The sequence below is a fragment of the Triturus cristatus genome, chromosome 7 (assembly GCF_964204655.1).
Source record: "Triturus cristatus chromosome 7, aTriCri1.1, whole genome shotgun sequence".
Lineage (NCBI taxonomy): Eukaryota > Metazoa > Chordata > Amphibia > Caudata > Salamandridae > Triturus > Triturus cristatus.
Genome location: NC_140590.1, coordinates 9,132,324 through 9,254,219, shown reverse-complemented (window position 1 = coordinate 9,254,219; position 121,896 = coordinate 9,132,324). Strand labels below are relative to the sequence as shown.

General features: G+C 49.9%; 1 protein-coding gene across 1 annotated transcript; it reads left to right on the top strand.

The window, feature by feature from the left end:
* Positions 1-319: 319 nt before the first annotated feature.
* LOC146808681 (potassium-transporting ATPase alpha chain 2-like) lies at positions 320-70,076 on the top strand. The gene is made up of 23 exons (XM_085615480.1): positions 320-450; positions 19,359-19,490; positions 21,038-21,097; positions 21,477-21,680; positions 26,660-26,773; positions 29,563-29,697; positions 30,194-30,311; positions 30,643-30,911; positions 36,500-36,698; positions 38,826-38,935; positions 40,027-40,161; positions 45,302-45,494; positions 46,288-46,463; positions 46,559-46,695; positions 48,349-48,499; positions 51,388-51,556; positions 52,599-52,753; positions 53,149-53,272; positions 54,266-54,411; positions 59,831-59,964; positions 62,769-62,870; positions 63,812-63,903; positions 69,789-70,076. The coding sequence occupies exons 1-23, from the start codon at positions 439-441 to the stop codon at positions 69,815-69,817; spliced, it is 3,096 nt and encodes a 1,031-aa protein (XP_085471606.1). The 5' UTR covers positions 320-438; the 3' UTR covers positions 69,818-70,076.
* The last annotated feature ends 51,820 nt before the right edge of the window (positions 70,077-121,896 follow it).

Below are 121,896 nucleotides of genomic sequence, written 5' to 3'. Positions count from 1 at the left end.
CCCCCCAGTGAAGACGTCCATGTGGAGAGGGGCCGGGGTGTGTACCCCACAGTCCAGGCGCCTGTGGGGGAGATTGGGCGGGCGGGGAGTGTGTACACCCCAGTCCAGGTGTCTATGGGGGAGAGGGGGCGGGAGGGGTGTTGTGCCCCACAGTCTAGGTGTCCATTAGGGGCGTGTTCCCCACCCTCAATGGAGAGAGGTGCGGGGACTTCTACCAGACATGGCCAGATGGATCTAGATTTTTGGGGACGATCCTACCTGGGGGAGGGGCCGGGGAGGCTCCGAGGTGTACATAAGGCAGCACCAGGAGGACACCAGCAGCACATCTGGAGGCAGCAGCTGGACTGAGGCGGGTGGAAGTGTCTGAACAGAGGCAGCGCTCCGAGGCGGCTGAGCGGCGCTAGAAACAGCACCCGAGTCACAGAGAGCTCCGGGGACATGGCTGTAGAGGTAAGGGTCTTACGTCTCTTGGGGTTATCAACCCCTACACACTGCTCTTTGCACGACTCCTGTGCGCAGCGCTTGGAGGCAGCCGAGCAGCACTAGGAGGGGGACTGGGGCCAGAGAGAGTCCCGGGGACATGGCTGTAGAAGTAAGGACGGGACACTGAGTTTTCTTTCTCTTGGGGTTCTCACCTCCTACACACACACACTCAGACACACTGCTCTGTGCACCGATTGCCCGGGAGAGGAAGGGATCGCCCCGTCCTCTCGGTCGGAAGTTGTCCTCCTGCAACGGGCTGTTTCACCCTGGGTCAACCTTACTGGGGCAAGGGGGTGGGGCAGGCGCCCCCCTTAAGGGTGCTGTTGTGTACACATTAGATCTTACTTGGGGGGGGGGGGGCTGGTGCCACCTGCCAAGAGCTGGTGTTGTGTGTCGTTAAGCCTTTCTGGGGGTGAAGGGGTGCCACCTGTCAAGGGCGATGTTATGTACACGGCCTTCCTTACTGGGGGGGGGGGGGGAGATGCCCCATGTTAAGGGTGATGTTGTGTGTACGTTAAACCTTACTGGGGGGTGCCTCTTGTTAACGGTGGTGTTGTGTGTACCTTAAACCTTACTGGGGGGTGCCACCTGTTAAGGGTGGTGTTGTGGGTACGTTAAACCTTACTGGGGGGTGCCTCCTGTTAAGGGTGGTGTTGTGTGTACGTTAAACCTTACTGGGGTGTGCATCCTTTTAAGGGTGATGTTATGTACACGGCATTCTTTACTGGGGGGGGGGGGGAAGCATGTTAAGGGTGGTGTTGCGTGTACGTTAAACCTTACTGGGGGGTGCCACCTGTTAAGGGTGGTGTTGTGTGTACGTTAAAACTTACTGGGGGGTGCATCATTTTAAGGGTGGTGTTGTGTACACGTTAAACCTTACTGGGGGGTGCCACCTGTTAAGGGTGGTGTTGTGTGTACGTTAAACCTTACTGGGGGGTGCCACCTGTTAAGGATGGAGTTGTGTACACGTTAAACCTTACTGGGGGTGCCTCCTGTTAAGGGTGGTGTTGTGTGTACGTTAAACCTTACTGGGGGGTGCCTCCTGTTAAAGGTGGTGTTGTGTGTACGTTAAACCTTACTGGGGGGTGCATCATTTTAAGGGTGGTGTTGTGTGTACGTTAAACCTTACTGGGGGGTGCATCCTTTTAAGGGTGGTGTTGTGTACACGTTAAACCTTACTGGGGGGTGCCACCTGTTAAGGGTGGAGTTGTGTACACGTTAAACCTTACTGGGGGGTGCCACCTGTTAAGGGCGGAGTTGTGTGCACGTTAAACCTTACTGGGGGTGCCATCTGTTAAGGGTGGTGTTGTGTGTACGTTAAACCTTACTGGGGGGTGCCACCTGTTAAGGGGGGAGTTGTGTGCACGTTAAACCTTACTGGGGGTGCCATCTGTTAAGGGTGGTGTTGTGTGTACGTTAAACCTTACTGGGGGGTGCATCATTTTAAAGGTGGTGTTGTGTGTACGTTAAACCTTACTGGGGGTGCATCCTTTTAAGGGTGGTGTTGTGTACACGTTAAACCTTACTGGGGGGTGCCACCTGTTAAGGGTGGTGTTGTGTGTACGTTAAACCTTACTGGGGGGGGGCACCTGTTAAGGGTGGTGTTGTGTGTACGTTAAACCTTACTGGGGGTGCCTCCTTTTAAGGGTGGTGTTGTGTGTACGTTAAACCTTAGTGGGGGTGCTGTATTTCATGAGCACAATTAAAAACAACTTACAGGGTATTTAGCACAGAGAGAGGGGCTGGAACAGGCTCCGACAAACGTGCCGCCCTTTCTGCGCACAGACGGGATTTGGCAAACAGACTTTTGTGCGGTACGGACACAACTCAAAGCTACTCTGGGGACAGGTCCGACCCCCGCAGCCCCACTCGTGGGCGTTTGAAGGGTCTGACGGTGCTGAGGGGGTGACTTGGGGGGCGTTTCTGATTTAAAGTTAGTCTCCAGTTTTATTGCCGCCCCCCCCCCCCCCCCCCGTGGAAGCGGTGATTTGTGGGAGCAGAGCTCGCGTGATACTTTAATTAATGGGAGGACCTGCCCCCTCCGCCAACCCCCCCCCCCCCCCCCCCACCCCCAAGACACACATAACGGGGCGAAACACCCTACACTGCCAAAAGGGACGGGGTAGAAATAAATGTAAAACAAGCATTTGCAATGCAATAGGTCTCGCATTTACGAGAGTTTAAGCTTTTGGCATTGTAAATGACGATGACTGTTATTTTTGTTTTTAAAAAATAAATAAAAGGCGTTGTTAATTATAAATAAATTCCAATAGCTCAAACTCGCTTAAATGCCAGACCCAGTGCATTTTAAATGCTTGTCCTTGTGCGGGGTCCCCACTCCTTTGCTGCACTTTGCAAATGAGGGGGCTGCCGAGCTGTCAATCCATGTTATATCATGTGCTCCAGAGTCGCAACTAGAGCCACATTGCGGGGGGGCCTAAGAACAAATTTCGGGGGGGGGGCTGAATCTTTAAGCTATAGGCAGAGTGGAGCTGCAGGGGCTCGTAGAAGGGGTGAAACGACAGCGAGGCCTCATTAACACGCAAATGGCCTTTTACAGACCTGTGAAGTGCTCGGGTGGAATCTGTCTCATCCCGGGCTGCCACACACGAGGGGGGGGGGGCTGAAGCCCTGTGAGCCCAACGGGTGTTGCGCGCCTGGTGTGCTCTGCCCAATGGGCACAATGACACGCACCGAGTGAGAGCGCCGCGTCTCCCTTCGGGGTTCCTGCGAGCGAGCAGCCCCGGAGCAGTGTACAGGGCGCAGCAGCGCTGTTGATGTGGCCGGGCGTCGCCATCGGCCAGGAAAGTCCAGCAAACGTTGGTTCCACCAAGTGGCGCGACACGGCGAACACAGAGCCTCGCAAAGCGCCGCTCCTATCTGCCTCCACCTCTTTCATACAGACGTTGAAGGGCCGAGCCCTCGCCCTTTCTCCAGACAGGGCGTGCACGGTATTCGTGTGTGTTTCGCTCGCGTGCCCTCGTGCCAGGGTATCTCATTACTTGGGCTCTATCAAAGGCCTGGGAATTGATGGGCCAGGGGGCAGGGGCACCCCTACACCCGACAGGGAGGCTGTAAACAGGCTGCCAGCATCTCCTGGGCCGCAGGCTGGAACGCACTGCGCGTTGTGCCATGGCTGGGGGGCGCACACTACCTTGCGCTCCTTAGTTGTGCTCCAGACGACAGCCAGGGGTGGTTCAAGGCTGAATGTGCGAGGGAGGGGTCGGGCACACACTGTGTTGAACTACATAGGATGAGGAAGGGAGGGCAGCAGGTTCCGTCTCTGGAATCCTGCAGGGGGCCCTGGGCCCCGCCCTGGACCATCGTCTTCATTCCTAGACACCAAGGGCTGCGCTGTGCCCTGCGGATGGCAGCGAGGGGGCATTTTAGGGACATGTCTGCCTGTCCCCCACCTCCTGCCGCCCCCTGGCAGGGCATCGGCCCTCGTCTTGTGTGCTCCAGTGGGCAGGTGGTTGGGAAGCCGTTTGGACCGAGCGTTGCTCAGGAGCGCCCATCTTTTGTCTAACCCGCCTGGAGGCCCACAATCTGAGCCGGGACTGGGCCAGGGCGGAGGCTTGCGAGAGGGGAGCTTTAGAAGGCCGACCCGAGCCCCTGCTCCTTAGGGACACAGCGGGGCTCCTCCCTGGCCCTTGAAGGTGGCGGCTCCGCGCTCCTTCCTTCCGGTGCCCACTGCGTGGCCCTCACTCCAGGTCCTTCTGTTCAGCGCGCTCTGCTCCGGACACCGGGAAGCTCCGCGCTCCTCACTCCTGTACAGAGGTAAATCACCCCTTCCAGGACGAGGCGCAGCACTAGACTCTGCAGCCTCCCAGAGCGCGCAGCAGGTGCAAAACCCCGCGGCTGTCCCCTTGATCAGTGACGGGCCTGCTGCTAGCGAGCATGTGTGCTCTGGGATGCTGCTAGAGAGCATGTGTGCTCTGGGATTGTGTGCTCTGGGATTCTGCTAGCGAGCATGTGTGCTCTGGGAGTCCGCTAGCGAGCATGTGTGCTCTGGGATGCTGCTAGTGAGCATGTGTGCTCTGGGATTGTGTGCTCTGGGATTCTGCTAGCGAGCATGTGTGCTCTGGGAGTCCGCTAGCGAGCATGTGTGCTCTGGGATGCTGCTAGTGAGCATGTGTGCTCTGGGATGCTGCTAGTGAGCATGTGTGCTCTGGGATTGTGTGCTCTGGGATTCTGCTAGCGAGCATGTGTGCTCTGGGATTGTGTGCTCTGGGATGCTGCTAGTGAGCATGTGTGGTCTGGGATTCTCCTAGCGATCATGTGTGCTCTGGGATTCTCCTAGCGAGCATGTATGCTCTGGGATTGTGTGCTCTGGGATTCTGCTAGCGAGCATGTGAGCTCTGGGATTCTCCTAGCGAGCATGTGTGCTCTGGGATTGTGTGCTGTGGGATTCTGCTAGTGAGCATGTGTGCTCTGGGATTCTGCTAGCGAGCATGTGTGCTCTGGGAGTCCGCTAGCGAGCATGTGTGCTCTGGGATGCTGCTAGTGAGCATGTGTGCTCTGGGATTGTGTACTCTGGGATGCTGCTAGTGAGCATGTGTGCTCTGGGATTCTCCTAGCGAGCATGTGTGCTCTGGGATTGTGTGCTCTGGGATTCTGCTAGCGAGCATGTGTGCTCTGGGATTCTCCTAGCGAGCATGTGTGCTCTGGGATTGTGTGCTCTGGGATTCTGCTAGCGAGCATGTGTGCTCTGGGATTGTGTGCTCTGGGATTCTGCTAGCGAGCATGTGTGCTCTGGGATTCTGCTACAGACCTGTGAAGTACTCGAGGGCGGCTGTGTGTGTGCCTGGGAAGCTGTTTCAGCCCGGGCTGCCACACACCAGGGGGGGGGGGGGTGTATGCACTGCCAGAAACCTGCTAGGCCAGTGCACAACACTTGCATCACCCTCTCTCTGCCATTGCCCTCCATGCTTCTGAAATGTAAGAAAAAAACGTGCATTTGTGTTTCAAATGTGCAGTCCTGCAGTAGCACGCTTCCAAAGCCCCTACATGACAGTAACCCGATTCAAGCCCCATTCTCCCGTTTTTTTTTTTAATCTCCTACTTTGCTCTTCTGAAATGTTGGCATGTATGGTTTCTGCCTCTCCGCCGTGGCGTGAATAGGGAAACCACCACTGTTTTGTCATGCATGCGTACGATGTAATGCATCACGCACATGCAATACAAAGTGCAAATTCACCCACAAATCAAATAATAAACAAGTATGGAAAATGCATTAGGACTTGTATTTACACGAGACCTATTGCATTTTAAATGTAAGTGCGGATGTGAAATAAGGCATGAATGGGAGGGGTTGGGTGTGTGCTGGTGGTCCAAGAAGTCACAGATGACGGGAGGGAACAGGGAGAGGCAGGGGAACAAAACAGTTTTTGAAGTAAAGGGGCGATAGCCTCGGAATGAAAAAAATGACGACAAAGCCGTCAGGAGGCGGGACTATCAAGCAAAACACCAAACACAATGCAGAAGTTATGATTGAAGACAATGAAAAATATGGTGGGAAAGTGGGCGGAGCTTCCCCCCGCTATAATGTATACAGCATCCCAGCTTATCCTCCTCCTCACCAAAGACTCCACCACCGCCAAACTCAACTTCCAGAAAGGAATGCAAGACGTCGCAGTCGGGATGACTAACAGCTGCCTGAAGCTCAACGCCGAGAAGACAGAAGTCCTCGTCCTTGGACCCACCCTCTCAGCATGGGACAGCACCTGGCGGACGACCGCCTTCGGAAGCCCACCTATCCCACAGACCACGCCAAGAACCTTGGCATCGTACTCGACTCATCACTCACCATGAAACGACAGGTCAACGTCGTCACCTCCAGCTGCTTCAACACCCTTCGCAAGACCTTCAAGTGGATCCCCCCAGAGTCAAGGAAGTCACCCACGCACTCATCACCAGCAGACTGGAATATGGTAACGCGATCTACGCCGGCATGAACAAGTCCCTACTACGCAAACTCCAGACAATACAGAACACCGCCGCCAGACTCGTCTTCGGCATCCCCCGACACGAACACATCAGCCAACACCAACGAAGTCTCCACTGGCTCCCCATGGAGAAAAGAGGCACTTTCAAAATGCTCACTCACGCCTACAAATGCCTACACAACAATGGACCCAAATACCGCAACGACAGAATCAACTTCCACGTACCCAAAAGAAACCTCTGATCTTTCAAGCTGCACTGGCTTAAACCCTGCGCATCCACAGAGCCAGGTGGAAGATTCTTGTCTCACATTGCAGCCAAGACCTGGAACGAGCTACCGGCAGACATCAGATGCCCCCTCCCCTCCCTGAACACCTTCAGGAAGACCCTCAAGACCTGGCTCTTCGGGCTAAACAGAGCTGTGGACCCCCCCCCCCTTCATCAGCACCTTGAGACCCTCACGGGTGAGTAGCGCGCTTACAATTCCCGGATTGATTGATTGATTGACGATGCAGCGCACGCGCTGCCTAGGCGAGATCTAAAGAGGGTTCCCTTTTGTGCGCCTGTCTCGGGTGCAATATAAGTTTGCTTATCAAGAGTAAATGAAAATGCACTAAACACTAATTCACACAGCAAAGACCATATCACGAAGGCCTTTAACAATCCATAAACACTATCCTGCTGTGCATAGAGAAATATCTGTATTTTATTATACAATCAAGTTATATGCATTCATAAAATCATACATTTGTATTAAAACATATTTCACACATTTCCCCCATTGTTAATACATCTTTTGGATCCTAAGGTACACACAAAAAATATGTTTCATAATTATACAAATAAATTAAGACCAAATTTTAAAACAATTTAAAAACTACACATGAAAACAAATTATAAGAAAAGATTGGTTGAGGAAAATGCTGTCGACGCGGCGTGTAGGTGGTGCACGAGACTCGCACCCCACCTTCTCCAGGACACAATATTACAAAACACAATTTAGTTTCCACCTTCTGGGGCACTGTGTCCTCGCGCGCCGTCGTGGCTGGAGCGCCCCCTGGGTGCGGGGAGTCTGCTGAGGTGCAGGGGTGTGTTAATGCCCTCGATCAGACACGGCCCGCCACCAATCCGGGTCCTGGCCCGGGTGCTGCCCTCGGGAGGTGTCCCCCCCCCCCCCCCCCATCTCCCCAGGTAAGTTCCACGCCCACTGCGTCGCCTTCTCGCCTGTCCTTACCCAGGTATGCCTTACCCTAGCGATTCTGAAAGTAGGGCCCGGGGCCCCTGGCGGCCCTCATGGCCACGCGCACTAACGCTCAGGATAATGGCGAATAAACTGACAAAATAAAGGAGAGTGGCGAAGGTGAGCCGAGCTTCTCAACTTTAGAAACGCCTTCATTTTTAAAGACCTCTTGCCACAAACGTGTAAAAAACAAGAGTCTCTTCAAAATATATAAACAAAGTGTATTTTATTAGCGCGTCGAAGCGTTTCACCTCAGTGAATGAAATACAATTGCTGCGTTGTTTTTTTTTTTTTTTAAATGATAGTTTCCAAACATGTGTTTAGAAACCTTCTTGCTTCCACCCAGCCAGATAATCATGTCAAGAGGGAACTAAGAGGCCGGTCAGAGGTCACGTGCGCCCCATGGGTGGCCTGGGGGGCTATCCACATGCGCAGCATCATACTGCAATCCAACTCCAGAGGAGCTTTTACGCCGCACGTGTCCTGAACTCTGTATTTTGAGCTTCTCTTTTGTGATAACGAAGAACAAGGAGGGGACGGGAAAAATATACTTGCCAAGGATCGCCCGAGGTGCTCAAGTGGGGACGCCGGGATTGATGCCACGTGTTTAGATTGAACATGGTGCAGTTCAGCCACTAGATGTACAGGCGCCCATGTTACGTACCCTCCTCACCGGGCCTACACCTCGCTGGCATCAGCGCGGCACTCAGTCTCTCCATAGAACATACCTTGTGCCCATGAGAAATGTTTGGGGTACCCATGCCTTACCCTTTCCAATCCCTGATTCCTGTGGGATCAGTACTGCGGTGCTGCGAGGGGGCACCCCGGGTTAGAATAAAACTCGCACATTTACCGGCCTGCTCGGGCGGATCAGGCGCACGGTTGGGCCACTAGTGAGAAGGCGACAGTGAGTGAGCTCCTTGCCCGCGGTGGTACCAGTACCATGCCCAGCTGGCTCCAGGCCGGAGGTCCGTGCCCGCGGTGGTACCAGTACCATGCCCAGCTGGCTCCAGGCCGGAGGTCCATGCCCGCGGTGGTACCGGAGTCCAGTACCATGCCCAGCTGGCCCCAGGCCGGGGGTCCTTGCCCGCGGTGGTACCGGAGTCCAGTACCATGCCCAGCTGGCCCCAGGCCGGAGGTCCTTGCCCGCGGTGGTACCGGAGTCCAGTACCATGCCCAGCTGGCCCCAGGCCGGGGGTCCTTGCCCGCGTGGGCGTTGGTAGTTCCAGTACTGGAGCAGGAGCCGGGATTCCTGGAAGACATACTGGGGGGGGGGGGGGGCTGCAGGTTCTGGTGCAGAGGATCACACGGTGCATGAGTTTCTCTTGGTGATGCTCTTGGCTGGGCGAGCGTGTGCGACTTGTTTGGGGCGGGCCTGGCCTGACTAAGGATGATAAATATCCCCGAGGGCCCGGGGCCACGGGGGGCCGATCTCACACCAGATCTCACTCGGATCCTAGAATGTAAGAGATCTTTAACAATTAAAAGAAAAACACACCCTCTGAAGATAATGCCACTGTGCCCTGCAGGTAAGGCGTCCCTGCTAGAGCCCAAACCCTGCGTGACGTGACCCCTGCTCCGGGCCTGACCTCACTTGCTGGGCCAGGCCTGCGCTGTGATCGTGCGTGCTGTTGAGCCCGCCCCTCGGCCCTTGCCACCCCCCCCGCCCCCCCCCCCCCCCCCCCCCGAGAGACCAGCGTGCGCTTTTAATGTAGCTTTATTTATTGAGTGCTTTACAAAGCGCCAACATTACACGAGGCGTCGGAGCGCTGTAGTGTCTAAGATAACGGGGGCCGAGTGTTCGCAGTTAAACAGCAGGTTCTGCCGGCAGGTCACAGTTGGACGTGCTGGGTACAATATACTGCAATGTCTGCAGGGAGGAAACAGAGGGCACCGAAATACAGCGGTGAAGGTGCGTCCCTTGCGTAAGATGCGTCTGCCGGGGGGCGTCTGTAGGAAATACCTAGGACGTCTGAGTAGCTTGGTATATAGGAGGGGGGGGGGGGTCTGTTGGCTATAGGTAGGGCGTCTGTGTAGCTTGGTATATAAGGGGTGGTGTCTGTAGGATACACCTAGGACGTCTGAGTAGCTTGGTATATAAGGGGGGGGGGGGGCTATGTTGGATATACCTAGGACGTCTGAGTAGCTTGGTATATAAGAGAGGAGGAGGGGGGAGTCTGTTGGATATACGTAGGACGTCTGAGTAGCTTGGTATACAAGAGTGGGGGGGGGGTGACTGTAGGATACACCTAGGACGTCTGAGTAGCTTGGTATATAAGAGAGGAGGGGGGGGGGGGGTCTGTTGGATATACGTACGACGTCTGAGTAGCTTGGTATATAAGGGGGGGGGGTCTGTTGGATATACCTAGGACATCTGAGTAGCTTGGTATACAAGAGGGGGGGGGGGGGTCTGTTGGATATACCTAGGACGTCTGAGTAGCTTGGTATATAAGAGAGGGGGGGGGGTCTGTTGGATATACGTAGGACGTCTGAGTAGCTTGGTATACAAGAGTGGGGGGGGTGACTGTAGGATACACCTAGGACGTCTGAGTAGCTTGGTATATAAGAGAGGAGGGGGTGGGTCTGTTGGATATACGTAGGACGTCTGAGTAGCTTGGTATATAAGGGGGGGGGATCTGTTGGATATACCTAGGACATCTGAGTAGCTTGGTATACAAGAGGGGGGGGGTCTGTCGGATATACCTAGGACGTCTGAGTAGCTTGGTATACAAGAGGGGGGGGGGTCTGTTGGATATACCTAGGACGTCTGAGTAGCTTGGTATATAAGAGAGGGGGGGGGGGTCTGTTGGATATACGTAGGACGTCTGAGTAGCTTGGTATACAAGAGGGGGGTCTGTAGGATACACCTAGGACATCTGTGTAGCTTGGTATATAAGGGAAGGGGGGGGGGGTTCACAACTGTCACGCCGGCATATCTTTATTAAATCACATTATATAAGGAGCGGGGCACGAGGGTGCTAAGGGGCAGGGGCTGGAAAGAGGAGGGCGGATTGTTAGAGGCACTTAACCAGGGCTTTAAGTGGGATGAAAAAAGTGTGTGTGTTGGAAGTGGCGTGGCCAATGTAATTTGGGGCGTGTTGGACAGGCCACACAGAGGGCTGGCTCCCCCCCCGCACGACAGGGCCCGAGCTCCGGCCCGCCCAGCATACCCCCGTGACAAGTCCCTGTACTCCGTCTCCCGACGGACCCTCTGCCCTCGGACCCCTACTCATCACGGGGTCCAGCCCCACCGGCTTCCCCGGCCAGGTCAAGCCGCCATCTTGGGCCCTGCACCACGCGGCCGCGTGGCCTCACCTCGACCCTAACCCCGGGCCTGGCCGGCCCCGACATCCCGGCACCACCATCCACCCAGGAGGTGAGCGGACCACTTGGCAGGTCAATGGGAGAACGAAGCGTCAAGAGCTCTTCCCCCGCCAGGTGCCGATCGCCTCCAGCAGCCCCCAGGCGCTGGCTCCACCCCCTGCTGGGTGTCTGGACACCTTCATCCCGGACCCTCCGACCTCCAAGTGCGAGGGTCCGGACATCAAAGGGCACCAGCCCTATAACTAAGACAGCTCCGGAGCAGGAAGGCAGTTGTATCCTGGAGTCGAGAGACACCGAGTGAACTCAACCCTGACGGTCTACTGGCGCTGCCGTAGCCCGCTCTTGTGAACCATCGTCCTGCCTGCTGGCGCTGCCGCGGCCTTCTGCAACCTTCATCTTTCTGGGACCTGCTGGCGCTGCCGCGGCCCGTTGTACCGACCATCCTCACCGGGACCTGCTGGCGCTGCCGCGGCCCTCTGCAACCTTCATCTTCCTGGGACCTGCTGGCGCTGCCGCGGCCCGTTGTATCGACCATCCGCACCGGGACCTGCTGGCGCTGCCGCGGCCCATACCACCTAACCACCAAGCTCGAGGATTGTGAGCTCAACACCATCTCATCCGAATTACCTGATTGGTAAATAGACTGTCCCGCTACCCCCTTCCCTACCTTACGAGACTCTAATCGAGGGGACCCCTGAGTCCAGACCTCCTTGTACCATTTTACCGTACCTTAAATAAGTGTCGATAAAGATCACTGAACCTTATCCGTGTGTGATATCTGTCTGTGGGGGGGGAAGTTACTTGTCTGTACGATCGCTGGAGACGGCTCTCCCCGGAGACCTCTCCTCCTGACCCCGGCCGACCCTCCCGGTCCGTCTACCTTTTCTAACATTGGTGGCCAGCGGCGCGATCCGAATCAACGCGTAATCGTACAGAGAGTAGCTCACCCCACGACAAAGCACGATGTCGACCAAAGATAGCAGCTCCACCGAGAAGTTCCAAATGGAGAAACTAGAGGAGTACAACCACCGCGAACTGAGACAATTTTGCATAGAACTTGGCATTGCTACCACTGGCCTGAGTACCAAGGATGACCTAAAGCACGCCCTTGAGTCGTGGACAGAAACGGGGGTCGCAAGACCCTCCGACCAAAACAGCGTCACACCAGAGGGGAACGCCACGACTCCCGAGGAACGGGGAACGGGCCTATCACCGGAGGAGATACGAGAAAGAGACAGAGTCAGACTGCACGAATTAGAGATGGCACGACTCAAGATGGATGGGGAGCTCAAGTTAGCTGAACAGAAACTCAACCTCGAGCAGATGCGGATTCGAGAGGAGCGAGAAGAAAAACAGAGACAGAGAGAGCTGGAAGAGAAAAAGATAACGCTCGAGCACGAGCGCCAATTGGCAGAGATAGAACTGCGCAAACAACATAAGGACTTGGGGGTGCCTGAAAGACCCCACACCCCGGGACCAACTGAGAAAAAAGTTCACATCCCCAAGGATGTGGTCCGCGAGTATGTCCGAGAAGACGACATACAACAATGGTTTAAGGCCTATGAGTTCGCAATGACCTCCCACCGGATCGACCGGAGTGATTGGGGAGCCGGACTTTGGGGGAGATTTATCAACGAGGGTCGCGATGCCCTGCTGCAGCTCCCCGATCACCAAATGTCGTCCTACGACCACATGAAGGCTGCCCTCCTCACCCGCTACGGCCTCACGCCCGAGATGTACCGCCAGAGGTTCAGGGATTGCACCCGGATCCCAGGTACCACTTGGGTGGAATACGTGAACTATTTCAGCCGGGCCTTCGAGGGTTGGATCAAGGGAAGTCAGGTCACCACCTACGAACAGCTCTTCAACCTCATGGTATGGGAACACCTGTCAAACAACTGCTTCGTCGAGCTCCGGCAGCATCTACTCGACAGTAAGCTGACTGACCCCCGGCAGCTCGCCGCCGAAGCTGACCGGTGGGAGAGCACCCGAGTGGGCCGGAAAGGGCCACACGACCAGAACAGAAGCAACCAAGGCCAGCACCGTCCTCGGGGAGGAGGAGGAGGCCAGGGGCGGGGGAGAGACGCCTGGCCAGCAACAACCGTGGCCAGCACCCCGCCGCCGACCGGCCGGGGCAACCCCCCATTGCGGCCTGGGTACCGAGCCAACGTCACGTGCCACAGATGCCAGCGACTAGGCCACTACGCCAACGATCCGAACTGCCCGCTGAACCAAACGCCCAAACCCCGCCAGGTAGCTGCCGCTGCCCTGGGGGAGGAGCAGTCGTTGGAGGGTCCCGAGGAGTGTGAGCCGGACCAGCAAGGGTGGGAACCGGCCGCCATGGTCCTGGCATGCTTAGGGGGAAGAGACATGGTTCCGCGGGCTCCCCTACCCGCCAACACCAGGAAATACGGTCAGTGGGTGACCATTAATGGACAGAGAGCTGAGGCCTTGCGCGACACCGGCGCCAGCGTGACGGCCGTCCGCTGTCACCTGGTGAAGCCCGAGCAGATCTTGCCGAACATTCTCTGCCCCGTCCGCTCGGCAGATAACTCTGAAAGCATGTGCAAGATGGCCTGCGTCCCGTTTGAATGGGGAGGGGTCTCCGGCCTACTGAAAGTGACGGTCCGGGACGATGCCCCCGTGGACTGCCTCCTGGGGAATGACCTCGAGAGTTCCCCGTGGGCCACCGTCGAGAGAAGAGAGCACTTGGGGATGCTGGGCCTCCCGGACTGGGCCTGCATAACCACCCGATCCATGGCCGGCCGGGCCGCCCCCCGATCAGAAGAAACCGAATGGCCGGCACCTCCGCCCCCGGTTGCCCCCGTAGAGGACAACGGCGAGGCCGACCTCCCAGACCCGGCCCCCGAAGAAAACGCGCAACCCCAGGACCTTCCGGATCTGGCTCAGTGGCGGCAAGAAGGGGGGCCCACCCAAGAACAGTTCCGCCAGGAGCAAAAGACCTGTCCCTCCCTCGAGGGGCTTCGCCAACAAGCCAGCACCCAAGCCGCCGGGGACACCACCGGAACCCACTGGGTCTACTGGGATAACGACCTGCTCTACAGCGAGCAAAGAATCGCCGAGCTGGGGGCCAGTCGAGTTCTGGTGGTACCGCTCCGCTTCCGAGACTTTCTACTCAACCTAGCCCACGATGTCCCCCTGGCTGGGCACCTGGGCCAAGATAAAACGTACAGTCGACTGGTGACCCACTTTTTCTGGCCAAAAATGAGGAATGACTTCCTGAACCACTGCCGATCGTGCCCCACATGCCAAGCAAGCGGGAAGAGTGGCCGGAAGCTTAAGGCTCCTCTACAACCCTTCCCGGTGGTCACCACCCCGTTCGAGAGGGTGGGGATAGACATTGTGGGGCCGCTGGACCCTCGCACGGCACAAGGACACAGGTTCATCTTGGTACTAGTGGACCATGCCACCCGCTATCCCGAGGCGGTGCCCCTACGGACCGTGACCGCTCCAGTGGTTGGCCGGGCCCTGATGGGGATCTTCTCCCGGGTAGGCTTCCCCCGAGAAGTCGTCAGCGACCGAGGTACGAACTTCATATCGAAGTACATGAAGTCCCTCTGGCAACAATGCGGGGTCACATACAGATTCACGACCCCCTATCACCCCCAAGGAAACGGACTAGTGGAGCGGTTCAACCGCACTCTCAAAGGGATGATTGGGGGATTGGAAGAGCCTCTCCGTCGCCAGTGGGATGTACTGCTCCCGTGCCTCCTCTTCGCCTACCGAGAAGTACCACAGAAGTCCCTCGGCTTTAGCCCCTTTGAACTCCTATACGGACACCCTGTGCGAGGGCCCCTCAGCCTCGTGAAGGAGGGCTGGGAGTTGGCCCCCCTAACGACCCCTCCAGACGTCTTCAAATACCTCCTGGCCCTACGAAACCAGACCCGGCGCTTCAGGGAGATGGCCAAGGCGAACCTCGAGGCCAGTCAGGAGGACATGAAAAGGTGGTATGATCACAATGCCTCCTCCGTTGAGTTCGAGCCTGGGCAGCAAGTATGGGTGATGTCCCCCACCGAACCATGTGCCCTGCAAGACAAGTGGACGGGGCCCTTCAAAGTGGTCGAGCGTAAAAGCCCCGTCACTTACCTCGTCGACATGGGGTCCACCCGGAACCCCCTGCGGGTCCTCCACACCAACCGGCTCAAACCACACTTTGTGCGCTCCGAACTAAGCCTCCTGATGGCGACCGACAGTGGTACAGAAGAAGACTCCGAGCCCCTCCCGGATCTCTTAAAGACTCAGGAGAAGGACGGCTCCGTGGATGGGGTCCGGCTCTCCGACGCCCTCACTTCGGAGCAACGCCAGGACTGCCGGGACCTCCTGCTGCAGTTCGCTGCCCTGTTCTCACTCACCCCCGGGGTCACCCCTTGGTGTTTGCACGACGTAGACACCGGGGACAGTCCCCCTGTCCGGCACCGGGCCTACCGCGTACCAGATCGGGTACGGACCTGCATACAGGAGGAAGTGGCCAAGATGCTCACGATCGGGGTCATCGAGCCCTCGGACAGTCCCTGGGCCAGTCCGGTTGTATTAGTTCCCAAGGCCGCTGCCCCCGGCACCGCCCCTGAACTGAGATTCTGCGTCGACTACCGGGGCTTGAACGCTGTCACCCGGACCGACGCTCATCCCATCCCCCGAGCAGACGAGCTGATCGACCGGCTGGGGGCCGCCCGCTACCTTAGTATCTTCGACCTGACGGCGGGCTACTGGCAGATCGGCCTCACACCCAGGGCTCAGGAACGGTCAGCCTTCTCCACCCCCGATGGCCACTATCAATTTAAGGTCATGCCCTTTGGCATGAAGAATGCCCCCGCCACATTCCAACGTCTTGTGAACCAGGTCTTGGCAGGGCTCGAAGAATTCAGCGCTGCCTACCTGGACGATATCGCTGTATACAGCCGCCACTGGTCCGACCACCTCCGTCACCTCCAAGAGGTCCTCCAAGCCCTCCAGCGGGCCGGCCTCACCATTAAAGCCGGCAAGTGCCAAATTGGCCAAGGGTCTGTGACCTACCTGGGGCACCAAGTGGGAAGCGGGCTGGTGGCCCCACTACAACTTAAGATTGCTGCCATCCAGTCCTGGCAGCCCCCCGTCACCCAGACCGAGGTCCGAGCCTTCTTAGGGCTCACCGGCTACTACCGGCGGTTCGTGAAGGACTACGGCAGCATCGTGGGGCCCCTCACGGGACTCACATCCAAGAATCAACCGAAGCGGGTCCACTGGACTCCTGATTGTCAAGCGGCCTTCGAAGAGCTGAAGGCCGCCCTGTGCACCGCCCCGGTGCTCCAGGCCCCCGATTACAGTCGGGAATTTGTAGTACAGACCGACGCCTCCGACCACGGCATCGGGGCCGTCCTCTCTCAGCTGAACCCCGAAGGTCATGACCAGCCGGTGGCCTTCATCAGTCGACGTCTCCTGGCCCGAGAACAGCGTTGGAGCACAATCGAGAGGGAGGCATTTGCAGTAGTGTGGGCCCTCAAAAAGCTCCGGCCCTATCTCTTCGGTACCCACTTCCGGGTACAAACCGACCATCGACCCCTGCAATGGCTGATGCAGATGCGGGGGGAGAACCCAAAACTCTTGCGCTGGTCCATTTCCCTGCAGGGAATGGACTTCACTGTGGAGCACCGGCCAGGCCAAGACCACGCCAACGCGGACGGCCTGTCCCGCTTTTTCCGCCTCGACGAAGAGAGTCCCCAAGGAGATGGGTGACTCTCCCCGCCTTCAGCTGGGGGGGACGCATGTTGGACAGGCCACACAGAGGGCTGGCTCCCCCCCCGCACGACAGGGCCCGAGCTCCGGCCCGCCCAGCATACCCCCGTGACAAGTCCCTGTACTCCGTCTCCCGACGGACCCTCTGCCCTCGGACCCCTACTCATCACGGGGTCCAGCCCCACCGGCTTCCCCGGCCAGGTCAAGCCGCCATCTTGGGCCCTGCACCACGCGGCCGCGTGGCCTCACCTCGACCCTAACCCCGGGCCTGGCCGGCCCCGACATCCCGGCACCACCATCCACCCAGGAGGTGAGCGGACCACTTGGCAGGTCAATGGGAGAACGAAGCGTCAAGAGCTCTTCCCCCGCCAGGTGCCGATCGCCTCCAGCAGCCCCCAGGCGCTGGCTCCACCCCCTGCTGGGTGTCTGGACACCTTCATCCCGGACCCTCCGACCTCCAAGTGCGAGGGTCCGGACATCAAAGGGCACCAGCCCTATAACTAAGACAGCTCCGGAGCAGGAAGGCAGTTGTATCCTGGAGTCGAGAGACACCGAGTGAACTCAACCCTGACGGTCTACTGGCGCTGCCGTAGCCCGCTCTTGTGAACCATCGTCCTGCCTGCTGGCGCTGCCGCGGCCTTCTGCAACCTTCATCTTTCTGGGACCTGCTGGCGCTGCCGCGGCCCGTTGTACCGACCATCCTCACCGGGACCTGCTGGCGCTGCCGCGGCCCTCTGCAACCTTCATCTTCCTGGGACCTGCTGGCGCTGCCGCGGCCCGTTGTATCGACCATCCGCACCGGGACCTGCTGGCGCTGCCGCGGCCCATACCACCTAACCACCAAGCTCGAGGATTGTGAGCTCAACACCATCTCATCCGAATTACCTGATTGGTAAATAGACTGTCCCGCTACCCCCTTCCCTACCTTACGAGACTCTAATCGAGGGGACCCCTGAGTCCAGACCTCCTTGTACCATTTTACCGTACCTTAAATAAGTGTCGATAAAGATCACTGAACCTTATCCGTGTGTGATATCTGTCTGTGGGGGGGGAAGTTACTTGTCTGTACGATCGCTGGAGACGGCTCTCCCCGGAGACCTCTCCTCCTGACCCCGGCCGACCCTCCCGGTCCGTCTACCTTTTCTAACAGGGCGTGGCTTACAACAGGTAAGCGAAAAATCTGTGCTCAGCATTGTGTGCCACCCGACTTGTATTTTGCTGTTTCTGTCATGTATCCAGATATACAATTCAAGTAACATCATACCTACAACAAGTCAGGACTATTGGCTTTGTCAATGGTTGTTACTTTCATAAGATAAATAAGCAGCAACTGTGGCTTGTATATAATATTGAAAAATCTTCCACTTAAGCCCTGGTGACACCACGACGATGCCGCTGCTCCTGAGTTTCAAGAAGAGAAGGGAAGCCAGAGAGAAAATGACTCTCTTTAACTGATGTCTCTCCCCCTATAAGGCTCACCGAAACTCCACTAGTGAGAAGTGAGCAGTGCACATCATGTGCTCACATGGCGTGACGTCATGCCGTAACCTCCACTAACGAGAAGTGAGCAGCGCACATCATGTGCTCACCTGGCGTGACGTCATACCGACACTCCACTAGTGAGAAGTGAGCAGTGCATATCATGTGCTCACATGGCGTGACGTCATGCCGTAACCTCTACTAACGAGAAGTGAGCAGTGTGAGCAGCCCACATCCATTTGCCGCTGTCACTGCTGTCCACCTGTTCCAGGGCACAAACCAGAGCCCGAGAGAGACCCGTTTCGAGGTCCCCCTTAAAAGACTGCAGGTGCTCAGACCCGGTGAGACCCGGCCCACTTAAAGCCCTGCTTAAAGCAACACGTTTCTAAACTCATTGGCTGGTTTTAAGGCCCTCAGATTAGGGAGGAGGAGAGGTGAGCCTGAAGATGTAAAGTCCCATCTGAAATCCCATTACATGTATCAGGGAGGGTAACCCCCCAAACAGCCCTCCCCTTGAAGCCACGTCCCTACTTACAAACAGGTGAGTGAGCGCTTGGGCAGGGAGCCTACAGTGAGGTGGGAGGCGCATGCGCTCTATGTTCACAGAAGGCGGGGCTTGTACTCTGACGTGTTCCATGGGCACGTGCTCTAGTCTTCTTGACTTCACGTGGAACGCTGCTGCGGCCTTGACGTCACATAGTCGTCCACGTCACACCGCATCCTACTGTGCCCATAATGACGTCATATGGTCGTCCACTTTGCCGTTAATTACATCGCACGCCGCTGTGTGCTTCGTCACATCATTTTGTGCCCCCCCCCCCCCCTCGCTCCTGATGACATCACCTGGAGCCACGACCCCTGATTTCTTTCTAAGTGCCTCTCCCCAAACGAGAGTGCTCCGCCAGGCCCCTGATGACATCACCTAGTGCTCTACTGAGCCTCTGACGTCACATGGCATCCTGGTCCCATCTGGGTGCCCCGTCCTTCACTTACGGCAAAATAGGTTGGGTCATTTACCCCAGCTGCGTCACTTAACCTCCGGGGTCAGGGGTCATGAGGGCGTCACTGGAGGGCAGCTCCTCGAGGGTATGAGCTCATCACTGGAGGGCAGCTCCTCGAAGCTCCTCCCTGACCCTCTCCTACTCTTCCCTTTCAGCATCTGCCTGAGATCTACACCTTGGAGGCTGGTGGGAAGGATGTCTCTGCCACGGAGAAGCCCCTCAAGCTGAAGAAGAAAGAGAAGAAGGACAGAAAGAAGGTGGAGGGCCTGAAGAAGGAGCTGGAAATCGTAAGTAGAGGCTGCGCCCCCCCCCCCCCCCCCCACTGATGTCCCCGGCTGTGCTGATCAAGGGCTGTCTGATTCTGAGGTGTGCAAGGAGAGTCGGGATGTGCAAGGAGAGGCCATGGCTGGGGTGTGCAAGGAGAGTCGGAGTGTGCAAGGAGAGGCCATGGCTGGGGTGTGCAAGGAGAGTCGGAGTGTGCAAGGAGAGTCGGGATGTGCAAGGAGAGGCCATGGCTGGGGTGTGCGAGGAGAGTCGGAGTGTGCAAGGAGAGGCCATGGCTGGGGTGTGCGAGGAGAGTCGGAGTGTGCAAGGAGAGGCCATGGCTGGGGTGTGCAAGGAGAGTCGGAGTGTGCAAGGAGAGGCCATGGCTGGGGTGTGCAAGGAGAGTCGGGATGTGCAAGGAGAGGCCATGGCTGGGGTGTGCAAGGAGAGTCGGAGTGTGCAAGGAGAGGCCATGGCTGGAGTGTGCAAGGAGAGTCGGGATGTGCAAGGAGAGGCCATGGCTGGGGTGTGCAAGGAGAGTCGGAGTGTGCAAGGAGAGGCCATGGCTGGGGTGTGCAAGGAGAGTCGGAGTGTGCAAGGAGAGGCCATGGCTGGGGTGTGCAAGAAGAGGCCGAAGTGTGCAAGGAGAGGCCATGGCTGGAGTGTGCAAGGAGAGTCGGGATGAGCAAGGAGAGGCCATGGCTGGGGTGTGCAAGAAGAGGCCGAAGTGTGCAAGGAGAGGCTGAGGCCGGGATGTGCAAGGAGAGGAGGAGAGGCCATGGCTGGGGTCTGCAAGGAGAGACTGATGCTGGGCGTTCAGGAAGAGGCCATGGCTTCAGCGTGCAAGAGGGCGGCAGGGGACCTCCAAGGAGTATGTGGTCTCCTCTGCTCTCCCCTGAGTGCCGCTGCTCTGCTTAGGACAGGGTTCCCCAACGAGCAGCTTGTGAGCTGCTGGCATCTCTTCAGGTACCTGTGAGTAATGCTCAAGGGCACTGCCCAGCATAAGAAATGACAAGTATGTGCCTGGCGGTGTGAATGTGGGTATACTCAATCTGAAAGGTGAGTACTCAAGACGAAAATGTGTATTTTTTAACCCATAAGCTGATATCTGGGAAACAATTTTTGAATTCCCCAAATGCATTTGGAGCTGGCATATGAGCGACATCATGTGGCATGAGGGCGAGGTATCACCAACATTACCCTGGACCAGAGGCCGAGCGGCCGCGGCTGTTCTGTATCGCCCGTGGAAAGGCCTTCTCCATTCCTGCTGCCAGGCCTGCCTGGGGCTGAGGGATCGCTCTGGCCACACATGGGACCTTCTCTCATGTCATCGCTATGACAACATTACCATCAGCAGCCCAGGGTGGTTTCCATTGGCACAAACAGCTCTCATTACACTAAAGGCTGGAGACCTAGGGTTGGGCTCAAGGCGTCTTCATCTCTAGCCCTCCCACGTCCCAAGTGTGCTTGCCCTGTTCTTTGCCCCTCCTGGGCTGCCAGCAGAGGGAGGGGGCTGGGGAAGGTTTCCCTGAGTGTCATGGCTTACACATGTCTGTGCTTTGCATTGCAGGACGATCACACATTGTCGCCGGAAGAGCTGGAACAGAAGTACGGGGCCAATATCAAGACGGTAACGCAACATGAAGACTTATATTGGCACACTCACACAAGCATCCCTGATGATTAAAGGGCTGGGGCAGAGAGGGGACTTGATCACCTCTACATTATTTGGGGATCCCTTTATCTCTCTCTGGTGAGACAGTGTGTGCTCGTGGGCAGCGCAGCCATCCATGTGGTTGCACTGCCCCTCTTGTGTGACTGATGCAAGAAACAAGTCAATCAAGAGACGGGGGAACGAGTACAGAGGGACAGGTAGAGAGCTCGGGGGAGGCAAACCCTGGAGGGATATGGGGGGGCACTGAGGGCGAGGCAGAGAGTAGACATGGCAATGGGGAAGACATGAACTTTGCTTAGGATACAGAACTTAGAGTGAATTTCTGTTTCTATAGGGTCTCAGTTCAGAGAGAGTTCAGGAGCTCCTGGCCAGAGATGGTCCCAATAAGCTGACCCCCCCCAAGGGGACGCCGGAGATTGTCAAGTTTGCGAAACTGATGATTGGGGGCTTCTCCATTGTCTTCTGGATCGGCTCCATCCTGTGCTTCATCGCCTTCGGCCTTCAGTTCTCGCAAGATTCCACCACCTCGAAAGACAACGTAAGAGTCCTTCATCGTCTCCTAGACACCTGCTCTTCCTCCCTCGTCCTCTACCCCAGAAGCTCCCTGGAGTCCGTCCTTCTTCATCTTGAGTTTTAATACCTTCCCTCTTTCATCTAAGCCCTCGAATATCGCTCTGTGTCCCAGAATGTCCCCTCTTCTCTTCCTCTTTTACCCGCAGGTTTTTGAGCAACACTTACCATTCCACTCTCCTACTCTAGATGGTCATTTTTTGATGTCAGTTGTCATCTCATGCTGCTCCACTCTTCTCTCCTCCGCTCTAGCTGTGGCTGGTTATCGTTAGTTATCTTCTGATCCTGCTCCACTCTTCTCTTCTCTCCTCCGCTCTAGCTGTGGTTGGTTATCGCTGGTTATCTTCTGATTCTGCTCCACTCTTGTCTCCTCCGCTCTAGCAGTGGTTGGTTATCGCTGGTTATCTTCTGATCCTGCTCCACTCTTCTCTCCTCCGCTCTAGCTGTGGTTGGTTATCGTTAGTTATCTTCTGATCCTGCTCCACTCTTCTCTTCTCTCCTCCGCTCTAGCTGTGGTTGGTTATCGTTAGTTATCTTCTGATGCTGCTCCACTCTTGTCTCCTCCGCTCTAGCTGTGGTTGGTTATCGTTAGTTATCTTCTGATCCTGCTCCACTCTTCTCTTCTCTCCTCCGCTCTAGCTGTGGTTGGTTATCGCTGGTTATCTTCTGATGCTGCTCCACTCTTCTCTCCTCCGCTCTAGCTGTGGCTGGTTATCGTTAGTTATCTTCTGATCCTGCTCCACTCTTCTCTTCTCTCCTCCGCTCTAGCTGTGGTTGGTTATCGCTGGTTATCTTCTGATTCTGCTCCACTCTTGTCTCCTCCGCTCTAGCAGTGGTTGGTTATCGCTGGTTATCTTCTGATCCTGCTCCACTCTTCTCTCCTCCGCTCTAGCTGTGGTTGGTTATCGTTAGTTATCTTCTGATCCTGCTCCACTCTTCTCTTCTCTCCTCCGCTCTAGCTGTGGTTGGTTATCGTTAGTTATCTTCTGATGCTGCTCCACTCTTGTCTCCTCCGCTCTAGCTGTGGTTGGTTATCGTTAGTTATCTTCTGATCCTGCTCCACTCTTCTCTTCTCTCCTCCGCTCTAGCTGTGGTTGGTTATCGTTAGTTATCTTCTGATGCTGCTCCACTCTTCTCTCCTCCGCTTTAGCTGTGGTTGGTTATCGCTGGTTATCTCTGATGCTGCTCCACTCTTCTCTCCTCCCCTCTAGCAGTGGTTGGTTATCGCTGGTTATCTTCTGATGCTGCTCCACTCTTCTCTCCTCCCCTCTAGCAGTGGTTGGTTATCGTTGGTTATCTTCTGATGCTGCTCCACTCTTGTCTCCTCCGCTCTAACTTGTTGGTTATCATTGGTTATCTTCTGATGCTGCTCCACTCTTCTCTCCTCCGCACTAGCTGTGATTGGTTATCGTTGGTTATCTTCTGATGCTGCTCCACTCTTACCTTTCCACTCTTGCTGTGGTTGGTTACCGTTGGTTATCTTCTGATGCTGCTCCACTCTTGTCTCCTCCGCTCTAACTTGTTGGTTATCATTGGTTATCTTCTGATGCTGCTCCATTCTTCTCTCCTCCGCACTAGCTGTGATTGGTTATCGTTGGTTATCTTCTGATGCTGCTCCACTCTTCCCTTTCCACTCTTGCTGTGGTTGGTAATCGGTCGTTATCTTCTGATGCTGCTCTACTCTTCGCTCCTCCGCTCTAGCAGTGGTTGGTTATCGCTAGTTATCTTCTGATGCTGGTCCACTCTTCGCTCCTCCGCTCTAGCAGTGGTTGCTTATCGCTGGTTATCTTCTGATCCTGCTCCACTCTTCGCTCCTCTGCTCTTGCTGGGGTTGGTTATCGCTGGTTATCTTCTGATTCTGCTCCACTCTTCTCTCCTCCGCTCTAGCAGTGGTTGGTTATCGCTGGTTATCTTCTGATGCTGCTCCACTCTTCTCTCCTCCGCTCTAGCAGTGGTTGGTTATCGTTGGTTATCTTCTGATGCTGCTCCACTCTTCTCTTCTCTCCTCCGCTCTAGCTGTGGTTGGTTATCGTTGGTTATCTTCTGATGCTGCTCCACTCTTCTCTCCTCCGCTCTAGCTGTGGTTGGTTACCGTTGGTTATCTTCTGATGCTGCTCCACTTTTCTCTCCTCAGCTTTAGCTGTGGTTGGTTATCGCTGGTTATCTCTGATGCTGCTCCACTCTTCTCTCCTCCCCTCTAGCAGTGGTTGGTTACTGTTGGTTACCTTCTGATGCTGCTCCACTCTTGTCTCCTCCGCTCTAACTTGTTGGTTATCATTGGTTATCTTCTGATGCTGCTCCACTCTTCTCTCCTCCGCACTAGCTGTGATTGGTTATCGTTGGTTATCTTCTGATGCTGCTCCACTCTTACCTTTCCACTCTTGCTGTGGTTGGTTACTGTTGGTTATCTTCTGATGCTGCTCCACTTTTCTCTCCTCCGCTTTAGCTGTGGTTGGTTACCGTTGGTTATCTTCTGATGCTGCTCCACTCTTGTCTCCTCCGCTCTAACTTGTTGGTTATCATTGGTTATCTTCTGATGCTGCTCCACTCTTCTCTCCTCCGCACTAGCTGTGATTGGTTATCGTTGGTTATCTTCTGATGCTGCTCCACTCTTACCTTTCCACTCTTGCTGTGGTTGGTAATCGGTTGTTATCTTCTGATGCTGCTCCACTCTTCGCTCCTCCGCTCTAGCAGTGGTTGGTTATCGCTAGTTATCTTCTGATGCTGCTCCACTCTTCTCTGCTCCGCTCTAACTTGTTGGTTACCACTGGTTATCTTCTGATGCTGGTCCACTCTTAGCTCCTCCACTCTAGCAGTGGTTGGTTATCGCTGGTTATCTTCTGATGCTGCTCCACTCTTCTCTCCTCCGCTCTAGCAGTGGTTGGTTATCGCTGGTTATCTTCTGATGCTGCTCCACTCTTCTCTCCTCCGCTCTAGCAGTGGTTGGTTACCGTTGGTTATCTTCTGATGCTGCTCCACTCTTCTCTTCTCTCCTCCGCTCTAGCTGTGGTTGGTTATCGTTGGTTATCTTCTGATTCTGCTCCACTCTTCTCTACTCTGCTCTAGCAGTGGTTGGTTACCGTTGGTTATCTTCTGATGCTGCTCCACTTTTCTCTCCTCAGCTTTAGCTGTGGTTGGTTATCGCTGGTTATCTCTGATGCTACTCCACTCTTCTCTCCTCCCCTCTAGCAGTGGTTGGTTACTGTTGGTTATCTTCTGATGCTGCTCCACTCTTGTCTCCTCCGCTCTAACTTGTTGGTTATCATTGGTTATCTTCTGATGCTGCTCCACTCTTCTCTCCTCCGCACTAGCTGTGATTGGTTATCGTTGGTTATCTTCTGATGCTGCTCCACTCTTACCTTTCCACTCTTGCTGTGGTTGGTTACTGTTGGTTATCTTCTGATGCTGCTCCACTCTTGTCTCTTCCGCTCTAACTTGTTGGTTATCATTGGTTATCTTCTGATGCTGCTCCACTCTTCTCTCCTCCGCACTAGCTGTGATTGGTTATCGTTGGTTATCTTCTGATGCTGCTCCACTCTTACCTTTCCACTCTTGCTGTGGTTGGTTACTGTTGGTTATCTTCTGATGCTGCTCCACTCTTGTCTCCTCCGCTCTAACTTGTTGGTTATCATTGGTTATCTTCTGATGCTGCTCCACTCTTCTCTCCTCCGCACTAGCTGTGATTGGTTATCGTTGGTTATCTTCTGATGCTGCTCCACTCTTACCTTTCCACTCTTGCTGTGGTTGGTTACCGTTGGTTATCTTCTGATGCTGCTCCACTCTTGTCTCCTCCGCTCTAACTTGTTGGTTATCATTGGTTATCTTCTGATGCTGCTCCACTCTTCTCTCCTCCGCACTAGCTGTGATTGGTTATCGTTGGTTATCTTCTGATGCTGCTCCACTCTTACCTTTCCACTCTTGCTGTGGTTGGTAATCGGTCGTTATCTTCTGATGCTGCTCCACTCTTCGCTCCTCCGCTCTAGCAGTGGTTGGTTATCGCTAGTTATCTTCTGATGCTGCTCCACTCTTCTCTGCTCCGCTCTAACTTGTTGGTTACCACTGGTTATCTTCTGATGCTGCTCCACTCTTAGCTCCTCCACTCTAGCAGTGGTTGGTTATCGCTGGTTATCTTCTGATGCTGCTCCACTCTTCTCTCCTCCGCTCTAGCAGTGGTTGGTTATCGCTGGTTATCTTCTGATGCTGCTCCACTCTTCTCTCCTCCGCTCTAGCTGTGGTTGGTTACCGTTGGTTATCTTCTGATGCTGCTCCACTCTTCTCTCCTCCGCACAAGCTGTAGTTGGTTATTGTTTGGTGCTTTTTGGCTTCTGTCTCTGTTCCACTCTTGCCTTCTTTGATTTATAAGGGGTAGGTTTCTGTTTGATGTTGGCTATCATTTGATGCTGTTACACTCTTTCTTCTCCAGCTCAAGCTGTGTTTGGTTATTGTCAATTATATTCTGATGCTGCTCAACTTTTCCTCCCTACGCTTTAGCTGTGGTTGGTTATTGTTTGATGTTCGTTGTCGTCTGGCTCTGCTACACTCCTGCCTCCTTAGCTTTACCTGTAGTTTGTTACTGTTTGATGTCATGTGTCATCTGATGCTGCTTCACTCTTCACTTTTCCCGGTAGTTGTGGTTGGCTATTGTTTGCTGTTAACTGTCTACTAACACTTCTCCACTTTCCCCTACTGTTTTATAGCTGTGGTTGATAATTGTCTGTTGTCTTGTAGTGTGCTGCAGTCTTCCCTCCCCTGCTCCATCTCTGGCCGATTATTGTTTGATGTTTGTTATCTTCTGGTGCGACTCCACTCTTCCCTCCTTCATTCATGCTGTGGTTGATTTTTGTTTTATGTGGGTTGTCTTCTGGGTCAGCTCCATTCTTTCCATTTCCCTTTAGTTGTGGTTGGATAATTTTCTTCTCATCTTTCTCCACTCTTTTTTTTCTCCAGCTGTGGTTGGCAATTGTGCTCATCGCTGTGGTAGTCATGACGGCTCTCTTCGCCTACTACCAAGAAGCCAAAAGTACCAATATCATGGCTGGCTTTAAGAACATGGTCCCGCAGGTATGGCTCTTGTCCACTTAAATCTGTGTGTGAAGTGTGCTTAGGCGGGGGCAGTACAGAGGGATGTTTTTGTGTTGTGATAGGAGAGGTTGTCAGAGGGTGCGCTCAGAGCTGGTCCCTCCGGCTAGCGGCGGTGTAAAATTCTCAGTGGCGGTGAAGTCAAAGATCATCCCCCTGGTTTAGGTTAGCAGGAGGGCTTCAGTGGGTGGTGGTGTCAGAGGTGGTAGCATCAGGCTTGTGGTAGAGGGTGGTTTAGGGTAATGTAAAGAGGGGAACGACATAGACAATTTAGCTACTGTGGGTCTGATTCACAAAGGTAACTTACACTCTGAGTAAGTTACACATTTGAGTAAGTTTACTACATTTCAGTATTCACAAACTGCACTTTTGTAGAAGCATACACTTTTCTAGTAAGTCCGGCACTACATATAGCTACCACTGGTGCTGCAACACTCTCCCATGGAAAACATGGAGAAGAGAATTGAAATAAAATCCCATAGGAATTAGTGTTACATGAAATTATTTGAAATAGGTGAAATAAAAATTATATAAATTAATGTTTATATCTGTACTATTTAATTATAGAATATTCAATAACCCATAAATGAATGTTAAATATTTAAAGCAGTTCATCATTATTATTTAATTCTAAACTATTGTATAATCTGTTAAATAGGTTACTAACTATTTTAAATAATTAAATATGCACACGTTTCATATAATTTTCACTATTTGGAATAATTTTATTCAATTTAACATGTTATTTTCGGGCGTTGCAGTTCCAGTGTTAGCCATGTGTAGTGCTGGACTTGCTACAAAAGTGCAGTTTGTGGATCAGGCCCTTAGTGTTTTGGAGTGAGCGTGTTTGGTGCCTTGGATGATCATGACAAAGAAATATTAAAATGAGTATTTATTTGTTGATTGACTGACTTCACTGACTCTGCTGGGGAAGAGTCCAGAGCCCCGTGCTCTTCAGGAGGCCCAGTCGGCAGAAGCGAGTGGTCCCCCACCAAGGAGAGAGTTCTGTTAGATGGGGTGATCTTCACAGAGCACGGAAGAGAGTGGTCTGTGGGTGGCAGAGCGAGGGGTCCCCCACAAAGGAGAGAGTTCTGTTAGATGGGGTGATCTTCACAGAGCACGGAAGAGAGTGGTGTCTGGCAGAGCGAGGGGTCCCTCACAAAGGGGAGAGTTCTGTTAGATGGGGTGATCTTCACAGAGCACGGAAGAGAGTGGTCTCTGGCAGAGCGAGGGGTCCCTCACAAAGGGGAGAGTTCTGTTAGGTGGGGTGATCTTCACAGAGCACGGAAGAGAGTGGTCTCTGGCAGAGCGAGGGGTCCCTCACAAAGGGGAGAGTTCTGTTAGATGGGGTGATCTTCACAGAGCACGGAAGAGAGTGGTCTCTGGCAGAGCGAGGGGTCCCTCACAAAGGAGAGAGTTCTGTTAGATGGGGTTATCTTCACAGAGCACAGAAGAGAGTGGTGTCTGGCAAAGCGAGGGGTCCCTCACAAAGGAGAGAGTTCTGTTAAATGGGGTGATCTTCACAGAGCACAGAAGAGAGTGGTCTCTGGCAGAGCGAGGGGTCCCTCACAAAGGGGAGAGTTCTGTTGGTTGGGGGTGATCTTCACAGAGCATGGAAGAGAGTGGTCTCTGGCAGAGCGACGGGGTCCCTCACAAAGGAGAGAGTTCTGTTAGATGGGGTTATCTTCACAGAGCACAGAAGAGAGTGGTGTCTGGCAGAGCGAGGGGTCCCTCACAAAGGAGAGAGTTCTGTTAGATGGGGTGATCTTCACAGAGCACAGAAGAGAGTGGTCTCTGGCAGAGCGAGGGGTCCCTCACAAAGGGGAGAGTTCTGTTAGATGGGGTGATCTTAACAGAGCACGGAAGAGAGTGGTCTCTGGCAGAGCGAGGGGTCCCTCACAAAGGGGAGAGTTCTGTTGGTTGGGGGTGATCTTCACAGAGCACGGAAGAGAGTGGTCTGTGGGTGGCAGAGCGAGGGGTCCCTCACAAAGGAGAGAGTTCTGTTAGAGGGGGTGATCTTCACAGAGCACGGAAGAGAGTGGTCTCTGGCAGAGCGAGGGGTCCCTCACAAAGGGGAGAGTTCTGTTAGATGGGGTGATCTTCACAGAGCACGGAAGAGAGTGGTTTCTGGCAGAGCGAGGGGTCCCTCACAAAGGGGAGAGTTATGTTAGATGGGGTGATCTTCACAGAGCACAGAAGAGAGTGGTGTCTGGCAGAGCGAGGGGTCCCTCACAAAGGGGAGAGTTCTGTTAGATGGGGTGATCTTCACAGAGCACAGAAGAGAGTGGTGTCTGGCAGAGCGAGGGGTCCCTCACAAAGGGGAGAGTTCTGTTAGATGGGGTGATCTTCACAGAGCACAGAAGAGAGTGGTCTCTGGCAGAGCGAGGGGTCCCTCACAAAGGGGAGAGTTCTGTTGGTTGGGGGTGATCTTCACAGAGCACAGAAGAGAGTGGTCACTGGCAGAGCGAGGGGTCCCTCACAAAGGGGAGAGTTCTGTTGGTTGGGGGTGATCTTCATAGAGCACAGAAGAGAGTGGTCTCTGGCAGAGCCAGGGGTCCCTCACAAAGGGGAGAGTTCTGTTGGTTGGGGGTGATCTTCATAGAGCACAGAAGAGAGTGGTCTCTGGCAGAGTGAGGGGTCCCTCACAAAGGGGAGAGTTCTGTTGGTTGGGGTGATCTTCACAGAGCACAGAAGTGTGGTTTCTGGGCGATAAATGTGTCCACCTGTGGCCATGGTCCCCACCTTCTCATACCACTTTGGCTTCTTTGCAGCAAGCTCAAGTTATCCGCGATGGGCAGAGACTGGAGGTGCTGGCAGAGGACCTGGTACTGGGCGACATTGTGCAAGTTAAAGGCGGCGATAAGGTGCCGGCTGATCTTCGGCTGCTGGAGTGTCACGGCTGCAAGGTGAGTGCACGGAGCAAACACCATCTCTGCCCACTGAAGGAGGGCACAGATTGCCATGTGGCTGCTGTTAGTGCATGGCTCAGTGCATAGGCTGTAAGAATATACTTTCTCTCAATCCTCTCACTCTCACACTCACTGTCACTCTCTCACTCACACTCACACTCACTCTCACACTCACATTCACTCTGACACTCATTCTCACTCACACTCTCACACTCACTTTCACACTCACTCTCACACTCACTCTTACACTCTCTCAGACAGACACTCACTCACTCACTCTCACACTCACTCTCACACTCACTTGCACACTCACTCTCACTCTCACACTCACACACAGTACAAGAGCTGGTGGTACACTAAAGCCCGAGTGAGGTAAATGGCATTTCCCATGATCCAGCTTGTGTGCCGGGGACAGACTGAGAGCAGACATATATAAACTCAACCAGGGAGTCACTGACAGCAAGTTAGAAATGCTGTGTCTTTGGTTTTGAAGGTTGATAATTCCTCACTGACCGGAGAGTCTGAGCCACAGCCGCGATCTGCTGAATTTTCCCATGAAAACCCTCTTGAGACCAAGAACCTGGCCTTCTACTCCAGCACCTGCCTTGAGGGTAAGGGACAAGGCCATCTTTTTTTTCTTTGCAGGGTAGTGAGTAGATTTTTGGCACAGCTCGCATTTTGATTTTGGGTCCTGTGCTTCAGATTTGAGGGGTCTTTGTTCATGACTTGGGGGTATTCATGATGTGGGGTTTTCTCCAGTGTGGGGTTTGTTCTACAGCTGCTGGTGCAGGTTTGGAGATGGTAAGTCTCTTGTTTGGAAAGTTTTGTTGGTGGTGGGTTCATCTCTAAGGTGTGGGAGCTTGTCTTCCTGGTTGTGCAGTCTGTGTTTCTGATCTGATTGGTCTCTGTGCCAGCTCAGACAAGATTTATTTATGTCTTCAGGTGCTGCCAGCGGCATCGTGATCAACACCGGAGATCGCACTGTGATTGGGCGGATCGCGTCTCTGGCTTCAGGTGTTGGGGACCAGAAGACGCCCATTGCCCTGGAGATCGAGCACTTTGTACACGTGATTAGTGGCCTCGCTGTGGCAGTCGGGGTTGTCTTCTTCATCATCTCCATCTCCATGGGTTACAACGTCTTGAATTCAATTATCTTCTGCATTGGCATCATTGTGGCATACGTGCCCGAGGGACTGCTGGCCACTGTCACTGTGAGTACCAAGGACTACATTTTCAATCCACCTGCCTCTGAACCCCAACTTCAGGGGTGTGCTTGCTCCTCCTCAGGATGCCTGCTAAAAGCTTTCTGATGTTGAATCACCCAAGTGGCTCTTCTCCTACATGCGGCTGCTGACAGGGCTGGCCATGAGCCCTCTTACCACATGGTGGCTGGCAGGGCTAGACATTTGCTCTCTTCTCATCCTGTGTGGCAGCCGGCAGGGTGGGCAATGTTCTCTCTTACTCCCATGGCAGCTGGCAGTGTTAGTCATGTGCCCTCTTCCCACCATGGTGGCTGGCAGGGCTGGCCATGTGCCCTCTTACCACCATGGCGGCTAGCAGGGCTGGTCATGCGCCCCCTTACCACCCCTTGCTGCTGCTGGCTGGGCTGGCCACGCGCCCTCTTCCCACCCTGTGTGGCTGCTGACGGCTGGCCATGAGCCCTTTTCCTGCCCTGTGCTGCTGCTGGAAGGGCTGGCCACGTGCCCTCTTCCCACCCTGTGCGGCTGCTGGCAGGGCTGGCGATGTGCCCTCTTCCCACCCTGTGCAGCTGCTATCAGGGTTGGCCATGTGCCCTCTTACCACCATGGTGGGTAGCAGGGCTGGTCATGTGCCTTCTTACCACTCTGTGTGGCTGCTTGCAGGGCTGGCCATGTGCCCTCTTACCACTCTGTGCGGCTGCTGACAGAGCTGGTCATGCGCCCTCTTCCCACCGTGTGCGGCTGGCAGTGTTAGTCATGTGCCCTCTTCCCACCCCATGCAACTGCTGGCAGAGCAGGCCATGAGCCCTCTCACCACTCTGTGCGGCTGCTGGCAGGGCAGGCCATGAGCCCCTGCCCACCCTGTGCGGCTGCTAGCAGGGCAGGCCATATGCCCTACTACCACCATGGTGGCTGGCAGGGCAGGCCATGAGCCCCTTCCCACCCTGTGCAGCTGCTGGCAGATTAAAATCTCACTAAAAACCTCATGTATACTACTCATGGTAGTATATCGGCCGCCGCAGTGTGCGCCGGAATTCAACGACGCCATTTTTGAGCTGCTGACCGATCTGGCATCCAGATACAAGTCCCTAGTAGTAGTGGGAGACTTCAATTATCATTGGGACGAGATCCCCAGGGGGCCCTCGGCAGCTGAGTTTGGAGCCAATCTTGCGACCTTGTCTCTAAACCAGCTGGTTAGCGGGCCCACCCATGTAAAGGGACATACCTTAGATCTTGTCTGGTCTACCATGCCTCGAATGGAGATCCTTGCGGTCAGCCCCTGCATCTGGTCGGATCATTATCTGATCAAGGGCTGGGTCCCAGGGGAGCCTTTAACTGCGGCCCCCCCACAAATTAGGAGGAAGGTCCGCCCATGGAAAAAGGTCGAGGCCGACTCCTTAGTCACGACTCTTCTCTCCTCTCTCCCGCCGAACAGGATGCTAGGAAACCTGGATGCAGACACTTCGACCTTCACGACCTGGATTTGCTCTGCCTTAGATAAACTAGCCCCGGAACGACTAGAGCTCACCCGGAAAAAAGGGAAAGGAGCTCCGTGGTTTGATGCATCCCTTAGGGAAAGGAAGCAGGCTCTCAGGAGGGTGGAGCGAAGCTGGAGACGGGATTACGGGCCTACAGAGGCACTTACTTATAAAACTATGCTGGTTAGCTATAAACGGGCCATCCTGGCTAGGAAAGCCGCCTTTTATGAAGGACGGATCAGGGAGGCAACGAATAAGCAAAGGGAAACCTTTATTATTCTAAGGGAGCTCACCCAGTTGAGTGAAAAAAACAGCAGTCTGGCCCAGCCTGACTGCGACGCCTTCCAAGGTTTCTTCCTCCAAAAGGTGCAGGATATCCTCTCGGATATCTCGAGGCTCTCGGACAGTTTGCCATCACAACTTGGTATGGACAGCCTGCAGACCGTAGGATCCTTGGTCAGGTTTCCCGCCATCAATGGAGAGCACCTGACAGAACTGGCTAGCCGTATAAAATCAGGATCGTCCAGTGACCCCTGCCCTCCGAAAATTTTCAAACTAGCCTTGCCAGGTATCCAATCCCAGCTTTTGCAGCTAATCAATGCCTCATTGGATGCGGGCTACCTCCCAGCATCCCTGAAGGAGGCTAGGGTTTCCCCACTTCTGAAGAAAGCAGGTACCGACCCTTTAGTATTAAAAAACTACAGGCCTATCTCTCAGCTGCCGTTTCTAAGCAAGATCTTGGAAAAACATGTCTTGAACGTAGTCACCCACTACTTAGAGGAACACCATCTCCTACATGTTAGGCAGGCGGGATTCCGACCACAACATAGTACGGAACTGGTGATGGCCACGGTCACCGACGAGTTAAGAGTAAGAGCCGACAATAAACAACCTTGCGCTCTGATTCTCTTAGATCTCTCGGCAGCTTTCGATACGGTCAGCCATTCCATCTTGCTGAGCCGTATCGCGAAGTTGGGGATTGCTGGCCAGGCATACAAGTGGCTGGAGTCCTTCCTGTCGGGTCGTACTCAGAGGGTTCAGATTGGGGATCAGCTATCAGGGAGTAGTGATGTGACCTGGGGGGTCCCTCAAGGATCCGCACTCTCCCCCCTACTGTTCAATATCTATCTGCAGCCCCTGATTGAGCAACTCACATGTAAGAACTGTGAGGTCTTTAACTACGCAGACGACACACAGTTACTGGTCCGGCTGGGTGACACATCAGAGGCCCAGGAAGCAGTCAGAGATCTTCTGAGATTCACGGTCAATTGGATGACTAATAACTTCCTTAAAGTCAATGCAGACAAAACGGAGGTTCTGGTGGTGACCAACATGGCCAATCCCTGGGATGATCTGTATTGGCCTCCAGAACTCGGCAAAACGCCAAGCCAGGGGACGGTAGTGAAGAGTCTTGGCCTAAAGATCGATGCGGCTCTCTCTATGGCCCCCCAGGTGTCGGCAGTGGTAGGCTCCTGCACGGCGGTGATGCGGCAGCTGCGTAAACTTACTGCCATTCTCTCTGCCTCCACGCTACAGACTGTTGTCGCTGCTACTGTCATCTCGAGGCTAGATTACGGCAACATTCTGTATCTGGGCCTGTCACAGAAGCTGATGAGGAAATTGCAATTCGTGCAAAACGACGCTGCCAGACTGGTTTTTTCTCTCCCCAGAAGTGCACATGCATCCACTCTCCTTCGCAAATTGCATTGGCTTCCTGTGAAGCTTAGGGTCCATTTCAAGGGCCTCTGTATTGCTCATAAAGCACTATTTGGTAATGCCCCGGAATATATTAAACAGCGATTAAGGAAGTATGTTCCCGGTAGGTCACTGCGCTCTGGCTCTGTCCCAAATTTGGCTCAACCTAGATTCAATCTAAAAACCAAAGGAGGTAGGGCCTTCTCAGTACTCATTCCTCAACTCTGGAATGCCCTTCCGCCGAGTCTGAAGGAAGAATTCAACCTTCTTTCCTTCAGAAAAAAACTGAAGACATTCTTGTTTGGCACGGTAACATCTTCGGCCTAATTGGGTATTAGCGGATGGTCGGGAGGGGCATGATGTTTGTGGGGCGCCTGTTTAGCGCTTAGAGACCAGTGGTGATAAGCGCTCTATAAGAGCCATATAACATAACATGTGCCCTACTACCACCAAGGTGACTGGCAGCTCAGGCCATGAGCCCCTTCCCACCCCATGTGGCTGCTGGCAGTGCTGGCCATGTGCCCTCTTACCCCATGTGTGTAACACCACGTGTGGCTACAAGCAGGGCTCTCTTTATACTCTTCTTTGGACCATAAGTGGCTACTACAGGGCTTCATGTGCATCCTCTAAGCACTGTGTCTGATTGCGAGGCGGACGATGGCATTGGCGCATGCGTTCATGTATTCATTTTACCTCACCTGGTTGTTAGTGGTTAGGCTTCTCCGCACCTGGACTCACCTGGCTCTGGAAGAACCTGACCTGATTATTCTGCCAGATGGATTGCATGAGATGTTGGCTGCGGCAGCAACCAAGTCCCTTGATGCCTTTTTCTAACAGGAAAAAGCATCCAACGCTTCCTCTTTCCCCGACTCTAACCACCCCTCCCCTCAACCGCCACCACATCCATCGGCCACTGCATGAATCCACCACCTGCTCAGAGCAGGTGGTCAATGTATGCGTAAAACAGCATGGAATAAGGAATTCCATGTAGTTTTATAGCTAGAAAAAGCTAGAAAATACAGTAATTCCCCATTCAATGGAGGTTTCCTTATAACTGCACAACAATGCAAGTATATTATGTGATTTTACCACATGGAAACACTAAAATTTCATGCAGTTTTATTGTGGAACTTGTGATTATGGCCCGTGTGTATGTTTGCAGGTCCGTTTCTACCCTCTATTACATAGCCTGCCATAGCAGGCTATACTGCACATTAAAGGCCTACTCCAGCGTTAAAGTCGAAAGCGAGGGCCTTTAACAAGTGAGGGGCCTCTAAATGCCAGAATAGCCCGATACGGCTGGCTCAAAGGTCATTAGAATATTCCATCCCTAGAGGGAAGAATTTCCTAGTTATGAAAACAAGGGCATCAGAGCTCCAGGGAGTTGGGATCCCTTTGGGCTCCGTGAGGCCTTTATTCACAGCTGTTGTTGTGAACAAACATTGGAGTGCTGGAGCTTGTGGCTTTCCCGGCCATTAGAAGTCCGGAGCACTCCATTGCCTTCAATGTTCTAATACACTTTGTACACACTCACCGTTCTGAGACATGCTGTCCCAGTTCAGTGAATCAAGACGCTCCGTCTGTGGTGTCTTCCACATGGTGGACGCCCCCTGTGGAACCTGGCCGGCAGCATCATAATCTCACGGTTGATCCTGGCCGGCAGCATCATGAGCTCACGGCTGAGCCTGGCCGGCAGCATCATAAGCTCACAGCTGAATGTGGCCGGCAGCATTGTAAGCTCACAGCTGAACCTGGCCGGCAGCATCATAAGCTCACAGCTGAATCTGGCCAGCAGCATCATAAGCTCACAGCTGAACCTGGCCAGCAGCATCATAAGCTCACAGCTGAACCTGGCCGGCAGCATCATAAGCTCACAGCTGAATCTGGCCGGCAGCATCATAAGCTCACAGCTGAACCTGGCCAGCAGCATCATAAGCTCACAGCTGAACCTGGTCGGCAGCATCATAAGCTCATGGCTGAGCCTGGTCGGCAGCATCATAAGCTCACAGCTGAATGTGGCCGGCAGCATCATAAGCTCACAGCTGAACCTGGCCGGCAGCATCATAAGCTCACAGCTGAACCTGGTCGGCAGCATCATAAGCTCATGGCTGAGCCTGGCTGGCAGCATCATAAGCTCATAGCTGTACCTGGCCGGCAGCATCATAAGCTCACAGCTGAACCTGGCCGGCAGCATCATAAGCTCACAGCTGAATCTGGCCGGCAGCATCATAAGCTCACGGCTGAACCTGGCCAGCAGCATCATAAGCTCACAGCTGAACCTGGCCGGCAGCATCATAAGCTCACAGCTGAACCTGGCCGGCAGCATTGTAAGCTCGCAGCTGAATCTGGCCGGCAGCATTGTAAGCTCGCAGCTGAACGTGGCCAGCACCGTCATTAGCTCACGACTGACCCTCTCTCCCCCCACAGGTGTGTCTGTCGCTGACAGCCAAGAGGATGGCTAAGAAGAACTGCCTGGTGAAGAACTTGGAGGCGGTGGAGACGCTGGGCTCCACCTCCGTCATCTGCTCCGACAAGACCGGGACCCTGACCCAGAACAGGATGACGGTGGCGCACATGTGGTTCGACAACCTGATCCATGTGGCCGACACATCAGAAGACCAGGATGGTAAGAGGAGTCGTGAGGATGACTGCTTGGGTTTCCCATGAGAGGAGTCTATGGAGAGGGGACCTGGGTTTAGGGGAGATGTGTACCTCATACTGCCTGAATGTGTACCCCAAGAGGAATCTCTATTCTTGTACACAAGTGTCCAGAAGTAGAGTCCAGCTGCAAGGGGCCAGAATGGCACAGGAGCCTTGGGACTGACTTCTTGGGCGCACCATGAAGGGTGCCTATGGGGAAGGGGTCCAGGGGTAAATGGCGGGCTTGGACCTCACTTTGCCTGAATGTGGAGAGATGGTCACTCTGAATGTGATGCAAGAGTCTTGGGGACCCCCTATGACCCATGGAGGTGCAGCATGGACTCCATCTGACGTCATCTGTCCATTTTAAGTGGGGAGAGGAATCAATGTGGGGGTGCCACTGTCTTCATGTGCACTTGGCAGAAATGAACTAGTGCCTAGTGCTAGGAGGTGCCCGCCGGCTCTGCAAGCCGCCCCTGTGTCTTGGGGTCTGATTGTCAGCAGAAGGCACCAGCCCTGGAGAAGGAGCAGTATCTGAGGAGTAGGCACAGGCCACCTTCACTAAGAGCTGTCTAGCAGGGGAAACAACCTTTACTACGCAACTTTTGCAACGCGGTACTTTACAATGCGGTCGTTACAACAACAGCGTTGTTATCACACGTGTCATTACAACGCAAGGTGTTTGAACGACTTGCTCTAGGGGGCGTGCAACACCAGGGAAATTGTTGGAATTTAAATCCAACACCTTCCCTGCTGTTCCGCAAATTGGAGTAGCAATAGTAATTATTACTATTCCTAAGTCCAGCGCGCCCCCTAGAGCAAGTCGTTGAAACGACTTGCGTTGTAATGACAAGCGTGGTAACAACAGGGTCGTTGTAACGACTGCGTTGTAAAGTACCCCGTTGTAAAAGCATGCCATGTAACATGCTATATTCGTCTAGCAGCAGTATGAGCGGTATGTGAGCAGTAGGCACTGTCTGCCAGTGGTTGGAGCGGTATCTGAGCAGTAGGCACTGTCTGCCAACAGTAGGAGCTGTGTCTGAGCAGTGGGCACTGCCTGCCAGCAGTAGGAGTGGTGTCTGAGCAGTAGGCACTGCCTGCCTGCAGTAGGAGCAGTATCTGACCAGTCAGCATTGTCTGCCAGCAGTAGGAGCAGTATGTGAGCAGTAGGCACTGTCTGCCAGTGGTTGGAGCGGTATCTGAGCAGTAGGCACTGTCTGCCAACAGTAGGAGCTGTGTCTGAGCAGTGGGCACTGCCTGCCAGCAGTAGGAGTGGTGTCTGAGCAGTAGGCACTGCCTGCCTGCAGTAGGAGCAGTATCTGACCAGTCAGCATTGTCTGCCAGCAGTAGGAGCAGTATGTGAGCAGTAGGCACTGCCTGCCAGCAGTAGGAGCGGTATCTGAACAGTAGACACTGCCTGCCAGCAGTAGGAGCGGTATCTGAACAGTAGGCACTGCCTGCCAGCAGTAGGAGCAGTATCTGAGCAGTAGACACTGTCTGCCAGCAGTAGGAGCGGTATCTGAACAGTAGACACTGCCTGCCAGAAGTAGGGGGTGCATCTGAGCAGTAGGCACTGCCTGCCAGCAGTAGGAGCGGTATCTGAGCAGTAGGCACTGCCTGCCAGCAGTAGGAGCGGCATCTGAGCATTAGGCACTGTTTGCTAGCAGTAGGACTGGTATGTGTTCAGTAGTCACTGTCTGCCAGCAGTAGGAGCTGTGTCTGAGCAGTAAGCACTGTCTGCCAGTGCTTGGAGCGGTGTCTGAGCAGTAGGCACTGTCTGCCAGCAGTAGGAGCTGTGTCTGAGCAGTAGGCACTGTCTGCCAGCAGTAGGACTGGTATGTGTTCAGTAGTCACTGTCTGCCAGCAGTAGGAGCTGTGTCTGAGCAGTAGGCACTGTCTGCCAGTGGTTGGAGCTGTGTCTGAGCATTAGTCACTGTCCGCCAGTAGCAGGAGCGGCATTTGAGCAGTAGGCACTGTCCGTCATCAGATTGAAATAAGAAATATTTCTGCATCGCTAGTTGAACACACAAGGTATATCTTTGTCTTGTCTGTGGCTGCCAGTCCTGGCCTCTTCTCACATGTCTTCCCTCCCCCCCCTCCCCCCCTCCCCCAGGTGAAGGCTTTAACCGCAGCTCCCCCACCTGGGGCGCCCTCTCCAGGATCGCCGCCCTGTGCAACCGAGCTGAGTTCACCGGCGGCCAAGAGGAGCTGTCAATCAACAAGGTATGTCTCAAGGGAGCGGGCCGAGAGGTTATCGGTGCTCCCCCCCCCCCCGACCCCCCCCAGGGATTATTCCTTGGAGCCCCTTTTCACAAGCGAAGGGAGCAGCTGCCTTGGGGTGGTTCTTATGTGGAGTATTCCTCTCTGACAGGTCACTTGTGGGTTACTACTGGCAGCTTGTTTCCCTTCTTGGGCAGGACTCCGGATATGACGTGTCTTGCTCCCACCTGGCACTCACCTTGACCCTCGACACTCACCCTGGCCACTCGCCCTCTCCCTGTTCACTCATCCTGACCTTGGTTACTTTCCCTGACCCTGGTAACTCCCTCTAACCCTGGTCACTCACCCAGACCCTGACCATTCACCCCGATCCTGGTCACTCACCCCGACCCTGACCACTCACCCTGACCCTGGTCACTCACCCTGACCCTGGTCACCCACCCTGACCCTGACCATTCACCCGACCCTGACCTCTCACCCTGGTCGCTCACCCTGACCCTGACCACTCACCCCGACCCTGGTCACTCACCCCGACCCTGACCACTCACCCTGACCATGGTCACCCACCCTGACCATTCACCCTGACCCTGACCTCTCACCCTGACCCTGGTCACTCACCCTGACCCTGACCACTCACCCCGACCCTGGTCACTCACCCCGACCCTGACCACTCACCCTGACCCTGGTCACTCTCCATGACCCTGGTCACTAACCCAAACATCACTCTCCCTGACCCTGGTCACTCACCCCGACCCAGGTCACTCACCCTGACCCTGGTCACTCACCTCCACCCTGACCACTCACCCCAACCCTGGTCACTCACCCCGACCCAGGTCCCTCACCCTGACCCTGGTCACTCACCCCGACCCGGACCACTCACCCTGACCCTGGTCACTCTCCCTTGCCCTGGTCACTCCCCCTGACCCTGGTCACTCACCCCGACCTCACTCACCCCGACCCTGGTCACTCACACCGACCTAGGTCACTCACTCTGAGCCTGGTCCCTCCCCCCAACACTGGTCCCTCCACCCAACCCTGGTCCCTCCCCCCGACCCTGATCGCTCATCCTCACCTATCCACTCCTTTTCTTGCAGAGGGTGGTGGTCGGGGATGCATCAGAGACCGCCCTGCTCAAGTTCACAGAGCTGAACCTCGGGGGAGTGATGGAGCTGAGAGCCCGTAACCAGAAGATGGCCGAGATCCCCTTCAACTCCACCAACAAGTTCCAGGTGAGGGCCTGGCACGCTGGGCTTGGCTCCTGTGCCAGAGCATGACTGGGGGCCCTTGGGTGGGGGCCGGGATTAAAGCGGACCGGTGAGGGGTCCCTGGTTGGCGGAGAGGAAGGAATGTCTCCCCAGAATGATTTGTGTCACTGAAAAGGGCCGATGGGGACAAGAATGTCGGCAGCACTGTCAACAGCCAGCAGAGGGCGCTAGACACCAAGGAACGAGGCAGGACACCAAGGAAAGGGACGGGTCACCAAGGAAAATAGGCGGGACACCAAGGAAAAGGGGCTGGACACCAAGGAAGGGGCGGGTCACTCCCTGAGACCAGTGGAAGAGGTTTAACTTGAAGGAAGTTAAAAGGAAGTCGGCACGCAGGTAGGTTTACCAAGTCACTTTATTCACTTCCAGTCTCGCCAGTTCTCCGGCAGCAACTGCCGAAACCCCGGCATTCCGTGTTCCATGCAGGAAATGTAGAGAAAAGACTGCACGAGCATAACACGCAACCACACCAGGTCCCAACACCCCCCCCCCCCTTCCTTCACTTGGCAAACAACAGAATACAAAACATATCTAACAAGAGAAGCAAACGCAAAACAAAAAAACCCCAACATAAATGGTAAAGATGAGTAGGGTTGACAAAAGTGTTCTGCATAGTTCAATACCTGACATAGTCCTGAAATTTGGTGGGAGCAGCCCTTGCTCTAGAAGAGGTTTCTTGGTAAACAACCTCCATGTCGGAAACATGTACCCCCGGACTTCCCCCCACAGGAAGCACACCAGTGCAAGGGGTATGGACCCCAAATTTCCCTCTTACATACTCAGCATTCGACTTCGGCACCACAGAGACAGCACATTTGTTCCAGATCTTACCATTCTCCAAAACTACCACATGGTCTCTCACCTCCCTCACCTTAACCGGGGCAGAAAACCGAGAGAATCCTTTACGAACATGGCCAGGCTTCTTCACCCTCACCCAGTCACCGGCACGTACCGGGGATACTCTGACACATACCGACGCATACTTGGATTGGGCAGCAGCCCTTACATCAGCTTCTCTGATCAACCTCTTTTCTTGACATCCAGTCTTTATTAAGCTTAGAACCTACTACTCTATCCCTTAGCAAGGTGAAAGGAGACATGCCAGTACTCGAGCGAGGAGTGCTTCTCATTGCCAACAACATCGAAGAGATGGCCCCCTTCCAGTGCAATCCATTGATCAAAGCCAACTGTAGCTGATCCTTAACGACACGGTTGAAGCGCTCAACTAGACCATTGCTGCGGGGATGATAAAGGGAGGTGAGGATACGCATGTTCCTTTAGAAACACCTGCATCTCTACAGACACTAACTGACTCCCGTTGTCAGTCACTAGCACTTCCGGAAACCCCTCCAGAAGAAAGACATCCATGAAAAAATTGATGATGGTTCCAGAATTGACCCAATCCACAAACCTCACCTCAGGCCATTTAGACATATAATCAATCAACACCAAGGCATATTTTGGAGAACTACCCATCACACCAAAAGGACCAGCCACATCAAAAGCCAACTTGTTCCGTGGTGAGTTCTTTACAGCAATTGGATTGATTGGAGGAGGATAGGTTATTTGGGTTTTGTCACTCAAAACACACGCTCCACAAACACAATGCTCAATGGACTGATCTACACCCGGCCACCAGAAGTCCTCTCTAACTCTTCGCTTCATGGCACGAATGCCCAGGTGACCATTGTGAGCTTGAGCCAAAACATTCTTGTGCATGCACTCAGGCATAACCAACAACCCACCCCTCCACAGAATTCCATCCACAAGAGACAATTTGTCGCATACTCTCTTAAAATGAATAAGTTCAGGAGCCAAATTCATATTGTTAGGTCAACCGTGAACCACCAAGTCCCACACACCATTTCCAGATCCTCAACCACAGTGCCAGCGGCAACCTCAGTGAGGGGTAACCTGGACAGACAATCGGCCACATGATTCTTAACACCAGCTACATACTCCAGATGATAGTTAAACTTATTCAGTCTGTACTGCCATTTGGCTATGTGTGGAGTGGCCCTCCCCCTCTCCCTTTTGTGGTAAAGAGATCCACCAATGGTTTATGGTCGGTTCTCAGAAGAAATTTGTTCCCCCACATAAAGTTCCGGAAATGTTGTACACCCCACCACAAAGCCATGGCCTCCTTTTTGATCGTGGAGTAAGTGCTCTCTGCCCCCGAAGTGCTCTAGAGGCAAAAGCGATGGTCTCCTTATTGTCACATCTCTTCCCCATAAGGACTACCCCTAAGCCCACATTGCTGGCATCCGTAGTAACAATACAACGATCATTGATGTTGAACAACTTTAGAGAGCGTGCCTGAACGATTGCCTCCTTCAAGAGCTCGAAGTCAAGACTACACTCAACAGACCACACATGCTTTGCATTCTTTTTAAGGAGCTCACACGAACGTGCCGTCATGTCTGAGAAGTTGGCTACAAATTTGACATAGTATTCAACCAGCCCTAAAAAGGATTGAAGCTGGTCCTCATTCTGTGGTTCAGGTGGTTTCTGGATGGCATCTAAAAGCTTTACCTTGGGTTCAACCCCCCTTCCAGAAATGTGGTACCCCAGATAGTCTACACCTTCTTGAAAAAATTTGCACTTGTCTTTCCTCAGCGTTACCCCACTCGATCTGACAATGTCCAACACTTGCTTGACTCTGGTATCATGTTCTAACTCAGTTTTCCCATAAATAAGAATGTCGTCTTGGAAGAACACGACTCCTGCAGTGCTCTTAAATAGATTCCCCATGAGGCGCTGGAACATTGCAGAAGCCGATGCCAATCCAAACGGCATGCGTATATAATGAAACGCACCTTCAGGTGTCACAAAAGACGTGAGGTGTCTTGAGTCCTTGCACAATTCCACCTGGTGGTAAGCGGAGGAGATGTCGAGTGAGGAGAAGTACTTGGCACCCTCCAAGGTTGCCAGCATCTCGCTGATGTTAGGCAGAGCTTGGCGGTCCGCCCATATGCAAGCTTTTAGGTCACGCAAGTCGACACACATTCTGAGAGAGTTCAAAGCAAAGAGGGATGGTCCAGAGGTCCTGGATCTGGATATTAATTCCTATTGTAGTAGAGAAACTGTGCTCCAGGCTCTGGACCTTTCCAGCCTCAAATTTTTAAATGGAGGTAGGGGTATACGCATGTGCTTCTCTTTCCCTCGTCAGGTTCAATCAAAAGGACAATTCCAATTTTATGATGGGGTACATCGCTGGATCGACACTAAACGGGATTACCTCGGGACCCTTTCGCCTGTACAGATAGGATATGCACTTAAATACCTGTTGATGTTGATATTAGTCCTCTGAAGCAAATATGAATGCATATATGAATCCTCTGACCGAATGACTGCTGAAAACAATAATTATCCTTGAAAGCCCTGGCTAAAAATCGCCATGAAGGGCGAAACACGTGTCGGCTGTTCCATTTTTCCAAAAAAGTGAATTTTCCTGCACAAATGAAATGACAACGTGGCTGATGCCAATAAAAAACATTCTCTTCCACTTAAAAGGGTTGATGATCATTGTCTTGTGTCATAAAATTAAAATTGCCCTTTTGATTGAACCTGACTAGGAGGGAAAGAGAAACGCATGCTTAAGCCCCTACCGTCACACATTCTGAGAGACTTGTCCGCCTTGCGTGCCAAAACGATGGGAGCCAACCATTCGGACCCCTCAATGGACTCAATCACACCCATGGTGCACAACCGCTCAAGTTTCAGCTTGAGTTCACTACGTAAGCTTAACGGTACCTTGCGCACCTTGTGCGCAACGGCCTTGGCGTCATCCTTAAGGACAATGCGGTGTTGGAAACCCTTCAGTTTTCCCAGCTTACCATTAAATATTTCAGGATACTTTTGGAACCAAGCATCATCAGATAACCGCGCAACGGTGACTGCATGCACAGGGGTGGCAGGGAAAGAATGACAATAGAACTGTCTGGCTTCCTGTTTCGACAAAACCATATCTGGGTGATTGGGATCCAGAATGATCCCAAGCTCGTTCTGCTCCTCCCACCCCAATAAATTTGCACCATCTTTCACAATGTATACTGTTTCTCGAGCACAATCCCCTTTGAACTGTAAGTCGCTCTCGAACTTGCTAAGAACCTCCACCTTTTTCCCACCATAGGCAAAGATCTTTATCCTGGACTGGTCTACTGGAATTTCGCTCAATCTTTAAAGTCCTTGGTATTGATGAGGTTAAAAGGAGTACCAGAATCAGCAACAAATCTGATGTTCATGCAGTTCAAACTTATTGCACACACAGGGGATTTCCTTGTATGTGAATCAACAATGGAGGTTATTTCTGCAACACCATTCAAGAATGCGCGAGCATAACACCCAACCACACCAGGTCCCAACAGAGGTCATTCGGGGTCAGCCACCTCGACACCAGATGTGGGTCCAGTGCTCACTGTGCCACTTGATCCAAGATGCACCCCAACCAAGAGGCATCACTAGAGCGAACCCCCAGTCTGGGGCTGCCTGTGCTCCGACTCAGAATGGACCTGGAATGGTAATTCAGCTGGAGTGTTTCTATTGGTGGAGGACAGAGGCTGATTTGCATATGGCCGAGTCTAATATGAGGTGGCACTGTGGTAAAAAAAAAATGGACTGCGACGTGCCCGAGTAATTACCAGCGGCTGAGATGAATTCAAGCATCCACCCATCACTTCTTCACTCTCAGTGCGACTGGTGTGCCCAGACGTGGGTCCGGTGCTTACTGGGCTGCTGGAACCAATCTTTACCGGACTTAAGATCCCTAACAAGGAGCCCAGCCGTGGGTCCCTTCTGCTCTGGGCAGAGAGGCCTGGCGTGGCAATATGGGAGGAGCAGGAGCCAGGCTGCTTTTCAGATGGCTGGGACAAGTCTGAGGAGGCAGGGTAGACAAAAAATGACTGGGTGAACAGGGTGATTTACTATCATTTCAGCACCAAGGGAGGTGACATTTTACTTTTACGACAGGGGCAAGTAATGAACACTGACAGTGCTATGAAGTCACAGAATGATTAAATGTGTGCGATGCACATGGAACAAGACAACACAACATGCAGAGAAGTTGCATGGCGCTATGGTAACATTGTTTAACCTTTTTCCATAGCTCTCCATCCACCGCCTGGAAGACCCCAACGAGAAGCGCTATCTGATGGTGATGAAGGGGGCCCCAGAGCGTATTTTGGACCGCTGCACTACAATCATGATAGGGGGTCAGGAATGGCCCCTGGACGAAGAGATGCGGGAATCCTTCCAAACAGCCTATATGGATCTGGGGGGCCTAGGAGAGCGTGTACTTGGTGAGTCAGGTTTTGTGGCTGATGAGATGGTAAAGCAGCAGGGAGTGTGGAGTGAGATGGAAGCAGCTGTGAGTGTGGTGTGGGAGGGAAGCAGCAGGGAGCGTGGTGTGGGAGGGAAGCAGCAGGGAGCGTGGTGTGGAATGGAAGCAGCAGGGAGTGTGGTGTGGGATGGAAGCAGCTGTGAGTGTGGAGTGAGATGGTAAAGCAGCAGGGAGCGTGGCGTGGGATGGAAGCAGCAGGGAGTGTGGGGGGAGATGGTAAAGCAGCAGGGAGTGTGGTGTGGGATGGTAAAGCAGCAGGGAGTGTGGTGTGGGATGGGAGCAGCAGGGAGTGTGGTGTGGGATGGGAGAGTGTCCTACTGGGGCTGATTCTGTGTTTTACGCTGACTGGCTGGTAGGGCGCATGGAGGGTAAAAACGGGACCCTCCAACACTGACGGGTGACCAGTTCACACTCGTGATCCACCCTTGAATGGACCACCTCTCCAGTGGGGTTAGATGGTTGAAAGGGAGAAAGTGCATGTTCAGAAAACTCTTTCTGGCCTTTCTCATTTTACTCCCATCTTCTCAACCCTCTTGTCTTCCTATCTCTTCACCATCTGTTCTTGAGTCTTCCTCCACCTCTGTCCTTTGATCATCTCCAACTGAGATCTTTCTTCTTCTCCCCATCGCATGCCCTCTCTTTCTTTTCCTTGCCTCCTTCATAGTGCCCCATGGACACCCATCTTCTCTGATCCCATTTTCTCAGAATCTTCTCTCCCCTATCTTCTGCCTGACTGTGGTGTCTTCTTCTAGGTTTCTGCCACTACTTCCTGCCGGAGTCGGATTTCCCTCTCGGATACCCTTTTGACACAGATAACATGAACTTCCCCATCGACGGTCTGTGCTTCGTGGGTCTCATTTCCATGATCGACCCTCCTCGGTCAAGTGTCCCCGATGCCGTGCTCAAGTGCCGCTCCTCTGGGATCAAGGTAATAGTCGTGGTCGCCTCTCAAGACCTCGACTCAACAATGAAAAAGATAGAAACAATTGATATTCAACAAAAGCAAAACTTCTGTCTCTGTAGGTCATCATGGTGACCGGTGATCACCCAATCACTGCGAAGGCCATCGCTAAGTGTGTGGGCATCATCTCAGCCGCTAATGAGACGGTGGAAGACATTTCTCAGCGGCTTAATATTCCAGTGGAACAAGTCAATCCCAGGTAAAATAGAGTAACAGCTACTGTACCATAGCTACCTCTTAATTTGAGCCAGTGGTTTCTGGTGCTCGGCACCAGCCCGTAATTGTCAACACCCGCACTAATGACAGTCTGCCACATGGTGGCACTGTTTGTCTAATTTAGAGATGGGCACAACAACAGTTGTTTATTAATTCAATATACATTAAAAATGACTTATACCTGCCGGCCGAACCATTCTTACAGCTTTGGGGGCCTGGAATATCCTGAATTGCGACACTTGTAGGAGTGTTATGGTCAGGTGTTGTGTTTGTACTGTCATTGGCAGCACTGGCAGGGGCAATGGACTGTGAAAGCTTTAGGGGCCTCTTGACGGGGGCCCTGACACTTATTTTTTTTCATGGATTGAGCACTGACCATGCGTACTCTTCTCTTCGAGGAGAGCCTGAACCCTCTGTGGGACAAATCCTAGCCATCTTGACTGCTAAACTGGCCATGGGCTTCAGGAGTGTTGGCGACTCTACAGGGCACGGCACTTCTGAGAGGGGTTTTTGATCCTCACTCAGAAGAGAATGGGACTTCTTGTTCAGGAGTCATTGGGATTCATGGTCTAGAAGGCATGGGGCTCCTTGGCTCCGGAGGCCACCGGGCATCATGATCTGGGGACTATGGTCTTTCAGCCCTACCTAGAGATGTATTCTTCTTGCTTCAGTCTTGTTATCAATAGGTTTGGACATGAGGGGCCCGATTCACAGAACTAACTTAAGACAAAATCCTAAAGTTACTACTTTTGGTATTCACAGAAGTTAGGATTTTGTCCTAAGTTTGACTTAAGACAAACTTAAGACAGACTTAAGACAAATTTAAGACAAACTTAAGACAGACTTAAGACAGACTTAAGACAGACTTAAGACAAACTTAAGACAAACTTAAGACAAAAGTATGTCTTAAGTTTGTCTTAAGTCTGTCTTAAGTCTGTCTTAAGTCTGTCTTAAGTTTGTCCTAAGTTTGTCTTAAGTTTGTCTTAAGACAAACTTAAGACAAAATCCTAACTTCTGTGAATACCAAAAGTAGTAAGTTTAGGATTTTGTCTTAAGTTAGTTCTGTGAATCGGGCCCCTTGTCTTCTTGTGTTCCAGAAGACATGGGGCTTGTTGTTCTAAAGGTCACGTCTTCTTTTGTTCCAGAAGACACCGGGCTTACTGTTCTAAAGGTCATGTCTTCTTGTGTTCCAGAAGACATGGGGCTTCTTCTATGGGTTTCCCCTGAGGGTTCTGATTCTACAGAAAAGTTAGTTTTTGGTTTTTTGATGTCTTGTTCTAGAGGGCAGGATTGCTTCTTATACTGGGAGCATGGCATTTCTTAATCTATGGCCAGTCCCCTTTTTAGACTGCTGTTGTTGGGTGCCAGGTTCTGGGTTCGTGTTTGGTTCATAATGTGAAGGACAGAGTGGTTTTGGTTCAGTAAGGCTGAAAGTTCCTCATGCTCAAACTTGAGAGAGGTCTTCTGGGGAGAACAGGACCTGTAGCTCATGGGTAGTCCTTTGCTGATAGGATGAAGGTCTGGACTTCAGAAGGTTGTACAGGAGGTGGGGCCGGCAGTGGTGGTGCGTTCTGTGGTCCTGTCCTTAACCTTGCATTCCAATCCTGCTCTCACAAGCTCTGGGTTTATTTTACAGGGATGCTAAAACCATTGTTGTCAATGGCACGGAAATCAAGGACATGAGCTCGGATGAGTTGGATGACATTCTGAGACACCACACAGAGATCGTCTTCGCAAGAACGTCCCCACAGCAGAAGCTGCTCATCGTGGAAGGATGCCAGAGGCTGGTGGGTGTCATAAGTTCAGAGGCTCAAAGGTTTCTGTGAGGCTGGAAGTGCGGGTCTAGATACTCTGGGGTCCAGTGGAGGTAGTGGGCTATCGACTGTTGGCACCGGGGGATTAGAAGGCAGTTGTCTTGGAAGCACCGTTGAATTATAGGGCCAGAGAGGGGGGGGGCAGTCACGAGTGCTTGGGTGAAGTGAAGGTTATACTGCCGGAGACTGGAACGCAGGGTCATCAGAGGTAAATGTAGTGTGATTGTAGGGCGTAGCCTGGTGCGTTCAGGGCATGAGCAGAACAATAGTTCTGATGTTTACAGCAAGAATGGAGCCTCAGAGTCTTATGAGACATTGAGATTGTAGGACTAGGCTTGGACGGAGAAGTTTGAGTCAGGCTTCTGGCATTGTGTGCCTGTCAAATCGGAGAAGGGATTTATCCCAAGGAGACAGATATATATATATATACAATTGTGATACAACAATGACTCAGGAAATGAAGAGATTAATCTGTGTAAAGTTGGAAGCCTTGAGAAAGCCCCAGAGTCAATAGCCCCAGGGGGTGAAACACATGTGGGGGTTTTGTGAACATACTGGCATGATTTTGACTGATTTCTAATGGAAAAACACGGGTATTTAATGGGGAAATCCAGGGTCATTACCCCATTGGAGTGAACACCTGCACAAAAAGGAAGGATTTTGTCCGGCAGGTAGAGGGTGTCAGACCCTTTCCCAGTGTACTTACTAAATGCATTGGGACTATTGAATGGGGGCTTGTGGGTGCATTTGGAGTGTTGGCCCATAGACTGGTGGGCACATTAGGAGTGTTGGCCCATAGGCTGGTAGGTGCATTGGACTGTTGGCCGGGGGCTGGTTGGTGCAGTGGACTTTTGAACGGGGGCTGGTGGGTGCATTTGGAGTGTTGGCCCATAGACTGGTGGGTACATTAGGAGTGTTGGTTCATAGGCTGGTAGGTGCATTGGACTGTTGGCCGGGGGCTGGTGGGTGCATTGGACTATTGAACGTGGGCTGGTGGGTGCATTTGGAGTATTGGACCATAGACTGCTGGGTGCATTAGGAGTGTTGGCCCATAGGCTGGTGGGTGCATTGGACTGTTGGCCGAGGGCTGATGGGTGCATTGGGACTGTTGGCAGGGGGCTGGTGGGTACATTGGACTGTTGGCCGAAGGCTTGTGGGTGCATTGGGACTATTGGCGGGGGCTGGTGGGTGCATTAGGAGTGTTGGCCCATAGGCTGGTGGGTGCATTGGGACTGTTGGACCAGGGGCTGGTGGGTGCATTGGGACTGTTGGCCCATAGGCTGGTGGGTGCATTAGGAGTGTTGGCCCATAGGCTGGTGGGTGCATTAGGAGTGTTGGCCCATAGGCTGGTGGGTGCATTGGGACTGTTGGCCCATAGGCTGGTGGGTGCATTGGGAGTGTTGGCCCATAGGCTGGTGGGTGCATTGGGACTGTTGGCCCATAGGCTGGTGGGTGCATTGGGACTGTTGGACATGGGGCTGGTGGGTTCATTGGGACTGTTGGCCCATAGGCTGGTGGGTGCATTAGGAGTGTTGGCCCACAGGCTGGTGGGTGCATTGGACTGTTGTCCGAGGGCTGGTGGGTGCATTGGGAGTGTTGGACTGGGGGCTGGTGGGTGCATTGGGAGTTGTAGCCCAGGGGCTGGTGGGTGCTTTAGGACTGTTGGACCGGGGGCTGGTCGATGCATCAATCCTGTTGCCAGGGGCTGGTGGGTGCATGAGGAGTGTCGGCCGAGGGCTGGTGGGTGCATTGGACTGTTGGCCGAGGGCTGGTGGGTGCATTGGACTGTTGGCCGTAGGCTGGTGGGTGCATTGGGAGTGTTGGACCGGGGGCTGGTGGGTGCATTGGGAGTGTGGACCGGGGGCTGATGGGTGCATTGGGAGTTGTAGCCCAGGGGCTGGTGGGTGCTTTAGGACTGTTGGACCGGGGGCTGGTCGATGCATCAATCCTGTTGCCAGGGGCTGGTGGGTGCATGAGGAGTGTCGGCCGAGGGCTAGTGGGTGCATCGGACTGTTTGCCAAGGGCTGGTGGGTGCATTAGGAGTGTTGGCCGAGGGCTGGTGAGTGCATTGGACAGTTGGCCAAGGGCTGGTGGGTGCATTGGACTGTTGGCCCTAGGCTGGTGGGTGAATTAGGAGTGTCGGCCCATAGGCTGGTGGGTACATTGGACTGTTGGCCGAGGGCTGGTGGGTGCATTGGACTGTTGGCCGAGGGCTGGTGGGTGCATTGGACTGTTGGCCGTAGGCTGGTGGGTGCATTGGGAGTGTTGGACCGGGGGCTGGTGGGTGCATTGGGAGTGTGGACCGGGGGCTGATGGGTGCATTGGGAGTTGTAGCCCAGGGGCTGGTGGGTGCTTTAGGACTGTTGGACCGGGGGCTGGTCGATGCATCAATCCTGTTGCCAGGGGCTGGTGGGTGCATGAGGAGTGTCGGCCGAGGGCTAGTGGGTGCATCGGACTGTTTGCCAAGGGCTGGTGGGTGCATTAGGAGTGTTGGCCGAGGGCTGGTGAGTGCATTGGACAGTTGGCCAAGGGCTGGTGGGTGCATTGGACTGTTGGCCCTAGGCTGGTGGGTGCATTAGGAGTGTCGGCCCATAGGCTGGTGGGTGCATTGGACTGTTGGCCGAGGGCTGGTGGGTGCTTTAGGACTGTTGGACCGGGGGCTGGTCGATGCATCAATCCTGTTGCCAGGGGCTGGTGGGTGCATGAGGAGTGTCGGCCGAGGGCTGGTGGGTGCATTAGGAGTGTTGGCCGTAGGCTGGTGGGTGCATTGCATTTCCATGCGGATGCATGGCTAGCTTTGCAGAGTGGAAGGCAAGCACAGGCGGCTCCAGCAGTGAGACTTTTCTTGATTCTTGCCACAGGGGGCTATTGTTGCTGTCACTGGTGATGGAGTAAACGATTCACCAGCCCTCAAGAAAGCCAATATTGGAGTGGCCATGGGGATCGCTGGTTCGGATGCAGCCAAGCATGCCGCCGACATGATCCTGCTGGACGACAACTTTGCCTCCATCATCACTGGAGTAGAGGAAGGTGAGAGGGTGTTTTGATGAGGGTCAGTTTGCTCGTCTCTGCCGGATCACTGCTTCTGTCTGCACTAGGACTGTTCTGGCCTCATGAAGCCTAAGTTCAAGTCTTGTTTGGGGTAGTCAGCCGCTCTGCCCCTGTGCCCACTTCTTGCATTCTTCACTGCACAGGTGGGTGGTCTGGGGGTGACCAGTTCTTGCCTTCCTCACTGCACAGGTGGGTGGTCTCTGGGTGCTCAGTCCTTGCTTTCTAAACTGCACAGGTGGGTGGTCTGTGGGTGCTCAGCTCCCACATTCCTCATTGCACACATGGGCGGTCTTGGAAGTGTACAGTTCTCACATTCTTTGCTGCACACGTGGGTGGTCTAGAAAATGCCAGTCCTTGCATTCTGCACTGCATAGGTGAGTGGTCTGGGGGTGACCAGTTCTTGCATTTCTCACTGCACAGGTGAGTGGTCTGTGGGTGTTCGGTCCTTGCATACCTCACTGCACAGGTTGGTGGCCTGTGGGTGCTCAGCCTTGTATTTTTCACCTGCACACGTGGGTGGTCTGTGAGTGTTTATTTCTTGCATTACACACTGCACAGGTGAGTGGTCTGTGGGTGCTCAGTCCTTGCATTCCTCACTGCACAGGTGAGTGGTCTGTGGGTGCTCAGTCCTTGCATTCCTCACTGCACAGGTGGGTGGTCTGTGAGTGTTCTTTTCTTGCATAACGCACTGCACAGGTGAGTGGTCTGTGGGTGCTCAGTCCTTGCATTCCTCACTGCACAGGTGGGTGGTCTGTGGGTGCTCAGTCCTTGCATTCCTCACTGCACAGGTGGGTGGTCTGTGGGTGCTCAGTTGTTGCATTCCTCTGTGCACATGTGATCTGTAAAGCTTTGTGTACAGTCTTTGCATAATTCGCTGCACAGGTGGGTGGTCTGTGGGTGGTCAGTCGTTGCATTCCCCAGTTCTTGCATACCAGCTGGGATGTTGTGAGGTCTGTTTTCGTGTATGTCACTGCCCTGTGGCTTCACCAACTTCCCATTTTTTCTTCCTCTTTCCTCTAAGGCCGCTTAATTTTCGACAACCTGAAGAAGTCCATCTCATACACACTGACCAAGAACATTCCAGAGATGGTGCCATTCATGGTGTACATTATCCTGAACTGCCCTCTGCCCCTGGGCACCATCACCATCCTTTTCATCGAGCTGGGCACCGACATTGTAAGCATCTGCGGTGGCTTGATATTCAAACAAGCACTCATTGTTCCAATCATTCAAACATAGACCCATCTATCTATCTATCTATCTATCTATCTATCTATCTATCTATCTATCTATCTATCTATCTATCTATCTATCTATCTATCTATCTATCTATCTATCTATCTATCTATCTATCTATCTATCTATCTATCTATCTATCTATCTATCTATCTATCTATCTATCTATCTATCTATCTATCTATCTATCTATCTATCTATCTATCTATCTATCTATCTATCTATCTATCTATCTATCTGTGTGCCTTCATCCACTGCCGATCTGCCTTCATCCATATATTCATCCATTTGTCCATCTATCCAATCATCCTTACAGCAATGCATTCATTCCCCAGATCCCCTCCATTGCCTTGGCCTATGAGAAGCCAGAGAATGACATCATGACCCGGAAGCCGAGGCACCCCACCAAAGACCACCTGGTGAACCAGCAGCTGCTCTGCTACTCTTACTTCCACATTGGTGAGTGTGTGACCTTCGGCCAACGTGTGACGTCAGGCACTGGTCATGGCCTGCAGGCTCGAGGCAGGGCAGGGCCCTCTCTGTCCTTGCAGCTCCTTTTCCATTTCCACCTCTCATTCTTCCCTCTTCTTTTGTCTGTCTGTCTCCCCCTCTCTTCTCTCTCCCCCCCTCTTTGGTCTCTCTCTCTCTCCCTCTCTTGTGTCCCTCTCTCTTTCTTCCTCCTTTTTCTTACCCTGCCTTCATCTCTTTTGTCTCTCTCCCCCTCTTTTGTCTCTCTCTCTCCCCCTCTTTTGTCTGTCTCTCTCCCCTTCTGTTGTCTCACCCTCCCCTCTTCTCTTTTGTCTCTCTCCCCCTCCTTTGTCTCTCTCCCCCTTCTTTGTCTCACCCTGCCCTCTTCTCTTTTGTCTCTCTCCCCTCTTCTCTTTTGTCTGTCTCTCTCCCCTTCTTTTGTCTCCCTCTCCTATTCATCTTCTCTTTTGTCTTTCTCCCCCTCTTTTGTCCGTCTCTCCCCTCTTTTGTCTCACCCTCCCCTCTTCTCTTTTGTCTTTCTCCCCCTCTTTTCTCTCTCTCTCTTTGTCTCTCTCTCTCTCTCTCCTTTATCTTACCTACCCCTCTTCTCTTTTGTCTCTCCCCCTCTTGTGTGTGCCTCTCTCTCTCCCTTATCTTACCCTCCTCTCATCTCTTTTATCTCTTTCACCCCCTGTTCTCTCTGTGAGTGAGTGAAATTTGCTGCTCGGTGCACTTGGTAGAGTGGCAAAGAGTATACCCTTCAGCCTCTTCATTCCTTAGTCGTGACAAGAAGAAATATTGTTTGCTTTTCTGATTAGTGGATGGCTGAATACTATTTGAAATGTTCGAATTGTGGTGCTGTGTGTTAGGTTTACGCTGGGGTGCATAGCTAATGGCTTGTCAGGTAGGCTAATTTCATCACTCCTGGTTGCATTAAAAAATGAAAGAATGTATCTAGCCTATGATTCCATTTTCCCTCCTCAGCTGCCATGGAATCCTTCGCTGGCTTTGCAAATTATTTCACAATTATGGCCCAACAAGGCTTCCTTCCAATGCGGCTCATTGGTCTGCGCCCGGACTGGGAGAGTAAGACGGTCTTAGAACTGGAGGACAGCTACGGCAGTGAATGGGTAAGACCCCTTTGCGAAACCTCCAAACTGCCCGTGGAGAAGGTGTGCCCTCTCTGAAGTGCATATCAGACACCCTCTCACAAGGACTGAGCCTGTCAGTCCTCACTGGTTTTCTCTTTGGCACTTTCAGTCTGTCTTGTGTTTCTTGTTCAATCCACTGTGATTGGTTGGTGTAACAATCCAACATCTCTGGTCTCTGCGGGTTTAGTGTATCTGTAAGAAACTGGCTCTATATATACTGCGCCAAGTGAGGTACAGTGTGTATAGTCCAGGTGACCCCAGAGGTAGGTAGAGGTTAAAGTTCGATAGAACCTTACTCTCTAAGGTGGTAGCTTGGTCGAGCAGTAAGGCAGTATCAGAGAACAGTGTAAAGCATTTGTTGTACCCACTCAGCCAGCAAATGAATTCACACACTCGAGAACTGAACTCTAGGCCAATGGTTTGTTTATGAAAATATACTGCTGTTTATTTTTAGAACCAATCAAGCCTGGTACAGGTAAGCATTAATACTTTTCAGTGAGAAGTTACTGCATTTATAACAGTTTTAAAAAGCAATGAAGATTGTACTTGATTTGATTTCCAGGAGATGCAGTAGGTTGCAATACTTAGTAAATGCAGGACATTGACATGAATGGCTTTTTAAAGTAAATGCAGGTAAACTTACTTTTGCGTTACTTTTGTAATCCAATGCTGGACTCCTAGGTTCCGCACTGGGACATTTACTTAAAACAGCTAAGTAATTTCGTATTCGTAGTTTGTATGATTTTTAAAGAATATTTTCAGATTTCAAAAGTCCACACTTAGAAACTTTTTGGACCAGTCCAGTGAAATACATAGGCTTTTCCTGTAAACTGCAGGCAAGTTACTTTTGCGTTACTTTTATGATCCAGTGCTGGACTCCTAGATTCAGCACTGGGACATCTACTGAAAGCAGGTGAGTCATTACGTTTTTGTAGTTTGTACGAATTTTAAAGAATATTCTTGTATTTCAAAAGTTGACACAAACTTTTTCACAAAGAACCCCCAATGTTATCCTATGGAAAGAAATTCAATTCACAGGTAAGTTACTTTCTAGTTTCTTTTCTTACTCAGAGCTGGACACCTGGGTTCAGCACTGGGACCTTTCCTGCAAACAGTTGAGAACATTTGGTTAGGTTATTTTTGCGATTTCTAAAGAATATTCTTAGTTTTCAAAAGTCAACACTTTTGGGAGAAAAAGTGTCAATGTTATCCGATGAGGAAAAGCAGGTTATCGGTTTCGAGGTAAGTACTCGGTCTTTGGAGTTAGGGTTCTGGGGTTAGACTCAGGGGTCTCCCAAGGTCAGTGATGCACTGTTGTTGCACCCTCAGCGGCACTAGGGCAGCCGGGTGCAGAGTGTTGAAGCCCAATGTTATCCTATGGAGGATAGGGGGGCTCCGGTTGGTGGCTGCTGGCAAGCAGGCCACGGGGTTGTGGGAGCAAAGCTCCTAGGGTTAAGCTCAGGGCAAGTTTGGGACCAAGTTAGCACAAAAGGGGCACCCTCAGCGGCACTAGGGCGGCCGGGTGCAGGGTGCAGTTTTGAGGTCGGGTACCCTGTTGATTTCAATGGAGATTCTCCGGGACAAAGTAACACTGCAGGCTCGGGGACGACGATCTTCCAGGAGTGACCACCACTTCGAGGGGTTACTGGGGATGTAGAGGGTTGGTTAGGCACTGCTGGGCTGGGCACACAAGGCCGTGGGGCATCGGGTGCAGGGGTGCCTTTGGATGTCGGATTTTCTTACCCGCTCTGGTCGCGGTAGGGGGGGGTCCTCTGGATTGAGGCTGCAGGCATCGTCAGGAGGCTTGAGGCAGGTCAGGGGTCACTGGATCTCGGGTCAGAATCAACGGGGGGACCTCCTCGTGGTATTTGTCCACTCGAGCTCGGGCCGGCTCGGTGTGTGCAGAGTGTGCTGGATTTGCATTTCCTGGCTGGCACCAGAAGCTGCAGTTCAAACACATCCGGTGTTCACGGGAGAAACAGCTTGGAAAGTGAAGGCAGGCAGGTCCTCCGGGGTTTTTGAGGTTGCCGGCTGCTGGACACGCCGGGGTTTTGCAGGAGCAGGTTCGAGGTGAGTCAGGCCTGTAGGGCGGGGGCCAAGTCAGTGGGCGTCGTCCTCTTGTTAGCTCTGCGCTGCTTCTCGTCCTTCTTCTTCTCTTCTCTTTCTTGTAGTTGCTGGATCTGAGGAAGGAAGGTTCAGGGTGCCCCTAAATACTAAATTTAGGGACGTTACAGGTAGGTAACGGGCAGGGACCAATGGGTCCCTTCCCTGGGGTGGGTACACCCCCTATTCTGCCACTCTCCAGTGGGAGGGGGGCAGCAGCCTGTCCCTGGTTGGCTGGGTCCCCCCATCTTCAAGATGGTGGGGACTCGATGTTGTGCTTCACCGCACCTCCCCCTCCTCACTTGTTTTTCCCCGTCGGTTCTCCCGCCCAAAGTGGGGAGTAGAACCATTGGGGACCAGTTGCTGAAAGCAGCAAATGTTCTGGAGAGGCTCACAAAGGCGGCTGGTCTTTGAAGTCTCTCCTTTGTGAACCCTGCCCATCCTGGGGGAGGAGGCTTGGCACCTCGTCCCAGGATGTGCATTGTTTCAGGCCCCCGAGAGCAGCAGTCTCTTGACCCAGGGGTCCAGAAACATGTCTGGTGGTGGCAGCCTGCGCAGCCATTCAGTCAGGTCGCTGGGAGTTGGTCGAGTTTCAGGGGGCATCTCTAAGATGCCCTCTGTTGTGCAATTTACATTAAATCCCACACTGGCATCAGTGTGGGTTTAATGTGCTGAGAAGTTTGATACTAAACATCCCAGTCTTCAGTGTTGCCATTATGGTGCTGTAGAGTTCGTAATGACAAACTCCCAGCACTAATACTCTTAATGGCAGCACTGCACTTACAGTGCCCAGGAATGGACTTGGGCACTGTAGGGGTACAGGTGCATTGTAGGGGTACAGGGCTCATGCACCTGTACCCTCACCACTGGCATAGGGCACCCAGCTAGAGGGGTGACTGATGTATGCCAGGGCAGTGGTTTGTGGGCATGGCACACAGGGATGTGTGCCATGTCGACTCTTCACTTTGTTCTGCACCAAGGCACTCAGTCTGCAAAGGCAGTGTGTGAGTGTCAGGCTACAGGGCCTTTGAGGGTGTCACCTCAAAGCCCTTAGAGGCCTTCTGTGGTCACAGTGCCCTGGGTACCTGTGGTACCATTTACCAGGGGATGACATGTGGCCAGAGATGCCAATTAGGTTTGTTTTTGGGGAAAGAACCTGATTGGCAGGGACCCAGGGCACACCAAGAAAAAGTGCATCAGTAGTCTGGCAAAAAGTGTTGGGGGGGGGGGGAGGGGTAGTGCAACAGTAACCCACTTTCCTACAGTATCATGGTCTAACATTTCTGATCTCTTTTGATTAAGCGTGCCTGAATCTACCTTCTCTGGTCTCTGCTGGATGAGTGTGTCTCAATCTAAAATCTCTGGTCTCTGCAGGTAGAGTTTGGTTCTGTCTACCATCTGGTGTCTTCTGGTTGAGTGTGTCTAAGTCTAACACTTCTTGTCTCCGCTGGTTGACTGTCTTAGTCTAGTATCTCTGGTCTCTACTGGTTCAGAGTTTCTCGGTTTAGCATCTCTAGTCTCTCCTGATGGAGGGTGTCTCAGTCTAGGATCTCCTGTCTCTGTCGGTTGAGTGTGTCTCAGTCGAGCATCTCTTGCCTCTGCAGGTTGAGTGTGTCTCCATCTATGTCTCTGCAGATTCAGTGTGTCTCAGTCTAGCATCTCTTGTCTCTGCTGATTGCGTGTGTCTCAGTGGAGCATTTCTGGTCTCTGTCGGTTGAGTGTGTCTCAGTCAAACAACCATTGTCTTTGCTGGTTGAAGGTTTCTCAGTCTAACATCTCTGGTCTTTGCGTGTTGAATGTATCTAAGTCTAGCATATCTGGTCTCTGCTGGTTGAGAGTGTCTCAGTCCACCATTTCTGGTATCTGCTTGTTGGTTGTGTCTCCATCTATGTCTCTGGTCCCTGCTGGTTGACTGTGTCTCAGTCTAGCATCTCTTGTCTCTGCTGGTTGAGTGTGTTTCAGTGGAGCATTTCTGGTCTCTGCCGGTTGAGTGTGTGTCAGTCAAACATCCCATGTCTCTGCCGGTTGAAGGGTTCTCAGTCTAGCATCTCTGGTCTTTGCTGGTTGAATGTATCTAAGTCTAGCATCTCTGGTCTCTTCTGGTTGAGTATGTCTCAGTGCAACATTTCTGGTCTCTGCTAGTTGAGTGTTTTTCCATCTATGTCTCTGGTCTCTGTTGGTTGAGTGTTTCTCAGTCTTACATCTCTTGTCCATGCTGGTTGAGTGTGTCTCAGTGGAGCATATTTGGTCTCTGCTGGTTAAGTGTGTCTCAGTCCAGGATCTATTGTCTCTGCCGTTTGAATGAATCTAAGTCTAGCATTTCTGGTCTCTGCTAGTTGAGTGTGTCTGTGTCTAGCATCTCTGGTCTCTGCTGGTTGAATGGTTCTCATTCTGGCATCTCTGGTCTTTGCTGGTTGAATGTATCTAGGTCTAGCATATCTGGTCTCTGCTGGTTGAGTGTGTGTCCATCTGGGCCTCTGGTCTCTGCTGGTTGAGTGTGTCTCAGTCCACCATTTATGGTATCTGCTAGTTGATTGTGTGTCCATCTATGCCTCTGGTCTCTGCTGGTTGAGTGTATCTCAGTCCACCATTTCTGGTATCTGCTAGTTGAGTGTGCCTCCATCCATGTCTCTGGTCTCTGCTGGTTGAGTGTGTCTCCATCTGCGTCTCTGGTCCCAGCTGGTTAACTATGTCTCAGTCTAGCATCTCTTGTCTCTGCTGGTTGAGTGTGTCTCAGTGGAGCATTTCTGGTCTCTGCTGGTTGAGTGTGTCTCAGTCCAACATCCCTTGTCTCTGCTGGTTGAAGGGTTCTTAGTCTGGTGTTTGCTGGTTGAGTGTGTCTCAGTCTAGGAACTCTTGTCTCTCCTGGTTGAATGTGTCTAAGTCTAGCATTTCTGGTCTCTGCTAGTTGAGCGTGTCTTCATCTACGTCTCTAGTCTCTAATGGTTGAGTGTGTTTCCATCTATGTCTCTGGTCTCTGCTGGTTGAGTGTGTCTCACTCCAAAATCACTGGTTGGGTATGTCTCAGTCTAGCATCTTCGGTCTGTGTTTATGAAGAATACTACGGGTTCCTCGGGTGGTGGTTAGTTGTCCCTCTCTCCCACCAGTGATTATCTTTGACATCTTGTTCGCTTTTTGTCTCTGAATCCCTATCTTCTAGAGATGTGTTTCTCAGTTGGTAGGGCTCAGTCATTATTAACTTCTGCTCTCTTTGACATCTTCAGTTTGTTCTTATTGTTCTTTAGCTCTGACACTTCTGTGGCCAAGGCTTACCTGGTGTTTTCTTCTCCCACAGACCTATTATCAGCGATTGCAGCAGGAGTGGTTCTGCTACTCTGGAGTTTTTATCAGCATTGTGGTGTGCCAGATGGCGGATACTTTTATTCGCAAAACGAGAAAGAATACAATTTTTAACAGAAATTTTTTGAGGTAAAATATAATCCCTGTCAAATATTGCATCGTAGTCTCCTGGATTTGTAACCCATGGCTATGATGTGTAAAACCACACCTGCCCATAAACTGCTGTGTAAACTTATCTTTCCTAATAACATTAACTTACCCATCACCAAATTCTATCTCCTCCCTCTGCTCCGTACAGCTGAACCCGTCAATTACCCAATGCTAAGACTTCCCTCTCCACTGTACATCTGAACCCATCCATGACCCAACTATGACCCTTTCTTGACCACTGTACGTCTGAACCCATCCATGACCCAACTATGACCCCCTCTTCTCCACTGTACGTCTGAACCCAGCCATCATCCAACTATGACCCTTCCTTCTCCACTGTATGTCTGAACCCATCCATGACCCAATGCTAAGACGTCCGTCTCCACTGTATGTCTGAACCCATCCATGACCCAACTATGACCCTTCCCTCTCCACTGTACATCTGAACCCTTCCATGACCCAATGCTAAGACGTCCGTCTCCACTGTATGTCTAAACCCATCCATGACCCGACTATGACCCTTCCTTCACCACTGTACGTCTGAACCCATCCATGACCCAACTATGACCCTTCCTTCTCCACTGTATGTCTGAAGCCATCCATCATCCAACTATGACTCTTCCTTCTCCACTGTATCTCTGAACCCATCCATGACCCAACTATGACCCTTCCTTCTCCACTGTACGTCTGAACCCAGCCATCATCCAACTATGACCCTTCCTTCTCCACTGTATGTCTGAACGCATCCATGACCCAACTATGACCCTTCCTTCTCCACTGTATGTCTGAAGCCATCCATCATCCAACTATGACCCTTCCTTCTCCACTGTATGTCTGAACCCATCCATGACCCAACTATGACCCTTCCTTCTCCACTGTATGTCTGAAGCCATCCATCATCCAACTATGACCCTTTCTTCTCCACTGTATGTCTGAACCCATCCATGACCCAACTATGACCCTTCCTTCTCCACTGTATGTCTGAAGCCATCCATCATCCAACTATGACCCTTTCTTCTCCACTGTATATCTGAACCCATCCATGACCCAACTATGACCCTTCCTTCTCCACTGTATGTCTGAACCCATCCATGACCCAACTATGACCCTTCCTTCTCCACTGTATGTCTGAACCCAGCCATCATCCAACTATGACCCTTCCTTCTCCACTGTATGTCTGAACCCATCCATGACCCAACTATGACCCTTCCTTCTCCACTGTATGTCTGAAGCCATCCATCATCCAACTATGACCCTTCCTTCTCCACTGTATGTCTGAACCCATCCATGACCCAACTATGACCCTTCCTTCTCCACTGTACGTCTGAACCCAGCCATCATCCAACTATGACCCTTCCTTCTCCACTGTATGTCTGAACCCATCCATGACCCAACTTTGACCCTTCCCTCTCCACTGTACATCTGAACCCATCCATGACCCAACTATGACCCTTCCTTCTCCACTGTATGTATGAAGCCATCCATCATCCAACTATGACCCTTCCTTCTCCACTGTATGTCTGAACCCATCCATGACCCAACTATGACCCTTCCTTCTCCACTGTACGTCTGAACCCAGCCATCATCCAACTATGACCCTTCCTTCTCCACTGTATGTCTGAACCCATCCATGACCCAACTATGACCCTTCCCTCTCCACTGTACATCTGAACCCATCCATGACCCAACTATGACCCTTCCTTCTCCACTGTATGTCTGAAGCCATCCATCATCCAACTATGACCCTTCCTTCTCCACTGTATCTCTGAACCCATCCATGACCCAACTATGACCCTTCCTTTTCCACTATATGTCTGAACCCACCCATGAACCAACTATGACCCTTCCTTCTCAACTGTATGTCTGAACCCATCCATGACCCAACTATGACCCTTCCTTCTCCACTGTATGTCTGAACCCATCCATGACCCAACTACGAACCTTCTTTCTTCACTGTGCTTCTAAATCCATCCATGACCCAACTATGACCCTTCCTTCTCCACTGTACGTCTGAACTCAGCCATCATCCAACTATGACCCTTCCTTCTCCACTGTATGTCTGAACCCATCCATGACCCAACTATGACCTTTCCTTCTCCACTGTATGTCTGAACCCATCCATGACCCAATGCTAAGACGTCCGTCTCCACTGTATGACTAAACCCATCCATGACCCAATGCTAAGACGTCCGTCTCCACTGTATGTCTGAACCCATCCATGACTCAATGCTAAGACTTTCCTCTCCACTGTCCATCTGAACCCATCCATGACCCAACTATGACCCTTTCTCCTCCATTGTACATCTGAACCCATCCATGACCCAACTATGACCCTTCCTTCTCCACTGCGCGATTGCTAGTGGTCAATTCTAACAACCTTGAGGCCAAGATTCTCGCACGCATGTAAAGTAGCAGTGATATAGCAAGATGAGGGAGCTGAGGCCCAGGGAGGCAAATCTTTGCCCAGGACCACAGCATGGCCAAATACTACAGCCAAATGACCCCATTGTGACCGCATTTTCTGCCACATGTGCACTCTGTCCGACCTTTTCTCTGGTGGAACTCATGAATCTGCTCTTCTGTCCATTTATATACCCCTAACTGGCTTCAGAGATCAGCGCGACTATATTTCTATAGGAATTATTTATCTTACATCAGATACTGCAGATAGTTCTAAAATAATCTTAACTCCCCAGACAGTCCTGCTAGATGTGGACTTGGTTTTGTGGTTCTTGTGGACCCACAGGATGTGGGATAGTAACGTGAGGTTTGTGATGTTTCAGGAACAAGATGATCTTCTTGGGGGTGCTGTCACAGATCGTCATCGGGGTCTTCCTTTGCTACTGCCCCGGCATGGACGAGGCTCTCCACTTTTCACCTCTGAGGTAAGTCGAATCCTGTGCTGCCAGCACCAGGGACTGCCCTAGGGGCATTCTGAGGGAGTGTCACTCTGGTACCAACATTTTTTGATGCTGGTGATTGGGGAGCGGGCTTCCCCAGAAGGGGAGAAGGTATGCAATTGGACAAAACCCTGCTCAGTGCAGAAACGCTTCAGAAATTTTAAGTTGTATGAATTGTATCCATTCATTTGTGTAGATTTATATTTATTGTGTTTGGGTGTTTTGTAAAGCGCTGCTAATCACACATTGGTAACATCAGTGTGCTTTTGTTGTGGGTGCACATAATGGAATGCATTACTGAACCAGGCAACCCCTCTAGTAACAATGCGGCATGCTGGGGACTTGCGCTGTCAAACATGTAGCCCAAAAGATGACAGACCTTTAAAAACATAATCACAAAAGCCAACAGCAGAGAATCCTTAACTTAGGTTTCTTATTGGTGATACAAGTCGGAAGTTCTTCACTTGGGTGAGGGTGTTGCTACGCCTACCACCGATAGGCATGCAACAACCCAATAAAATCTATATGTCTGATATACTGCCCTCTTTAAAAGAATATCAGAATGAAAATGGCATGTACAAAGAGAGGGGAGATTCACTTCTGTGTTAAACTAGTTTGAAGATATATGTGAGCAAAGCTTGTTTACAGTCTGCTTGGCTCCTAGCAGATGCATTTAGGCAAACAAAAAGTCCCAGAATTCTCTTCCAAACAGTAGATTTCTTTGGTCTTGAAATGAAGTTTTGTGACCTCTCGTCAAAGATTCCAGACCAGTTCTAATGATGGTACTTGACTGACCGGGGAGTCACAAAAAGAGCCGTTGCAGTACTTCGGCGCCGTCATGCTGATGTTTCGATTGTATCAATGTTTGATTTTTTCTGTCTGTCCTCATCAATCATACTCTTTCCCACTTTCTTTTCTTTCTGTAGGATTCAGTACTGGTTCGTTGCCATTCACTACGCTATCCTGATTGTGGTGTATGATGAACTACGGAAGTTTTTGATCCGCACATTCCCGGGGTGTAAGTTTTTGCTTCTCTTTTGCTCTTGACGACGGTGGTGGTGGAACCGTGGTGATTTGTTCTGGTAAAGGCACAGATCAGCACTTCTGGGGACTAATGGCTGAGTGTACTCCTTCTATTACCCTATGATATGTAGAAACTAGGTTCCATCACTCTTCAGCAGTACCTCACTCTACACTGACACAGAAATGTGCAGGTGGCAGTGAAGTGATAATTATGAACCCACTGGGCCTGCATCAACCTAAACCAGCTCCTAACTACCAACTCATTCACACACGCATGCACCACAGGTCTAGCACAGCAGAAATGAAATTAACATGAGATTGCCTTCCACCATCTCAAGTTAGCCCCTACATTAGTGATTGATGCATATCGTGGCCTGAATATTTAGATGATGCAAATTAAAGCTAGAAAAGGAAAATGGTCTGCGGAGGAGGTGAGCAGATTCTGCTCAGCCCAAGACCTGGTTATGCAATCCAAAGTGATGCTTACGCTTCACTGCCTGAACCTCTGCAGTATAGGGTCACTGACTGATAGCTGATCTTCAGTTTCCAACCTATTACAAGGGGTGTTGGCCTTCATTGGTACACTCTCCAGTGCAAGTTGTCGTTGTAATGGCCTTCATTTGTAGACCATCTATTACAAGGTGTCCTTGGTTGAGTGTTGGTCTTCAGTGGTAGACTCTCTATTACAAGAGGTCCTTGGTTGAGTTTTTGCCTCCAGTAGTAGGCCCCCATCCCTCAGTTTGTTGCAAGGGTTAATTGATTCACAGGTCTTCAGTGGTAGTCCCTACATTACTAGGTCATTGGTTGAGTAATGGCCGTCATCTGTAGACTCTCCATTACAAGGTGTCATTGGTTGAGCATTGGCCTTCAGTGGTAGACCCCCCCATTACAAAAGGTCATTTGTTGAGTGCTGGCCTTCAGTGGTAGACCCTCCATTACAAGGTGTCATTGGTTGAGTGTTGGTCTTCAGTGGTAGACCCTCCATTATAAGAGGTCATTGGTTGAGTGTTGGTCTTCATTTGTAGACCCTCCATTACAATGGGTCATTGGTTGAGTGTTAGCCTTCAGTGGTAGACCCTCCATTACAAGGGGTCATTGGTTGAGTGTTGGTCTTCATTTGTAGACCCTCCATTACATGATGTTATAGGTTGAGTGTTGGTCTTCATTTGTAGACCCTCCATTACAAGGGGTCATTGGTTGAGTATTGGTCTTCAGTGGTAGACCCTCCATTACAAGAGGTCATTGGTTGAGTGTTGGTCTTCATTTGTTGACCCTCCAATACAAGTGGTTATTGGTTGAGTATTGGTCTTCAGTGGTAGACCTTCCATTACAAGAGGTCATTGGTTGAGTATAGGCCTTCAGTGGTAGAACCTACATTACAAGATGTAATTGGTTGAGCGTTGGTCTTCATTGTAGACCCTCCATTACAAGGTGTCATTGGTTGGGTGTTGGTCTTCATTTGTAGACCCTCTATTACAAGAGGTCATTGGTTGAGTATTGGTCTTCAGTGGTAGACCCTCCATTACAAGAGGTCATTGGTTGAGTATTGTCCTTCAGTGGTAGACCCTCAATTGCAAGGTGTCATTGGGTGAGTGTTGATCTTCTGTGGTAGTCCCTCCATTACAAGGTGTTATAGGTTGAGTGTTGGTCTTCATTTGTAGACCCTCCATTACAAGGGGTCATTGGTTGAGTATTGGTCTTCAGTGGTAGACCCTCCGTTACAAGAGGTCATTGGTTGAGTGTGGGCCTTCGGTGGTAGGCCCTCCATTACAAGAGGTCATTGGTTGAGTGTTGGTCTTTTGTGGTAGGCCCTCCATTACAAGGGGTCATTGGTTGAGTACTGACCTTCAGTGGTAGACTCTCCATTACAAGATGTCATTGATTGAGTGTTGGCCTTCAGTGGTAAGCCCTGCATTACAAGGGGTCACTGAGTGTTGGACTTCAGTTGTAGACCCTCCCTAACAAGGGGTCACTGGTTGAGTACTGGCCTCCAGTTATAGGCCCTCCATTACAAGGTATCTTTGGTTGAGTGTTGGCCTCCAGTAGTAGACCCTCCATCCCCCAGTATGTTGCAATGGTTAATTGATTCACTGGCCTTCAGTGGTAGACCCTCCATTGCAAGAGCTCATTGGTTGAGTGTTGGTCTTCATTTGTAGACCCTCCATTACAAGGTGTCATTGGTTGGGTGTTGGTCTTCAATTGTAGACCCTTTATTTACAAGAGGTCATTGATTGAGTATTGGTCTTCAGTGGTAGACCCTCCATTACAAGAGGTCATTGATTGAGTATTGGCCTTCAGTGGTAGACCCTCCATTGCAAGGTGTCATTGGGCGAGTTTTGATCTTCTGTGGTAGACCCTCCATTACAAGGGTTCATTGGTTGAGTGTTGGCCTCCAGTAGTGGACCCCCATCCGCCAGTGTGTTGCAGGGGTTAATTGATTCACTGGCCTTCAGTGGTAGACCCTCCCTTGCAGGGTTTCATTGGTTGAGTGCTGGTCTTCAGTGGTAGGCCCTCCATTACAAGAGGTCATTGGTTGAGTATTGGCCTTCAGTGGTAGGCCCTCCATTACAAGAGGTCATTGGTTGAGTATTGGCCTTCAGTGGTAGACCCTCCATTACAAGGTGTCACTGGTTGAGTGTTGGCCTTCAGTGGTTGACCCTCCATTACATGGTGCCACTGGTTGAGTGTTGGTCTTCAGTGGTTTACCCTTCATTACAAGGTGTCTTTGGTTGAGTGTTGGCCTCCAATAGTAGACCCCCATCCCCAAGTATGTTGCAAGGGTTAATTGATACACTGGCCTTCAGTGGTAGACCCTCCATTGCAAGGTGTCATTGGTTGAGTGTTGGTCTTCAGTGGTAGGCCCTCCATTACAAGAGGTCATTGGTTGTGTGTTGGTCTTCTGTACTAGACCCTCCATTACAAGAGGTCATTTGGTGAATGTTTATCTTCAGTGGTAGACCCTCCATTACAAGAGGTCATTGGTTGAGTGCTGGTCTTCATTTGTAGACTCTCCATTATAAGGGGTCATTGGTTGAGTGTTGGCCTTCAGTGGTAGACCCTCCATTACAAGAGGTCATTGGGTGAGTATTGGCGTATAGTGGTAGACCCTCCATTGCAAGAGGTCATTGGTTGAGTGTTGGTCTTCAGTGGTAGTCATTCCATTTCATAGGAATTAGGGGGTCGGCCCTGGCCTGGCTTCATTCCTTTTTGGAGGGTAGATCCTTCCAGGTCATGTTGCTGCCTTTCCACTCGCAGGAATACGCCTTGCAACAGGAGGTGCCACGAGGCTCAATATTGAGCCCCTTACTTTTTAACATCTATGTTCAACCCCTAGCGGTTGTGGCTAAAAGTAGAGGGTTGTCGTTGGTGTCGTACGCTGACGACACCCAACTGGTTATTGCCTTTTCTAAGAAATGTAACCACAACCTGGTGAAATTCAAGGAGGACTTGTTAGCGATTGCGGACTGGATGGCTTCAAACAATCTGCAGCTGAATGCTAGTAAGTCAGAAATTCTGCTGTTCGGGAGAGACCGTGACTTGTGGTCGGAGCAATATTGGCCAGACCGCCTAAAACCAGCACCCCTGCCTAAAGAGGCAGTTAAGAATCTAGGTGTTTGGATTGATAGTGGTCTCTCCTTTGATATTCAATCCAAATCAGTAGCAGGGACCTGCTTTGGGCTCCTGCGAGGATTAAAACCTTTACTTGGTGTCTTTAATTTGAAAATCCATCAGACCATTGTTCAGGCCACGATTTTATCTAGACTAGACTATGGCAACTCTCTTTACTTAGGCGCCAATAAGTCCAGTGTCCGGCGTCTGCAAAGAATACAGAATGCAGCAGCCCGCACTCTCCTGGCGCTCCCTAAATCTTGCTCAGTGTCTTGGTTTCTACCTGAGCTACATTGGTTGCCAGTAGAAAAAAAAATCCAGTTTAAAACGTTATGTGTGGCTCATAGAATTCTGACTCATCAAGCACCACTGGGCTCGGCAGATCTGCTAGCCTTTTATGTTCCTCAGCGTACTCTACGTTCAGCTGACCAAGGGTTGGCCTGTATTCCCCGAGTCTTAAGAGCCAGAGCTGGAGGCCGCTCTTTTAGAACTCTCGCGACCAGACTCTGGAACTCGCTCCCAGCCTCCATCAGAGGGATCCAGAATCATCTTGCCTTTCGCAAAGCCATAAAGACCTGGCTTTTTCCGGCATAATTCCTCTTCAGCTGTTACAGCCTCATGTCTTTGGGTGCGCTGGGACGCCCCGTTGCTGGGGCAGCCATGCGCATTATAAATCCTATGATAATAATAATAATAATAATTACAAGAGGTCTTTGTTTGTATGTTAGCATTTAGTGGTAAACCATGTCTAATAAGGAACATTGGCTGAGTACTGGTGTTCATTGGTAGACCCTGCCATCCTCAATTTGTTTGGAAGAGGTCATTGGTCTTCAATGGTTAACCCTCCCTTAGTCATTGAGCGTTGGTCTTCAGTTTTAGACCCTCTCTTACAAGAGGACATTGCTTGAATGTGGCCCCACGGTAGCCAACCCTCACTTCCTCCATTGCAGGGCGTCATTTCTGAGTGTTGACCATCAGTACCAGACCCACCCATCTTCTGCTGCAGGTGTCATTGGTTGAGTGTTTACCTTCAGTAGCAGACCGGCCCATTCTCTATTGCAAGGAGTCATTGGTTGAGAGTTGTGCTTTAGTGGTAGACCTTCCCTTACATGGGGTCACTGAGCATTGGTATTCAGTGGTAGACCCTCCCTTAGAAGGGGTCACTGAGCGTTGGGCTTCAGTGGTAGACCTTCCCTTACAAGGGGTCACTGAGCGTTGGGCTTCAGTGGTCGACCTTCCCTTACAAGGGGTCACTGAGCGTTGGGCTTCAGTGGTAGACCTTCCCTTACAAGGGGCCACTGAGCGTTGGGCTTCAGTGGTGGACCTTCCCTTACAAGGGGTCACTGAGCATTGGGGTTCAGTGGTAGACCTTCCCTTACAAGGGTTCAGTTAGCGTTGGGGTTCAGTGGTAGACCCTCCCTTACAAGGGGTCACTGAGCGTTTGGGGCTCAGTGGTAGACCCTCCCTTACAGGGGGTCACTGAGCATTGGTTTTCAGTGGTAGACCCTCCCTTAGAAGGGGTCACTGAGCGTTGGGCTTAAGTGATAGACCTTTCCTTACAAGGGTTCAGTTAGCGTTGGGGTTCAGTGGTAGACCCTCCCTTAGAAGGGGTCACTGAGCGTTGGGCTTAAGTGATAGACCTTTCCTTACAAGGGTTCAGTTAGCATTGGGGTTCAGTGGTAGACCCTCCCTTACAAGGGGTCTTTGGCTGAGAATTGATCTGCAGTGACTCGTCTGCAGAAAAATTATTTGAATCCTGGGTTCCAGTAACTGTCCCTAGGTTATATGTGGTTATTGTTGGAGATCTGGGTTTTATTATCTGCATTAGGTACATAAGGTCATTCACTGATTGTTGAGCATCAGTGAGTGACCATCGCCTTTAGAGGATCATTGCTTGAGTGCTGTGCTTTTTCACTGACCCTTCCTTATAAGGGGTCATTGGTTGAGTGTTGGACTCCAGTAACTGTCCCTGGGGTACATGGGTTTATTAGTTTAGTTGGGGTGCGCTGACAGATATATCTGATCAATGTTTGCATGTCAGTCTCAAGTAACTATCTCTCAAGAGCATGTCAGTGTGCTGTGCTCTAGTAGCATGAGTAGTTGTGCTCAATGACCTGTCATGTAAGTGTGGGGTCATTGGCTGAATGTTGGACTTTAGGTACTCACTCTGAACCCATCGTTAGGGCTTACAGTGGTTGTCCCCTGAGCGCTAACACGGTAAGACTTTGGAAATGGCCAGCTTTTAACTCCATCTTTTTGTCCATGTTTCAGCTTGGGTCGACAGAGAGCTATACTATTAACCTTCATAAGGCACCACATGTGGGAAAGTGTCGCCACAGGAGTAAAATGTGGACGTTATCCGGCATCGATGCGGCGGGAGTCAAGGCTGGCCCTTCACTCCATCATAGACACTGTGGGCCGCTGAGCGGTTCAGACACAGCGTTTTTGTGTACATAGTTTTCTTATTTTTGTGGTCTGGTTCCTATGGATATCCCACTTAACAATGTTGTATCTATTTCTGTTCTGTATCATTTCCAATAAAAAAGTTTCTTTTCTAAATTCTTTAAGATGTTGGTGACCTTTCCTCAGAACTAAATCTGCGGATTTTAGCAATAAAATGTTCTTTTAATGCAGGATTTTACTTCCAAATTGGCATCCTCTTCTAATACCCTGTCCTCGTCTAAATGTGCTGGTTTTGACATTCAAATAATCATTATACAGGAGAAGCATATATGTAAAAAGAGAACATGTGTGCTTATTTCACTGACATCTGTTGTATTCTCATCGAAAAAGACAGATTTTCGACATCTTGTCACCGCTTGCCACCTCCTGACTAATACCGAGGCTAGATTTTCCCACAGATCTCACCTCCATTATAGATTCTCCCAGAGATCTCACCTCCATTATAAATTCTCCCAGAGATCTTACCTCCAATATAGATTCTCCCAGAGATCTCACCTTCATTATAAATTCTCCCAGAAATCTTACCTCCAATATAGATTCTCGCAGAGATCTTACCTCCATTATAGATTCTCCCAGAGATCTCACCTCCATTATAGATTCTCCCAGAGATCTCAACTCCATTATAGATTCTCCCAGAGATCTTACCTCCATTATAGATTCTCCCAGAGATCTCACCTCCATTATAAATTCTCCCAGAGATCTCACCTCCATTATAGATTCTCACAGAGATCTCACCTCCATTATAAATTCTCCCAGAGATCTCACCTCCATTATAGATTCTCCCAGAGATCTCACCTCCATTATAAATTCTCCCAGAGATCTCACCTCCATTATAAATTCTCCCAGAGATCTCACCTCCATTGGATTTCCTCCATCATTTTCTTGGAGTCAAAGACTTCTTGCTCCAGGTCTGGCTGAATATCTCCCTCCTTTTAAGATTCTGGAGTGAGTTGCGATCTAAGTGAATGTACAAAGTGAACTCTGTGCTTCCAGGCTAGAGACTAGCTCTAAGGTGGTGCCTTGAAACCCTCTTTCTCCAGTCCTTGAAATGAGAGGTTCATGTCAAGCTCCAATGGACTGAGGAAATATTCTTATTTCTCCAAGTATTCTGGCTCTTGTCTTCTAGAGTTAAAGGAAAGCATGACTTACCTGCCGTGCCTTGTTCGTGTCTTCTTCTGCTGTAGATTCCCAAGCTGTGTGCACACCTGCCTTCTAGGGTTAGGACCAGGATACTGCAAGTTGCTTCAGCTTCAGAAATGGCTCCAGTGACATCCCAACGTCACTGTGAAGCTGACAATGCACCGGGGCACCTTTAGATTACAACACAACAAGCTTCAAACCGGTGGAAGTTTTCTGGGAATGTGTACACAGAGGGACATGTTGCTGCGTGGCACATCACTGGGTTTTAGTACCCAGGAAGGCCATGCCAGCCTCATTCTCAAGTGTGGAATGTTGTCTTGATGCAACCAGGAGCCGGTATTTAGCTTCTGCACAGCAAGTTCGGATGCACACAACACTATCTTGTCTGGCCAAACTTGAAGATGGACTTCCCCTGATCGCTCAGAAGGGGTCTTAGCACCCAGACGTCCTGTTGCCCACCTGATGACGAGGTAGGCCACAGAGGCCTGCCCACCTGGCACCCGGTTGCCTTGAAGGTCAGTTTTGCTCTCTGTATACTGACTAACACGTGTGTCTGAGGTCCTCCTTCCTTGAATTGCTAAAGATATCAATGTTGTCACGTCAGGACCCCAAGAGAACACAGTGCGCCAGGTCCTAAAAGGTGGCAGGAGAGTTCTCAGTCAGACCTGGCACAGAGAATGCCATATTCTTACCACTATGTCCAATGTTGTCTGTCAATGGCCACTGGTCAGATCTAAGGTATTCAAGAAGCAATCAGCACCCAGACAGCAGATCTCTAAGATTCGGGTGTGCGTCAGTCATGGTCACTCACTGAGGACCTGTCAGTCACTCAAAAGCACAAGTCTTCTGGCCCTGGCCTGGGCCCAATGCTGCTCCATGGCTCTCCTTTGAGGCCTTCCTGGAGGTTCACATCCTGTAAACCTTCTCTTCACTGGCAAGCTATGCCCTGTGTCTGTCAAGCACACATACAGGTGTCAGTGAAGAGTCATTTCAGGGACTTTTTCATCAACAGAACTTCAGGATACTTCTCTGCAATCCAGTTGCCCATTCAAAACATTCCTTAAGGAAGCAATGGGTCTTTGCAAGGAAATCCAAAATCTGTAGTGAGGTCCTGGCTGCAACAACAGTGTATCCTGATTGCTTAGCAAAGGGCGCCATGAACCACAAAAAGAGTTATTCCCAAGCATCCAAAATGGCCACAGTCTCTTTAAATAACACAAGAGTTTGTAGCCTGCTGGGAACTGTAGTTCATTGCCAGTACCCCATTGAGCAGCACATCCTCTGTGTGTTCACAAACTCAGTGTGTATGCAGTCTCCATGTGCATGAAGCCTCCGTGCGTACACAGACTCAGTGCGTACACAGACTCAGTGCATACACAGACTCAGTACATACACAGACTCAGTGAATACACAGACTCAGTGTGTATGCAGCCTCCATGCCCATGCAGCCTCCATGCGTACACAGACTCAGTGCATACACAGACTCAGTGTGTACACAGCCTCCATGCCTATGCAGCCTCCATGCGTACACAGACTCAGTGTATACACAGACTCAGTGCGTACACAGACTCAGTGCGTACACGGACTCAGTGCGTACACAGACTCAGTATGTACACAGCCTCCATGCGCATGCAGCTGCCGTGCATACACAGACTCAGTGCGTACACAGATTCAGTGTGTACACAGCCTCCATGTCTATGCAGCCTCCATGCGTACACAGCCTCAGTGCATACACAGACTCAGTGCGAACAGAGACTCAGTGCGTACACGGACTCAGTGTGTACACAGACATGGTGTGTGTGCAGACTCAGTGTGTACACAGCCTCCATGTGCATGCAGCTTCCATGCGTACACAGACTCAGTGCGTACACAGACTCGGTGTGACACAGCTTTCATGCGTACACAGACTCAGTGCGTACACAGGCTCAGTGCGTGCACAGACTCAGTCTGTACACCGACTCGGTGCGTACACAGACTCAGTGCGTACACAGACTCAGTGTGTACACAGATTCAGTGTGTACACAGACACGGTGTGCACGCAGCCTCCATGCGTACACAGACTCAGTGCGTACACAGACTCAGTGCGTACAAAGACTCAGTGTGTACACAGACTTGGTGTGTACACAGCCTCCATGCTTATGCAGCCTCCATGCGTACACAGACTCAGTGCATACACAAACCCAGTGCGTACACAGACTCAGTGTGCATGCAGGCTCCATGCGTACACAGACTCAGTGCATACACACACTCAGTGCATACCAAGACTCAGTGCGTACACAAACTCAGTGCGTATACAGACTCAGTGTGTACACATCCTCCATGCCTATGCAGCCTCCATGCGTACACAGACTCAGTGCGTACACGGACTCAGTGCGTACCAGGACTCAGTGTGTATACAGACTCGGTGTATATGCAGCCTCCATGCCTATGCAGCCTCCATGCCTATGCAGCCTCCATGCCTATTGCAGCCTCCATGCGTACACAGACTCAGTGCGTACACGGACTCAGTGTGTACACGGACACAGTGCATACACAGACTCGGTGTGTACGCAGCCTCCATGCAGCTGCCGTGCGTACACAGACTCAGTGCGTACACAGACTTAGTGCGTACACAGACTCAGTGTGTACACTGATTCAATGAGTGCACGGACCTAGTGTGTACACAGACTCGGTGTGTACACAGACTCAGTGCGTACACAGACTCAGTGCGTACACAGACTCAGTGCGTACACTGATTCAATGAGTGCACGGACCTAGTGTGTACACAGACTCGGTGTGTACACAGACTCAGTGCGTACACAGACTCAGTGCGTACACAGACTCAGTGCGTACACAGACTTAGTGTGTACACAGCCTCCATGCCTATGCAGCATCCTCAGTGCATACACAGACTCAGTGCGAACAGAGACTCAGTGCGTACACGGACTGTGTGTGTACGCAGACTCAGTGTGTACACAGCCTCCAGGCGCATGCAGCTGCCATGCGTACACAGACTCACTGCGTACACAGACTCGGTGTGCACACAGCCTCCACGTGTACACAGACTCAGTGCGTACACAGGCTCAGTGCATACACAGACTCAGTGTGTACACGGACACAGTGCATACACAGACTCAGTGTGTACGCAGCCTCCATGCAGCTGCCGTGCGTACACAGACTCAGTGCGAAAACAGACTTAGTGCGTACACAGACTCGGAGTGTACACAGCCTCCATGCCTATGCAGCCTTCATGCGTACACAGACTCAGTGCGTACACTGATTCAATGAGTGCACGGACCTAGTGTGTACACAGACTCGGTGTGTACGCAGCCTCCATGCGCATGCAGCTGCTGTGCGTACACAGACTCAGTGTATACACAGACTCAGTGCGTACACAGACTCAGTGCGTACACAGACTTAGTGTGTACACAGCCTCCATGCGCATGCAGCTGCCTTGCATACACAGACTCAGTGCATACGCAGACTCAGTGCGTACACAGACTCAGTGCGTACACAGATTCAGTGTGTACACAGCCTCCATGCCTATGCAGCCTCCATGCGTACACAGCCTCAGTGCATACACAGACTCAGTGCGAACAGAGACTCAGTGCGTACACGGACTCAGTGTGTACACAGAATTGGTGTGTACGCAGACTCAGTGTGTACACAGCCTCCATGCGCATGCAGCTGCCATGCATACACAGACTCATTGCGGAAACAGACTCGGTGTGCACACAGCCTCCACGCTTACACAGACTCAGTGCGTACACAGGCTCAGTGCATACACAGACTCAGTCTGTAAACAGACTCGGTGCATACACAGACTCTGTGCGTACACGGACTCACTGTGTACACGGACTCAGTGCGTAGACAGACTCGGTGTGCACGCAGCCTCCATGCGTACACAGATCAGTCAGTACACAGACTCGGTGTGTACACAGCCTCCATGCCTATGCAGCCTCCATGCGTACACAGACTCAGTGTGTACACAGACTCGGTGTGTACACAGCCTCCATGCCTATGCAGCCTCCATGCGTACACAGACTCAGTGCATACACACACTCAGTGCATACACAGACTCAGTGCGTACACTTACTCAGTGTGTACACAGCCTCCATGCCTATGCAGCCTTCATGCGTACACAGAATCAGTGCGTACATGGACTCAGTGCGTACCGGGACTCAGTGTGTATACAGACTCGGTGTGTATGCAGCCTCCCTGCCTATGCAGCCTCCATGCCTATGCAGCCTCCATGCGTACACAGACTCAGTGCGTACACGGACTCAGTGTGTACACGGACTCAGTGCATAAAGAGACTCGGTGTGTACGCAGCCTCCATGCAGTTGCCGTGCGTACACAGACTCAGTGCGTACACAGACTCAGTGTGTACACAGCCTCCATGCCTATGCAGCCTTCATGCGTGCACAGACTCAGTGCGTACATTGGATTCAGTGAGTGCACGGACCTAGGGCCCGATTCACAGAACTAACTTAAGACAAAATCCTAAACTTACTACCATTTTCGTATTCACAGAAGGCACTTACTCATTTTGGTATTCACAGAAGACACTTACTCATTTCGGTATTCACAGAAGTTAGGAGTCCTAACTTTAGGACTCCTAAATGCCTTCTGTGAATACCGAAAGTCTTAAAATTAGGATTTTTTCTCAGTTTAGGAGTCCTAAATTTAGGACTCCTAATTTTACTACTACTAAACTGAGAAAAATCCTAATTTTAAGGCTTTCGGTATTCACAGAAGCCATTTAGGAGTCCTAAAGTTAGGAGTCCTAACTTTACTACTACTAAATTGAGAAAAATCCTAATTTTAAGACTTTCGGTATTCACAGAAGGCATTTAGGAGTCCTAAAGTGAGGAGTCCTAACTATACTACTACTAAACTGAGAAAAATCCTAATTTTAAGACTTTCGGTATTCACAGAAGGCATTTAGGAGTCCTAAAGTTAGGACTCCTAACTTCTGTGAATACCGAAATGAGTAAGTGCCTTCTGTGAATACCAAAATGAGTAAGTGCCTTCTGTGAATACCAAAATGGTAGTAAGTTTAGGATTTTGTCTTAAGTTAGTTCTGTGAATCGGGCCCCTAGTGTGTACACAGACTCGGTGTGTACGCAGCCTCCATGCACGTGCAGCTGCTGTGCGTACACAGACTCAGTGCATGCACAGACTCAGTGCGTACACAGACTCAGTGCATACACAGACTCAGTGCGTGCACAGATTCAGTGCATACACAGACTCAGTGCGTACACAGACTTAGTGCATACACGGACTCAGTGCATACACAGACTCAGTGCGTACACAGACTCAGTGCATACACAGACTCAGTGCTGACCGGCACCCTTTCCTTTACTGAATCAGAGCGCTGCCTCAACATGCATGAGCCACACTAAGCAGTGAACAGTAGCATAAGCCCCTCCCTGATACTTTAGTAAACACACTGTGGTTTGAGAGGAAGACTTGCTGTGTAAGGAGTCTGTGAAATCAGAACCCAGAGTCAGCAGGATGTTAGTAGCAGACATAGGAATTTCCAGTTGCCGCTAGCCCATTAGTTACTTTTAGCACGGCACTTGGGAATAAAAAAACAAAGATAGGTTCTACTGACCAGGTATGGGCAGAGATTTAGAGAGACTTCATTCCAACATCCCAATTTGTCAGTTGAGCGGCAGGTCCGAGCTATCATTCTAAGGTACCACGGGCACCTGTACCCGTGGTCGGTGTGCCATTTGAGAGGGTGGACACAGACATAGTTGGATGCAGGATAAACAGGGTGTGTAAAACTGGGATTCACGCTCCCGTTATAGAGACCCAATATGTTGGCGGTACACGCCTTACAAATGACTACACCCAAAACCCATTTGAAGAGAGGTGTTCAAGCAGTTGGTGGAGGTTTGTACCCCTTAATCATGGTATGATTATCGGCAAATATAACCAAGAGATGTGTCGCGTTAGACAATAGTTGTTACTTCTTTATTGTCTTAGGTGAACATGGTAGTGCTGCAAAACATGCCCATAATTGGTACTTCATTCCCCTGTAAGTCCTTAGTAAGTGGTAGCCTAGGTACCGAGGACCTGGAGGCTGAAGAGGGGCCCCTTGGACCTCCTCACTAGGACCATGTCACTGCCCCTGCAGGTTGCATGCCTCTGAGGTACAAAAGTAACTAGGTCGACATGGCACACTGCCTGTGTGCCATGCCAACTGTCACTGCCTAGGACAGAGGTCTTCAAACTTCGGGGTGGTCCCCCCAGGGAAGGCCTTAAGTGATCTTAGGGGGTTCCAGTCTCTTGACTGCAATGTTTAAACATGTTCAGACATATTTAAACATAGCCAATTTTGCAGGATAATTATGAAAATATTGAGGATTTTTATTTTTTCAGAGGGGGCGCAGCATTAAGAAGTTTGAAGACCACTGGCCTTATATATAGGTTAGTCACCCCTCTAGCAGGCGTTACCAGCCCTAAGGCAGGGTGCATTTATATCCCAGGTGTGGGCATATCTGCGTCCATTTCTCCTTCACCACCCTACCGTACACCAGCACGCCCACCGCCACCCATGCAGAAGCTGGAACAAGGTCACTGAAGACCAACTCACCACCACCCTCACCGCAACTCCACCACCAACATCCATGGACGTCAACACCTCTGCACACAACCTCCACTCATGGATCTCCAACTGCGCCAACACACGGGCCTCCCTCAGGAAACCCTCAGGCAAGCAACCCTCCAAAAAAACGAGCTGTTTCTCTCCCTCCCTTCAAGAGTCCAGGCACACCTGTAGACAGCTTGAAAAAAAGATGGGGAAGAAGCAAGGCCTTGGCAGACCATTCAGACTTCAAAACCACATTCACCGATCACCACCACCTCATCAAGTCAACTAAGAAAATGGCCATACAAGAACTCATCAACGAAAGCTAGTCTTCACCATGGTCAGAGGGTTCACCAAACCAGGCACGACACCAGACATCCCCCCTCCAAGGCCTCTGCGGTAACCTGGCCACCTTGTTCCACAGCAAGATCAAGGCGATCTACGGCAGGTTCAATAGCCAAAACCCACCGACCCCAAGCTAAACCACCGCACCCAACGGACCCACACCCCAGCAGACCCTACTCAACTGGACCTCTCTCACCACAGATGATACCCTCAAGTTTCTGAAGAGCATTCACTCCGGAGCCCCTTTGGATCCCTGCCCCCACCACATATTCAACAGAGCCAGCGCCTCCATTGCACCTGAACTCTGCTGATGGACCTCAAGAACTACAGACCCATCTTCCTGCTCCCTTTCCCAGCCAATGGCATTAAGAAAGCTATCAGCACCCAACTCTCCGAGTTCATTGAATCACACAACATCCTGGACCTCTCCCAAACTGAATTCAGAAGCAACTACAGCACCGAGACTGCTCTCCTTGCCGCCACAGATGACATCTGCATCCTACTCAGCAGAGGTGAAACTGTGGCCCTCGTCCTCCTAGACCTCTAGGCCGCTTCCGACACCATCTCCCACGACACCCTCCTCACTAGACTTCACAACACTGGCATCCGCGACAAAGCCCACGACTGGATCCGCTTCTTCCTTACGGGACAAACAGAGCGAGTCAGACACAGGACTCCTCCTTGAGCCCCACCCTCTTCAACATCTACATGGCCCCGCTTGCAACTATGGTCAGAAACCACAGAATCAACATGGTTTCCTATGCCGATGACACCCAGCTGATCCTCTCCCTCACTGACGATAAGAACAACTTCCACAGTGGAATGAAGGCAGCAGCCACCTGGATGAAGGGCAGCTGCCTCAAGCTCAACCCAGACAAAACCAAAGCCCTTCTTCTGGGCCCCATCCCCTCTGCCTGGGATGACTCCTGGTGGCCTGCAGCACTCAGAACCCCCCCATACCCAAGGACCACGCATGAAACCTCGGCATCATCGTGGACTCCTGGCTCTTAAAGAAATGCCATGTCAATAGTGTCTTATCCTCATGCTTCCACGTGCTATTCCTGCTCTGAAAGATCTTCAAGTGGATCCCCACAGAGACAAGGAAAACAGTCACCCATGCGCTCATCAGCAGCAGACTCAACTAAAGCAACGCACTCTATGCCGGCATCACCCTCCTGAGAGACCTCCACTGGTTCCCGGTCAACAAATAGATCACCTACAAGCTCCTCATGCACGCCTACAAAGCCCTCCACATCGCTGGACCCACATACCTCACCCACCAGACATCTCCGCTGAACCCATCAGGCCCTGACCCCCATCCCACTGATCCACCAGACCACAGCTAGAGCAAGATCCTTCTTCTACCTCGCTGCAAGTACCTGGAACTCCCTGCTCTGCACCTCAGGCAATCCCCGTCGCTGACTCTGTTCAGGAAGAACCTCAAAACCTGGCTCTTGGACTGAACAACAGACCCCCTCCCCCCACACAGTGCCTTGAGACAGTTACGGGTGAGTAGTCGCACTATACAAAATGCTGATTGATTGACATCTGCATGAGCAGAAATGCCACTACAGAATTCATATCGTAAGTGCCCGTGAAGGCATAGAGAGTACACAGGCAACTCGAGTTCCACAGCACCATTATGGCTTCACTGAACACAGGAGCGTTTGGTACCAAACTACTCCTTTCAATATTTCCACACTGATGCCAGTGTGAGATTTATTAAAATATGTACTCAAAGGGCACTTCTGAGGTGCCCCCTGAAAATCTACAGATCCAAGTGTGGTCTCTAACTGGCTTTAGGCAGCCAACCACCCCCAGACATGTTTCTTGACCCCTGGGTAGAGAGTTCCTGCTCTCTGGGAACAGAAACAATTCACATCCTGGACAGAGGTGTCACATCTCCTCCCCCGGCGGTCAAAGAGGAAGCTTCAAAGGCCTGCCGCCTTTGTAATGTGACCCACAGCCTCCGCTGCCAGCAGCAGATGGCAGACCCTGATATACACTCTCACTTTGAGTGGGTAAACCTGCGAGAAAGACTCAACAGAATAGGAGGTGTGCCCACCTCTACCAATGCCACCCTTTAGGTGGTAGAGGCAAGCTGAAGTGCAACTTTCAGTCCCAGACCTCTCGAAGATGGTCTATGGGTTAGGTCTATGCCCCCTCCCATAGACGGGTGGCATAATAGAGGGTGTAGTCACTCCAGGTAAGGTGCCCACTGGCCCTACCCACTTCCTTAAAACACATCCTAAATCTAGTATTGAGGTGGCTCTTCCAGACCTTGAAACTAGATCTACAATGACCTAAGAAGAAAGAAGAAAACCCTGCAGAGAAGACTGAAGACGACGACTGCCTTGGCCCCAGCCCCACCGGCCTGTCTCCAGCTTCGACGAACCTGCAACCTGTCGTGCAGCCAGTGACCTCTGAAACCCTGGGAGGACTGCTGCCTTCAAAGACTCCAATCTCCTTTGGACAGGGGACCTGTCCAGAGGAAACCGACTCCAAAGACTCCGGATCCTGGAGGATCGGCGTCTCCTGCCCACTCCGCACCCGACACCCACGGCCTGAGTTTGTGGCTCACCTGTGCAGCGAAGTCGTCCGAGTGATTGTGACCTTGTGTCCAGCATTGGCTGACCTGTCCTGATATCTATCCACTGTGGCTCCTGCAGTTTGAATCCAGAGGCTGCCCCCGGCCGCGACCGGCTCCGGTAAGAAGACTCCTATGTCGAAAGGCACCCCGCACCCGAAGCCCCTGGGCCTTGGTGAGCTGAACCAACAGTGCCCCTTTAACCCCCCCCCTACATCCCAGCCTACCTCTGGTGTCGTTCTTCCTCTTGCAGCCTCCGGTGCCACGCCTGCCTCTTCTTTGCAGTCAGAAGAATCCTCATTGAGCATCGGGTGCCCAGTGTCGGAATTGCACCCTGCACACGGCGCCCCGTGCCGCTGGTGGTGTATGTTTGATGCAGCTTTGTGCCCCCCAACCCCCCAAGCTCGGCCCCTGCAACCGATCTACTTACCTGCAAGCAGTGTGGCTCCAGGCACGCCCTGTCTCCATTGGGAAGCATTGGGGTGAATTCCGATTTTGACCTCTGCACCCAGCCGCCCCGTGCCGCTGGTCGTGCAGTTTTGGTACTCACCTCACCCTTGCCCCTTGCTGACTTTTGGCTCCAAACACTGAGATTGTAAATGAAATACTTGTTTAACCGCGATATTGTTTTCCCCGTAGGATAACAGTGGACTATGTGAAAAAGATTCTGTGTCAATTTTTCAAAGTGAAAAGCATTTTAATTTAAAACGTACTTACCTTAATACGAATTCCTGGGTCTTAAAATAAAATATAGATTTCTAAAATTGGTCTGGATCTCCTTCTTGAGTCCTGTGTCCATTATGGATCACTGTTGTGCAGTAAATGTCTGACACTCCTCTGTGCTAAGCCTCAGGCTGCTCGCCAACAGTACCACTAATAGAGCAATCTGATTTATATTGAGCCCTGTACACTTTTGGGACACCCCTGGACTCTGTGCACGGTATTACCACCTAGTAGGAATATCATATACAGTGCCAGCTTCCTACCCTAAGGGTCATAATATATTGATGCTCAAACCAATTTGCCCTCGAGCTTCGGGTGACGAATAGAGTGGTCGTTTTGAGGTGGTTAGGTAGATTTCTGGTGTCAAATGCCTGGTTGACACGGATGCCACTCTGGGGTCCCCGATGGTGTTCCAAGTGAAATGGCTTAAGCCCTATCCCTAGAGGGATTTTACTGTTAGCATCCTGGCAATGGCAGAAGAGGTTGAGGTGGGTAGTGAACCCCCTCAGACTTGTTTCACAGAAATGAGAAAGATGTGTTATTGAAAGGGGAAGCGTGCCCATTATCTGACTTTATAATAGCAGTTGGGGTGCAGGAGGCTTTCACTCATAGAACTGCAGCCTGTGACCAGTGAAAAGCAAACCATACAGAAGGTCAGAGCAGGACAAGTGTGTATCAAGGCAAAGGTGGCCACAATGTGGACTCCTGTAGGTCATGGGCTGGTCCAGGGGTGCTAGTTCCCAAGAAGGGTCAATCAACCCGCGCTTATGTATGGACTACTAGAAACTCAATTCATCATGAAGACGGATACCAATTCTATTTCCTACAGTGACGAGCGGGGGGACAGATTGGGTGCAGCTACAGGTCTCAGTACTTTTGATATGACCAGCGAATACCAGCAAATTGTATTGGCACCTGGCACCAAAGGCCAAACCTGCCCTCTCCACTTCAGAAGGCCTCGATGAGTTCAAGGTTGTGCCCTTTGGGTGAAAGAAAGCTCTCACCACATTTCAGCAGATAGGCAACTACCCGTTGGCCAGCATGGAAGAGTCCATTGGGCTCTGCTTCGATGGTATTGCTTTGTTTGGCAGTTTGTAGGGGGCCCTATGTCAGGTGCTGGTGGAGATGCAAGGGGCAGGATGGACAATCAAGGGCGTGAAGGGCCAGCTGGCTCAGTCTTCTGTGGCCTGTCTTAAACCGAGGATCCCACTCTCCAGCCGGAGACCATTCAGCTCCAGCTGGGAGTGCTTTAAACATATGGTAAGCTCGCCCGAGGTCACATATTCGATGACCCTGGAGACTCTCAGTGTTTAATTAATGTTGCTGGGAGTCTGCAGTACTCCCTCCAGACCTCCATAACATTAGAGAAATACTTTGTGGTGACCCTGCCCATTTAGGGACACCATCAGGATCAAACAAATATTTAAAGAAAAACCTTTCAGGCTTTATGGGGCACTCCCGACCAGGAGCAGTGAATGCGGCTTCCCCACTCATTTCACATTCACTTTTGTTTTATTTCTTTATATGGGGAGGGCGTCATGCATCGCCCATCCTTAAGTCAATCAATCAATCAATCATACAGTACAATAGAGTGACTTATCATCCGTGAGGGTACCAGGCACTGGGATGCAGATTTCATTTGAAGAGCCAGGTCTTGAGTCCCTTGCTAAAGTCTGTCAGCAATGGTGAAGTTTGGAAGTGTAGGGGGAGGGCATTCCAGGACTCGGCGGCGAGGTGGGAGGAATGTCCTCCAGGGCGGCAGCTGCGGATGCGCGGTGTCTGTGCGAGGGTGAGGTGAGAAGAGGTTTCTGGATGGTTGGTGGAAGCTTAGGAGATTGTTCATGTATGCTGGTCCTTGGTCGTGGAGGGCTTTGTAGGCGTGGGTCAGGAGCTTGAATTGGCATCTTTCCTGGATGGGGAGCCAGTGTTGGGTGATGTGGGTTCTCTTAGGCAGGGTGAGGATCAGTCTGGCTGCTGTGTTCTGGATCGTCTGGAGTCTTCTCATGAGTTCACTGGTGGTGCCTGCATAGAGTGCGTTGCCGTCGTCCAGTCGGGTGGTGATGAGGGCATGCGTCACTGTTTTCCTGATGCTGTTGGAGAGCTGTTTGAAGATTCTGCAGAGCTTGAGGGTAGTGTGGGAGCAGGCTGAGGAGACAACGTTGACCTTTCGTTTAATGGAGAGTTTTCTTACCAGGATGAAGCCGAGGTTGAGGGCGTGGTCTTTTGGAGTGGGGGTGGCTCCAACTTCCGATTGCCACCAGGAGTGGTTCCAGAGGAAGTTGTGGCTGCCGAAAATCAGCACTTCGATTTTGTCCGTGTTGAGCTTCAGGCCGTTGTCTTTCATCCAGCCTGAGATGTTCTTCATGCAGTTGTCAAAGTTGTACTTCATCGTGGTGGGGTCCTGTTGGGTTGTAGCCATGACAATCTTTCTTTCCAGAACTTCCACGTTGTGGTTCTGGAATGTGGAGGGAGATTACAGTTGGTGAATACTGGATGTGGCTGTATTTCGTTGCTCCTGTCTTGATGGCATTCAAGAAGATTTAAACTCTTACCTCGCATCTTCTTTTCACTGGTGACAATCTGCCCTCAAGACTACCACGCATACCCGTCTCTTTCGTGTGAAGCGGCCAGCTGATAACCCGGAGCAGCGATCCTAATACAAGCCAGTGCGGTGAGCGAAATCTAAGTGTTGAGTTTGTGGCGATCCTGACGTTTGAGGATCGTCCATCGTGTTTCCAGCACAGCGGAGTGAAGAAATTGGACAGAGGTACGTGTATTTTGTCGAATTCACCCTCATCGTAACGTTAGCTCGCGCACTCTCCTCGCGACTACCTTCCTTTTCTTCACGCGCTGACGTTGTTGTCTGACGTTCTAACGTGCAGACGTCTTCACGCAACGCGGCGCCATTTTGATTTGAGAAGAAAAGAAAAAGGATACATTGTTGCAGCGATTTTAACACGAAAATCGCAGAATATCACAGGGCGTTTAAACTTTACTTCAGCGATGAGCACGCTTGGAATTTCGCAGTGCATTTAAACTTTGCTTCAGTGATGCACATACCTAGAATAATAACCTGACATTTTATCTTTCAAACAAGCTTTTCGTTCCAGCGATGCACACGCTAGTAGTCAACATTGCGTGTCAATCAATTAGAATTCTACAGCGCGTCTACCTTCTCCAGCTACGTGCACGCTAGTAATTTACAATTTAGTCATCTTTGAACTACATAATGCCCTATTAGCAATTGTTTTGCTCTCACGTCATATAACATTTACCACGTGTGAAGCCTACAAAATACATCAACAACAAGATATATATACTTCTTGAGGTGACATTGTTTTGCTATTGTTCCCTCCAACATGCAACAATCTTTAACAGCTCCTTCTGCATTTTCTCATAACCCTGCTTCTCCTGAGAAAGTTTCAAAGCATATCTATATGCTCTGGAAGGTGATTCATTCACACACAAGAAGAAATTTGCAATTATAAGACACTGTCTTGGTTCGGCGGGTCGTACCATTCTTAAACACACTACCAAAGTAGTAGTTTTACTAGTTGAAGGCAAAGGCGACGGAGTAGAAGATGAATATGCCACGGCAATTAAGTCTCTTGACAACAAGTTCAAAGCTCGTAAAAACATTACATTAGAAAGACACACATTTCGAAAGAGAGCACAACTGCCTGGGGAGTCTGCGTCCACGCATGTTGGTGCATTGGGTATTCTAGCAGTTTCCTATGACTATAAAACATTTGAGGAAGAAATGATCAGAGACCAGCTGGTAGAAAAGACTAATAACAAAAAAGTCCAGGAGGCTCTTTTAAACAAGTCTGAATTGTCTCTACAAAAAGCAATAGAAATTGCTAATAGAATTGAAAGCACCACATCGTATTTGGAACAAATGTCGATTTCTAGTTCGGATATTCCAACACAAAGTGTTTCAGCCATTGAAAGTAAATCCGACTCCATTCCAAAAGACAAACTTCAAGAGAAAAAAGAAGCATATTAAAAAAACAACTCCAATTTCAGATCTTCTAACAGACATTGGGAATGTTACCGTTGTGGTAGCACTAACCATCTTGGTAATGCTAAATTTTGTCCTGACCTTAATTAGACTTGTAGTAAATGTTTTAAAAGAGGGCATTTTGCAAATGTTTGCAGATCCAATAGTAAACCTTCCGTCAATTCCAGCACTTCTTCAACAAAGAAAATTCTCAACATTGAACAAACTTCGGAGGTATCATCTTCAAGTGATGAAGATCAGATTTGCATATTGAAAGAATCTGACAACACAGATGTTGTTTCCATGGTTCTACAAAAATCAAAATGACCATTATGTATTCTTACTGTGAATGGTAGAGATATCAAAGTGTTAGCTGACTCAGGGTCTCCATTTACTCTTATAAGTGACAAAATATGGGAAGATTTATTTCAATCCCAAGGTCATGTTTTAAGTCATTCACTGGTTCGTCATATTGCTTATGGTGGTAAAAACATAAATGTCATAGGTGAATTTCATGCCAACTTATGTTTTAAAGGCAGTTGTGCACAAGGTACTGTCTATGTTGCCAAAGATGATTCATGTCTTTTGGGTTGGCAAGACCAAGGCAATCTAGGAATCATTTTAGATCCTAATGATCCATATCAAGTCATATTAAAGAAAGATTTGGTTTTGGTGCAAGCCCTTAAGGAAGAAACATGGGAAACTACCCACCCTGAAATTTTCAATAGCAAACTAGGTTTATTTAAAGGTTTCAAGCACAAAATCAAATTACTTGATGGTGCCCAACGTGTAGTACATAAAGTTCGGAGAGTGCCATTGGCTTTACGAGAAGGACTTAAAAAGGAATTAGAAAAACTTTGTGCTAGTGATGTCATAGAGCCAATAGAATCGTCTGATTGGGTTTCTCCAATTGTTCTAGCTCCGAAAGCCAATGGATCTTTGCGCATGTGTGTTGATCTTCGCGATTTAAATCGTCACATCTGGATTGACCAACACCCGTTGCCAAACATCACTGAGATGACAAGCACTCTTAAGAACAGTAAAAGGTTTAGTTTACTTGAAATGACATCGGCTTTTCAAGTCGATTTACATCCTGACTCACGACATTACACAGCTTTCATCACCCCAGAAGGACTGTACCAATATAAACGCATGCCGTTTGGTCTTGCAACTGCTTCTGCAGTTTTTCAGAGGATTGTGGAAAGCATGTTCCACATCACCCCAGGACGTCCCTGGGGTGATGGCTTTTCAAGATGATGTTTTGGTGTACGGTTCAGACCAAAATAAACATGATGTAACATTACGTAATGTGTTCAACATTTTGAAAGAAAAAGGTGTCACTTTGAGTGTTGAAAAGTGTAAGATAAATGTAACCTCTGTGGATTATTTGGGGTACAAATTATCTGAAAAAGGTGTTGAACCGAAAGCCAGTTTAGTCAAGGCCATAGAAGATTTTTGTGTTCCTAATGACAAGGATCAGTTGAGATCTTTCATGGGACTCATTGAATTCTACGCTAGGTTTGTACCCAATTGTTCTTCAAAAACTTTTCACATGAGAAACCTTCTTAAGAAAAATGCCATTTTCAAATGATGTGAAGAATGCACTAAGGAATTCCAATTAATCAAGTACGAAATTGCACATGCCATTCCCCTCAAGTCTTGTGACATTAATGACCATACCATAATCATGACAGACTCTAGTCAGAAAGGTCTAGGCGCTGTAATAATGCAGCGCAGAAATGGTAGAGACGATGTTGTGGCGTTTGCGTCAAGGGGTCTCAAGGGTGCTGAAGCCACATATTCTGTAATAGAACGCGAGGCCTTAGCATGTTGGTGGGGCATTGTTCATTTTAAACACTATCTGTGGGGCTCAAAATTCACTGTAAGAGTGGATCATAAACCTTTAGTCCAGCTTTTCACTACAAAAGGGGGAGAAAAAGCCACGCCCGCATTGCAAAATGGCAGTATAGATTGTTGGAACATAATTTTGTGATTGAGTATGTTCCTGGAATACGGAACATTTTGGCGGATTGTTTATCCAGATTGCCTAGTGTTAATGACTGATGAGTGTGAGGACATAAATGACGATGATGTGTTTTGTTATGCCATTTCTGAGTCTTGTGGTGCCATTTTAGAAAGTGAGTGGAGAGATGCTTATTCCACAGATGTGGATATTAAGAAACTTATGAATATGATTAACACAGGTTGGAGTAGGGAGTGTTCCTTTGACGAATCCATTGGAAAATTTAAGCATGTTTTTGACGAACTTTCAATAATCAATGATTTTTTGTATCGATCTGATTCTCTTGTGGTTCCTGTAAGCATGAGGAATAAAAACTTACTCCTGCTCATGAGGGCCATATAGGCATGCGTGCGATGAAGAGGAGAGTTAAGGAGCAGTTCTGGTGGTCCGGTCTTGACAAACATGTAGAACATTTTGTTAGGGATTGTTTCCACTGTACTGTTAGTGACAAGTCTCAAGTAACAGTTCCCAGCCCAGTTCAAGCTGTTGATGTTCCTTCCAAACCCTGGTCTAAATTGGCCATCAACATCATCGGTCCTTTGACATTATCCGATGGTGGTGTTCCTGAATATGGTATTGTTCTCATAGATTATTATAGCCGCTGGCCAGAGTTGAAATTTGTTAAAGTTCCCACAACTTCTTGTGTTATTGAATTTCTTGAGTTTCTTTTTGCAAGGGATGGAATTGTATCAGACAATGGGTGCCAATTTACCTCTTCAGAATTTGAGAAGTTTTTAAGTTTTATGGATATCAAACACACCAAAACCTCCCTCTATCATCCTAGGAGTAATGGTCTTGTTGAGAGGTTTAATAGGGTGATTAAGGACAATGTACAACTGTCCAAGGCTGGCAAATTGAATTGCACAAATCAGCTAAGAAACCTATTGTGGGCTGTACGCACTACTCCCAACTCTGACACAGAAGTTTCCCCATTTGTTTTACTTAGGGGCCGCATTCCTTCTTCAAAACTGTTAAGGGGATGGTTGGGTGCGTTTAATTTGCAAACAAGAAAAGAGCTGAAGCTCAAAAGAAGTACATTCAACATTGCACAAGAGAACTCAAGGTAAAAGTAGGAGATTTTGTCAGAGTCAAGTGTTCCTGAATTTTGCCCAAAGGTTCATCTAAATTCTCTCATCCCAAGCTTGTAGTAAGAGCTAATAAAAGTGCTGTAACACTGGAAGATGGAAAATGGTGGAATAAAAGTAAAATCTCAGTTTCCAAATTTACCCATACTACCTGTGGTGACCAAAGTAGCATGTATCATGGTTCTCACATTCGTGAACCTTCCACCAGAGCTACAAGGTCACCCAGTAAGTTTCATGATTACATTATGTATTAATCATTTTTTTCCCCTGTAGTATGTTATACTCTCTTATTAGTCATTCCTTTGTTTACTATGTTATTCTTTTGTTGTGAATCTTTGTAATTATTTTGTTTTCCAGTGTTTTCATTGTATAGGGGAAAGATGTGTTGGGTTGTAGCCATGGCAATCTTTCTTTCCAGAACTTCCAGTTTGGGGTTCTGGAATGTGGAGGGAGAGTAAAGTTGGTGAATACTGGACGTTTCTGTATTTCGTTGCTCCTGTCTTGATGGCGTTAAAGAAGATTTAAACTCTTACCTCGCATCTTCTTTTCAGGTCCGCTGAGAGCGAGAGCACAAGCTGGGTGCTGTCGGCATCATGATGTTGATGTCATGGGTTCTGACGATGTCTGCTGGCGGTGTCAGGTAGATGTTGGAGAGGGTTGGACTGAGTGATGAGCCATGAGGGACGCCGCAGATGGTGTGCTTGGGTTTTGAGGTAAAGGGAGGGAGAAGCATTGTGTTGGTGCGCTCCGTGTGGAATGGTTCCATCCAACTGAGAGTGTTGTCTTTGATTCCGATCTGGTGCAGACGATGGATGGGTGTTTGGTGGGAGATGGTGGTGAAGGCTGCTGAGAGGGCGAGAAGGCTCAGGATGGCCGATTCTCCTCAGTCGAGTCGGATGTGGATGTCACCTGTGGTGGCGATCAGGGCTGTCTCAGCGCTGTGGTGGGCTCTGAAACCTGATTGGGAGGGGTCAAGCTTGTTTCTCTCCAGGTGTTCAGTGAGTCTTCTATAGGTCTTGGGGACCCCATCACCTGCAGTCAGACTATTATTTTATTTAAAGGGGCGTGGGTCGACCACTGAAGGATCTCAGGGACAGAATAATAATTAGGGCTCCCAGTTTTATGGAAGTTATGTTTTTAACATGTCCATCTGTATTTGTCCAGATTTATTTCTTGGTCATCGTATTGGTATTCAACCATGTTCATTGTGAATTGTGGTAATAAACGGAGTTGTAAATGGTATATTTCCACATTTATTTACCTGATGAAGATGCCCTCATACTCTGATGCCTGTGACGTTTTCGCAAGTTAAGCAGCCCAATATAACAAAACACTACAGCCACAGGTGAATATGACCGTTAGTCAGACTTCATATATATGTTAACATATGCCTGCATTAAAGAAAATCTCATCCTGGTTTTTACCTCCCCGTGCTGTCCATCTGCTCAGCTATTGGCCAGGAAGTCACAAAAGAAAACATGGCGAGTCACTCACAAAAAGCACAAGTTTCAGTTTTTTTTCCACTTTTTAAAAATAAATACAGACAGTAAACACATAGTTTTCTGTTTGTATTTATCTGTAAACAATCAATGAAAACGGAAAACTGGAAGCCTTAATAATAATCCATATTTGTAAAGAAATAACCCCGTAAGGTTTCAAGGCGCAGGGGGCCGTCGGGGAGATTAAGGGAGTTATTGCCCAGAGTCACATGGCGCTGCTCTGAGCTGCCGCCGGCGCCGGGAATCAAACCATGAGGCTCACGCTCTGGAGTCAGTCGCCCTGGCCGCTGTGCCACACCGCTCGACGTGATCACCTGGGGATGTTTCTGGGGAGGAGGAGAGGCGTACCATCCACGGGCCCCGGGGTCCGCACCCCCTGGGCCAGTGCAGCAGTGTCACCGGGACCCCCCAACACCCATGGACACTATATTGCCCTGTCTTCAAGAGCACAGGCAAGGAAAACGTATACTCCCTGTCTCTGCTCTTAGGGGCAGGAAACACAGGTTTGCTCCCACCCTGCGGGAGCAGAAGCGGCTGCTCTCACCGGGCAGGAACTAACAGTTGGAGCCAGCTCTCATTGCACTGCAAAGGGTGCAGACTGCAGAGCCGGCTGGGGCCGTGGGGCCGTGGGGGCAGGAGGCTCCTTGCAGTGCCCCATGGCCACCCATTGCTACAGGGCAGCCCCAGGTCAAACAGGATTACTTTAGAAGCCATTCCAGAGTCATTGGATGATCATCCAACTACTGTAGATGTCATTTTCACATCATCAGACGTCATCAAGCTCTCAAAGTCATCAGCAGAGTTTAGAAACTTGAGCCCGATGATTTGAAGATGACTTGAAAATGAGATTCTGATGACTTCACAAGATGTAATTAACCACGACGATTTCAGGATGACTTAAAAAGGATTATCTGATGACTCCACAAGGTGTGACTGCTCCTGATGATTTCAGGATGACTTGAAACGGGGTACCTGATTATTTCACAAGATGCATTGCTACTGGTGGTTTTAGGACTGTTTGAAAATTACTGTCGAATTACTTGACTAGCACCAGAGTCTTCCAATTAAAAAGGCTGGTTTGTGATGATTTTAGGATAATTTGTTGATTGCTTCAGGAACATGGCCAAAATTCAGTTTATTTATTTTTAGAGATGCTCAACCTTTTCGAAGATTTCAGAATCTCCTTTTTATTGCACAATGAACACCAATTACACATTACTGCATTTTCAACTCTCCAATTAAACCTTAGCATTAGCGGAGACTTCAAAGCTAGAAGGCCTGGGTGCTATACAGTTAATAAAATCCAAATTCAGTTTATTTTCAAATAGTTGATTTTGATATAGGCTGGCTCAAATTGTATGGCCACCTGAATACACAGCTATCATTATTTCTTGGAGACCGCTGCAGCTTTTGGGCAATGCGCTCTCTGGTGCTTGCCATTAAAGTCATTTTGTAAAGTATTTGCACAACTGGTTTATAAACTTAATACAAAGGTGCATATTGGGAGCTGATATTTGCATTATTCCTTCTTTACTCAGTTGAGATTGACACTGGCAACGTTTTGTGCCGCATACATTGGTCTTTTAATTTGAGCGATCTGAGAGCACCAGGGTATTGTGAGGAGTCGGTATGGTGACCAGCAAAGTATTGCAAGCCCAAATAATAACTCAAGGTGAGGCGTTCCTCTTCAACCAGTCTGTCATCAATGTCACTATAATTTAGCTCACATCTTAGTTGGTTACTTTTTCTAACTCTAACCTGTTCCAGACATTCAGGTGCCATGCTATCCTGAGAGATCCTCTTGTGGCGTTGCTTATGTTAAAATTCTGCACACTTACCATTGATGACACATAAGAGAAGACATTGATGTCTGAACTATTTTAATGTCTTTCCTGTGTAGAAGTGTTCATTTACAGGCATCACAGCAAATGTTTGATGTGAGGAAGAGGACATATGCATGTGTGTTCACCCTGTGCTTGGGAGCAAGGAGCCTTGTGCTGTGTTAGTTGTGCACTCTGGGATATTCTCCACCACAACCTGCCTGAGATGATGTGCCGCTCGGAAGTGGGGGCTCCTGGAGGTGCTATTTACAACTGGGGTGATTTAATACACTTTGCGTTCTAAGGTGTATCTGTTACAGAGCCTCAGTTTTTATATTTCCCGCGGAGGGTCCCAATAGAATATTTTTATTTGTATGGTGTGTTATTTTTGTTGTTCAGCCACCTTACAGATTCTGTTATTTTATTCCGCAGAGTGAGTCATGCAATCTACAAATCGATATGACATGACTTACAGGTAGGACCACGAGGACATTTCATGCACAAAACAAGTTCATATTTTCGGTCACCCTGTGATCTATGCTAAGTTAAACAGATAGATTGAAAACAATTTGCGCCCAGCTTTTAGTTTCTTCAACACTCAGACTGAGGGCCGGCCTTTGTAAGTTGCACAGCACATCACGGACACACAACATGCCAGTCACTTCCTTTAAAACAGCAAAGTGCGAGTGTATGCCCTCCTCGCAAAGACCAACGATGCCCGTGAGCGAGTGCACATCGTGCTCAAGCAGCCAGCTTCGTCCCTGCCTCCGGTTCCCGCCTCGTCTAGAACTGCTCCTGACTTAGCTGCACCTCTTTCTGCTTCCCCCATACCTGTCTGCTTAACGCAGGCTACCTCAAATGCAAGTCTGCTTGCCTCATACATCTCTGCCTGTGCCAGCTGACACTGCCTGCATCGGCCATGACAAGCTGCCTATAAACCTCAGTTCTATCTGCCCCAGACGGTGGCATCCTCTCAGAGCCCGTTATACCCTAAGGTAAACTGCTTCCCCCATACAACCAGTTCCTTTAGTGTCCCTTCGCCTGCCTCCAGATTGTGCTACGGCCTATTTAACACACAAACATCTGACGTTAACATGAAGCTACTCATGCAGATCTGTCAACCCATTTTGAGTGATAATCAATGAGTTCAATGATATACTGTCTCTGCTGCGGCAAAATAATAAAAGGTCCAGCAAAATCAATAGCAATTTTTGACCAGGGCTCCTCAGGTAAAGGAACACAATGTAAAGGAAGATGAGATGTTTTCCAATGTTTATCCGACACTAAACATGTGTTACAATTGTTAATCCAATTGGTGATATCTTTATCTAGGCCTGGCCACCAAAAGTGCTCTTTCAGTTTTCTTGAGGTGGCACCAATCCCTAAATGACCTTCATGAGCTGCATGAAAAAGTTTGTTTCTAAAAATAGTTGGAGGGACACATTGATCTCCACGAAAAATCACATCATTAATAATAGACAAATCATTTGACACTTGAACAAATGACTTTAAAGGTGCAGGAAGAGAACGCTCTTTTGGCCAACCTGAGATAACCGTGTTCTTAACAGCAGAGACTGTGGAATCATCAAAGTAAGCTTTGACCCACTCTGACTGAGAAATCTTAAAAGGAGAAAGAACTAAAGGGCATATCAACAAGGGCTTCATCTCTGCTTTTTTGGCATTAAAAGCCAAAAGAGCATCGTATTCGTATATTTTTACGTACGAATCGTACAAGTACCGTACAAACTGCGAAGTACGATTCGTACGTGAAAAATACATACGAATTGCGTCGGGAAAATGGTCCGAGAGGGAGCCGTAAAATTTTACGTCCGAATAGCGTTGGGAAAAGTGTCCGATAGGGAGCCGGACATTTTTACGTGCAAATTGTAAAACAGAAGTCCAAGCACGCTAGTACGATCCGTACCGCCCGTCCGAATACACAACCGCATGTAAAAGGCCCCGTACGGAGCTGTTGAACCTGGCCCTTTTTGCAGGGTCATCCCTAAACTTTTTGCCTTCCTCCTGCATTTTTTATGACCTGTTGTTGGCTGTTTTATGACTCTGGGCACCTTACCACTGCTGATCAGTACTAAGGTGCATATGCTCTCCCTATGGTAAAGTGTTGATGTTCATTGGATTCCATGTTTGGCTCATTCGGTTTACTATCAGCCCCTAGTAAAGTGCACCAGGAGTGCCAGGGCTTGTAAATGCGAATGCTGCTGGTGGGCTTGCAGCACTGGTTGTGCATGAGCCCCCTCGCGGCCATCGCACGCCAACACAACCTCAGCATAATCTCCTACGCCGACGACACCCAGCTGATCCTCTCCCTGACCAACGACCCCGCCGCCGCAAGAGCCAACCTGCACGAAGGGATGAAAGAGGTAGCCGAGTGGATGACGACCAGCCGCCTGAAACTGAACTCAGACAAGACGGAGGTCCTCATCCTGGGCTCTTCACCCTCCGCCTGGGACGACTCCTGGTGGCCTCACGCCCTGGGCACCGCACCCAAACCGACAGACCATGCACGCAACCTGGGCTTCATCCTGGACTCCTCCCTCTCCATGACCAGACAAGTCAACAACGTCTCCTCGGCGTGCTTCAACATCCTACGCATGCTACGGAAGATCTTCTGGTGGATCCCCACCGAGACCAGGAAGACCGTCACCCAGGCCCTCGTCACTAGCCGACTGGACTACGGCAACGCCCTCTACGCCGGTACCACCGCCAAGCTCCAGAAGAGACTCCAGCGGATCCAGAACGCCTCAGCCAGACTCATCCTCAACATCCCACGAACCAGCCACATCTCCGGACATCTGAGAGACCTACACTGGCTCCCCGTCAACAAAAGAATCACCTTCCGCCTCCTCACCCACGCACACAAAGTCCTACACGACCAAGGCCCGAGCTACCTCAACAGCCGAATCAACTTCTACGCTCCCAAACGCCACCTCCGTTCAGCCAACCACGCCCTCGCCGCGGTCCCCCGCATCCGAAGAGCGACTACAGGAGGAAGGTCCTTCTCCTACCTGGCCGCCAAGACCTGGAACTCCCTCCCGACCGACCTGCGCCTGACCCAAGACCACCTCTCCTTCAGGAAGAAGCTGAAGACCTGGCTGTTCGAACAGTAGCGGCACCCCCCCTACCCCCAGCGCCTTGAGACCCTACGGGTATGTAGTGCGCTTTAGAAATGTCTTTGATTGATTGATTGACCCACAGAAGCGGCCTAGTAAAATGTGTCTAGGGTCTGCCATTGCAGAACCTGCGCGCGGTCTGGTACTGTCGCGCTGATTGCGCAAGTGCACCCACTTGCCAGTCCCCAAACCTTCACTTAACTACATATTAGTCACCTCTCTGGTAGGCCCAAGGGCAGGGTGCATTGTAGGTATAAGGTAGGACATGCCCTGATGTGTGTGGCATGTCTTAATAGTGAATTACAGCCATTTTCGTTTTTCACTATTGAAGGCTACCTGCTCTCCATAGGCCAGAATGGGCTGCTGGAATTACTACACGCTGTAATCGCAGTGGACTCAGAGAGCATGGTAGAAAGTCAAGTTTAGTATGCCTGAACTCAGAATAATAAAATACTACTTTTAGTAAAGTTTATTTTAATATCCTGTGTTTGTAAATACTACTTTTAGAAAGTTAGTATTTACTGACCTGGCCATTTCAGTCCGCCTCTGCGCTGTGTGTGTGTGTTCTGCCTAGTAACAGGGAAGAGCAGGGCTGGGGAATTCCAGGAGACAGGCTGGCTGCCAGGTGGTGGGTAGAGAGATTACACCAGGATGGATGGGAGGAGTACACCTTGACTCTGAATAGACCTGTGCTCTGCCACCACAATGCCGGCTCCGCCCCCTGTGGAGCGGCTGATGTCTCTGCCCTGCTGCTGAAAGGAAAGAGCAGAGTCACCATAACAAAGTGCTCCAAAACCAGACTGAGCCAGGCACAGGCCCCCTGGCCACAAAGAACAAAAGAAACTTGCAACAAAAGAAGGAGCCCTGCTCCTAAGAAATCAGATCCTGTTTGCGCCAAGAAGAAACTCTGCCTGAAGAGAAGGACCTGGGAAAGCTGCATGAAGGAGTACTGTCTCTAAGCCTGAGAGACTGGCCTGCGGTGGGGGCCTTGCTGCTGGAAGGAGAGGAAGAAAAAGACTGAGAAAGACTTTTTGATCAACTTGTGCTTTACAAACAATCTCCAAGGGCTTGCTTGTGAACTTGCCCCCTGAACTGTGCCCCAGGAACAGTGGGCGCTACCCTCCCCTGGAAGAAGAGAAGCTGCTGGAGGTGATTCTGCAAAACGCTGACCTCAGAGAACCTGTGTGCCCCTCATCTGAGCACCGGGACTTCTGCCACTGGGACTATTGTGAGCACAGTAAAGGCCTGACTGGCCCGAGCACAGCAAGCAACTGCCCCCCGAGCCGCAGCTCGCAAAGTAAGGAAGAGACTGACCAGGCTCCAAGCGCCGAGTCTCTGCGACCCCCCTGGCCGTGGAGTTCATTGTAAGGACCTGCGACGTACTATTCGTCACCTGAGCGAAGGTGACAGCGCGCCGCGCTGAAAGATCACCCCCGAGCTGCCCCTCCTGCTTCTGAACTTTGTTGTGTGCCTGGAAGCCTGGAAGTGCCCCACGAAGCATCCCCTTCCACTGACCTCAAGGGACAGCACCGCGACGTGGGACACCCCTCGACGGACTTCTGGAGCCGCCACGAACATTGCCCCCCAAGAAAAGGTACTGTGCAGTGCAGCGCCCCTGTACGCAGCTTCCTTCGCTGTGTACGGCGATTGTCCCGCTTCGCTTCACAAGTGTGAAGCGTGAACTTTGGCAACGTGCGAACCAGCTGTACGAGGCGTACCGACGAAGGTACGGCCCGTACAGCCTTAAATACATTGACGGTGCTCACGCGGGAAGCGTGAGGTTCAGCAAGAGGCGTACCGAACGTGTACGACGCGTACCTACGAGGGTACGGACCGTACGGTTCACGTCCAGCGTACGCGTGCTCACGCAAGAAGCGTGAGAAACGGCACGACGCGTCCAAACAGCGGTACGAAGCGTACCGGAGGTGCTACGAAGCGCACAATACACCTAAGAAGCCTATTTTGAGTAGAAAAGTGCCATTTTAAGAACTGTGGACTGCCTAAAAGCAATACAAGTAACTGGAACCTCCTTTAAGTAGAAAACTGTATTTTTGAAAGCCTGCGTAAAGAAATCTTATATATAAAGAACTTTATTTTTACATAAATACAATTGAGCATCATATGGGGATGTCCCGCAATATGTCCACCCATAGCCTCCCGTATGTTTCAGAGGGATGTTGTACACACATTGATGCCTTCATCACAAACCACAATCCCATAACAGATGACTGTCACGAAGTGTGACTATCAATTCATGTGAGTCATGCCACATATCATGTGCCCCATGGTGAGTCGACATGTATGCATAGTAACATAACCTGCACAGGAGCCGTGCCCACACATTACAATCAACTACCACATCCAAAAAGCTTTGCTGCAATCCTTACCCAAAGGAGACTTTTCACCATGTCCGTGCATACACGTTGCATTACTCATGAGGAATAGCAGGAGCACAACGATGCCACGAGCAGACAGCATGCGCAAATACCTGGGGATGAGAGACACACAAGAAGTCAGGAAAAACATAGTCATCCGCATGCATGGTCATGTACTCTACATGAATAAGGTTCACACCATGCCAGTTGTCAATTGAGTGTGTCAGCTAAAATGTGTGGAATGACATCAGCACTCGAGTGACACATCAGTACACACCTCAAAGTCACTTCGCATACAGTCAGCTGGACACACACATTGCAACACATGCCACACAAGGCTCAAAGCGTGAACACTCAGACCCAGGGACTCACCATTAGGAGAAGAAGTTGCGTATGAGCTGACTCCGGATGTCCTCCTCCTCCTCCTCCTCCTCCTCCTCACTTGCCTCGTGACCAAGGCTGTCATCCTCCACGGGTGGATGTTGCTGCTCATCGGGATCCAGGATGAGTGGCACAGCTTTCTCCACTGCCATGTTGTGCAGCATGCAGCACACGAGGAAGATTTTGCAGACCTGCACCGGTGCATATGGGAGGGACCTGCCGGTCTTGTGGAGGCACCGGAATCGGCTCTTCAGGAGGCCAAACGTCCTCTCAATCACTCGCCTGGTCTGCCCATGTGCGTTGTTGAAACGGTGATCTGCAGCTGTTCTCGGGTTGCGGAGAGGCGTCACCAGCCATGGCATGTTGGGATAGCCAGAGTCCCCTACATGGAAGCATCATGTAAAGAAGTGGACCAGGAGATGCCGTCACATACTAAGATAACACTGAATACTGGACAAACAGAGTCTACTCACCAACAAGACATGCTCGTTCGTTGTGCAGCTGCAGCATCATTTCTGGCACCCTTCCACGCCTCATGATGTAGGCATCGTGTGCTGACACTGGAAAACGTGCACAGACATGGGAAATCACCATGTTAGCAAGACACACCACAAGGGCATTAATGGAGTGGTAAGGTTTACGGTTATGGAAGGCTACCTCCTGTGCCTGTGGTGGTACCAAAGCCACATGTGTCCCTCCCAGGGCATAGAACTCACCCTTGATACCTGTCAACTGCTCACAAGTTGGAAAATGGATTAATTCATCCAGGTGCTCCAACATGGCTTCCAAAACATCATGCAGGACACGGCTGAACATGGTCTGAGACATGCCACCCACAACAGCAATGGTCAATTGAAACGTACCGGTGGCAAAGAAATGTAGGGCTGCCATCACCTTCATCTTGGGGGTCAGCGCAGTCGGATAACTGTGTCGCGGTTGGAGGTGTGGTGCCAGCCTGTTTGTCAGGTCCACAATTAACCGTTGGGGGAATCGGTAGCGACGTATGCAGTCACGTTCCCTCATGGCAGCCAAGTCTGGCATTGGTCGGGGGAGAGGTGGTGCCCTGCAGAAAATTGGAAGGAATAACGAAGATTGAGTACATTACTACACCAATATCAATGAACTGAGCACATGTTCAACAGCTAATACACATATGCCACATACAGAGTCTGGTCTGTGCAATTCATCCTGCACACGTATGCCAGCCAGGTGCTACTCCTACCAAGCGCCAGCTACAAACATGGATTGTCAAGGTCTACATGACATGCCATGAAAGTAGCTGTGGGCCAGTGTCAGTGAACAGCCAGACACATTACAGGAGTGACATACATCCACATATGTGCATTTGAAGGATGTCATCTCATACAGACAGCTGCCGGCAAGCTAGACGCACAGGTCACATGTAATGGAAAAAGGACAGACCACACACCTTGCCATGAAGGGATACATGTCAAATATGATCACACAGACATTGAGACTACGCAGATATGTCCTAAGCTCGCAAGTCCCTGTTAGATGCACACAGACACACGTCACGTGTTATTCCACATGTGTCCTGGTGTGTGTAATAGTGTGACATGGGCATCTACACACAGACACATGTTGGATGCAGCTACAGCAGATGCTGTTGACGGAACACCAACAGCAAGATCATGGGAACACATGACACACACATGACATATTCACATCGTGGCACGCTGGTAGTGAGATGTCAGGTGTCATCATCCGTGTACCTGGCATCAGGGGACATTTGCGGGTGTTGGGGACTGTGCCATCCAAGTGATGCAGTGCTTGACAAGTTTGAAATACATGCACGCATGTAAAAGGTGTGAAGGGGAAGTGTGCCACATGACTTGTGTACACAGGTCATCACACAACTATTGGGTTAAAACATGAGGAGACATGTGCCAGCTCACTGCCTGACACACCTAGGCCCTACACATGATGCACTGCACTGACAATGACTTGATGTCCATCCGTATGCGAGTCATTCACCTCCATTCCTTTCCTGTGCGCCTCCTATCACCAGTGTAAGCTGTGAAACGCACCGTACACACGCTCTGAGGGCGTGTGTACGGTCATATCACAATATGGGGTTTGGGTAGGAGTAGGCGTGTGTGCAAGGATCGTACACACGTACGTGTACACACTGGTCCTATCCCCATGGTAGTGTTGGCGTAGGCGTACGCCATAGAGATGGGGCTCGTACCCACGTATGTACGGCCCGTAGCACTATGGCGTACGCCTACGGCAACACTACCAAGGGGGAGGAAGCGGGCCATCAGGGCCGTGAGGTCGGTGGAGGGTCGCAGTCGGCGCCTGGCCCAGGTGAGGAAACGCTGGCAGGATATCCGGTGCTGGACCAGGAGGATCGCCCAGGTCCTGCTGGAGGACTCACCTCCACGCAAACACGGCGGGCGCCGGCGCCTGACCCACCAAATGAAGCGTGTCCTGGCGGTGGTCTTCCGTGACATGGATAGGCAGCTACAGGAGAAGCAGCAGCAGGAAGGGGGTAGGTACATGTGTGTTTGTTGTGTGTCACCAGCTTTTGGAAGTGCTCAGTCGCCTGGATACACTGCCAGGGTTTATATGTGCAGTGCATATCCTGTTCCCCAAAGTCAACCGGTCCTGTTCTTCCTCCCTTCCCCTTCTTGACATGTGTTCCCTGGTCTGTGTGTAGTCACTCTTGCACAAGGTAATCTAGGCTGGTAGTTAATCGAAGTGCCCAATGCTTGCAGCATCATGTGTGGATGTGGTCTGTGACATGTGTTGGGACCTTGCCTGTGCCCTGTCCAGTTCAGTCATTTGGGGGTCCATGAACTGCCTTGCAGCATGCATGACCGATGTTGTGGCCTCAGACATGATGTGCCTGAGGGGGAGGTATGCATAGTGCGGGGACGGTTGCTCCTGTTGCAGTCAAATCTATCCAGGACCATGGAGCAGTGTGGCCACTACAGTCCCCTGAGACACCTTTTCCTAGGAATCATGTGTGTCATCCAACACTGTGGACATTCTCTGTGTCTTCAGCATAGGTTGGCCTCTGTGGCATTGTACCCTGGCCTCATTTGTATTTACGTAAAGTGTGCTACATGTGTACACTGTACAGGGTGACCCAATGTGGCTTGTGCATCCTCACACTGGCCAGTGTCTGTGTGTCTGTGTACAACTATCTGATGATGGTTGTTTGTCAATAATATGTGTGGTCAGCCCCACGAGGGGTAGTTAGAGTGCAATTAGCCTTTAATGGAGCCCATTAATGTGATCCCTGATTAAGAGGTATAAGTCCTTCCTCTGTCTCAATCACATTGTCTCAGGTAGGGGGGGGTTTGTGCGGGCAAGGCCTACATGTCCAAAGCATATGTCTCCTTGCCAGGTCTGACCTGTGTGTGATGACAGTCGGAACAGACACTCAACAAGTATTGACCCAGTCATGTTGTGCAGGGTTTAATGTTTGTGCTTTGCAGCATGTGTCAAAAGTTAAAAGACATGGTTCCTGCTCATCCATTTTTGGCAACGGTGTGCGGTCCAGATGCTGTGCTCGACTGTCCCCAGACACTAGCTTCTCTGTATAATTCGATATCAAGTTCTTTGCTGTTGTGTCATGCTCTCCATTCTTTCAAAGTGGCATGGTGGCTCAACCAACTGTGTTGTGCATGGCCTACATATGTGCGTAGTATTGTAGATGTTACTCATGATGCTTTTCATGCTATGCACTGTGACCTATGTAGTTTGGACTCATGTGTCATATGTATACAGGTGTCTGATTATTTCCTGTCTCTTCACCTTGCCCACAGCATCGTCGGGGGACACCGAGGGTGACACCGGCACGGACGTGGAGGAGGGATCCAGCATCTCCTTCATGTCTCCTTCGTGCCAGGCACCGCACCCCCCGCCCCTGTTTCTCCTGCTGCCATCAATGCCGAGTCTGTGGACATCCTGCGGCAGTTGCAGGTTGGTCAGACATCGCTGCTTAATGTCCTCCATGGCCACACCAGACTGCTGACACAGATGGTGCCGTACATGGAGGGCATGTCATCAGCGATGTCTGACCAACGGATGTTGCTGAGGTCCATGGACTCGTCACTGACGGCAGCAGTGGGTCTCCTGCAGTGCTCCGCCCCCCCCCTACCCCAGCACCATCCAGACTTCCCACTCACATGCCTGTCCCAAACACACCCAGACGTCCCCATGCACGCACCCCACCAGACACAGGCAGCACACCACCAGGGAAGGCCAAGCGCACACCTCCTGTCACGCACACACAGGGGGGAGTAGGCACACCCACTGGGTCGGGGGCAAACGGCAGTCATGCAGCCACAGTGGGAGTCCGCAGTCCTCACGACCCACTTCCTCCAAAACCACTCCCCTTAGCTCCCCTGCCCAACAGTCAGACAAAGAGTCCTTCATGGCCAGTCTGTCCCTCACCCCCAGTGTGACACCACCCCGCAAGCGGTCGAGGAAGTCCCCGGGCAGGGGAGTTGAGTCCCCCCCCTGTCCACACCCTCCCCCACTAGCGCTGCAACCCATCCCTCCGACCCCCTCCCCTCCTTGGGGCCTGTGGTTCCTTCGGGTGCAGGGGAGACGCTGGCAGACCTTGCAACCGTGTGCAGCGCCATCCTAACCACCACCTTTGGCGCTGCCCCACCCCCTGTGGTGGAGTCGTCCGTCCCTGCACCCACAAAACCTACCCTTGCCCCTCCTGTCCCTGCGGTGCCTGGTCCTTCCCCCCCCCCCCCACATGATGCCCCCCCCCAGTGGATGGAAAGGAACTGTGAACTGTGCAGGCAAGCTAGAGGAGACGCGTCCCAATGTGTCCCCCCCCCTGGAATTCGCATATGGACTAGCCTATGGGCCTTGTATATAGTGTACATTTCAAATCCAATTCTTTTTTATGCTGAATAAAGCATTTTGTTTATTATTTGCACACAAATGCTTTTCTGGTATTGCTGTTGGTGCTGCTGCTCCCTGAGTTGGGGTGGTGATAATGTGTTAGGTGTCAGGGAAATGTTGTAGTGTGCTGCTCATGGGGTGGACCCTGGTATCTGCGTGCCATCACAAGGTCTCTGCAAATAATCTTTGGTCATGTAAGCTCTTACTGCATGGTGACATTGTCCCAAGGAGTGTTCCTTCCTCTGTGGCACCTGACTTCTTCCCTGCAGGGTGTTTCCCAATTGTTGTGCTGACCTGTGTCTACAGTTCCTAGCTGTGTGAGGGATCCCTTCAACTTTGCCCATGCCTGCTCAGCAATGTCTCCGCCTGCATCGTCTGTGCCATCCTTGGTAGTCACTGTACTTGTGTATGGAGTATGTTGCCATGGCTTAATGTGGACATGGTCCCTTTTCCGCACTATGCATGTGTGTACTCCCAGCCTAGCACGCATGTGCTACTTGTTCTGCAGGGTATTTGGGCACCTGACTGACAATTGTGGGCATTGTATCTGTGGGTACTCCACCCTTATCCTTCCATGAGAGACAACAACTTGTTGGCTGCCCCAGCACCTGTACATTCCTATCAGTCCTGGAATGTGGGTGACAGTGTGTGTTCCCTTAGGCTCTCTTAGTTTAGTGGGGTTTCACATGAGGATACAGTCTTGTTGCATGATCTCAGTGTGTGTATTGTGCTGCCACCGCCAGGGGTGGCTATGCATGTGTAATTTGTCATCACACCCACATGTGGAGTGTCATGCAGTGGGGGAAGGGCATCCATCCTCATGGGAGTGGGACCCTGCTGTCAGTGATGTGTTGTCATGGCACTATCAACAGAGTCGCACATTTATTTATTTATTTATTTTTGACATTTATTGAGCGCGAACGAATACCCGTGGGCGTCTCGGCGCTTGACTGAGCAGCTGACTCTCCCCATCAGAGGAGGACCAGGACAAATTTTACTGGTTAAACAGCCAGGTTTTCAGATTCTTACGAAACTGAAAGAGTGAAGGGCTAGTTCTAATCTGTTGTGGCAACATATTCCAGATCTTGGGTGCCGCAACTGAGAAGCGACGATCACCCCAGGAAACTGTTTTTGATCAGGGGACCACTAGTTGGTTGAGAGTCCTAGATCTGAGTTGTCTGGTCGGTCGATAGAATACCAGCTGGTCCTTAAGAGGGCGAGGACCTTGATCGTGGAGTACCTTATAGACTATACAAAGGGAGTTGAACTTGATCCTGTTATTAATCGTCAGCCAATGATATGTTCTGATGGTGTTAGAAATGGGTGCGAACTTGGGTGTTCTAGACAGGATACGTGCCGCAGCATTCTGTATTGTCTGTAGTTTTTTTGTAACTCTAGTTTGAGCATTTAAGAATAGTGCATTACAGTAATCCAGGGATGAGAGGACCAAGGAGCTGACCAGAGTTTTGGCAGCAGAATCTGGGAGGAATGGGATAATCTTCCTTATCATTTTCAGTTTGTAGTGGGCTGTGGCTGCTACTTTATTTGCATGTGCCATAAAGTTAAGATGGTCATCAAAAATGACACCCAAATTCCTGACCTTGGGAGACGGGCTGGGTGGGGTGCCGAAGGCTGGGGGCCACCAAGGGGCGGGCCAAGTTGGAGACAGGGATCCAAAGATGACCACCTCCGTTTTATCGGAGTTAAGCTTAAGGCAGTTGCCTGCCATCCACTCTCCGATCATGCTCATAGCATTTTGGAAGCGCTCTGCTACTTCCATCCCTTCACCCTTGATGGCCAACACCAGTTGCGTGTCATCTACGTATGAGGTTAGGCTCATCCCGAATGCTTTGATTATGCCAGCAAGGTCCGACACATAAATGTTAAATAGTGTCGGACTCAAGGATGAGCCTTGAGGAACCCCACACGGAAGTGACATCTTGGCAGATTGATATGGCCCCAATGTAACCACCTGTGTTCTATCGGCCAGGAATGAGGAGAGCAGATCTCTCGCCGTATGGTGAATGCCCATCCTCCCGACACGGTCCACCAGGATCTTATGGTCGACCGTGTCGAAGGCTGCCGAGAGGTCGAGCAGTACTAGTAATGCTGTCCCACCCTGGTCACGGATGATTCTGATATCATCGGCTGCCTTGATAAGGGCGGTTTCCGTACCATGGTATTTACGGAAGCCGTACTGTGTATCGTCCTGTAACTGATGTTTCTCTATGTGCTCCGAGAGCTGCTGGTTCATAGCTTTTTCTGCCACTTTAGCTAGGAAAGGAAGACTAGCTATGGGCCTATAGTTCTTAAGCTCCTCCTTGTCTAAACTAGGTTTCTTTAACAGGGGTTTAACCAGCGTATTTTTAAGGCAATCAGGGTAGCTCCCGGAGGTCAATATAGTATTACAGACATGTGTAATGACCGGAACAATAGTGTCCATGACCCTAGAGAGAACTGACAGGGATCCAAAGCCGAGCCCGATTAAAAAGATTTAATGATGGTTGTGGTTTGGTCAGTAGAGAGAGCCCTAAAGCTGGAAAAGATATTACTTGGGACGGTAGGAGCGAAGGAGGCTTTACTGATGTTGATTTTGGAGGTCAAGGCTTGATATATGTCATTAACCTTTGAGAAAAAGAAATCAGACAACGCGTCACAGAGTAATTGTGACGGAGGAGGATTTAAATCTGGCGCATTACCAGTGAGGATTTTAGTTATGTTGAATAGTTATCTGCTAGAGTTTTTAGCGTTTTCAATGGTGTTGCAGTGGGGGCAGATCGGATTGGCCGCCATCGTTATCTGTGAGAGATCATGTTTGGTGCAATGAGAGGAGTGGATTGGTTGAAGCCTCATCAGAGCCGAACGTGAGTAGGTACGCTTGAGATATGAGGAAGCCGGATCAGGGGGCACCCATGGAGTTTTGCTAATGGGAGGATGATGTACACACCCCCATGTCTCTGTCCACTGCTGGGAGGCCTCTGCACCCACCCCTCATTTGTCTGGGCACTGCTGGGAGTGATAGGCACCCACCCCTCATATGTCTGGGCACTGCTGGGAGTGATAGGCACCCACCCCTCATATGTCTGGGCACTGCTGGGAGTGATAGGCACCCACCCCTCATATGTCTGGGCACTGCTGGGAGTGATAGGCACACACCCCTCATATGTCTGGGCACTGCTGGGAGTGATAGGCACCCACCCCTCATATGTCTGGGCACTGCTGGGAGTGATGGGCACACACCCCTATGTCTCTGTCCACTGATGTGGATCGTAGCACGACACCCACCCACCCCCCACACGCTCTGAAGCCCTGGGTACGGGCCGTACCACCATTGTTGGGGTGACGTAGGGGTACGGCCCGTACCCAGGCCTGAAGAGCGTGGGTACGGGTCGCACCACGCGTACCCCTACGTCACACCAACAATGGTGGTACGGCCCGCACCCACGCTCTTCAGGCCTGGGTACGGGCCGTACCACCATTGTTGTGGTGACGTAGGGGTACGGCCCGTACCCAGGCCTGCAGAGTACCCCAAAGTGGAGGAGAAGCGGGAAATCACACCCACCTCACTTCCCACGTCTCCCTCGCACCCCCAACCCCACCAAAAAAATACCACCGAAACGGAGCAATGTTTTCTGTTTCCTGAGCCTGATCCATCTGCACACACGCCGGTGTAGAGTGTGTTCATATGTTATATTCCATTAAGTATTGTCCCTTGTTTGTTTCATGATCATTATGGCGTTTGTTGTATTCTTTGGCATGCGCTCTTTGAAGGTATGTTTACCTTCAAAGAGGGCCCACGTGTTGTGTCTGTTTCGGTTTGAAGTCCGAGTTGCTGAATTGCGTTTCAGCTGTTGGACTTCGGCCAGTTCAGATGTGCTCCTGTGATGTCCTCAGAAACATATGGAATACACCTACTTGGATTGTAATTCTACTGGCGTACTATCTTCATTCCATGTCATCCAGTGTGTAATTGGACATATTACACACTTTACATTTTAGCGACAAATTATTTTTAAAAAGAGGACTTCACCACCTTTGCACCTTCTACCTCTGTTTGATAAGCGCTTCTGGTGATCGGCTTCTCATTTTACGACAACTGACTCCTTTCCGCTTTCTTCTGTCACCTTCGAGGAGCTAAAGACGGAATTTTGAGTATTTTGAGGCTTTCCACCTTGAAACTCGTCTGACGTCTCTCGCGCTCCTCACGAGATCTCATAGCAACCAGAACAATTGAGCAAGCGGAAGAGATGTCATCACGCTGACGTACATGCGTCACTGGCGGCCATTTTAAAATTCATCAACAAGCCTGTTTCCATAACAACGGATTCTCCGATCACGAAAGCTACGATCGGAAGCTCATTCAAGACACGGGAATGTGCAGAGTGTATATCCTTCAGCGATATACACGCTAAGAATTCAAAATTAAAGATTTAAACGTGCATAACATATATTTAAGGGGGAAACAACACCCTAAGAACATAAAAAAAAGAGAAGAGAAAAAGGATTAACAAGAAATCCAAGGTACTTTTTGTTTAAACATTTAAATAAAAAGGGAACAGGAGAAAATCAGTATTTCACAATATATGTATATTATTCAAAACACATATTTAATAACATTATTTTAATTGTAGTAAGAGTTAGTTTGATAAAGGAAGTTTTATTTTATTACTTGATTTTATCACTCTCACTTAAGTTAATGGCAGCCAATCAACAAATTGTGTTCCTTGAGCAATTTCTTTCTGTTCCCGGCAAACCTAGGGAAATTTGGAAAACATGGTTTCGTAGCTTTGAGAGTTATTTGGTTGCCATTGATGCTGATGATTATTATCTAAAAAGAAAGTTGGCAATTTTGTATAGTCACTTAGGCAAGGCGGGATGTGAAATATTTGATAATCTTCCGCCTGGCATTCCTCCTCCCGGGAATGGAGATGGATGGAATGTTTTCCCTGATGCAGTTCAAAGACTGAATAAAAAATTTCTGGAGCAACCAAATGTTATGCTTGAATGATATAAATTCATGAAAAGAAATCAAGAGCCAAATGAAACAGTTGAAGAGAAATTTAGCGGCGGAATGCAACTTTGGAGCTTACCTAGGCACAGTCATAAGAGATCAATTTGTGTACAAATGCTTTCATAAAAAAATACAAGAAAGGATTTTAAGTTGCCGTGATCCATCTCTTTCAGAAGTCATAGATGTGGCAAAAAGCATTGAGCGATCAATTATTTAATCGTAATGTATTTCAGAAGAGACAGCTCCTTCGTTAAATTTGCAGAACGACTCTCAGATTAATGCTATTACTGCAATAAACAAATTTGTGAAACCATATATGAAACCTTTTAAAAAAAGAGTAATTTCGTCATGCTATAGATGTGGTTAAAGAACACATCTTGGGAACAGTCCTATTTGTCTTGCACTTGGAAAGAGACGCACAAACTGCCAAAAGATAGGACATTTTTACACAGTCTGTAGGGGGTAAACGCTTTGTTCAAGTCAGTGCTGTCTCCTCAGCTGAGCATCCCAACATTAACATTGCTTCTGTTGAATCGTCCATGCAAAACTTGGATATTAACACTGTTGAGGTGTCTTCAAACATTTTACCAAAAAAGATCATACTGTCAATTGAGACTGATGGAGATTCATCTATACATAATCGCGCAAAAGATCCTACATGTAGAGTTATGATTAATAACATCTCCTTCAACATGATGGCAGACTCTGGTGCTCCAGTAACCATCATTTCTGATGTTTTATTTAACTACCATTGGCCATCTTCTTCCATACAGCTATATCCTCTAGATATTGTTCCAAAAGCTTATGGTGGCAAAGACATTGATATGACACTCACCCACATGACAGGGGACTTTCACACACACCAATGTCCAGGGGCCGTACTATGCAAGCGCGCGCTTTTGTTTGAAAGGTGGGAGCCTGCCTTTCTTTAACATATGGCGCTGTAATGTGATGCTTTATGTGAGCGAGCAGGAGGTAGGATTCCGCTCCTCACTTATTTTACCGAGTGTGGGGACTTTTCAGAGAGGTGGGAATAGGATCCCATCATTTATGGGATTTTGGGACGCTACAGGGTACGGAATGTGGCACTTCCAATTGATGCAGTGTGTCTGACATGACATCACCTCACAACATGGGCGCTTCAAGCTCCGATTAATAACGTGCTCTATTGATACAGCATAGGTGGTGGAGATTAAATGTGAGATTTTGCATCGCCGTACCAGATCGTTGGCATGGCCTTACGGTCACAACTGTAGACGGTGAAACTGGGGACCCGGGTTCGAGTCCCAGCTTCGGATACACATCCTGTGATTCTGGGCAAATCACTTAATAGATGGAAACCATGTAATGATTGAGCTCTTTTAGTCTCCTATTAAAACTGCTTCAGAGGATTCTTTTCAATGGGGGTTTCCTAGCTTTTAGCAGAGAATTGCTCCTCACATAAAACTCTCGCAAAGCATGTAAAGAGTATTTATCCTTCATTAACCTCCCCATTTCACAGCCATTGCGCTGTCATTTGATATATTTTACCTTATTAGGTAAGTAGCTCTAGGAAAAAAATAAGAAAACGTCACCTGGAAAGGAAAAATAGACAGAGAGAATTTTAATTCTCCCTGCCTATTTTTCCTTTTCTGGTGATGTTTTCATATTTTTCCCATATTTTTTTTGAGCCAGTTAACTAATGAGGTAAAACATATTCATGTCAGAAAACTCTGTCACAGTGAATGAATCAGTGTTGTGTGTCTGGGCAGCAGAGCTATGCATTAGGTGAAGTCCAGCAATGATACAGGCCTGTCGTCCCTGAACGTTATATATTTTATTTTTATACATGTATATTACAAAGCAGAGGCATACACCCTTATTCCATCCCCCGCACTATTTTCTTCTCTTGCTTCCCATTTCACCATGCTCCTTTCCTATTATCCAGTCTTCCGCGCTCTGCCGTACACTATCTCTCAACTCTCCCCTCCGAAACTACTTTTTATCTTTCTTGCTCACTTTCCTTTCTCTCCTTTTTCACGCTGTCTTCATAGGGTCTGCCTTTTCCCTTCCAATCCCTTTCCACTTTTAATTCTCAGCATCCTCCTTTCTAACACTCCAATTTCTCCTATGACCAGTTCTCTTTACTCTTCTCGTTCCTTCTGTACCTGTCTTTGGCTACCGCTCTGGTATCTCCTCCTTCCTACCTCTCCCTTTTACCTGTTTTTAGGTCTCGCCTAGGCAGCCCTTGCGCTGTCTCTGCAACACATTTTGTATTCTGAATATGGACATTAAGCTCTGCCAATTTTTAAGGACTGCCCCTGTTACATGTGTAGTTCTCAGACAGTTTGTGGCACTCTTTGTTTCTTTAAGCTGGAGCCCTCAAGCCCAGGGCTTTACAGGGCTCTTTTGTAAACAGGGCTGTAAATCTTGCTCTTATCTTGTCCCATTTACTGTGCATTCAAAGACCTCCAATGCCGTAGATGGTTCCCTTGTCCTTATGTTAAACTAATTAATCCTGTTAAGACTCGGTGCACGCTGTGGCCAATGTTTAAAATATATCTCTTCATTCTCTCTCTCTCTCTCTCTCTCTCTCCTGTAGTCTCTTTCTCTCTCCTTCCAACCCACCCGCCCCATCCCAATCCAGCGAGAAGGCCCTCACGTCTGAACACTCTATTTCTGTAAACAGGGAACCAATTACATTGCTTTATGTTACTGCTGATACTGTTTATGCACATTTTCACAGTTTTGGTATTTCTCCTTCTGCAGTTGAAGTACAATTCTTTAATGTAGTTCTGAATCTGATATTTCCTTTCAATCCAGTTGTTTCACTAAAGCCTCACCACGCAATTAAAAACCACTCTATGCAGGTGTACTCCTACAACCTCACTTCCTCTACCCAATCTACTCCACTCTATGCCACGCCACTCCAAGCAGTGAGACTCAAGGCAAGGCCACTCCGCCCCACGCAACTCCGCTGCATTCCACACAACGGACTCTAAGGCGCACCTCTCTAATCTACGTAATGTCCCTCCATGCAACGCCGTCCAACTCTATGCAACACCACTCCATGCAACGCCACTCTGTTTTATTCCATGCAACGCCACCCTGCTTTGCTCTACTCTACTCTTCTTTTCTCCTCTCTGCTTTACTCCACACTACTCCGCTTTACTCCACGCCATTCTGCTTTACCCCACTCCACTCTGCTTTACTCCAGTCACTCTGCTTCACGCCACTCTGCTTTACTCTACTCTACACAACGCCACTCCACGCAACTGCACTCTACACAATGCTGCCCCACTCTACACAACTGCACTCCACGCCACACTACCCAAGGCAGTGCCAAACACGCAAATGCGACTCTTTGCAATGTCACTGCACGCAACCCCACTCATTTCCACACTATGCCACTCTGCACTATGCAACACCACTCCACACCTGCACTCCACTTTACGTCACACCACACTACTCTACGCAACACCACTCAATACAATGCCAATCCATACAACTACACCACGCAATATAATTACAATCTACATAATACCACTCACCACCACATAATTCAACTCCATCTAATTACACGCTTCTCAATACCACATAAATACACCTCGTATAAATCCACAATATACCACTTAACAATCCAGATAAAAACACTCCACATCATCCTACATTATTCCACTCAACATAATTTCACTCTATACCACACTTTCCATGCCACACTGTTCAACTCCACACAAATCCATTCCACACCACATAAAATTACAAAAAACAAACATTCCACCACAATTCCACTACACATCACATATATCCAATTTACAACACCTAATTCAACATCATACCATACAATTCAACAGCACACCATGTAATTAAACTCCACTACATAATCCCAAACCCTCTCCACATAATTCCAGTACACTCAAACACACATAGTTACTATCTACATAATACAACTGCACACCATGCCACATAATTCCACTCTACACCACACAATTAACAGTCCAAGCAACATAATTCAACTATACACCACATACATCCACTTCAATCCATAACACATAGGTAAGAGATATTTATAATGCCACTAGCACCAACTCTTTCTCTTTTTTTAACACATCTGAAGCTTAGGTCCTACCTATTTCCTCTTTTTCATCACCAAACAGGTATAGCTTACCACACAGTTCCACACCACACAATTCAACTCCACACACTTGCAATTCACACCACATAATTCAACACCAAGCCACATAATACAACTCAGCAACACAATTACACAACCCACCGCATAGATCTAATCCACACCACACAATTCCACATCCTGCCACACATTTTGACAGCACACCATATAATTAAACTCCACTACATACCACAACATACAATTCCGTTCCACACAATTAAACTCCGTAACACAATCCCACTGCGCATAATTGTAGTACACTCAATACCACATTTACTGTCCATATAATTCCACAGCATACCATGCTACATAATTCCACTCCACAAATCCAATCCATGCCACATCACACAATTCCATGTCACACAATTACACAACTAATTAATCCAATCAAACACACATAATTACACTACACACCACATACATGCATTCTATAACACATAGGTAAAATACATTGCCATTTACAAGGCCAATAGCTCTAACTCAAACAAATGTGAGACCTATTGCATTTTCATTGCTTGTTCAATCTTGCAACTACCTTTCATGGTTTCCACCTCCGTCTCCGTTGTTGTTCCCTAAACCTCCATTTCAGAAAGTGTTTGCACGCTATAATCAATTTCTAGTACATTAGTACAAAGGGGGCTTATTCACTGTGGAGATGCCTTTTTTAAATTGTTGTGAAGTACTGGAATCCCACAGAACTGTTTGTTCAGGATTTATCTGTCCAACCCAGTGCTCACTGAGGTGAACACCCTAAATATCGATTCCAAAATATCGACTGCCCAGAATATCGAAGTTAAAATATAGAGTGGACAGAATATCGAATTATCAAAATATAGATAGGTCAGAATATCGAAATTGGGGTATGAAATATCGAATTCCATAATATAGAATTTAAAAATATAGAATTCCATAATATCGATTTTTTTTCAGTGTTATGTATGGTAGTATATTTGTTAAAATTACGTATTATTTTTGTAATATATGTTTAATTTATTTAAACTAATGAATGTTATGTAATTTAATTTTTGCGTAATTTAATTCCTTAGCGGGTTGTGGGTTTATAGGGGAATAGGGTGGGAAGTAATTTAATTATGGTTAATTAAATATTAATTATATTTATATGTTTTGATAATTAATTGATTGATAATTATTAATTGGTAAATAATTTTTATTAATTGGTAATTAATTTATATTAATTAATTAATTGATAAATATGTTAATTGTATTTTTTATTATTAGGAGCGGGCTGTGGGTTGGTAGGGGAATTGGCTGGGAAGTAATTTAATTGTAATAAAGTAAATAATTATTTTTTTATTTATGTGTATTGATAATTAATTATTAATTGGTAATTAATTTGTAATAATGGGTAAATAATTTGTATGAATTGCTAACTAATTTTTATTAATTGCAAAATTATTTTTATTAATTGATAATAATGTTAATTGTACTTTTTATTATTGGGAGTGGGTTTGTGGGTTTATAGGGGCATTGGGTGGGAAGTAAATTAATTGTAATAAAGTAAATAATATTTTTTTTATTTATGTGTATTGATAATTGATAATTAATTATTAATTGGTAATTAATTAGTATTAATTGGCAATTAATATTTATTAATGGCTAATTAATTTTTTTCAATGGTAATTAATTGTTATTAATTGGTAATTAATTTTTATTAACTTTTTATTGGTATTGATAATTAATGTAATCTTATTTTATAAATAAATCATTACTTTCCCTACTTTTGCACTCTCAGGAGTGGGAATAGTCATTTTTACCCCTACACCATCCAACGCTTTCCCTACTGTTGCACTCACTGGAGTGGGAATAGTAAATTGTACCCCTACGGTATCCAATGCTTTCCCTACTGTTGCACTCACTGGAATGGGAATAGTAATTTTTCCCTTCTTGCTATCCAACGCTTTCCCTACTGTTGCACTCTCTGGAGTGGGAATAATACATTTTATCCTCCCGCTATCCAACGTTTTCCCTACTGTTGCACTCTTTGGAGTGGGAATAGTAATTTTTACCCCTACGCTATCCAACGTTTTCACTACTGTTGCACTCACTGGAGTGGGAATAGTAATTTTTACCCCTACGCTATCCAACGTTTTCCCTACTGTTGCACTCTTTGGAGTGGGAATAGTAATTTTTACCCCTACGCTATCCAACGTTTTCACTACTGTTGCACTCACTGGAGTGGGAATAGTAATTTTTACCCCTACGCTATCCAACGTTTTCCCTACTGTTGCACTCTTTGGAGTTGGAATAGTAATTTTTACCCCTACGCTATCCAACGTTTTCCCTTCTGTTGCACTCACTGGATTGGGAATAGTAATTTTTACCCCTACGCTATCCAACGTTTTCCCTACTGTTGCACTCACTGGAGTGGGAATAGTAATTTTTACCCCTACGCTATCCAACGTTTTCCCTTCTGTTGCACTCACTGGAGTGGGAATAGTAATTTTTACCCCTATGCTATCCAACGTTTTCCCTACTGTTGCACTCACTGGAGTGGGAATAGTAATTTTTACGCTCTCACTATCCAACAAAATCTCTACTTTTTTTACATTACTTTTATTATGTTTACATTTTAAGCTTTTTTATATTATATCATGTATGTTTTATTTAATTGTTTTTAATATTTAATTACTTTTATATAATTTTTAATACATTTAAAAAATTCGGTATTTTAGCTAACTATATTCTAACATTCTATATTTTGGAATCGATATTTTAGTACTTACCTGTTTGTAGATAGGGAGTCGATATTCTGTCCTTCTATATTTTGGCGTCGATATTTTGTGTAGTCGATATTTTGTCTCCCGATATTAAGTCACTGAACCCTCACTGAGACTCCAGAAAAAGTGCAGCATGCAGTCTTCTCCAGACAGGGAACACAGCAATTGAAAACAATTTCAACTTGCCTCCCTCACCCAGCCAGCATAGATCACTAAACGGAGATTCACTCTCTCATGATGACGCTACTGCCAGGCAATGGTCACCGTGAGGCCACAAAGTGATAGGCCATGCAGAATCTCATGTGGCCTTGCACTGGTGCCATTTCTTGAAATTTACACACAAATAACTGCTTGCCATCACTGCCCGACTCCCCCTCAACTGTGTGGCATGCTGATGCTTCCAGTTGTACACTGATGCCCCCTCATTTTGATCTTTAAATATTGACATCTATTTAGCTGAGTATGTTTTGAGATCTTGTCTGGGTTTGAATGTTCTAGAATATCATGGCAACAATGGCAAAGCTAATAGACCTTTTGGCTTTGTTGTTGTTTTCTCATGGGTTTTGCAAAATTTTATTTACTGGGAACCTGTAGGCCACGTATCAATGTTAAAAAAGAAAAGTCTAAAAGCAAATATATTTTTTATCTCCAAAAGAACGCTTTGCCACGCTTTGTGCCACAGTAGTTATCAACTCTTAAGGGCACTTCTTTGTGTGTGGATTTACTTCTTGTGAAGGGGCAGAATGCCATCACTCGCAGTAAACTTAGCCAATGGCTGTAGTGGGCTGGCCCACTGTCCTGTCCCAAGCTGTATGCTGCAGTGGATGGATGAAAAATGCAAATGACACAATAATAGACCAATTGATGAAGAGGGTTGGCTGAAAGCCTCTGTAGCTAAGTATGTGTGTGTATGTATATATGCGTGTGCATGTGTGTGTATGTATGAAACACGTCTGCCGAATTGTTACTTACTTGCGCTGTGAAGTCACCCTGAATAAATCCTCTCGATTTCAACCAAGCTGTGTCAGACCCTTCTTCGATAATAAAGTGGGGACTTGGAGTTCGTGTTACGACAGTTTTGCAGGCACTGGCTTACCTGACACGCCCTCTCGGTCTGGAGCAACGTGGTGGCCAGCAGTTTGAATGGACTTTTGTATTTTAAATGCAAACGCGTTGCCCCCCCCGTGCAGACGAAAGCACCACTGTGTGCAAACATCATTGCGTGGGGAGAGAGGAGCAGCATTTTCTGCAAGGGAAGATTGAGGGGTCTCAGCAAGGATATTTATCAGGACAGTAAGCCATGGTGGAGTGAAGTCCGGGCCACAGTGATGGGACATCACCAGGTGTTTGGTTTTCCTACTTACTCAAGGGGGAACCGCATACGGACTTCATTTCCCAGTATGCAGCAGCCTGTCCTTTCAGCGCGAACTGAACTATCGCTGTGGCAGAGGAGGAGCCTTGCTGGAGGGGGAGTGGTCGAGGGAGCACCTAAATGGCCACCAGGTGCGAGGACCTGCCATTCGTAACAGGCACTGAGGAAAGCCAAGCTGTTGAAACGCGTCTGCCGAATTGTTACTTATTTGAGCTGTGAAGTCACCCTGAATAAATCCTCTCGATTTCAACCCGGCTGTGTCAGACCCTTCTTCGATAATTAAGTGGGGACTTGGAGTTCATATAGATATATATATATATGTATATCCTTCACCAACTGTTGCTTCGTTAGGAGCCCCAGACCTGAGCAGGGCGGCCAGTGTTTCGGAACGAAGCTTTCCGATAAATAAACACCCACACCTTCTCCTTTGTTCTTTTTTTTAAGTTCTTTTTATTGAGAGTTCATAAAGAATAAATCATCAATACAGAACACATTTGTAGTAAAATTAATACGGTACAAGGCACATAGGTGTAGAATCATTTTCCAAATTCATCAGTTCGAAACTTGATTATAAAGTGCAAAGTGTAAAACCAAAAAACATAGACGAAATTTGACAATTCAGATCTTAATTGCAATGTGCAATTGTAAAGTGCGAAATGCGTAAGGAGAAACAATCTAGCAGACTATTAGTTAAGAAGATATAGTTAAAGTTAAATGCTGTCAGAAAATACAGTAGAAAAAACTACGTTTCAAACACACTCCAAAACTTCTCATATTTCTTGAGTGCCCCTGATCTCAGTGCATATTTTCTTTCCCTGCCCTGGATTCGTAGTAATTTTGCCTTCCAAGCCTGAAAAGTTGGTACTTGATCGGTTTTCCAGGACTGTAAAATAAGAGATTTGGCTATTAAAGAGGCTATGAAAAGGGACTCATCATATGGAGTGTGGCTCATAGAGCAGCCTAGTACAGGAACTAAGTCGTCGAATATTATAATGCATTTAAGCTCAGAGGAGAGGTATTTTTCAATTTTCTTCCAGAATGGCTGGATTTTAGGACATTTCCAGACAATATGTTTCCAGTTCCCTTTCTCCTCACACCGAAAACATTTATCAAAAACTAGGGGAAAGATGCTGTGGAGATAAGCGGGAGTTCTATAAATCAACCATTTATTGTAAAATTGCATGCGTCCAAAAGTAGCGCCACGAAAAATTATTTTATTAAATTTATTTATCTTGTCCCATACAAGCTTGTTGATTTCAATATTTTCCCTCTTTTTCCACCTCTCAATGATCCTACTGGAGCATTCCTGCCCTTTATCCTCTTTTAATAATTTGATCCAGATACTCATCTTTTTTTGAATTTTATTATTCAAAGCTGTCGAGATAATTTCTTTGTGGTGTAGATTTCCTATATCCAACTCTCTAAGCCTTGGATTGAGCATACAGAAAGACCAATTCAAGGTGGAATACGAGTAATGTACCTGTCTGGAGATTTCATCCCATGACTTTCACCTATTGTCGGTGAAGAAGTCTTCAATCTTCACAAAGCCGTTTTCTTTCCAGAGATTTATTATTTTACTCTCCATACCTCCCTCTTCTCCAAAGTTAAAGTTGTTCAAATCCGTTGTATTACTTATTCTAGGTATAGAGTAGAATTTCAAAAACTGAATTTTCTGTTTGAAAATCCACTGAAGGGACTTGTAAAGAACTTTCTGTGGATCTTTTATAATTCTAATCGGATCAATTATTTTTATTTCTGACAGCATCTTTTTCATAAAAAAATTGTCTGCTTCGTTAGTGTCTGAAAAAAAAAACCTAAAACTATGATGTGCAAAGGATGCAAAGTAATATTCTCTAATATTTGGAAGGGACAACCCTCCTTGTGCGAAAGGAAGATATAAAGGTGCCGATTACGATCCGGTAAAAAATTTCCCCGTACGACTCGTATCCGGTCTTTTCACCGTACGAATCGTACAAGTGCCGTACAAACTGCCAATTACGATTCGCATGGGAAAAAGACCATACGAATCGCATTGGGAATTATTCCCCAAACGTCCTCGTGTCGGAAAATGTGTCCGACACGTCCTCGGACGATTTACCGAACAAATGTGAAAAGTGAAGTCCGACCGCGGAATCACGATCCATCCCGTGCGTCCGATGTTACAACCGTATGGAAAAAAACACCGTCCGCACCGAACTCCCATGGCAACCATGGAGACATGTGCCCGCATACGCGCCTACCCCCCCAGCCCCCGTACATTCGAGTCGTACCCCCACCCGTGTATGTAAACCCGTGTACGTTCGAGTCGTACCCCCCTTGTATGTACACCCCCACCCGTGTATGTACACCCGTGTACGTTCGAGTCGTACCCCCGTGTATGTACACCCGTGTACGTGTCGTACCCCCGTGTATGTACACCCATGTACGTTCGAGTCGTACCCCCCCGTGTATGCACACCCGTGTATGTGTCGTACCCCCCGTGTATGTACACCCGTGTACATTCGAGTCGTACCCCCGTGTATGTACACCCCCACCCGTGTATGTACACCCGTGTACGTTTGAGTCGTACCCCCCGTGTATGTACACCTGTGTACGTGTCATACCCCCGTGTATGTACACCCGTGTACGTTCGAGTCGTACCCCCCGTGTATGTACACCCCCACCCGTGTATGTACACCCGTGTACGTTCGAGTCTTACCCCCCGTGTATGTACACCCGTGTACGTGTCGTACCCCCCGTGTATGTACACCCGTGTACGTTCGAGTCGTACCCCCACCCGTGTATGCACACCCGTGTACGTGTCGTACACCCCGTGTATGTACACCCGTGTATGTACGACCCGTACCCTCACCCGCGTACGTATGGAGCGTACCCCCCACCACAACAGTATAAGTACGACCCGTACCCTCACCCGTGTACGTATGGAGCATACCCCCCACCCCAACAGTGTAAGTACGACCCGTACCCTCACCCGCGTACGTCTGGAGCGTACCCCCCACCCCAACAGTGTATGTACGAGCCGTACCCTCACCCGCGTACGTATGGAGCGTACCCCCACCCCAACAGTGTATGTACGAGCCGTACCCTCACCCCAACCTTGTATGTACAACGCGTACCCCCACCCGCGTATGCATGGAGCATACCCCCACCCCAACATTCTAAGTACGGAGAGCACCCCAGGCCCCAACATCACCACCTTCACACAACATCGCGCATGTACGAGTCGTACCAAGCCAGACACAAGGACAGCACTGTACAACAAAATGGCCCATGTACACACCGTACACACGCAAAAAACGCACGTACACAACCAGGACAAAGCAAAACAACACAAGAATACACCATTCGAATGGCACAAAGCCACAAAACATGTCCAACAAGCACTAATACAACACATTCACTGACCTGCAACTGCCAAAATCCCAAACAGAGGCCCAAAACACAACCACTCCTTATAACACACCCACCCAAACTTCAAACACAGCCACACCCACCAATGGACCAATAAAAAGGGCCCACACACACAAACCATGAGCCTTTGCAACAGACTCACTGCTGCCAGACCCCACAGACAACCTACAGCACCATACTAGAACCTTTACTACACCTTACACTTGCACACCTTCACACACACACCTTCACAAACACCCCCTCATCACATTCACACACATACCTGCACAACCACACCCACACACCCACAACCATCCACACCCCCCCATCCACACCCACACCCCTCACCATGCCCACTAACAAGAATCCAAAGTTCACTAGCCGAGAGTTGGAGGTCCTTGTCGATGAAATCCTCAGAGTCGAGCCACACCTCTTTGGGACATTGGTCAGATAGACCAGCATTTCAGCAAAAACAGCCATGTAGCAGACGATCGTCGATGCTGTGAATGCTGTTGCGGACACCAGAAGGAACAAGCAGGAATGCCAAGCCAGGTGGTACGATCTGCGGAGGAGGGTCCGAGCCAAAATGAACGACGACCACAACCAGGCCAACGTCACTGGAGGAGGGCCGCCCCGCAGACCCGTACACTACCATCCCTGGGAGGAGAGGGTGATGGCCATACTGCCGGTGGTGGCAGTGGACGGAGTAGATGGACTCCGAGAGCCGGGTGAGTACACAAACAACTCACCTCACATGGGGGGAACGTCATCCACAACCAAACTCACAAACAGGCACGCAACCACCCCAAGCTATCGCATGACTCAACCACACTCCATGAACACGCACATGCCACTGGCGCCACCATGCCCCATGCACCCAGCTGGACAATGTCAAGTCACAGGCAACAGAAAACACCAACACATGACACGGTAAGCCGGATGGCGGGAGGGTGGGCCCAAAAAATCACATAGTGCAAATCAGAAGCAGACAACAATGCCCCCTGCCCATATGGCCTAGGTCACAGCCAGACAAACAGTGTGTCCCAACACAGGAATGACTTGCCAGCAAATGGCGGACGCCTTGCATCAACACATGGGGGTGACGGCACGTTCTTGCACATGACAGCAGCTAATGAACAGCCAACACTGTGAAAGAGTGGCAGCACACACCACCACAGCAGCAGTGCAGACACAGACACTACACCCAATGGGTGCCTGGAGATCAGAAACAAACTCACATCAACAATCCAAGGGCCATTCACAGATCTGCTAACAGTGTGTGCCCAGGAAGCTGGGCTGAGGTGACAGAGGCTGACACACAGAGGGAGGGAGAGGGGGACAGAGAGGGAGGGAGACACAGGGAGACGGACAGAGGGAGGAGGCTGACACACAGAGGGAGGGAGAGGGGGACAGAGAGGGAGGGAGACACAGGGAGACGGACAGAGGGAGGAGGCTGACACACAGAGGGAGGGAGAGGGGGACAGAGAGGGAGGGAGACACAGGGAGACGGACAGAGGGAGGAGGCTGACACACAGAGGGAGGGAGAGGGGGACAGAGAGGGAGGAAGACACAGGGAGATGGACAGAGGGAGGAGGCTGACACACAGAGGGAGGGAGAGGGGGACAGAGAGGGAGTGAGAAAGAGACACACAGGGAGAGCAAATCAGCCTTGTGGTGTGTGGGAATGTCTGCTCGTCAGCAGGTGGACGGCGTGCATGTAGACAAGGGTGGCCAGTGCCAGAACCCCCCCTCTTCTCCATGGCAAAACACAGGGCCATCTCACAACCTGTGCACGAGCACAATGACAGCTACCTGCATCATATAAGTGTGTGGAACAACTCCATGTGCCCACGTACAGTGCTACACGGATCGCGCCAATGCATGGCTCGCCACACCTGCTCACTCCACTGCTGACTGCAGTCACAATTGACGCAGCAAGTAAGACTGTGCCACACATAGGTAAAGTCGCAAAAGCTGTGCCCAAGGAACATACCCATGCACAAGTGCACTGTGAGTGGAATGCAAGACATATCCAAATTCCCAGAGGAAATGTGCCAACTTTGAAACCAATGAAACATGGATGTTGCATGGAACAAAATTAACATTGTCTCTCTCACACACAGGTCAACGTCGTGGATCACCCCCCAACACTGGGGGGGAAGACTCACAGGACCTGGCTCTGCGGGATGACGGAGCCACCGGCAGTGACGACTCTCACCACTCTGTGGACGAACCCGACCCCAACCAACCTGGCCCCTCTGGTGTCCAACAACCTGCAGCACCTGCGTCAGGTACAACTGGGCCAACCACCACCCCCACTCCTGCCACATCCCAGGAGACACCCAGGATCCCTGCCCCACCACCACAATGCAGCCAGGCTGGCCAGGAGGGACACGGTGTCCCGGGCACCCAGGAGGAGGCAGGCGACAACGCCAATGCCACCCCTCAGGGGTCCCGGAGACCCGATGTGCCCACAAGGGCAGGCCAGGAGCAAGTGGGCAGGGGTGGTGGGAGTGGAGGACGGCGGAGGCGCGAGCCTGACCGGTTGGGTGGGGAACCGGTATATTCCCATGTCCGAAACATCCTGGACACATACCGGCAGGACACCACGGGCATGGCCCAGGTTGTGTCCATCCTCGAGGAGATCAAGACCCAGCAGGCCCAGCAACATGCAGAGCAA

Coding starts and splice junctions, on each gene's coding strand:
- LOC146808681 (XM_085615480.1), top strand. Junction 19,491..21,037: donor TGAAGAAGGAGCTGGAAATC/GTAAGTAGAGGC, acceptor TTTGCATTGCAG/GACGATCACACATTGTCGCC. Junction 21,681..26,659: donor CCACCACCTCGAAAGACAAC/GTAAGAGTCCTT, acceptor TTTTTTCTCCAG/CTGTGGTTGGCAATTGTGCT.